A 126,566-nucleotide genomic window follows, 5' to 3' on the forward strand; every position below is an offset into this window, starting at 1 on the left:
TTTTTTTTTCACAGTACACATCACAGTGATCATCCCTCTCTGCTTCCAGCTTGTGTGGTGTAAAGAAGGTTCTAATACTACTGTGTGAGATTGGCGTGCGAATTTTCGCATATGCTAATTTTCGCATATGTTAATTTTCGCATACGCGGATTTTCGCGAATATTATGAATTCGCGAATTTAGCGAATATATGACGAATATTCGTCCATATATTCGCCAATATTCGCGAATTCGAATATGGCCTATGCCGCTCAACACTACTGCCTACAGTCAAGCTCCTGTTGACGGATCTTATTATTGCATGATAAATTAATGACTATTGGGGGGATGTTTTACCCTTTTTTTTTTTCGTGCTCTTTACACAATGACTTTTTGTGCCAAAGTTTTGCGACTTTTAATTTAGAAGGTTTTTCAAAAGGAACATACCAAGTGGTGATTTCAGTTGATATCATGCAGCGGTCAGGAATGTATGATGTGCAACTTTTTAGTTAGGTGCATCTTTTGGCGCAACTGCCCTAAAGGCCGGTTCACACTGGTTGGGAGGAGTGAAAACCGTCCGCTCCCGTTCCCCAGCTGGATCCGGCCAGAACCCCATTCATTTCAGTGAGCCAACCGGTGTTAAATGCTGACTCCGGTTGGCACATTTTTTCCCCCTATACCACGGTTTTAGGTCCGGTGGGAAAACCGTATACGAGGCAAAAATTAGCCGACCGGAGTCAGCATTTGGCTCCGGTCGGCTCATTGAAATGAATGGGGTTCCGGCCAGATCCAGCACCCGTACACTACAAACGTAGTGTGAACCCAGCCTAACTGGGGCAAAAAACAGCCCTGACTTGGCTTATGAACTGTCTGTGGACAACATTACTCAAAAGTTGCACATTTTGTGGCATAGTACAAAAAGTCACACAAAAAGTCACAGAGGGGCCAACATACAAAGTGGTGCACCGAAGTAACAAAAAGTGCTCGGCACTATATTTATCACATGTAATGCACCATGTAATAAATATGGTGCAGGTCCACATTTTTCATGAATACCCTCCTATGACTGGTGTGAACGCCTGCCATTGGTTAACAATGTGTTAAATCATGTGTTTTCTATCATGATGCGCTAAATAATATGAATACTGTTTCAAAACTCTCACCATGTTGGCATCCCCGCCGCTGGGGACCCTTGCAATCTGTCATTCCGCACCCACCTTTGTGAGCTCTCCGCCCCCTCAATGCAAGTCTATGGGAGGGGGCGTGACAGGAGTTGTCCATTTATGTAAAACATATCCCCTACCCACAGGATAGGGGTAAGTGTCTGATTGTGGGGGTCTGTCCGGTGGGATCCCCCCAGAAGGGGGCCCATCTCTTACCTTGGAGCACTTTAGCGGCCGAACTGGGCTTGGCTGTGAAGGCCCGCTCTTGAAATCATCGGCTGCAGCAATGTTCCGGTGGGGGGCTGGAGCAAGGTGAGACAGGCCCCATTCTCGAGATCTAGGAAGGGAGGGAGGGGGATGTCCTATGCTGTGGAAAGGGGCTAAGTTTCACAAAACCGGACAACCTCTTTAGGCCCAACCCCAATACTCGTTAGAAAAAGTCATCCAAATCTGATTTCAGCAGGACTATAATATAATGTATATTGGGGCCACCTAACTCACTCCATCAAATGATGTTGGGGACAGAAGGATCGGGCATTTGGATTTTGACTGCCCAATTCTTTTGTTCTTGGAGAGATAAGTGGCAACAAGAGGTTTCTGGTAGCGACTTACCCCTTCTCTCTGCATTGACAAAACAAACACTTTGCCAAGCTGATCTCCCACACATGAGACAAGGATTTTTGGCTTCTATGTTGCCGTTACCATGCTTAATAGTAACTAATCTCTTACTTTTCCATAAGTAATAAATAGGACACTCCATTCTCAGCTATTGTTACTACTGTTCTTATTTCAGATCCAGCGAACATGAACACGCCTACGACAACCCGATTGAAGTCCACGATAACGTACTCACCACCCCTATGTGATTATAACGTCTCCATGCTTTACTTACCATGACAGTATAAAAAAAATTGCAGCAAGATATAAAGGGAATACAAAGAACAAAACTGAAAGATTGCACAACCTTTAACCCGGTCACTCAGGCTTTCAGCAGTCAATAAGAAGATATAGTAATTAGAAAGCCGTTATTATCCTTTAAACTTGTTAATTATAAAAGTATTTTAATAAAAATGTTTTACACTGTGGTAACGGGGTGTGATGAGGGCAGATGTTGTTACCCTAGGGGCAGATGGAACTAACCCCTTGTATTCATGACGCGAGGGCGTGGTTTATCCTCGATACCACCCGAAGGTATACTGCTAGATCCTGGGCTAGGCACGGGGGCAATAATGATTCCAATGCCAAGTCATGGATAACGGTAGCTTTACTGTGGGTAGACAGATGGAACAGTCTAAACAGTTCAGCCAGGGTCCAAGGAGGTGACCAGTGACTCAGAGACCTTGAGGGATTGCTGGGACTTGTAGTAGGACTGGACAATTTAATGCAGGCCACACTGACTTGACAGTTACTGACAGGGACTGACTTGACTAACGACAGACAAAGCTATGACTGTAGCTTGCTTGCAATTGACTGTGGCTGCAGACTTGACTTGAGGCCTCCAATGACTCTGGACACACACCTAGACTTGACTTGACTACACTGGACCTCAGCAACAAGAGAGAGAGCTAGCTCCACCCAGGACTTATATGGGGGAGACTAGTAGGGAACCCATAAATCACCCTTGGGATCACCTGGTCACTGGTACCTCCTGGGTAAAAATCACATGACATATCACATGGTACATTTCTTAAAGCAACAACACATTATATATTATAATACATAGCAAAACAAATATACAGGGGATAAACAAGTACAAGGGGCCCAAGGGACACTGAATGGAGGCTGCCTGACAGGACAGCAAGGGCACTGGACCACTACATCACCCACGAATGTAAGTGTGAAACAAAGCTTTCCAACCTGTCTGGACTCATTTAATATTTTCTACATTAGAAATTTTTTTTTTACATTTTTTTTATTACTCCAATACATCTGAAATAAAAATGACGCAATTTTGCAAATGGTATTAATTAAAATCTCCGATCGTTTTGTGTATACAGCTGGATCCAAACTGTGGCCCTCCAGCTGTTGCAAAACTACAACTCCCAGCATGCCCGGACAGCCAACGGCTGTCCGGGCATGCTGGGAGCTGTAGTTTTGCTACAGTTGAAGGCTCGCAGTTCAGGTAGGTGATGGGTCAATGTTTTGCTGGGACCGTACAGTCTGTTAATAATAAGGCTGTTTTAGTTGCATTAGACTCAGCACATTCTCACCGCTCGGTTATCGATTAGTGCTTGAGAAGCTTTTTTTCTTGCAGCTTTTCATTACATGTTTCCAGGGATTTTCTGTACCACAACCTCCCCCCCCCCCCCCCCGCCCTCAGAGCAGCAGCTTCCCGCAGAGCATTGCCTCTCGGAGATCCCCAAACTTCTCAATGTATTAACATAGTTTGTAAAAACAGCCGCTCCACCCAAATTCAAGACTTGGCATAGACAGGGTATTGTTGGAATAACAAAAATTTCCCTATTCCAAGTCTGTGATATCAGTGTTTTCCATCCGGGGTGCCTCCAGCTGTTGCAAAACTACAACTCCCAACATGACCGGACAGCCAAAGGCCAAGGGCATGCTGGTAGATGTAGTTTTGCAACAGCTGGAGGCACCCTGGTTGAAAAACACTCCTTTAAATCATTCAGTGGAAAAAAAAAAAAACAGCTCCCCACCAGTCTTCAGGTTGTGTGTGGTATTACAACTTGGCTCTATTCACTTCAATGGAAGTGCATCTGTAAATTGCGCCCCCTGAAATCGCACAGCAAGAAAAATGACATCTTCTGTAAAAATACTGCAAAGTTACAGGATAACTTTGGCGCAAGTCAATGCGCAAAATAAAAACACACATCTGGCCCGCAATTTTGCAGCCGATAAATCCCCCCCCCTCAAATGAGTTATGTTGCGTGTGCAATTTCCTAAATTAGACACAGAAACCCCACCAGAAAAACGACGCAAAAAATTATAATAATAATTTTCACGCAAATGATAAATCTCTCCCAGTGTTTTCCAACAGGATGGCCACCGGATTGGTAATTTAACTGAAATAGCGGTTGAATCCATAACGCTGCCCTTGTGGGGGCCGTCGGTAATAAATTACCCTCTGATTTTATTAGACAATATAGAGACCAGGGCGGTTAGAACGGCGTTATTATCTGTACGTTGCTTTCTGTTGCCATCTTCTAGCATGTGATGTGTTACACGGGGACGGCGTCTTTGGGATGTCAGTGTTCATGGCAGATAAGACCAACTGTCCAGATCTGCTGAGCTGATCGTGTTCTCCCTCCCCAATATGCAACATTCATGAGACCTCGTAAACATCTGGGCCAAAAATGACGCCATAGCGCGGGTTGTATTTCATGGCTGCGAGGTGAATTACGAGCGGCGTCCTCCATGGAGGCTACGAAGATGTCCTGCTGATCACAAGCACCGGAGCAGACAGTGAAGAATACCTGGTGGCTAATTCTTGTGCAGGCCAATTTGTTGCACGCTCTGCATGCTGTCAACTTAGTAGTGACAATCAGCCTCTTGTATCTCCGGTATCGCGGAGACATGGCGTGTGCATTGTAATGATAGGGGGTTTGGAGGCTTCTGACAGGAAGACGGGAATTGTGAAAGTATCTGCTTGCTGAGCCAGACACTGATAGCATGTAAAACCCGGCACTTGTGGGACCGCAGGGCCCTCCTGATAACATCGACGGCTGATAATGCAACGTCTTGTAAGACAAACTGATATAAAGGTGAGGAGATTAAGAAACAAAACAAGAAGAAAAGACATTGGGGGAGATTTATCAAAACCTGTCCAGAGGAAAAGTTGCCCAGTTGCCCATAGCAACCAATCAGATCGCTTCTTTCATTTTGCAGAGGCCTTGTTAAAAATGAAAGCAATCTGATTGGTTGCTATGGGCAACTTTTCCTCTTGACAAGTTTCGATAAATCTCCCCCATTATGAATGTAACATTAACAGGAGGAGTTGCGCTTTAAAGGGAGTGTCTTATAAACCAGAGGTCCCCAATCCACCAAATGTCCAGGATTTGAATTGTTCCCTGTTCTATTCCAATAAAGTAACTGAAAGAACCTAGAATGGGAATGTTGGAGGGTTTGCAACCCCCTATGATCATCTAATCGCTTTAGGTCCAGCTTCTGAGACCACCAGAGAGAGTTGCAGCTGACTGAGCATTTTAGCTGTAGCGGCCACTGCTGGGCAAATGTAGTATTACAGGAAGGTCAGCCAGGGGTTGTCTACCTCTCTGGCTTATAGAAGGGGTCCCAAGTGGGAACACCTACCTATAAAGTCTGTGGGGGAGATTTATCAAAACCCGTGCAGAGGAAAAGTTGTCCAGTTGCTCATAGAAACCAATCAGATTGCTTCTTTCATTTTTAAAGAAACCTGAGAAAAATGAAAGAAGCGATCTGATTGGTTGCTATGAGCAACTGGACAACTGTTCCTCTACACACGTTTTGTTAAATCTCCCCCTATGACTGTGGAATCTCTGGACGGCATTTCCTGCAGGTGGCGCTAGGACCGCGTGGACTGCATAGAGTGCTGAAAGATCCGCTCAGAAATGCGTTGCCGTCTATGTGGACGGCAATGCAGTCCGTATGGTCCTAGTGCCGCCTGCGAGATCTCTGCAGAAATTCCACAGTGTGAACCCCTCTTATGGGGGAGATTTATCAAAACCTGTGCAAAGGTAAAGTCGACCAGTTGTCCATAGCAACCAATCAGATTGCTTCTTTCAGTTTTCAGAGGCCTTTTTAATAATGAAAGAAGCGATCTGATTGGTTTCTATGGGCAACTGTACCCCTTTTCCTCTGTACATGCTTTGATATATCTCCTCCTATGAATTTATCGGTGTTAGGGTATGTTCTCATTGAGTAATGTGAACAGAATTTCTGCTCGCAGAATTCCGCGGGCAGAGATTCCACGGTAGGACCGTGCGGCACTGCGCCATCAACACTGACGGCTATGCAGGGCTGGCGGACTTCTGGCCAAAGAATGAACATGTTCTTTCTGTGCAAGGATCAATTTTAGCGACGAAATTGTCCGCCACTGAAATTCCGCAGTGTGAATGAGTAAACCATAAAAAATAAAAATAAAATATGGTGTACTGAAGTGAAAATTTAGGAAGTGTGTACCTGCAAAAAAGGATCAAATGCCCTGCTAACTTGCATACGTTTTTGGGAATTTTCCAGGCACTGCCTTTCTTGTATGGTTAGGTTTTCTTTAACTTCTCTGAAACGCAAAAATAGGAATAAGATTTTTCAAGCTATTTTTTTTTAACTCTTTTGGGAAGGAAATTCCTGCATCATCCAACCAGTGTACATCCAGCTGTTGCAAAACTACAACTCACAGCATGCCTTTGGCTAGGAGTTGTAAATTTGCAACAGCTGGAGGCACACTGGTTGGTAAACACTGACTAGATGCTTGACTAGTAGTAGCTTCCAAAGAAGCCAGATCTACTGATCATCACAAGATCTTACCTGGACTGAGCTCTGCTATTTCATCATCCTTCAGGTTGTCTTATCTCATAGCTGTAAAGTGGCTGCTACTGTAGGTAGACGCACAGCACAGCTGGAATGAGACGGCAGACAAACAGCTCCCAAGTCTGACATGTTAGTAAGCACTTTTTACGGATAAGTGACAAGAGATAATCCATTGGAGATAAAAAAAAAACTCCAGATGCAGCTTAAGAAATCCTGCTGACCACATATATTGCAATACTATATTGCCCTTATATATAGTTGTAGACCCTATACTGCCCCAATATATAATTGTAGGCCCTATACTGCCCCCATATATAGTTGTAGGCCCCTGTACTGCCCCTGTATGTAGTTGTAGGCCCCTATATATAGTTGTAGGCCCTCGTACTGCCCCCATTTATAGTTGTAGGCTACATGCTGCACCCAAATATAGTTGTTGGCCCTCATACTGCCCACATATATAGTTATTGGCCCTTTTAACCGAGAACCACCCAAACGGTAGACCCGCTAGTCCTAGTTAGGCAGGGCAAATAAGAGTCCAAGGCCAGGTCAGGGTTAACGGTAGCTTTACTGAGGTAGACAGATGGTACAGTCTTTACAGCTCGGCCAGGATCCCAGGACCAGTAACACAGGGGACCTTGCAGCTTGCTGGGACTTGCAGTGACATGACAGACTTTAGGACAGCCACGCTGACTATAATAGACTTGACTTGACTGAAGATAGTGACAGCAGACAGAGATGACTTGACTTACTGACATGTGGCTGTAATTTAGGCTTGAGGCCTCCAGATGTGCTGGACACTGGCTCTGAGACGTCTGGACTGAACTTAAAGATTGTAGTACCTTCCGCTCTTATAAAGGGGGGCTGAGCAAGGAGCCCATAGGTCAAGCTGCAGGTCACCTGGTTAGCTGGTGCTCTCTGGGTAGCAAAAATGTGAATTGAACATGTGACCACATTATCATGTGACTAACTCAAAGGCCCTCAAAGGTCCTTTATACATAATACATATAACACTATGGGGGAGACGCTGCAGGAGATCCCCTAGGACACAGAGGGACTCAACCTGACAGGGCCTAAGTACTGTATGGACCATATCCCATACTAGGACATCACAAACCCCCCTACTTAATAGAAGTCACCCTCGACGAAAGTCCTGTCAGGCTTAAGGATCGAAGTGGCCTTGGGGACGAATGCAGTCCTGGGGCATTGCAACCCAACGTCCATTTCCAGGCTGTTGTTTAACGAAAATTGATAATGCAATAGAGTCTCTGTATAAAATGTAGATTTTTGTATTTAACTGAGAATAACCACATACCTATGACTATGATAAAACTTGACAATTAGACAATGTCTATGCATACTATGACATTTGACTATGCATAATAACAGTTTATAGATTACTAAGACATGACACTAGCGGATTGGGTTGACGGAGGCTTTCTGCCCAATGCCTTGGCTACTGGGGTCCCTTGGCATTACACACTTCTCCCCAGAACACTAGTTATATTTATGCTAGACATTTTCTTATGCTAGACATTTAAAAAAAATAATAACATTTGACATTTTGTTACCTTTGAATTTTGTTACGTGATTTTATGGGTAACAGGAATACCTTCTGGCCAGCAAAGAATCCTGAGCATGAGGACACAAGAAATATCCCAATTGACATTTTAGACATATGACATTTGTATGGACTGTGTTGTTGTGAGTGTTACAGTCCTACTGTACAATGGATATGTGTACATGACTTTATGTGTACTTGCGCTGAAGGACCAGGCAAGTCTCAGGACAACAATACGTTTATTCCCAGTATGCAGCGCGTTTCGCGCATATGCGCTTCATCAGATGCCTGATGAAGCGCATATGTGGGTAACGCGTTGCATACTGGGAATAAACGTATTGTTGTCCTGAGACTTGCCTGGTCCTTCAGCGCCTGAGCTCCACCCTTCCTTGGAGGTGATTGTTTTTTTTCTTGTGCCTAATTTGTGGAGCGGCAGCAGTGGATCCCCATACACACCCTTATCCATGTTGTGCTGGCTTATGCACAACTTGCTTTGGTAAGCGCTACTTTACATTGAGCGTTTTGTATGATCTGGTGTTATTACACTATGGAGCTTTGTCTTTTTTTTTTTGTGTTTTTCTAGTTCATGTGTACTTATGACTATGTGTAGTACACGACTTTACTGTTTACTGTGCATGATGTTGGTGATGGGGTAAAATGTTGCTTCTCCTGATTAGTTCAGGACAACCCCTACAAGAAAACTACCAAACATCAGAGAATACGGTACACTATGACTTTTTGGTGTACAACAAATTATATACATTTTATTACACTACAACAATTATAGTGCAGGACTGCAAATATTTCCCTTGTGCACAATAGCAAAAAAAATATATTAATATGGCATATTTACACATATTTCCATGTATCGTTCAGTAGTCCAGATACACTATAGAGTTCAGGTTCCTGAGAATCATGGCTGTAGCCGGGCACAACACTTACGAGATTGGTTACTGCAAAAACTTTCTTGACTAGTACGTCAGGCACTGTGCTTAACCCCTTAAGGACTGAGCCCTTTTTCACCTTAAAGGGGTACTCCGGTGAAAACCTTTTTTCTTTTAAATCAACTGGTGCAAGAAAGTTAAATATATTTGTAAATTACTTCTATTAAAAAATCTTAATCCTTAATTCCTTTCTTTTTGGAACACTGATGACATCACGAGCACAGTACTCTCTGCTGACATCTCTGTCCATTTTAGCAACCGTGCATAGCAGATGTATGCTAAGGGCAGCATGGTGGCTTAGTGGTTAGCACTGCTGCCTTGCAGTGCTGCGGCCTTGGGTTTGAATCCCACTAAGGACAACAATAAATAAATAAAGACTTATTATTATAATAACGTCAGCAGAGACCACTGTGCTTGTGATGTCATCAGAGAGCATTCCAAAAAGAAAAGTATTTCCTCTGTAGTATTCAGCAGCTAATAAGTACAGGAAGGATTAAGATTTTTTAATAGAAGTAATTAGAGATGAGCGAACTTACAGTAAATTCGATTCGTCACAAACTTCTCGGCTCGGCAGTTGATGACTTTTCCTGCATAAATTAGTTCAGCTTTCCGGTGCTCCGGTGGGCTGGAAAAGGTGGATACAGTCCTAGGAGACTCTTTCCTAGGACTGTATCCACCTTTTCCAGCCCACCAGAGCACCCGAAGGCAGAACTAATTTACGCAGGAAAAGTCATCAACTGCCGAGCCGAGAAGTTTGTGACGAATCAAATTTACTGTAAGTTCGCTCATCTCTAGAAGTAATGTCAGTTGATTTAAAAGAAAAAAGGTTTTCACCGGAGTACCCCTTTAATAACTCTGGGATGCTTATACCGATTATTCTGATTCCGAGATTGTTTTTTCGTGACATATTCTACCTTATGATAATGGTAAATTTTCATCGTTATTTGCATCCTTTCTTGGTGAAAAATCCCTAAATTTCTTGAAAATTTTGAAAAATTAGCATTTTTCTAAATTTGAAACTCTCTGCTTGTAAGGAAAATGGATATTGCAAATAAATTATATATTGATTCACATATACAATATGTCTACTTTATATTTGCATCATAAAATTGACGTGTTTTTACTTTTGGAAGACATCAGAGGGCTTCAAAGTTCAGCAGCAATTTTCCAATTTTCCACAAAATTTTCAAAATCGGAATTTTTCAGGGACCAGTTCAGTTTTGAAGTGGATTTGAGGGGTCGTCTTATTAGAAATAAGCCATAAATGACCCCAGTATAAAAACTGCACCCCCAAAGTATTCAAAATGACATTAAGGGTACATTCCCACACGGCGTATTTGCTGCGTATTTGCTGCTGCGTATTTTATTTTCTCTGTTGAAGTCAATGGGTAGGAAAATACGCAGCACCAAATACGCAGCAAATACGCAGCAAATACGCAGCAAAATACGCCGTGTGGGAACATACCCTTAGAAAGTGTTTTAACCATTTAGGTGTTTCACAGGAATAGCAGCAAGGTAAAGGAGAAAATTCAAAATTTTCATTTTGTCACACTTGCATGCTCTTGTAGACCCAGTTTTTGAAATTTTATAAGGGGTAAAAGGAGAAAAAGCCCCCCCAAATTTGTAACCCAATTCCTCTCGAGTAAGAAAATACCTCATATGTGTATTTAAAAAGTTCGGCGGGCGCAGTAGAGGGATCAGAAGGGAAGGAGCGACAATGGGATTTTGGAGAGTGAGTTTTTCTGAAATGGTTTGTGGGGGGCATGTCGCATTTAGGAAGCCCCTATGGTGCCAGAACAGCAGAAAACCCCCAACATGGCATACTATTTTGGAAACTACACCCCCCAAGGAACGTAACAAGGGGTCCGCTGAGCCTTAACACCCCACAGGTGTTTGACAACTTTTCGTTAAAGTTGGATGTGTAAATTAATTTTTATTTTTTTTATTTTCACATCCAAATTTAACGAAAATCTGTCAGACACCTGTGGGGTGTTAAGACTCACTATACCCCTTGTTACATTCTATGAGGGGTGTAGTTTCCAAAATGGGGTCACATGTGGGTATTTATTCTTTTGCGTTTATGTCAGAACCGCCGTAAAATCAGCCACGCCTATGCAAATCACCAATTTAGACCTCAAATGTACATTGTGCACTCTCACTTCTGAGCCTTGTTGTGCGCCCGCAGAGCATTTTACGCCCCCATATGGGGCATTTCCGTACTCAGGAGAAATTGCGTTACAAATTTTGTTTTGTTTTTTCCCTTTTACCGCTTGTGAAAATTAAAAGTATGGGTCAACACCAGCATGTTAGTGTAAAATTTTTAAAATACAACCATGCCTCCAGCTGTTACAAAACTAGAACTCCCAGCATGTACAGTCTCTCAGTACAGTCTCTCTGTTAGGTAACAAACTCTGTTTCACAACCAATGTGTCTCCAGCTGTTGCAGAACTGCAACAATCAGCAACCATTGATAGCCGAAGGGCATGCTGAGAGTTGTAGTTTTGCAACAGCTGGAGGCACACTGCTACAACTCCCAGCATACCCTTTGGTAGTCTGTGCATGCTGGGAGTTGTAGTTATGCAACAGCTGGCTGCACACTTTTTCATAGAAAAAAAAAGTGCCTCCAGCTGCATAACTACAACCCCCAGCATGCACAGACTAGCAAAGGGCATGCTGGGAGTTGTAGTTGGAACTCCAGCAGTTGCAAAACTACAACTCCCAGCATGCCCTTTGGCTTTTGCATGCCGAGACTTGTTGCTAAGCAACAGCAGGAAGTGAAGAGGCCTTACCTCCTGCTGTGTATCCTGCCCCGGGACGCCACCGCTGCTGCAGCCGATCTTGCTGCTCCTGTCGCCGCCACGGCACCAGAGGGGACATCCGCCGGACCAGGGCAAGATAGGAGACCCCCCTCCGGCGCCGATCTCCGCTCCGATCGCCGTCCCCAGCAGGTCCGTGACTAATCGGTCGTTCAGACCGATCAATCTCGTGATCGTGAGGCGGCACCCGTGGGTGGGACCTCAGGACCTCCCTGGGCAATATGCGGGGAGGCCTGCTGAACGATATCAGCAGGCATCCCGGTCCGGTCCCTGCTCGGTGAGCGGCAGGGGCCGGAAGAACGCAGGGCATATCCATACGCCCTGAGTCCTTAAGGACTAGGAAACGGGGGCGTATGCATATGCCCTGCGTCCTTAAGGGGTTAAACGTGGCTGTAGAGACCTGTAACAACAAAAATTGTGCTTGCACAAAGAAATCAGTTAGTCATACGACCAAGTCTGGTGAAGTTACTGTACACAAGTTACATTGGCACCTTTCCATCCCAGCCTTGAAGGAAGTCATCAGCAGGGCCTGGGACCGGAAGTGACGAAGTGGTGCATCCTCTTCGTCCGCCCCCCGGCAACAAGGGGCGGACCTTTCGAGTTCCACCTCGGACTGGACACAGCAACATGATCCCCATCCCCAGGGGCGGGACGATGGCTTTGGTGGAACCCTTTCGCACGCTTCTCGACCAACTGGTTAACCCTTGCAGGTTCAACGGCAGACATTTTGGAGCGTAACATGGCTTCAGTTCTGATCTTCCACATTATCGCTTTCATTAATTAATTATGCCACTATGCCCCCAGAATTAAGGATGCCATTGTGCCCCCAGAAATAATGATACCACTGTGCTGCACAAAATTAATGATGCCGCTGTGCCCCCAGAAATAGTGATGCCACTGTGCCCCCTAATGATGCCACTGTGCCGCACAGAATTAATGATGCCGCTGTGCCCCAGAATTAGTGATGCCACTGTGCCCCAAGAATTAGTTATGCTGCTGTGACCCCAGAATTAATGATGCTGTTGTGACCCCAGAATTAATTATAAATAGTTCAAACCAAGAAAGGCTATGGCACAGCAGGTGTAATGAATTACTCGGGAGATAGCCTCAGGGTCGGCGTCTGTGGGTGGCGGGGTGCTGACTCTGTATGAAAACCATGTAGTACGAGAATATATCAATCACAAGAAGAAAAGAACAGAGTCGCAACTCACCGCACTGTACTGTAAAACTTCAGGCTTTAATGCAACATGCCACAGGGTCCATAAACAAAGACGTCCGACATCGGGAGAAGACGGGGAGGGTGCAGGGGAAAAACAGAGTAGACAACAGACTGTTTCACATCCAGTGATGCTTCATCCGGTCTCTAAAACTCAGGTGATCCTGTGTGCTTAAATCACCTGAAGTCACGTGATACAGGTAAAACAAATATACAGCATATGTATATATATTAAACACAAACCTCCAAAAACACCCAAATAGTGAAAATAAGGTAAAAAATAGGATCTAACCTAGCGTACATGCAATTATGTGAACGGTGAAAGGTCATTCCTTTCATTAAGTCGCGTTCAGTCTACTTATCCAGTAGATTTCTCGCTGTGCGAGCCGTAGCTCCTTATTCACATCGCTCATATTGTCATACATGCGTTCTATGCCCGCAAAGTTAAGTGCTCTCGGGTCATTATTGTGTACAGTACGCATGTGTGCAATAAAACGGGATGCTCCTACTCCTGTTTTTAGAGAGTACAGGTGTTCTCTAATACGTTTAAACAAATTAATTAATTATGCCGCTATGCCCCCAGAATAAATGGTGCCACTGTGTCCCAGAGTTATTTATGCCACTGTGTCCGCTGCTCTGGCATCTTCTAGTCAGGCCTGGCCAGAGCAGATGATGCAGGCATTGCTAATCGCGCTGCTTGCATCATAGGAGAAGCGCCGGGCAGGCATTGTACCGTTGGAGGCATTGATAGATACAGGGTCACAAGTGTCTACTATACCTAAAAATGTATTCTATCAGCATTGGGATGCTAGTTTATTTTGTGAGCCTGATGATGTTAACTTTCGAGTAGTTGCAGTTAATGGGCGACCAGTCCCCAGACATGGATACTGGGAGCCAACTATTCAGTTGGGAAAGCATGTACTTGCAGGGCAGGGAGTGATTGTAACTAATGTAACAGATAAGGGGTCTGCCGAGTTCATATTGGGGATGACCATTATGAAAACATTTTTGCTGAAAAATTAGATGCCTTGCATGCCTCTCTTCCCCATATGTCCCCTTCAGGCCAGTGGGCTGCGAAGCACCACTTGAAAGTTGTACTAGGGGAGCAGAAGTTTGCCAACAAGCAAGGTGAAATCTGCGGAGTACGAGTTCAAGACATCAGGTCGGTGACCTTACAACCCAAAATGGAGACCATCATCTGGTGTCGTGCACGTCCCGGAGTCAAGAATAGGGACTATCAAGCCCTGCTGGAACCTATGCAATTGGAAGATCATCCTCTTGTTACTTTAGCTGCGAGAAGCCTTTTCACGGTCACCAAAGGAAGAGTCCCGATGAGGTTAGTAAACCTGTCTGATTCTGTTACTGTCTTGCCCAAATACACTCCTGTAGCCCAGCTGTCCCTCCTAGAGTCAAAAGACATTGTGACAGAGCGTCTGGTGGCCCAACAACATGCAGCTCAAGTGGCTTAAGGATCCGGTGTGAGCCCTCCAGAGCTCTGGTGGGCGCAACTCTAGGTTGGAGATGACACAACCCCAAGGGACCAAGTCAATGGAATCATCAATGTCGCCAAGAGGTACCTTTCAGCAAGCACCCCACAGACTTTGGGCATACTTCAATGATCCAGCACCGACAGCCCACCTATCAAGGAAAGACACCGTCCGGTTGTGCCAGGCATGTATCAGACTGTCAAGAAGATGCTGGCTGACATGAAAGAGGCAGACATGATTCAAGAAAGTCAGAGCCCCTGGGTGGCGCCACTTGTCCTGGTCAAGAAAAAAGATGGAACCATCCGCTTCTGTGTTGATTACAGGAAACTGAACAGTGTCACACATAAAGACGCTTATCCTTTGCCAAGGATCAAGGAGTCACACACCACCCTCGGGTCGGCTGCTTACTTCTCCACCCTAGACTTAACCAATGGATATTGGCAAGTGCCCATGGCCGGGGAGGATTTGGAGAAGACCGCCTTTGTGACACCCATGGGACTGTTCAAATTTAAAAGTATGCCGTTTGGGCTGTGCAATGCCCCTGCTACGTTCCAGCGTTTGATGGCAAGGTGCCTGGGCCATCTGAATTTTCAAAGTGTCCAATTGTACCTGGATGATGTCATTGTGTTTTCCAAGTCCTACCAGGAACACCTCAGTCATCTTGTCAGACGTCTTCCAGGTCTTAATCAAGCATGTATTAAAGATCAAACTGTCCAAGTGTCACCTGCTGAAGCATCAGGTCCATTACTTGGGTCAAGTTGTCAGTGTAGAGGGAGTCCAGCCCAATCCTGAAAAGGTGGAAGATGTCAAGAACTGGCCTACCCAAGCATGGTGAAAGATGTCAGGAGCTTCCTGGGATTTGCCGGCTACTATCGCCGCTTCATACCCCACTTCGTCTAGATTGTAGAACCCCTCACAGCTCTTTTACGGGGTACGACGAAGGAGAACTACAATGGGAGACTACCTATTGAGTGGGCCGAAGAGCAAGAGACAGCGTTCAGAGCTCTTAAACATCTGTACGGAGCCCCCCATCTTGGCATATCCAGACTACAGTCAGCCATTCTGGCTGTATACTGATGCCAGTTTCGAGGGTCTGGGAGCAGTCCTGTTCCAAGTCCAGGTAGGACAAGAGCGAGTAATTGCCTATGCCAGTCGCAACCTGTGAGGAGCAGAGAAGAACGATGTCAATTACAGCTCATTCAAGTTGGAACTTCTTGCCCTGGTGTGGGCCATGACCAAAAAGTTCAAAGACTATTTGGCTGCCACGCCATTTACTGTCTCCATGGACAATAACCCGTTGACCCCCCTGAACACTGCCAAGTTGGGTGCCATTGAACAGCGATGGGCTTCAAGACTAGTGTTGAGCGGCATAGGCCATATTCGAATTCTCGATATTTCGCGAATATATGGACGAATATTCATCACATATTCGCAAAATTCGCATATTCGTAATATTGGCATTTTATTTTCACACATGCGTAAATTCGCAAACGAGAAAATAAACCGTAAACAAATTCGCATATGCGAAAATTTTGAAAAAAAAAAAAAAAATGCGTAAATTACCATAAACCATAATTAGCATAAGCAAAATTCGCATGTGCGAAAACTAGGAATGCGAAAAGTATCATAAAAAAATACGCATATGCGAAAATAATCATAATCGATAATTAGCATAACAAAAAATTTGCATACACGGAAAATTGACAGGTGCGAAAATTAGCAGAAACAAAATTCGCATATGCGAAAATAAAACGAGAATATTACGAATATGCGAATATTTGCGAATTTGACGAATATTCGTCCATATATTCGCGAATATTCACGAATTCGAATATGGCCTATGCCGCTCAACACTAATGTACTGTCTCGGATGACCCCCGGTTAAGAACCACCTGTCGAAGACGTGTGGGAAGACATGGACATGCCCCCATTTTATCAAATGGACGGTGAACCCAGGTCCGAAAAGGTTAAAAAAGACCTATACACCTGGAAGACTCTTCAAAATAAAAGTCGAGTGATGGGGGATCTGTTGGACTACCTTCTGGCGAAAAAGGTACCAACCCTTCAATGCCGGGCCCAGTGTGATTATGAGCTGGAACATCTGTGGCTACAGAGGAAGCGACTGTTTGTGCACAAAGGACTGTTATGCCGAAATTATTTGGATCCGGTCTCTGGTGATCGACTTCATCAAACTCTGGTTCCCCGAAGAGTTGCGGCGATGGTTCTCAACGGATACCATGATCAGTTTGGACACTTTGGAGTTAACAAGACCGAAGCTACTGTCAGGCGGACGTTCTATTGGATCCAAATGCGGAGCGACATTGAGAAATGGTGCAGTGAATGTGCTGTCTGTAACGTCACCAAGAACGTGCGCAAGGACGCAAGACCTCCCCTCCATTCCATCCAGAGTGAAAGGCCCAACCAGTTGGTCACGCTAGACCTTGTCAAGTTGTCTCCTACCCGGTCCGGGTACTCTTATGCTCTCACCATGGTGGATCACTACTCTAAATGGGTTGTCGTTGTACCTGTAAAAATCCTCACAGCCAAGACAGCAGCCCAGATGTTTTACTCCAATTGGGTGCAAACCCTTGGGTGTCCAGAATCTGTCCTAACGGACCGGGAGACAGCCTTAGAGGCCCAACTCTTTCAAGAGCTGTGTCAATTCCATGCCTTCCAAAAAACTACGGACTACTGCTTACCACCCCCAGGGGAACGGGCTCTGTGAGCGCATCAATCAAGTCTTTATCCCCATGTTGCGAGCAGCCTCTGTGTCGAGACAAGAAGAGTGGCCCTGACTGCTGCCCCAACTATTGGAGATCTATTATTACACAGTCCACTGTTCTACGGGGTACACCCATTTCTACCTGATAATAGGGCGACATGGGCAGCTGCCTAAAGACTAAACATAGTTGTTGGCCCCCATACTGCCCCCATATATAGTTGTAGGCCACATACTGCCCCATAAACAGTTGTAGGCCCTTATACGGCCCCCATATATAGTTGTAGGCCCCTATACTGCCCTGTATATAGTTGTAGGTCCCTTTATGGCCCTTATATATAGTTGTAGGCCCCCGATACTGCCCCGTATATAGTTGTAGACCCTATACTGCCCCGTATATAGTTGTAGGTCCATATACTGCCCCGTATATAGTTGTAGGTCCCTATATGGCCCTTATATATAGTTGTAGGCCCTCGTACTGCCTCCCTCCTTTTTTTTTGCCCCTATATAGTAGTAGTGTTGCTCGCGAATATTCGCAATTCGAATATTATTCGCGAATATCACATATTCGCAAATTTGCGAATATCGTATATTCGCGAATTCCGCAAATATAGCGCTATATATTCGTAATTACGAATATTCGTTTTTTTTTTTTTTTTTTTTTCACAGTTCACATCACAGTGATCACCCCTCTCTGCTTCCAGCTTGTGTGGTGTAAAGAAGGTTCTAATACTATTGTGTGAGACTGGCGTGCGAAGTTTCGCATATGCGAACATTTACATATGCTACTTTTTGCATATGCGAATATTCACTTATGTTAATTTTTGTATATGCTAATTTTCGTATACGTGAATTTTTCGCATTTGCGAAAATAAAACGAGAATATTACGAATATGCCAATAATCGCGAATATATGACGAATATTCGTCCATATATTCGCGAATATTCGCGAATTCGAATATGGCCTATGCCGCTCAACACTATATAGTAGTAGGTAGAAGGAACCCACAGACATATTGCCCCACTGTTTTAGTGCTTCATTGCTTCTCTGATCTAGACAACTACTGCTAAAGGCTGTCCGGGAATGCTGGGAGTTGTAGTTTTGCAAGAACTTAAGGCACCCTGGTTGGAAAATACTGTTTTAAACACATGCTATTTGTTTGTACATAATATTATTTACACCAACCAAGTGTCTAACATGTCTGGCAAAAAAATATTTTACACCAAAAGATGGCTGCTTTAATTCTAACTAGAGACCTGGTGGTGAAAACCTTTATCAAGCTCATGTGCATTCTGTGTCCATTTATTTTTAGAAGGAAAAAATGTGTATTTCTGATGAATTCTACACCCGGTTACCATTCTTGGCAGACGTTATAATCCCCGCTCCTAGCAGCGCTGGTCCCCGGCCCAGGAAAAATGGCGATGCCAACTGGACTGTGTGATTGAGGGCTGGGCTTAGATCCATGAGTAATGGATTTCAATTAAAGGGATACTCCACTGGCCAGCGTTCGTAAGCAAATGTTCCGACCGCTGTTTTCACGCTGCGGGGCTTGACCACGCCCCTGTGACACATGGACACGCCCCCTCAATGCAAGTCTATGGGAGGGGGCGTGACGGCCGTCACGCCCCCTCCCATAGACTTGCATTGAGGGGGCGTGTCCGTGATGTCAAAGGGGGCATGGCCATCCCCCGCAGCGCGAAAACAGCGGTCGGAACATTTGCTTACGAACGCTGGCCAGTGGAGTACCCCTTTAAGGGGGGGGGGGGGGGGGGAATGTAATGAATTTCTGAATTGACAGGAATTTATAAGAATTTAAATAATCAACACATTTATTTTCCATTGCGTACTTGCCTAAAGGGGTTTTCCGACATCTAAAGAAAAATGGACTAAATGGAGAACATGGCATGGAAAAAAACAAAAGAAGCCACAAATTACTGATAAATCCATCGTTACCGCAGAGCTGGTGCTTCAGGGCTCTGTGCCAGTATTTATTTACTTTGCTGTAGCGATGCCCATAAACCCATGTGACCGGCACAGCCAATCCCTGGCCTCAATGGTCTCTTTCTGCATTAACTCATATATTTCGGGATAGGTAAATGTGATGACTAGAGGATCCACTCCAACGGCGTTCAGCGTCCTCTGTGACATAGACGCTCGGGCTGTGTTCACACGTTCAGGGTCTTAAAGGGGTACTCCCGTGGAAAACTTTTTTTTTTTTTTTTAAATCAACTGGTGCCAGAAAGTTAAACAGATTTGTAAATCATTTCTATTAAAAAATCTTAATCCTACCAGTACTTTTTAGTGGCTGTATACTAAAGAGAAATCCAAAAAAGAAATGCATTTCCTCTGATGTCCTGACCAAAGTGCTCTCTGCTGACCTTTGCTGTCCGTTTTAGGAACTGTCCAGAGCAGCATATGTTTGCTATGGGGATTTTCCTCTGCTCTGGACAGTTCCTAAAATGGACAGCAGAGGTCAGCAGAGAGCACTGTGGTCATGACATCAGAGGAAATGCATTTCTTTTTTGGATTTCACTTTAGTATACAGCCCCTAAAAAGTACTGGAAGGATTAAGATTTTTTTTTTTTTTTTTTTTTATAAAAGTGATTTACAAATCTGTTTAACTTTCTGGCACCAGTTGATTTAAAAAAAAAAAAAAAATAAGTTTTCCACGGGAGTAACCCTTTAAAAGAGGAAAGGTCCCAGTATTACCTTTGTAAGGGCTTATTCCCACAACGAAATCTCCGCCCAGAGATATTCTGTCTGGAGCCAAAGGTTGTTTGGGCATGCTAAGAGTTGTAGTTTTGCAACAGCTGGAGGCACCCTGGTTGGGAATCACTGTATAAACAGTAGACATCTAGAATTTATCATCAGCGCAGATTCTTGTGCAAGTCTGTGGTTTTTCACAGTTGCTGCGCAAAAATTCATCATGGGGTGCAGGTCGCTACAAAAATTTGCGTAAATGCCCCTGGATATGGCAAAAAACGGTTAAAAGCTCACATGCAATCACAGGACAGCCGTTCAGTGGAGGACATTTATGCAAAAATTTGCATACAAATGATTTCTTTGCAAATGATAACTTTGGCGCACCAACCATGCCCCCTGCAGGCGCACAGTAAGAAGAATGATGAAGACAACATGAAAATAGCGCAAAAGTAGATTACGTTGGTGCAAGTCAATTAGCGCAAATGTTTGCACAATGCAAAACCTGCTGAGCACGTGTGTGGTGATAGAACAGGAAAAACGATACAACGCAGACACGCGACTTTGGCGCAAAATAAAAAAAACAGCGCACACAATTTTGATAAATCCCTCCCTATAGTATGCGATTAGGGTTGTCACCTTTCTTGCAAAAAAATACCGGCCATGCTGATTTGCATAATAAATTATATATGTGTGACATCACAGGATACACATATGCGGGGGACATTTTTTCCTGTTCTGACCCCTATAACTTTTTTATTCCTCCTTATACAGGCCTATATGAGGGATCATTTTTTTTGCACTCCGGTCTGTAGTTTTTAACAGGACCATTTTTGTTTTGATGTGACTTTTTGATCACTTTTTTTTTTTTTAATTAAATTTGGAAGTTGCACTAACTATAACTCCCAGCATGCCCTGATACAGCCTGTGGCTCAGCAGCTGCCCAAAACGAAACCTACAACTCCCAGCATGTTAGACTATATAGTAGTATATAGTATAGGTTAGTGTTTCCCAACCAGGGGTGCCTCCAGCTATTGCAAAACTACAACTCCCAGCATGTTGGACTATATAGTAGTATACAGTATTGGTCAGTGCTTCCCAACCAGGGGTGCCTCCAGCTGTTGCAAAACTACAACTCCCAGCATGTTGGACTATATAGTAGTATACAGTATTGGTCAGTGCTTCCCAACCAGGGGTGCCTCCAGCTGTTGCAAAACTACAACTCCCAGCATGTTGGACTATATAGTAGTATACAGTATTGGTCAGTTCTTCCCAACCAGGGGTGCCTTCAGCTGTTGCAAAACTACAACTCCCAGCATGTTGGACTCTATAGTAGTATATAGTGTAGGTCAGTGTTTCCCAACCAGGTGTGTCTCCAGCTGTTGCAAAACTACAACTCCCGGCATGTTGGACTATATAGTAGTATATAGTATAGGTCGTATAGGTCAGTGTTTCCCAACCAGGGGTGCCTCCAGCTGTTGCAAAACTACAACTCCCGGCATGTTGGACTATATAGTAGTATATAGTATAGGTCGTATAGGTCAGTGTTTCCCAACCAGGGGTGCCTCCAACTGTTGCAAAACTACAACTCCCGGCATGTTGGACTATATAGTAGTATATAGTATAGGTCGTATAGGTCAGTGTTTCCCAACCAGGGGTGCCTCCAGCTGTTGCAAAACTACAACTCCCAGCATGTTGGATTATATAGTAGTATATAGCATAGGTCAGTGTTTCCCAACCAGGAGTGCCTCCAGCTGTTGCAAAATACAACTCCCAGCATGGTGGACTTTATAGTTATAGTAGTATATAGTATAGGTCAGTGTTTCCCAACCAGGGGTGTCTCCAGCTGTTGCAAAACTACAACTCCCGGCATATTGGACTATATAGTAGTATATAGTATAGGTCAGTGTTTCCCAACCAGGTGTGTCTCCAGCTGTTGCAAAACTACAACTCCCGGCATGTTGGACTATATAGTAGTATATAGTATAGGTCAGTGTTTCCAAACCAGGGGTGCCTCCAGCTGTTGCAAAACTACAACTCCCAGCATGTTGGACTATATAGTATAGGTCAGTGTTTCCCAACCAGGGGTGCCTCCAGCTGTTGCAAAACTACAACTCCCAGCATGTTGGACTATGTAGTATAGGTCAGTGTTTCCCAACCAGGGGTGTCTCCAGCTGTTGCAAAACTACAACTCCCAGCATGTTGGACTATATAGTATAGATCAGTGTTTCCCAACCAGGTGTGTCTCCAGCTGTTGCAAAACTACAACTCCCAGCATGTTGGACTATATAGTATAGGTCAGTGTTTCCCAACCAGGGGTGCCTTCAGCTGTTGCAAAACTACAACTCCCAGCATGTTGGACTGTATAGTAGTATATAGTATAGGTCAGTGTTTCCCAACCAGGGGTGCCTTCAGCTGTTGCCAAACTACAACTCCCAGCATGTTGGACTATATAGTATAGGTCAGTGTTTCCCAACCAGGGGTGCCTCCAGCTGTTGCAAAACTACAACTCCCAGCATGTTGGACTATACAGTGGTATATAGTATAGATCAGTGTTTCCCAACCAGGGGTGCCTCCAGCTGTTGCAAAACTACAACTCCCAGCATGTTGGACTATATAGTATAGGTCAGTGTTTCCCAACCAGGGGTGCCTTCAGCTGTTGCAAAACTACAACTCCCAGCATGTTGGACTGTATAGTAGTATATACTATAGGTCAGTGTTTCCCAACCAGGGGTGCCTCCAGCTGTTGCAAAACTACAACTCCCAGCATGTTGGACTATGTAGTATAGGTCAGTGTTTCCCAACCAGGGGTGTCTCCAGCTGTTGCAAAACTACAACTCCCAGCATGTTGGACTATATAGTATAGATCAGTGTTTCCCAACCAGGTGTGTCTCCAGCTGTTGCAAAACTACAACTCCCAGCATGTTGGACTATATAGTATAGGTCAGTGTTTCCCAACCAGGGGTGCCTTCAGCTGTTGCAAAACTACAACTCCCAGCATGTTGGACTGTATAGTAGTATATAGTATAGGTCAGTGTTTCCCAACCAGGGGTGCCTTCAGCTGTTGCCAAACTACAACTCCCAGCATGTTGGACTATATAGTATAGGTCAGTGTTTCCCAACCAGGGGTGCCTCCAGCTGTTGCAAAACTACAACTCCCAGCATGTTGGACTATACAGTGGTATATAGTATAGATCAGTGTTTCCCAACCAGGGGTGCCTCCAGCTGTTGCAAAACTACAACTCCCAGCATGTTGGACTATATAGTATAGGTCAGTGTTTCCCAACCAGGGGTGCCTTCAGCTGTTGCAAAACTACAACTCCCAGCATGCCCGAACAGCCAACGGCTGTTCGGGCATGCCGGGAGTTGTAGTTGTGCAACAGCTGGAGACGCTCAGGTTGGGAAACACTGGTATAGCATATGGTGCAGCATTCTGGGAATAGGAGGATTGGTTGGATAAATACCGGCCATTGCATTGCCGGTGTTTTTAATATAAAAATACCGTCATGGTGGCCAAAATACCGTTAAAATACCGTCCAAGTTACAACTGTATATGCGATCCACCTCTAGTTGAGAGGACAGTGATTCCTCCTGGTTAGATCAGCCGTGCTGGTGATGTCGTAGGGCGAGCGGCGCGGTTCTGTCAGTGGGAGGGGCCAGTAATGTCATAAATACATTCATCATAACTTCCATTGTCCGCCATGTTAGCAAGAACCATCCCTGGAGCTCCTGTTATCTCCCTATTACACCTGCTACAGTTAAGAGATCCGGCAGAATTTTTTCTCGGTAGATTCGGGGGTTTTGGGACTGTTAATTATTCTCGGAGGGTTAGTGGGGCCCTAATCTCTGGCTGGCACGCAGCATCTCTAACTGTCTGAATCCTCCTCCTGTAGCTGCTGATAATACACCATCTGCATGAATGAACTCAATTATCAGGCCCTGTGCAGCGGCGCTGACACGACTGCACAACCCGATAATAAATGTGTAGTAATGACACGCCACTCCCGATTATCTCCCTGATATATATCCCTTTACTTCAATTGTTTGGCTATCTAGAAATGACTCGTGATAAACGGCGGTTTCTGTGCTAAAATAGCTGAGCTTTATGGCGCCCCCCTCAGCCCAGCTGAGCCCGTTTAACCCGCAAAGGTGGGGGGGGGGGGTATTTATGAAGCACTTTGGGGGGGGGGGGGTATGTATCAATAATGGTGTTGCAATGTGTGATTTTATGCATGTTTTTTTTTTTTGCGTCAAATGGAGTTACATTGCGCCAAACTTATCAATTGCCGCACGCAAGTTTGTCATTTTGGCACAAATGCAGCCCTACAAAAAGGCACAGACTGCTGCCCCAGAATTCCAGGCAAAAATTTCTGAAAAAGTGTTAAATCTGACCTTTGAATTTTGCCAGGTTCACAAAGGTAAATCTTACACAATTAAAGGGGTACTCAGGTGGAAATTTTTTTTTTTTAATTGACTGGTGCCAGAAAGTTAAACAGATTTCTAAATTACTTCTATAAAAAAAATCTTAATCCTTCCAGTACTTTTTAGATTTCTCTGATGTCATGACCACAGTGCTCTCTGCTGACCTCTGCTGTCCATTTTAGGAACTGTTCAGCGCAGTATATGTTTGCTATGGGGATTTTCTCCTGCTCTGGACAGTTCCCAAAATTGACAGCAGAGGTCAGCAGAGAGCACTGTGGTCATGACTTTGGTCAAAGTAAAGCATTTCCTCTGTAGTATACAGCCCCTAAAAAGTACTGGAAGGATTAAGATTTTTAATAGAAGTGATTTACAAATCTGTTTAACTTTCTGGCACCAGTTGATTTAAAAAAAAAAAAAAAATTCCACGGGAGTACCCCTTTAACCCCTTAAAGACGCAGCCCATTTTGAAAGGCAGATGATCCAGCACTATTTCTATGCAGCTTTATTAGAAACACAGCACACAGGTAAAATCAGCCTGAACTCAGACGCGTTTCGAGCGCATGCGCTCTTTGATCACCGACAAAGAGCGCATGCGCTCGAAACGCGTCTGAGTTCAGGCTGATTTTACCTGTGTGCTGTGTTTCTAATAAAGCTGCATAGAAATAGTGCTGGATCATCTGCCTTTCATTTTCGTTGCTGGTGTTGGCTGGACACCGATCCGAGCACATTACAGGGGATTGGAGAGCTGGTGTTTCTACGTGGACGCAGCCCATTTTGGCCTTAAGGACGCAGAAAATTTTATTTTTAAGTTTTCATTTTTTCCTCCTCGCCTTCAAAAAATCATAACTCTTTTATATTTTCATCCACAGACTAGTATGAGGGCTTGTTGTTTGCGCGACCAGTTGTCCTTTGTAATTACATCACTCACTTTACCATAAAATGTATGGCGCAACCAAAAAAATACTATTTGTGTGGGGAAATTAAAAAGAAAACCGCAATTTTGCTAATTTTGGAAGGCTTCGTTTTCACGCCGTACAATTCACGGTAAAAGTGACATGTGTTCTTTATTCTTTGGGTCAATACGATTAAAATGATACCTGTGATAACATACTTTTCTATTACTGTTGCGCTTAAAAAAAATCACAAATCTTTTGTGACCTATAACTTTTTCATTTTTCCGTATAAGCGGTGGTATGAGGGCTCATTTTTTTGTGCCGTGATCTGTACTTTTTATTGGTACCATATTTGCTTAAATTAAACTTTTAATACATTTTTTATAAAAAATTTTTTGGGAATAAAATGTTATAAAAAGCAGCTATTTTGGACTTTCTTTTTTTTTACGTTCACACCGTTCACCGTACGGTATCATTAACATTTTATTTTAATAGTTTAGATATTTACGCACGCGCGGTACAAAATATGTATATAAAATATTTTTTTAACACTTTTTGTGGGTGAAATAGGGAAAATGGGGCAATTTACGTTTTTATTGGGGGAGGGGGTTTTTCACATTTTTTTTACTTTATTTTTATTTTTTCCTTTTTTTCCTTTTATTTTCACACTTTAATAGTCCCCATAGGGGACTATTTATAGCAATCATTCGATTGCTAATCCTGTTCAGTGCTATGTATAGGACACAGCACTGATCAGGGTTATCGGTCATCTTCTGCTCTGGTCTGCGGGAAGGCAGATCAGAGCAGAAGACTCCCGGACGGCAGCGGAGCCAGGTGAGGGGACCTCCGGCTGCCGTGCAGGATGATCGGATCGTCTATTTTAAGAACTGTCCAGAGTAGGAGAAAATCCCCATAGCAAACATATGCTGCTCTGGACAGTTCCTAAAATGGACAGAGATGTCAACAGAGAGCACTGGGGTCATGATGTCAGCAAAGAGCTCTGTGTTCCAAAAAGAAAATAATTTCCTCTGTAGTATTCAGCAGCTATTAAGTCCTGGAAGGATTAAGATTTTTTTAATAGAAGTAATTAACAAATATGTTTAACTTTCCGGCACCAGTTGATTTAAAAAAAAAGTTTTCCCTTTAAGTCCTTTTTGTATGTTTAAAAATGTATATAAAAAAATCACAGTTATGTGACGTTCCTAAAGCATATAAAAAAAAAAAAAATTATTGTGTAAAACATTTTATTTAAGCTAAAAAAATAATAATGTCTTGGTGTAACTGCTACATTATTATTTGTTGGAGGAAACAAAATCTTTTAATGTAAACAAACATTTGTAACAGACTTTGGTTGGTCAGTGTTTGAATGTTGTATCTTCTATTGTTGTAGCTACTTTCTCTGTCTTTTTTTTTTCTTGGTGTAAGTTTGCGAGCATGATTGCGCCCAAAATTGCGCCAAGACAAAAAGTCGCATTTGACAAATTTTACACCAAGGCATGATTACAACTGAAATCACGACTTACACCGTCAAATCAGTGATAATGTTCTAAACCATTTGGCGCAACTGATTGTCGCAAAAAGTAACATATAAAGAAAATTGCGACAAATCGGCCATAGGGCATAGGCCATATTCGAATTAGCGATATTTCGCGAATATATGGACGAATATTCGTCATATATTCGCTAAATCCGCATAGTCGTAATAATCAAATATGCAAATATTCGCATATGCGAAGATTAGAGTAACAATTATTAGTGTTGAGCGGCATAGGCCATATTCGAATTCGCGAATATTCGCGAATATATGGATGAATATTCGCCATATATTCTCGAGTATTCGAGTTTTATTTTCGCATATGCAAATATTCACACATGCGAAAATTAACATATACGAAAATTGTCATATAAGAAAACCTGCACAAGCATAAATTCGCATATACGTAAATTAACATATGCAAACCTTCGCATATGCGAACATTCGCACACCGGTCTCATACAGTAGTATTAGAGCATTCATTACACCACACAAGCTGGAAGCAGAGAGGGATGATCACTGTTATGTGTACTGTGAAAAAAAAAAATACAAAAAAATAAAAATATAGCAAATATTCGTAATTACGAATATATAGTGCTATATCCGCGAATATTCGCGAATGTGCGAATATTCGATATTCACGAATAAAATCCGTATTGCGAAGTTTCGCGAGCAGCAACATTAATAATTATAAGAAAATATTCGCATATACAAAATTCGTTAATATGGAAAAGTGACATACAAAATATTCGTATATGCGTAAATTAGCAGATGTGAAAACTTTAAACCAGCATTCGCATATACGAAAATTTGCAAATGCGAAAGCCAACCCAAACAAATATTCGCAAATGCGAATATTACATGGACCAAAATTCGTATATGCGAAAAGTAGCGTACGTCATAATCTGCATAGCATAAATGCGCATATTCGAAAATTGGCAAATGTGAGAATTAAAAGAAACAAAAAAATCGCACATGCGAAAATACACACGCCAGTAACACAGTAGTGTTGCTCGCGAATATTCGCAATGCGAATTTTATTTAGTGGATATCGCACATTTTCGAATGTGCGAATATTAGACGTATGCTCATTTTCGCATATGTTACTTTTCGCATACGCGAATATGCGCATATACGAAAATAAACACGAATATGGTGAATATAGCGAATATATGACGAATATATTAGCAAAATATTGCGAATTCGAATATGGCCTATGCCGCTCAACACTATCACACAGTACTATTAGAACCTTCTTTACACCACACAAGCTGGAAGCAGGGAGGAATGATCACTGTGATGTGTACTGTGAAAAAAAAAAAGAATATTCGTAATTACGAATAAATAGTGCTATATTCGCGAATATGCGATATTCGCGAATAAAATTCGCGTTGCGAATATTCACGAGCAACACTACTAAAGAATGGACAAGACCATTCTTTTGGTGGTGGAATTTCACTGGCGGAATATCTGCTGCTGAAATTCTGTAGTGTGCACTGCCCAGCGGAATCCCTTTGTCAGCAATGGGCCTAATTGACCCTCGTTGGTCCCATTCAAATGGCAGAATTTCCAGTAGGAGATACTGTCCAAGTCAGACACAGGCAGAACAAGCCGGCGCTAGGACCGCTCGGAAACGCACCGCCTGCATAGATGGCAATGTATTTCTGTGTGCAGATTCCGCAGAAAGCATTGACATGTTATTTCTTTCTGTGGAGTCCAGAATCTGAATTTCAGCAGCAGGTGCCATGTGCACTGTGCATAAGAATCCTATTAAAAACAATGGGACTCTGCTGCAATGGAATTTCCAAGCAGAATTTTTCCACCAGATTCCACTCCACGTGAAGGGGCAAAAACGCTGTGGACACATGTTTGGTGGGAGCCAACAGGGAAATATAAAATACCAAACTCCCTAGGCCTTTTTACTCTGGAATTTTTCCGCTCTTCATTGGAATTTTTTTTGGCTCAGTGGCAGTTTGCAAAAATCGCAACAAGCTGAGACTGTGGCATTTGTTTCTCCTCCTATGAGAGGAAAAACACCAAGAAAAACCCAAACTCTTCAATAGAAATCTTTGAGTTACATGATAAAAGAATCACGTGACTTGTATTGAAAAAAATGCAGGGTACAAATGCTAAAGAACAAAAAACAAACAAACAAACAAAAAACAACAAGACTAAAACCCACTATTTTTGAAAGAAAGCCACAATAACTGCATCTTGGGAGTGTAACATAACAGGGCATGTTTTTTTTGTTTTTTTTACATGTTAATTAGAAATTAAGTTGTGGGGAAACTCAGCCTGAAGGGTGAAACAAAAGGCAAAAAAAAAAAAAAAAAAAAAAAAATATATATATATATATATATATATGAATTATGGGTGTCCGGGCATGCTGGGAGTTGTAGTTTCGCAAAAGCTGGAGCCAGCCTGGCTGGGTAAAACCCAATTGCCCTCATATAGTTACAGTCCACCATACTGTTATATCCATATATAGTTGTAGGCCACATACTGCCCCATATATAGATGTAGGCCACATACATAGTTTTAGGCCCCCATACATAGTTGTAGGTCACATACTGCCCCCATATATAGTTGTAGAAGCTATACTGCCCCCATATATTAGTTGTAGGCTACATACTGCTTTAATATATAGTTGTCAGCCCCCATATATAGTTGTAGACCCTATACTGCCCCCATACATGGTTGTAGACCCTATACTGCCCCTATATATAGTTGTAGGCTACCTACTGCTTCCATATATAGTTGTAGTCCCCCATATATAGTTGTAGGCCCTATACTGCCTCCATATATAGTTGTAGACCCACATACTGCCCCATTTATAGTTGTAGGCCCTATACTGCCCCCATATTTAGTTGTAGACCCACATACTGCCCCCATATATAGTTGTAGACCCACATACTGCCCCATTTATAGTTGTAGGCCCTATACTGCCCTCATATAGTTGTAGGCACTAAACTGATCCAATATATAGTTGTAAGCCCCTATACTGCCTCCATATATAGTTGTAGGCCCCTATACTGCCCCCATACATAGTTATAGGCCACATGCTGCTTCCATATATAGTTGTAGGTCTCCATACGGTCCCCATATATAGTTGTAGACCTTATACTGCCCCCATACATAGTTATAGGCCACATGCTGCTTCCATATATAGTTGTAGGCCCCTATACTGCCCCATATATAGTTGTAGGCCCCTATACTGCCCCATATATAGTTGTAGGCCCCTATACTGCCCCATATATAGTTGTAGGCCCCTATACTGCCCCATATATAGTTGTAGGCCCCTATACTGCCCCCATATATAGTTGTAGGCCCCTATACTGCCCCATATATAGTTGTAGGCCCCTATACTGCCCCATATATAGTTGTAGGCCCCATATACTGCCCCCATATATAGTTGTAGGCCCCTATACTGCCCCATATATAGTTGTAGGCCCCATATACTGCCCCATATATAGTTGTAGGCCCCTATACTGCCCCATATATAGTTGTAGGCCCCTATACTGCCCCCATATATAGTTGTAGGCCCCTATACTGCCCCATATATAGTTGTAGGCCCCTATACTGCCCCATATATAGTTGTAGGCCCCATATACTGCCCCATATATAGTTGTAGGCCCCTATACTGCCCCATATATAGTTGTAGGCCCCTATATAAAATGTAAATTTTGTGCTGTTTTGCTATTAAAAACACAAGACAAAATCAACATTTTTAATAAAAAGACGAGGCAGTCTCGAAAAACAAAACAAAGACGGGACATATGGTCAGCCTATACAGACCAAAGGGACACGTGGACATGACAGCAACGCCCCCATAACCAAGGGTGAGGGCAGCTTGTAGTATAGGAAGCAGAGCTACCATAGCAATGATAAAAGGCTGCTTGTAGTTTACACTTGTCACGTCTGTGATACCACAGGGCAATGAAGTCGAGGTACAATGGTGGGAACGTATGTGATGTTGCCATAGCAACCCGCTTGGCTATTTCACCACCTCCTTGGAGAAGAGTGGAGATACCCTTTCTTCTCCTTACAAATTCCTTGTAGTGAACAGGGAACATGGGGATCATCCCAACGCCCCCCCCCCCAACCTTTGACCATATGTGCCCCAGGAAAATGTGAAGGATACATAAATTAGTAGTTTCGCAACAGCTGGAGGCACCCTGGTTGGGAAACCTTAGTTTATACACTAGAATGGCAAAGGACGTTCATACTGTAAAATGTTTGCTGCCACCTGCTGGTAGATATTGGCCAATGCAACGGTAGAGATTTACAATTTGACACATCTAGAGTTAAAACATCAACAAGAATTTTATTATACAAAGAATTTATTTATTATCTATAGAGGTAGCATTAAAAAGTTACTGTTTTAGTGTTTTAGTCACAAGTTGAACTCAGTTTTACTGTTTTGTAGCTACAAAGAACGAAATATAGCAGCCGCCAAAGTGTGACCATTAGAGATGAGCGAACTTACAGTAAATTCGATTCGTCGCAAACTTCTCGGCTCGGCAGTTGATGACTTATCCTGCATAAATGTGTTCAGCTTTCAGGTGCTCCCGTGGGCTGGAAAAGGTGGATACAGTCCTAGGAAAGAGTCTCCTAGGACTGTATCCACCTTTTCCAGCCCACCGGAGCACCGGAAAGCTGAACTCATTTATGCAGGAAAAGACATCAACTGCCGAGCCGAGAAGTTCGTGACGAATCGAATTTACTGTAAGTTCGCTCATCTCTAGTGACCATCCTGCTGTTGCAAAACTACAACTCCCAGCATGCCCTGACTCCCGCTGGGACTTGTAGTTCTGCAGCAGCCAGAGAGCTGCCTCAGAGAATGGATTGCATTTTGAAGCCTGATCCATCGTGTTACGTGCGTTCGGCGCCAAGTGTCTTTTTCTCGTAATCCTTCCCAATCTTCTCCAGCTTCAGATGAATTCCGTTCACGGATCTGAGGACTATCTGAGGAATTTTCTGAGGTTCGTTTTCAGGGTCCGGAATAAGCTTAAATCTGCGCAATACATGAGCCACCGCCACCTTCATCTCATTCATGGCGAAGTTCTGCCCGATGCAATTTCTGTCGCAAAAAAAGATACACACAACGCCATTCAGTTTTTTTTTTTTACACTTTTAACATAGACCAGCGTTTTCCAACCAGTGTGCCTCCGGCTGTTGCAAAACTGCAACTCCCAGCAAGCCCGGACAGCCAAAGGCTGTCCGGGCTTGCTGGGAGTTGTAGTTTTGCAACAGCTGGAGGCACACTGGTTAAAAAAAAAACTCATATAGAACAGGGGCCATGTTCGAATTCACGATATTTTGCTAATATATGGACGAATAATTGTCCTATGTTTGCGAAATTCGCATATTCGCTATGTTCGTTCTTTTTTTTTTCCATGCGAAAAGTCGTAATCAAATTCGCATAGGGCGCATGCGCAATTATATCGTTCCCCTAAAGGAAGGGAGGGATCAGTGTCCAGACTGGAAGTGACGATATTCACATAAATATTCGCATAAATATCCGCATAATAAAAATGAATATTCGTCATTATGAATATATATATCACTATGGGGGAGATTTATCAAAACCTGTCTAGAGGAAAAGTTGCCCAGTTGCCCATAGCAACCAATCAGATCGCTTCTTTCATTTTGCAGAGGCCTTGTTAAAATGAAAGTAACGATCTGATTGGTTGCTATGGGCAACTCAGCAACTTTTCCTCTGTACAGGTTTTGATAAAGTTGTTGAGTTGCCCATAGCAACCAATCAGATTGCTTCTTTAATTTTTAACAAGGCCTCTGCAAAATGAAAGCAGCAATCTGATTGGTTGCTATGGGCTACTGGGCAACTTTTCCTCTGGACAGGTTTTGATAAATTTCCCCCCACTGTGTACCTGCACCAAATGTATTACGTGGCGCAGGGCATGTGATCAATCTGGTGCTAATGACATTTCTAACTTCAATACTCCACTATGTAGGGTGATTTTGCTGAGGACTGGTGTAGATTTGCGCCTCAGTAGGTGCAGTTGTGTGAAACCATGCGACAAACTGAAAAGTTGCAAATCGTAAATTCCTGACCGCTGCTCGATATCAACTGAAATCATGACTCCCAATGTCCCTTTGTAATTCACTTTGTATTTTTCCATTCACAGACCCATATGAAGGTTTGTTTTACATAGTTAGTGTGGTGTCCCAGTACCACATTTCATATGGTACATATTTATCTATGGGTCCCCGTAGCCAGAGTCCCTAGGACTCAGTAGTATCTGTTGGTCAGTCCGCCCCTAGTCGCCTCTATTATAGTGTATATATTCCTAATTTATCCATAGAATAACGTAAATAGTATTATTTCTGTATATAAATGGTTAATTACTGGTTTCCATGGTGTCGCAGGGCCTTCGGGTCATGTGATGCGTTCCAAGCCTCGTTCTGGATGCGTTCCAGGCCTCACTTTGGTATCTCTAGCCTCATATTGGGTTTTGTAACATATATAGATCCTGTGATGTAAGCAATCCCATGATACCATGTAAAGTGAGTGGCAAACGTTCGGACCAATCAAAATCACCACGCCCCCTGCCCATATAAGGGAGCGGCGGCCATCTTATTGCTCTGTAATCGCAGTGAGTTAGGCCTGAGCCTTGCGGCAACGGCTGAATGATCTAAATTATAGTGTGTCATCCCCTAAGCACTCTGCAGTATCACCGGACTCAATATTTCCACTAAATCCGGACAGATCTGCACATCATTCCCTAAATTTAGAGACTATAAGTTTCGTGCAAGGTCCGCAACTTCTGCCAGTCGCTAAGCAACCTAAGAACTGTTATAGGAGACTGTTACTACGTATTGGATATTGCAAGCACTGCAGTAAAGTTATTCAAGTTCAAGTTAAATCTGCTTGTGGACCTTCAGTCATTTCATTGCACCTATCGCTTCTGGGAAGGGCGGCGATAGGCCGGAACATAGATTCAGCATACCAGCCCTCAGCCTGGTGTCACGAGTGACTGGGTTAATATTAACCCCTCATATACCAACATCATACCATCCCTACCATACACCCCCCAAGGGCTACCACATTAGTACATAGTATGGTTGAAAAAAGACATACGTCCATCAAGTTTGACCAAGGAATAATGTTTTATGCTGGACCAATTGTACCTAGTAATGGACAGAGACTCCAGAGAGGCAGAGTCCTGTAGAATTCTGCTGTGCTGCGTGCACGGCGGAGTTTCCGTGGCAGATGTTTCCGCCACCGAAATTCCGAATTCCATGTCTGCAGAAAGGATGAACCTGTTCATTCTTTCTGTGGACTCCACACGTGATGCATAGCAGTCTATGAGACGGCACATTCCCATGCAGTCCTGGCACCAGCATATTATGCCGGTGCCCGCAGTTTCTGGAATGTCTGCACACAGATTTTCTGATTTTGCGAACATAGCCTTAGAGTCTATAGTAAAATTAAAGATCTTATTACAAAGTACAGTTGCTTTTGCAAAAAAAAAAAAAAAAAAAGGCCCTCATGTGGGTCTGTAGATGTAAAAATTGATAAAATAACAACTTTTAGGGTACGTTGAGACGAGCGGATTTACATCGCGTATTTCGCTGTGGATCTGCCACTGAAGGACCTCTGTATGATGTCTTTACATGTGCCTGCTCGGAGCGGCAATACGCCGCTATGAGCAGACACACTGTGCACCAGCAGTATACTCGCGCACCAGCGGTATACTCGCACATCGCGGCAGCTCTCGGCCTAGCTCATAGAGCAGGGGGAGGGGCCGCGATGTGTGCGAGTATACCGCGCATCGCACATTGCTTCAGTGTGTCTGCACGTAGCAGCGTATTGTTGCTCCAAACAGGCACACGCAAAGGCAGCATACAGAGGTCCTTAAGCGGCGGATCCGTGGTGTAAAATCCGCTGTAAATCCGCTCGTCTGAATGTACCCTTAAAAGGTGCGGAGGTAAAACGTGACAATAAAGTGTCTGCAACCTCAATTGGTCAATAGACAACTCTGCATGCAGTGATACCAAGTATGTATTGCTTTCATGGGAGGAGTGATTCTAATTTTTATTAGGGGATGGGCTTTTATTATATATATATATATATATATATATATATATATATATACACACACACACACACACACACACAAATACACACACACACACACACATAAATACACACACACATAAATACACACACACACATAAATACACATACACACACATAAATACACACACACACACACACATAAATACACACACACACACACACATAAATACACACACACACATAAATACACACACACATAAATACACACACACATAAATACACACACACACATAAATACACACACACATAAATACACACACACACACACATAAATACAGATACACACACATAAATACACACACATAAATACACACACACACATAAATACACACACACACACACATAAATACACACACACATAAATACACACACACATAAATACACACACACACACATAAATACACACACACACACATAAACACACACACACACATAAATACACACACACACATAAATACACACACACACAAATACACACACACAAATATATATATATATATATATATATATACACACACACACACACACATAAATACACACACACAAATACACACACACACACATAAATACACACACACACACATAAATACACACACACACACACACACATAAATACACACACACACATAAATACACACACACACACACACATAAATACACACACACACACACACATAAATACACACACACACACACACATAAATACACACACACACACACATAAATACACACACACATAAATACACACACACACATAAATACACACATACACATAAATACACACATACACATAAATACACACACACATAAATACACACACACACATAAATACACACACACACACACATAAATACACACACACACACACACACACATAAATACACACACACACACACACATAAATACACACACACACACACAAATACACACACACACACACAAATACACACACAAATATATATATATATATATATATATATATATATAAATATATAGACAAAGAATAAGTCAGCCAGCACTTTAGTTGATACCAAACTATTATATGGACCTGGCCTACAGGTGCACGCTACTAGGCTAAATACACAGCAACAGAAGAATGCAGCAGCACACTGCCAGCACAAGGATATAGGTGAAACATGAAAATGCAGTTAAAACATGGAGAGCTATACAGCTATGGTGTAATAGATGCAAATGTGAAACTATGAAATAATGAGGCACTTAGCTCGCAAATTTGTCTCCGCCGGCGGTCAAATAGCTTGGACCGTCCCACCGCGATAAGGTGGCCTCATTGGGACGGACCCTACACTGTGTATATGCCTCTGTGTGAACAATTCAGTGAGCATGGTAGGGTCTGGAACATCCAAGACACCTTATATACACACCGGCGGAGACAAATTTGCGAGCTAAGTGCCTCACTATTTCATAGTTTCACATTTGCATCTATTACACCATAGCTGTATAGCTCTCCATGTTTTAACTGCATTTTCATGTTTCACCTATATCCTTGTGCTGGCAGTGTGCTGCTATATAAATATATATATATATAATTTTTTTTTTTTTTTTTTACAATTGTAAACGGAGGTGACACAGGCTTAAAACTTTATTTCTGAAGCCATTCTGGACCATAAGGTGTCAGCTAAAATGATGGTTGCTGTATTTCCCAGAATCCTGCTTGACATTCTGGATTAGCCGCAGTAAATGATTGTCCTACCTGGATCCAGCTGCGAAGGGTAGAAAGGCATGGGGGTGTCTATCTGACGAATTCTCCGCAGAAAACCTCAGAGGGTCAAATACCTAAAACATAAAGAATGGAAATCAGCCAACGTGCTGCCCAGGACCTAAATTAAAGCTTTCTGTGCTGATATTAGAAAGTATTAAATAACTTTTCTATTGCATTACAGCAGCGTTCACCTAACCAAGTAACTACTTTTTTGCATGCATGAAAATTTAGATTTATCAGGCACAATATGGTAGTTTTTTCCAACATGTGCAGGACTGTTCTTATAATCCCTCTCCTGCCCGTACCTGATACATTTCTGACCATTGCCATCCACTCCTGTTACGTTTGTGTTCAATCCCACCTGCTCCTACAAAAATTTGGGGCTAGTAATGGTTGCCATGTGGTTTTTCTACTAAGCAGATATGTCATTCAGGAGCTGGGAAAGCTAGGTGAGACATTCTCGTTTCTCATGCTTCTTGGATAGCTTATGTGCACTCCGGTCTATTCACAAGGGAGAATTTCCGCTTGCGAAATTTCACCTCAAATTAAAGCCCATAGACTTCTATGGGATTCTGCATTCCCATTCACACTTCTGAATTTCCGCAAGCGGAATGGGAATGCGGAATTCAATAGAAGTCTATGGGGGATATTTATCAAAGGATTTAGACTGGTTTTTCCTGTCTACATTTGTTGCACAGAAAGTCGGTCTAAATATGTGCGACTTTTGTGCGACTTTTGCTCTAGAGGATTTTTAGAAGATGATTCATTCTAGTCTATTTTAGACGGAAATGCATTGGAAAATGCATTGGTGCTGAATTTATCAAAAGCGACTTTTCAGCGACAAGTCGCATAGGCTGAAAGTACGCCGAAATGTCAGACCATGTTGGAGCAGGTTTAAATACAGTCTAAAGCATAGATCCCGAAGTCTGTACACAGAATTTATCAAGAGCCGTGCGCCTTTTGATAAATTAGGCGCACAATAGACCGGCCTTACCCTCTGTAGTTTGGTCTATATTGATGCGGACATAAACAGCTTTGATAAATATCCCGCACTGGGTTTTAATTTGAGGCAGAATTCCGCAAGCGGAAATTCTGCCATGTGAATAGACCCTAAGGTACTACAGATAAGTACAGTAGTACAATACATGCCATTATGTGTGCACAGGGCACTGTTGTGCACTATGGACTTGAGTCAGACAGGATATGGTGGCAATTTCAAGTATTATACAGTACACAGGGCATGTGATTATCTTTGCACAGGGCACTGCTGGGCATTATATGGAGTACAGCCATGCAGTGTATGGTTTCCCCACTAAGGCGGCTGTGTAGTGTACTTGGTCCTTGAGTTGACTGAAGTTGGAAGTCGTCCTAACCTTTAGGGTGGACCTAAACTGTGCACAGGCAGCACTGTCACTGACTGGTCACCGTACCACTGCACCCAGCGTACCGTCAAGATGACTTATACTTAAAGTGTACCTGTCGTCAACAATTTTTTTTAATCTAATGTAGATAATACCATTATATGTATATTTGTAATATACATTGGTTAAATTTTTTTTTATATTTTTGTCCCTGCAGCTATTGTCTGTGTGTCTCTATGAGGAGACCAAATACAGGAAGTGAGGGTGGACAAGCAGGGCTCTGTGCACTAGGAAAAAGCAGGACAGTGTCCACTGAGGCTCTATGACATGCTCCTGGCTCACACACAAAGATGATTGACAGGCCAGGAGCCTGCACAGATCCTTGCTTGTCCTGTCCTCACTTCCTGTTTTTGGACTCCTCACAGAGACACACAGACAATAGCTGCAGGGACAGCATTTTCTCACCCAAAAATATACACAATTTTTAACCAATGTATATTACAAATATACATATAATGGTATTATCTACATTATATAAAAAGTTTTTGTTGAAGACAGGTACCCTTTAAGGTGGGCAAAGGAGTAGCGGGAGCAAAGCAAAGCCAGGTGCTGGACACTAGAGGCTGCACACAGCATGACTCTAGTGTCCGAGACCTCCCAATGAGGTTCGTCCAGCACCGGACGCTGTGTGAGATGAATTTTAGAGAAAGTGACTTCAGGTTCAGGGCCGTTTTTGCTGGGTCATATAAAGAGAGCAGAGGCTGGGGTATGCTGAGTGCTCTGCGGTGCGGGAGTGAGACGGATTTGCAGGAATAAAATTATTACAGTATAGTTCCCCCCCTTTATAAGGAATCATTCAGTTTTACTTCCCCTTACCTCTGGGTCTTTCCAGTAACTTGGGGATCTGTTTATACAGTAAATGCTCAGGATAACCCTCGCTCCTGCCCAAAATAAGGCAAAAATAGAGATTGGTTTTAAAATTGACAAATAAGGTAATACAAAAGAAATAACACATATGGCCAGACATTCAATAGTTGTTGATTAAGCGCTTATCCTATAGCTACTCCTCCTATTTTCACCTTACATACATTGGTGACTCAGTCCTCATTTAGAGAAAGGGGTGACAGGTTTGGTGTTTGTGTTTGGGGTCATGGGCTTGATGCCAAGTCCAGCCCTCACACAGTCAATACTGCACAGCAGTGTTTTCTAACCAGTGTGCCTCCAGCTGTTTCAAACTGCAACTCTCAGCATGCCCTGGCAGCCAATAGCATGATGAGAACTGAAGTTTTGCAACAGCTGGAGGCACATTGGTTAGGAAACACTGCTATAGGAGATACCAAAAACTAAATATAAGGAAACTATGACACCCAGTGGTCATATGTTGTACTGCAGCTTCAAACTGCCTACCTCCGTGTTTCCCGACCAAGGTTCCCTCAAGCTGTTGCAAAACTACAATAACCAATTCAAGGCAACTATTAGAGGGGTGTTCTTTATAAGAAATCTATGACACCTAGTGGTCATATGTGGTACTGCAATTTTTATGTTCCCTAGCTCTGTGTTTCCCGACCAGGGTGCCTCCAGCTGTTGCAAAACTACAATACCCAGCATGCCTTTTGGCTGTCCAGGCATGCTGGGAGTTGAGGTTTGGCAACATATGGAGGCAACACTGAATTTAGAACCAAAAAATGGTGCACTAGCAAATCACATAAAGGCAAATATATCTTTATTGAGACAAATGTATATAAAAAAGGAGCACAATGTTAACAAACACAAGAACACAAACAGAAGATAGGTATGAAGGATCGGACATGGATATAAAGTATACAACAACTACAAAAACAGAACACGATGTTGGCAAACTCCTCAGACGAGCTTCCTCAGGGGGCGCCCCCTGAGGAGGCTCGTCTGTAGTGAAATGATCATTAGGATTGGGTAGGTATGGTCTGGCACCATATATGAATTATTTCTCAGGCTTTTCCTGAGGAAACTCGTCTGTAGTGAAACGATCATTAGGGTTGGGTAGGTATGGTCTGGCACCATATATTAATTATTTCTCAGGCTCCCCTTGAGGAAGCTCGTCTGTAGTGAAACGATCATTAGGGTTGGGTAGGAATGGTCTGGCACCATATATGAATTATTTCTCAGGCTCGGTGACTAACATATCGAGGCATCCTGGTTGGGAAACACTGGTCTAGTTAGGGTGGGTTCACACCACGATTTTGCATACGGTTTCATTAAAAAAATGTATGCAACCGTACAGAAAACCGTGCCCATAGACGTCCCATTCAAAACCGTATGCACCATAATGTATACGGTTGTCTCCGTTTTTCAAACCATACGGTTTTTGACTTTTTTTTTCTGGACAGAAAACCGTGGCCTACTACGGTTTTTGGTCTGAGTGAAAAACTGCATTAAACCGTATATGTTTTTTTAAAACATGGGAGTCAATGGGAACCGTACAGAACTCTATATGTACGCAAACGGACAACTATGACCTGGGAAAGAAAAATTGTATCTATTCAGTACATAAGTGACCAAGCACTATCGGTTGACCCAGGTACTAGTATTGGCTACAAGTGTGTGAACTCCAAACATAAATAGCAAATAACAAGAAAGAGAAAACGGAGTCACTTATAAAACATACATGATTTTATTAATTCCGTAGAATGTAAATACATAAAAAATATTAATTAAAAGTGCTATTTTTCAAAGAGGAATGAGGCTAAAAGGTGCTGTCCCGATCTCTGCTAATTGCTGCTGTACTCTGGTATATCTTTATACTGATCTGTATCCCTGCAATGTTATGTTTGTTTACATGCACACTGCACTTTATTTGGCATGCAATATTTTTTTTCTCACTGTGAGATTTATATATATATATATATATATATATATATATATATATATATATATATTCTTTACATGCTGCTAAACACTTTGTCTGTGCAAATTTGTGTGCAAGATTATTGTACCATTTCTATTTCATTGTGGTGGACCCAGTAATGTATACACTATATATACCCCAGCTTTTATCGCAGAGCCGGTGACACCACCTTTTAGCCTCATTCCTCTTTGAAAAATAGCACTTTTAATTAATATTTTTTATGTACTTACATTCTACGGAATTAATAAAATCATGTATGTTTAATAAGTGACTCTGTTTTCTCTTTCTTGTTATATGTGTGTACGGTTCCATTTGGTTTTCACCGTACGGTTTTTGACTTTGCACAGTTTTTTTTCTTGGAATTTCAATCAAACAAGTAAAACTTTATTCATAATGGAGTGAAAAGTTAAAAACGCATACATTTTTTCTTAAAAAACGGATGCAACCGGACATTTTTAAAAGCATATACAGATAAAAATTTGTACACACGTTTTGATACAGTTTAGTCAGGTTTTGAGGAACTGTATTGCAAAAAGGTGGTGTGAACCCAGCCTCATTCTAGGTACCTATTAGATTGGTGTTCTTTATAAGGATTCTAGTGGTCACATGTAGTACTGCAATTTCATATTGTTTATCTATTCTAGGTACCTAGAAGGGTCATGTTCTTTGAAAGGAACATATGACTCCTAGTGGTCATATGTGGAAATGCAACTTCATATTGTCTGACTATTCTAGGAATTTATTAGAGTGGTCTTCTTTATATGGGATCTATGACACTTAATGGTCATATGCAGTACTGCAGTTTTATATCATCTAGCTATTTTAAGGACTTATTAGGGTAGTGTTTATTTAAGGAATCTAAGACAACCAGTGGTCATATGTGATACTGCAATTTTTTTTATTGTCTGGCTATATTAGGCAGGTATTAGAGGAACGTATTATAAGGAATCTATGACAACTAGTGGTCATATGTGTTACTGCAACTTAAAATTGCCTGACTATTCTAGTCACCTGTGTGTGTTCTTATGAGGAATATATGACACCTAGTGGTCATATCTAGTACTGCATTTTATATTGTCTGGCTATCCTAGGTACTTTTTTAGGGTGGTGTTCTATAAGGCATCTATGACACCTAGTGGTTATATATAGTACTGCAATTTTCATATTGTCTAGCAATTCTAGGTACTTATTAGAGTTGTGTTCTAATAAGTACTTATGACACCTAGTGGTCCTATGAAGTACTGCAGTACTCATATTGTTTAGCTTAGATTTCAAAGCAGTGTTTCCCAACAAGGTGCCTCATGCTGTTGCAAAACTACAACTCCAAGCTTGTCCTTAAAGGGGTACTCCACTGGAAAAAAAAAAGTTAAAACAACTGTTGCCAGAAAGTTAAACAGATTTGTAAATTACTTCTATTTAAAAATCTTAATCCTTCCAGTACTTATTAGCTGCTGTATGATCCACAGGAAGTTCTTTTATTTTTGTATATCCTTTTTTTCTGACCACAGTGCTCTCTGCTGACACCTCTGTCCATGTCAGGAACTGTCCAGAACAGGAGCAAATCCCCAAAGCAAACCTCTCCTGCTCTAAACAGTTCCTGATACGGACAGAGGTGTCAGCAGAGAGCACTGTGGTCAGAAAGAAAGGAAATTGAAAAAGAACTCCCTGTGGATCATACAGAAGCTGATAAGTACTGGAAGGGGTAAGATTTTTAAATAGAAGTAATATACAAATCTGTAAACTTTCTGGCCCCGGTTGATTTAAAAAAATAATAATGTTTTCCAGGGGAGTATCCCTTTAAAGACTTTGGCTGTCCAGGCATACCAGAAGTTGTAGTTTTGCAACAGCTTGAGGCACCCTGGTTGGGAAACACTGGTTTAGCTATTCTAGGCACCTATTTTAGAGGGGTGTTTCTTATACGAAATCTATGACATCTAGTGGCCATATGTGGTACTGTAACTTCATATTATTTGGGCTATTCTAGGCACCTATTTTAGAGTGGTATTCTTTATAAGGAATCTATGCACACCTAGTGGTCATATGGGGTACTGCAAATTTATTGTCTTGCCATTCTAAGCACCTAGTGCAAAGACTGTTTTTAACCCATTAAGGACTAAGCCCATTTGGACCTTAAGGACTAAGACAATTTTATTTTTACGTTGTCGTTTTTTCCTCCTCCCCTTCAAAAAATCATAACTCTTTTATATTTTCATCCACAGACCAGTATGAGGGCTTGTTTTTTGCGAGACCAGTTGTCCGTTGTAGTGCCATCACTCACTTTACCATAAAATGTATGGCGCAACCCAAAAAATACTATTTGTGCGGGGAAATTAAAAAGAAAAACGCAATTTAGCAAATTTTGGAAGGTTTTGTTTTCACGCCGTACAATTTATGGTAAAAATGACATGTGTTCTTTATTCTCTGGGTCAATACGATTAAAATAAAATCCATGATTATACACTTTTCTATTACTGTTGCGCTTAACCAAATTAGTACGTTTAAAATCCCCCTATTTTGAAGACCTATAACTTTTTCATTTTACCATATTTGCTTATACAAAACTTTTTTATACATTTTTTTGGAATAAAATGTTATTAAAAAAAAGCAGCTATTTTGGATTTTTTTTTTTTACGTTCACGCCGTTCACCGTACGGGATCATTTACATTTTATTTTAATAGTTTGGATATTTACGCACACGGCGATACCAACTATGTATATAAAATATTAATTTTTACACTTTTTGGGGGTATAATAGGGAAAATGGGACAATTTATGTTTTTATTGGGGGAGGGTTTTTTTCACATTTCTTTTACTTAATTTTTTTAACTTTTTTTACTTTTATTTTTACACTCTTATAGTCCCCATAGGGGACTATTTATAGCAACCATTTGATTGCTAATCCTGTTCAGTGCTATGTATAGGACATAGCACTGATCAGCATTATCGGTCATCTTCTGCTCTGGTCTGCGGGAAGGCAGATCAGAACAGAAGACTCCCGGAAGGCAGCGGAGCCAGGTAAAGGGAACCTCTGTCTGCCGTGCAGGATGATCGGATCGCCGCGGCAGCGCTGTGGGCGATCCGATCATCCTGTTAAGTGACTGCGATGCTGCAGATGCTGTGATCTGTATTGAACATGGCATCTGAGGGGTTAATGGCAGACATCCGCGGGATCGCGGGTGTCCACCATTACCGGCGGGTCCCTGGCTGCGATCCACAGCCAGGACCTGCTGCGCATGATGCCGGCATCGCTCCGATGCCCGCGGTTATGCTCAGGATGTAAATGTACGTCCTGGTGCGTTAAGTACCACATCACCAGGACGTACATTTACGTCCTGCGTCGTTAAGGGGTTAAAGGGGTACTCCGGTGGAAAACTTTTTTTTCTTTAATCAACTGGTGCCAGAAAGTTAAACAGATTTGTAAATGAATTGTATTAAAAAATCTTAATCCTTCCAGTACTTATTAGCTGCTGAATACTACAGAGGAAATTCTTTTCTTTTTGGAACACAGAGCTCTCTGCTGACACCTCTGTCCATTTTAAGAACTGTCCAGAGTAGGAGAAAATCCCCATAGAAAATAATTTCCTCTGTAGTATTCAGCAGCTATAAGTACTGGAAGGATTACAATTTTTTAATAGAAGTAATTTAAAAATCTGTTTAACTTTCTGGCACCAGTTGATTAAAAAAAAAAAAGTTTTCCACCGGAGTACCCCTTTAAGGCCAGTTTCATACTACTGTAAAAACAGAAGCATTTATTGTGACCATATAACGATCCCACCCTGACCGGCTCTGGTGACCCGAGGTCAGGCGGCCATAATACAGACCCAAAAATGCCTCCGTATTACACTCATATGAAACAGGCTTTAGTCTATTACTTGTCAGGGTAATTAATAGTGTTGAGCGGCATAGGCCATATTTGAATTCGCGAATATTTGTCATATATTCGCTAAATTCGCATATTCATAATATTCGCGTTTTATTTTCGCATATGCGCACATTCGCATATGCGAAAGTTTGCATATATAAATTAGCATATGCGAAGATTCGCATATATAAATTAGCATATGCGAAAATGCGCACGCCAGTCTCACACAGTAGTATTAGAACCTTCTCTACACCACACAAGCTGGAAGCAGAGAGGGGTGATCACTGTGATGTTTACTGAAAAAAAAAATATATATATTCGTAATTACGAATATATAGTGCTATATTCGCGAATATTCGCGCATTCGCGAATATTCGCGCATTCGCGAATATGCGATATTCGCGAATAAAATTCGTATTGCGAATATTCGCGAGCAACACTAGTAATTAATTCAAAATCCTATAGAGAAGACAAACCATGAAACAACAAAAAAAGCAAAAATAAATAAATAAATAAAAAATGAAGCTTAAGTTTTATATATATATATATATATATATATATATATATATATATATTTATTATTATTATTATTATATATATATATATATATATATTTATTATTATTATTATTATTATTATTATATATATATTATTATTTTTTTTTAACAAATCAGCTTACCTTCAGGAAGACTGCGCCCATCAAAGAATGTGATTGGTTTGCTGAGTTTACGAGCGACTCCAGGGACTGGGGGGTAAAGCCGCAAGCTCTCCTTAATACACATTGTGGTGTAAGGGATCTTTCCCAGGTCGTCCCTGTTAAAACAAATTGCTTGTCTTTGTTTTTGCAGATTTCCTTCTGATTATTTAAAGAAAGGTCCAACTAAACCTTATACTGTACCTCTACAGCAGTTTTTTTCCTAACAATGTGTCTCCAGCTGTTGCAAAACTACAACTCCCAGCATGCCCGGACAGCCTTCGGCTGTCCGGGCATGCTGGAAGTTGTAGTTTTGCAACAGCTGGAGGCACCCTGGTTGTGAACCCTCTAAGAAAAAAATGACAATCTATAATCTAGTTACACTTTGTTCCCACCATTCCACTGTGTCGCGATCTCCTAGGACTGACTTGATCTCCTCTCGACACCTCTCCTGGTGCTCCGGGTGTTTTGCCAAGGCATATAATATCCATGAGATCCCGCTGGCCGTTGTATCGTGTCCCTCGAACATGAACGTGTCCACTTCTGCCCGCAGATCCTTGTCCGAGAGACCATGGCCATTCTCGTCCTGAGAAGACATATTGCATAGTTTTGTGATGTATTAGAATACATTTAAGAGAAGAAGCAGCATCTAGAACAGAGAGATTCAAATAAAAGTCAAAGACGTCCGGTTAAAGAAAATGTTCTCAAGCAAAGGTCATAATGACTCACTTAATTTATCATTCAGTGCCATGGTCTGTAGATAGTACCTCACTATGTAGATAATAGCAGCCAAAGACCCCTGTAGGTAGTAGCAGCCCTTTTGAAGGTAGTAGCCACCCCCTGTAGGTGGTAGTAACCTCCCTGTAGGTGGTAGCAGCCCTTCTGTATGTAGTTGCAGCCCCCTTGTAGGTAGTAGTAGCCTCCCTGTAGGTGACAGCAGCCCCTCTGTGGGTAGTAGTAGCCTCCCTGTAGGTGGCAGTAACATCCCTGTAGGTGGTAGCAGCCTCCCTGTAGATAGTAGCAGCCTCCCTGTAGGTAGTAGCAGCCCCCCTGTAGGTAGTAGCAACCCCCCCCTGTAGGTAGTAACAACCCCCCTGTAGGTAATAGCAGCCCCCTTGTATGTAGTAGCAGCCTCCCTGTAGGTGGCAGCAGCCCCTCTGTGGGTAGTAGTAGCCTCCCTGTAGGTGGCAGTAACATCCCTGTAGGTGGTAGCAGCCTCCCTGTAGATAGTAGCAGCCCCCCTGTAGGTAGTAGCAGCCCCCCTGTAGGTAGTAGCAGCCCCCCTGTAGGTAGTAGCAGCCCCTCTGTAGGTAGTAGTAACCCTCCTGTAGGTAGTAGCAGCCCCCTTGTAGGTAGTAGTAGCCTCCCTGTAGGTGGCAGCAGCCCCTCTGTAGGTAGTAGCAGCCTCCCTGTAGATAGCAGCAGCCCCCTGTAGATAGCAGCAGCCCCCCTGTAGGTAGTAGCAGCCCCCCTGTAGGTAGTAGCAGCCCCCCTGTAGGTAGTAGGAGCCTCCCTGTAGGTAGTAGCAGCCTCCCTGTAGGTAGTAGCAGCCCCCTTGTAGGTAGTAGCAGCCTCCCTGTAGGTAGTAGCAGCAGCCCCCCCTGTAGGTAGTAGCAACCCCCCCTGTAGGTAGTAGGAGTCACCCTGTAGGTAGTAGCAGCCCCCCTGTAGATGGGGCAGTCCCTTCCCCTCTAGTTAGTAGCACCCCCCTGTAGGTGGTAGTAACCTCCCTTTAGGTGGTAGCAGCCCCTCGGTAGATAGTAGCAGCCCCCTTGTAGGTAGTAGTAGCCCCCCTGTAGGTGGTAGCAGCCCCTCTGTAGGTAGTAGCAGCCCCCCTGTAGGTAGTAGCAACCCCCCTGTATGTAGTAGCAGCCCCCTTGCATGTAGTAGCAGCTTCCCTGTAGGTGGCAGCAGCCCCTCTGCGGGTAGTAGCAGCCTCCCTGTAGGTAGTTGCAGCCTCCCTGTAGATAGTAGCAGCCCCTCTGTAGGTAGTAGCAACCCCCCTGTAGGGGGCAGCAGCCCCTCTGTAGGTAGTAGCAGCCTCCCTGTAGGTAGTAGCAGCCTCCCTGTAGGTAGTTGCAGCCTCCCTGTAGATAGTAGCAGCCCCTCTGTAGGTAGTAGCAACCTCCCTGTAGGGGGCAGCAGCCCCTCTGTAGGTAGTAGCAGCCTCCCTGTAGATAGTAGCAGCCCCCTTGTAGGTAGTAGTAGCTTCCCTATAGGTGGCAAGAGCCCCTCTGTAGGTAGTAGCAGCCCCCCTGTAGATAGTAGCAGCCCCCCTGTAGGTAGTAGCAACCCCCTGTAGGTAGAAGCAGCCCCCTTCCATGTAGTAGCAGCCTCCCTGTAGGTGGCCGCAGCCCCTCTGTGGGTAGTGGCAGCCTCCCTGTAGGTGGCAGTAACATCCCTGTAGGTGGTAGCAGCCCCTCTGTAGGTAGTTGCAGCCTCCCTGTAGATAGTAGCAGCCCCCTGTAGGTAGTAGCAACCCCCCTGTAGGGGGCAGCAGCCCCTCTGTAGGTAGTAGCAGCCTCCCTGTAGATAGTAGCAGCCCCCCTGTAGGTGGCAGCAGCCCCCCTGTAGGTAGTAGCAGACCCCCTGTAGGTAGTAGCAGCCCCCTGTAGGTAGTAGCAACCCCTTGTAGGTAGTAGCAACCCCCTGTAGGTAGAAGCAGCCCCCTTCCATGTAGTAGCAGCCTCCCTGTAGGTGGCAGCAGCCCCTCTGTGGGTAGTAGCAGCCTCCCTGTAGGTGGCAGTAACATCCCTGTAGGTCGTAGCAGCCCCTCTGTAGGTAGTTGCAGCCTCCCTGTAGATAGTAGCAGCCCCCCTGTAGGTAGTAGCAACCCCCCTGTAGGGGGCAACAGACCCCCTGTAGGTAGTAGCAGCCCCCTGTAGGTAGTAGCAGCCCCCTGTAGGTAGTAGCAACCCCCTGTAGGTAGTAGCAACCCCCTGTAGGTAGTAGCAGCCTCCCTGTAGGTGGCAGCAGCACCTCTGTAGGTAGTAGCAGCCTCCCTATAGATAGTAGCAGCCCCCCTGTAGGTAGTAGAAACCCCCCTGTAGGTAGTAGGAGTCGCCCTGTAGGTAGTAGTAGCCCCCCTGTAGATAGGAGCAGTCCCTTCCCCTCTAGGTAGTAGCACCCCCCCTGTAGTTAGTAACAACCCCTCTGTAGGTAGTAGTGTGGTGTCCCAGTACAGGACCTGGTCCTGTCCCTATCTAAAGTCCCCTCAGCTAGAGTCCGTCCATTCCACAGGGCTCGCCCCTTGGTTGCCTCATATAAATGTATTTTATATAGTGTATAAATGTAGAGGACCTACCCAGGTCACATGGTATATCATAATGGTTGTATAGATGTTTAGGACCTTCCGGAGTCATGTGTTAATGTCATGTGATATACCCAGAGTTCACTGGGTTCAGGACTTACAGGTTTGCTGGCCAATGAGCTTAGTCCCGCCCCCTAGTATATAAAGGGCTGTAGTCTGTAAATTCACTCTCTTAGTTCCTGCTCTTATCTCCCGGATCCAAAGCAAGCACAATCAGCACTATCATCATTCATCTCAACTAGGCCAAAGCCTAAAGAACCAGCAGCCACGAAAACCATGAGCTATAAAGCTCAATCCTACAAATCCTGTATGACTACTATTTCACTCAAATCTTATAATTAGAAGCACTGTCGCCTGCTTAAAGGTAAAGACTATTAGTCCCCGCAAAGCCTGTGAGGATCCTGCATCCTGGTTACCTCGAGAGACACTGTATACTTGTAAAGACTGTTGCATAAAAGTTCAAGTAAAAGTTTCCAGTTATCTCATAAAATCTGCTGTGGACATTCCATTTATTATCCCTGCCGTTTGTGGGCCAGTTGGCGGCAGGACCTCCAATACTAAGGAAACCGCACCCTGGCGTCACGACAAGGAAGGGTTAATACCACCAGACCCTTCATTCACCATTGCAACACCCCAGTCACCACAGTAGTAACCCTTCTCTAGATAGTAACAGACAGCCCCTCTGCAGGTAGTAGTAGCCCCTCGTAGATAGTAGCAGCCCTTTCACCGTAGGTGATAATAGCCCCCCCCCCCCCCCTCTGTAGGTAGAATTAGCTCCTCTCCTTGTAGGTAGTACCCCCAGAACCCACTCATATACTGCACTATGGCCCCATTCTCTGTATATTGCTAATTCTCCGCTCCCCCATCCATTACATTCACGTCAGTCTGCCTCTAGTGTTGCTCGCGAATATCGCATATTCGCGAATTCGCGAATATAGCACTATATATTCGTAATTACGAATATTCTTTTTTTTTTTTTTTTTTTCCACAGTACACATCACAGTGATCACCCCTCTCTGCTTCCAGCTTGTGTGGTGTAAAGAAGGCTGTAATACTACTGTGTGAGCCTGGTGTGCGAATATTCGCATATGCGACAATTTGCATATGCTAATTTTCGCATATGCGAATTTTCGCTTATGTTAATTTTTGTATACAAATTTTCGTATATGTTAATTTTCGTATTCATGACTTTTCGCATACGCGAAAATAAAACGAATATGCGAATATTCGCGAATATATAACACGTATATACGTCCATATATTCGCGAATATTCGCGAATTCGAATATGGCCTATGCCGCTCAACACTATCTGCCTCCAATGCTCCTCCATTGTACACCATGTTACTGAGAGGGGAGCGGAGCTATATGTTACAGAGAATGGGGCAGTAGTGCAGTATTTGAGTAAGTGCTTCCTTTTGGAGCTGGGAGAACCTGACCCGGGACCTGGAACACAGTTGGCCCAATAGTGACCGCAGATCTAGAGCACTAGAACTTGGCATTTACCTTGGCACAGAGAAGGATATCAAGAAAATCCAAATGTCTCCTTTGTCTGATTCTGTCCAATTCCTTCTCGTTCTTCAGTAACTCTTTCCTCTGTTTAATAACTTTATCTACAAAAGAATACACACTAATTCAGATAGGCACAGTATTCAGCCAATGACAATGGACGGAGGAGCTTCATATCAACGACAACAACTTCTAAATTAAAAGAATTCAATGTCGTGACTGCATAATACGGTGGTCACCAGTAATACATGAAATCATAGTCTTGAGATTAGAAGATGGTGGATGGTATCAGAACATAAAATGACGGCTCACTTAATGGGTTTTGGTAAGAGTGATGTTATGTATTTTGGATACATTTGGACCAGGGGTCAAGTCCTGGGAAAAAAGTGTGGGAAATCATCCAAGATTTTCACTCAAGGGCTGGTCCTGCAGGACTCCTGCTAATGGGAACAGTGTTCCTGCTGTAGAAAAAGTGCAGGAACTCCATGCCCATGTGTTCCTGCAGGACTTGAGACCTGAGTAAGACCCGTGATATCAGGTATACATATAAACCTACCTGTATGCTCATGGGCTACTTTCAGTGCTCTCCGGAAGCGAAATCCTGATGGGCTCAGGTTGTAGATGAAGTCGCTATGATACATGAAGTTACGGAACCTGTGATCTACCAGGTAGGAGAGCTCGTACACCGCTTTGATGTAGGAATTTTCACTGCCAGGACAAAAAACATGGTACAGTTACAATTATAGGAGATTAAAGCCATGTTAGTCTCTGTAGTTTTGATCCAATCACAAGGAAAGGGGTTAACTGTAGTACCTGGCACAGCCCACGAATAAGAGTCGTGCTGTTATTGCAAAGGCAGAATCCATGTCTCTCCAATCCAGTGTATTATCCCTGTACTGTGACATCTCTGTGTATTATCCATGTACTGTAACATCACTGTGTATTATCATTGTACTGTGTCATCACTGTGTATTATCCTTGTACTGTAACATCACTGTGTATTATCCCTGTACTGTGACATCATTGGGTGTATTATCCCTGTACTGTGACATCACTGTGTATATTATCCCAGTACTGTGACATCACTGTGTGTATTATCCCTTTACTGTGACATCACTGTGTGTATTATTCCTGTACTGTGACATCACTGTGTGTATTATTCCTGTACTGTGACCTCACTGTGTATATTATCCCTGTACTGTGACATCACTGTATATTATCCCTGTACTGTGACATCACTGTGTGTATTATCCTTGTACTGTGACATCTCTGTGTATTATCCTTGTACTGTGACATCTCTGTGTATTATCCTTGTACTGTAACATCACTGTGTGTATTATACCTGCACTGTGACATCACTGTGTATTATCATTGTACTGTGTCATCACTGTGTATTATCCCTGTACTGTGACATCACTGTGTATTATCCCTGTACTGTGACATCACTGTGTGCACTATCCTTGTACTGTGACATCACTGTGTATTATTCCGGTACTGTGACATCACTGTGTATATTATTCTTGTACTGTGACATCACTGTGTATATTATTCTTGTACTGTGACATCACTGTGTATTATCCATGTACTGTGACATCTCCTTTAGGTACAGCCCTGGATATAAGAGGGTCCTTTTGGCCTTCATCAGACTGGTGATATGTTTGCATTCCTCGCTATGTGTATTATCATTGTACTGTGTCATCACTGTGTATTATCCCTGTACTGTGACATCACTGTGTGCATTATCCTTGTACTGTGACATCACTGTGTATTATTCCTGTACTGTGACATCACTGTGTATTATCCCTGTACTGTGACATAACTGCGTGTATTATCCCTGTACTGTGACATCACTGTGTATATTATTCTTGTACTGTGACATCACTGGGTGTATTATCCCTGTACTGTGACATCATTATGTGTATTATCCCTGTACTGTGACATCACTGTGTATATTATCCCTGTACTGTGACATCATTGTGTATTATCCCTATACTGTGATATCGCTGTGTATTATCCTTGTACTGTGACATCACTGTGTATATTATCCATGTACTGTGACATCATTGTGTGTATTATCCTTGTACAGTGACATCACTGTGTGTATTATCCCTGTACTGTGACATCACTGTGTGTATTATCCCTATACTGTGACATCACTGTGTGTATTATCCCTGTACCGTGACATCACTGTGTGTATTATCCCTGTACCGTGACATCACTGTGTGTATTATCCCTGTACTGTGACATCACTGTGTGTATTATCCCTGTACCGTGACATCACTGTGTGTATTATCCCTGTACCGTGACATCACTGTGTGTATTATCCCTGTACCGTGACATTACTGTGTGTATTATCCCTGTACCGTGACATCACTGTGTGTATTATCCCTGTACCGTGACATCACTGTGTGAATTATCCCTGTACCGTGACATCACTGTGTGTATTATCCCTGTACCGTGACATCACTGTGTGTATTATCCCTGTACTGTGACATCGCTGTGTGTATTATCCCTGTACCGTGACATCGCTGTGTGTATTATCCCTGTACCGTGACATCGCTGTGTGTATTATCCCTGTACCGTGACATCGCTGTGTGTATTATCCCTGTACCGTGACATCGCTGTGTGTATTATCCCTGTACCGTGACATCACTGTGTGTATTATTCCTGTACCGTGACATCACTGTGTGTATTATCCCTGTACCGTGACATCACTGTGTGTATTATCCCTGTACCGTGACATCACTGTGTGTATCATCCCTGTACCGTGACATCACTGTGTGTAATATCCCTGTACTGTGACATCACTGTGTGTAATATCCCTGTACTGTGACATCACTGTGTGTATTATCCCTGTACTGTGACATCACTGTGTGTAATATCCCTGTACTGTGACATAGAAGTGAGGAATGCAAACATATCACCAGTCTGATGAAGGCCAAAAGGACCCTCTTATATCCAGGGCTGTACCTATAGGAGATGCAATTGCACCAGCGCCTCAAAGCACCTCTGCCCTATAAGAAGATACCAGCATTATAAGTGTTACATGGCAGGCATGGAGCCCTATTACAACTTTTGCTTTGGGCCCAGAAGCTACAAGTTACACCTCTATTCATACCCTCTACCGGGTGAAGGGGCCTATGGATACATTTGACATCTATATGTACCAGGTTTCACATATCTCTGCAGTTACCTGTCCGTCTGGCAATTGCTCTCATAGCTGAAGGCGCATTTCATGATGGAGTCCAGGGTCATGAGGCTGACATGATGGAAAAGTTCCACTGGGTTTTCATCTGGGATCAGTCGCTCCCATTTGTCCTGGAAGAGAAAGGTGGAAGCCATGATATTTTATCAGGTTGTTTGCTGTGATCATTCTTCTTTACCCTTTACATCCGGGAGCTTAAACGGGTACTCCGGTGGATTTTTCCCCCCCGAATCAACTGGCTCCAAAAAGTTATACAGATTTATAAATTTACTTCTATAAAAAAAATCTTAATCCTTCCAGTACTTATCAGCTGCTGTATGCTCTACAGGATGTTGTGTAGTTCTTTTCAGTCTGACCACAGTGCTCTCTGCTGACACCTCAAATCCCCATAGCAAACCTCTCCTGCTCTGAACAGTTCCTGACACGCACAAAAGTGTCAGCAGAGAGCACTCGGGTCAGACTGAAAGAACATCTCAACTTCCTCTGGAACATACAGAAGCTGATAAGTACTGGAAGGATTAATATATTTTTTAATATAAGTAATTTACGAATCTGTTTAACTTTCTGGAGCCAGTTGATAAAAAAAAAAATAAAAAAATAGTTTTCCACCAGAGTACCCCTTTAACATTACAAAATCGTAGCAAGGATCTGGTCAGCCATAACCTCCAGTGTTCCCAATGAACACAGGACAATAAGTCCTCAATCCCAAGTGTGGAAGTGCAGTTATTTAAAGAGTAGCTCCCACCATCCTTTTTTCTTCTTCTCTGTCCCTGCCTATTGCCCATCGCCCATCTATCCCTAACCCCCTCCCTGCCTTAACATTTTTTTTAAACTATTTTAGAAATGCCTTTGTCTTCCTGGTAGGGTGCTCAGACCAGGCAGACTTCCCCAGCAGGCGTGACATCACTGATGCCTTCTGGGGGGGCGACTTCCGCCCTTAGTCCACCTATACAGGGTGCCTCCAGCTGTTTCACCACTACAACTCCCAGCTTGCCCTGACATCTATTGGCTGTCAGGGCATGCTGGGAGTTGTAGTGGTTAAACAACTGGAGGCACCCTGCGCAACCCCCCCCCCCGCCCCCCGAGAACAATAAATTTGTTATGGCTAATCATATCCCACGCCCCCCCCCCCCCCCCCCGCGGCCGCCCCAGCCCCCGCCAACCACCCCCCCTTCCCCTCTCCCCTCTCCAGACATACGCAGTGCCGCGTATATGCCAGTGTGAGGCCAGGGAGCCAATGCGCTCTCAGCACTCGCTTCCGCCTGTCTGATTGACAGGCAGGGAGCGAGCGCAGGCTGAATGAATTAGGACCGATGCCTGTCCGGCATCGGTCCGAATACATGCGTGACGTCACCCCAGGGTGCAGCCGGCCGCTAGGAGGGAGACCCCTAGTTGCCAGTTTTCAAATGTAAAATAAACTAGTATAATGGAAAAAAAATAATAGATCTATATTAGAGATATGTTGTAGTACATGAGTACTACAACATATAAAAAAAATAATGTTTGGTGACAGTGCCCATTTAAGGTTGTAGATAGGGCTGGGACCCCGCACTACCACTGTCTTCAACTCAGAATTAGGTCTGGAACACACGGTCAAAAATGTGCAGAATGTCCGCCCGTAATCCATGGGCTGACATTCTGCACATTTCATTATTACAGCGGGCACCAAGACCGCTTGGAAATGCGTCATCTCATAGACGGCAATGCATTTAAGAGCGAAATTCGCAGAAAGAATAGACAAGTACTTTCTTTCTGCGGATGACCGAATTGGGATTTCCCGCAAAAGAAACATCTGCTACTGAAATTCCGCTGTGTGCACAGTGCAACAGAATCCCATTGAAATCAATTAGACTCTGCAGCAGCGGAATGTCCATGCAGAATATTCCGGCAGATTTCCGCACGAACATGTGAACATGCCCATTACCCGGATGATGGAATTGATTTAGTAGAAGTTGAAATTACCAACATGATCTTGGTGCAGTCGGCCATTAAGGTCACATACGGCTTCAGGACATCATAATGGAAGCCTGAAGTGAGCAGACGGCGATGCTGGAACCACTTCTGCCCAGAGGAGACCAACAATCCCTCTCCTAAGGGAAATGATAGAAACATAACACATTGTATGGAGGCAAAGGCTTCGGTCATATATACGACTTGATTTCTAAGAAGGTCCATGCTATTGGGGCAGATTTTCCCAACCAGTGTGCCTCCAGCTGTGGCAAAACTACAACTCCCAGCATGCCCGGACAGCCTTCGGCTGTCCGGGCATGCTGGGAGTTGTAGTTTTGCAAAAGCTGGAGGCACACAAGTTGGAGAACACTGACTTAGGGGAGATTTTTATTCGGATCAAGGGGCTTAACAGCATGTCCTCTAAAGATCTAACTTATATCTGACACATTATAAAACTAGTTTTTGGAAAAAGTCCCTCTCAATCATCTTGTTTAATGATTCCCCCCCCCCCCCCCCTATAAAACATAGACACTTGATACCACAATTAGAGATGAGCAAACTTACAGTAAATTCGATTCGTCACGGACTTCTCGGCTCGGCAGTTGATGACTTATCCTGCGTAAATTAGTTCAGCCTTCAGGTGCTCCGGTGGGCTGGAAAAGGTGGATACATTCCTAGGAAAGAGTCTCCTAGGACTGTATCCACCTTTTCCAGCCCACCGGAGCACCTGAAAGCTGAACTAATTTATGCGGGAAAAGTCATCAACTGCCGAGCCGAGAAGTTCGTGACGAATCGAATTTACTGTACGTTCGCTCATCTCTAACCACAATCTTTCAGGAACACCATTTATACACAATGGGGGAGATTTATCAAAACCTGTCCAGAGGAAAAGTTGCCCAGTTGCCCATAGCAACCAATCAGATCGCTTCTTTCATTTTGCAGAGGCCTTGTTAAAAATGAAAGAAGCGACCTGATTGGTTGCTATGGGCAACTCAGCAACTTTTCCTCTGAGCAGCAATGAGGGGAGTTTTATGTAAACATGTTCAGAAGAAAAGTTGCTCATAGCAACCAATCTGATGACATCACAGATGAAAGCCCTTTTAAAAATGAAAGAAGCGATCTGATTGGTTGCTATGGACAACTGTTCCACTTTTCCTCTATACAGATTTTGATAAACATGTGCAGAGGAAAGTGTTGCTGTTGCCCATAGCTCCTTTCATTTTTCACAGGCCTTTTTAAAAATGAAAGAAGCCATCTGATTGGTTGCTATGGGTAACAGCACCACTTTTTCCTCTGCACAAGCTTTGGTCAATCTCCCCGCATTTTTATATGTTTTGGATGTTTTTAACCGAAAAAGTTAATTCTCTATATAGCTATAACACTCACCAATCCAGGGGATTATAAATCTATACGCCGTATCATCCTTGGGGTCTAAAACACAACAGAAAAAAGAATATATGTATATATATATATATATATATATATATATATATATATATATATATATACAGAAATGGATTATCAGTTCAAATGGCGCAGCACTCCCCAAAAAAAGGTGATTTATTTTCTCAATTGAAGCAATTTCTTCACATGAGCAAATAAATCACCATTTTTTGGGAGTGCTGCATTATTTTTTCATATATGTGAGAAGCCTACGGCTGAATTTGTGGGAGGGGCCGGGTGTATTTAACGTTCGGCCTCTCTGCAAGCCGGCACGTTCATCGCACAGCGTTGCTCGCACATCGTTGGAGACGTTACAGGAAGGGACGTCAGCAAGCGGGGATTTCCGGTTCCGGTCAGGTGAACGGCGGGCGTTCAGCCAGGGGACACGCATCAATCTCCAGGACTGAATCCAGAGAACGGGTAAGCGCTGGAGACAGGGGCCTGTAGTGGCCACGCTCGTGAAACGTACAGCCCCGCATACGGTTCCTCGCAGGGGGGACGGCAGATTAGCAGCCAACTGATTCTGCCAGGGACGCTTAGGTGGCAGTGCAGAGTCTGTGAGGGGGGGGGTTGATTGGCAGCATGTCGGTACTGAGGATGGTGATAACTTGTTATGTCGTCATTTCTGAGTGATCACCGGCGGTGGTTGTGACAGGGTACGTGCCATGCATATCGCTGACAACAAGGAGGGTACAAGGTCTTCTATCTTGACGATGGGGTAACGTACTATATGGCTGGGTATTGTTACATTATGCATTTGTACTTTATATAGGCTTAAAAGTGCGTAGGACAAGTCCTGGCAAAACAGTCAAAACTCGTAGGTATGTTCCAAGATATATGTATTAGCACTGGGAACCGGTAGTTGTCACAGTTGATGCACATTACTGAGATACATTGACAGCATGATTGATCTGACAAAGCACAGGCTGTGACTACTCTGGAGATGTGATCACGGGGATACCACGTGCGGTGGGGCGGAGGTCATGTCTCCAGGGGGTCAACAGCCGCAGCTCATCCGGATAGATCTCAGTATATGACAACAGTACAGGGGCCAACACAGGGGGGGACATAACAGTAAACCTCTGAAAACGACATTGGCGTCTGACGCATTAGGGCATGCATGCGCAGATGTACGCACTTGCAGAGGGTGGGTGCAGATGCGTATGCATGTACATGTGGGGGGGTATGGTCATAAAAAAAAAAAAAAAAAAAAAAGGGGGGACGGGTGTCATTCCTTGGACAGGCCCATGGCTAGCATCACAGGACATACGGAACGCCACACAGAAGCAAACATTGACACGCACGCATAACAAGGACTACTGACATGTGGCCAGAGCACACCATATAGCTCACGTTACGGACTCATAAGAGTAACCAACAATTGCAGTCCGACACGATTTAGGGGCAGCATTCTCAGCTGGTCATCTTCAACTCGTTTCCAGGTGTGCTACTGACACGTTTTTCAGAGCATACCACACGTTACGCACTTGTAGGAGTTTAACCTGTTATCCTGACACGCTTTCAGGGGGTAACCTACAGCCAGGTTTGCTACTGACACGTCTTTCAGAGCATACCACACGTTACGCACTTTTGTAGGAGTTAACCCGTTGTACTGACACGATTTCAGGGGGGTAACCTACATCTGGTTTGCTACTGACACGTTTTTCAGAGCATGCCATCACGTTACACACTTGAATAGAAGTGAACCGTCACCCTGACACGCATACGGGGGGGGGGGGGGGGACATAACAGTTATTGGCTGCTGACACGTTTTCAGAGCATACCATACGTCATTCATTGGTAGGAATTTAACCCGTTGTCCTGACACGCCTTCAGGGGGGTAACCTACATCTGGTTTGCTGCTGACTCGTTTTTCAGAGCATACCACACGGCACACGTACGATTAAGCGCAGATCCACTTATCCTGACACGTTCTTCAGGAGGGTAGCTACGACTCATTGCTACTGACACGTCTTCAGAGCAATACACTTATAATCAGACTATCTCCCGAAACATCTTGCAGGACGGAACCACGACAAGACAGTTGCGGACATATTTCAGAGCAATTCGCACGAGGCGACACGTTGCGTTCACACGGTCCACGACAGGGGCTTGTGCTCCGCAGGTCTTAGAACCTTAGGTCACGATGGTGTAAATGTTGGCGGTTTCACTGTTCCACGATCATGTTTTCACGACAATTGGGATAGTCTAGTATGGTCACGGTCAACGAGCCAGGAGAGTTGGTCTAGGTAGTACACGGTGAGGTGGTAGGCACCTGAGTCGATAGTAGGAATGTTATAGCATGTGTTAATATATCGTGTTATCCTAGGTCCTTGCCTGACGGTTGACGGTGGTAGTTGGCAGGTTAGTAGCAGAAGGGGTTATCAACTAGAGTCGGAAGGCATACATGGTTTTCATGTTTTATCAATCTCTCCCCGGCACCCGTCATGGCCCGGACAGGTGGAGGCATTATGTCGAACGCATCAGACATCGAAGACACGTTGTCTGTCCCAGAAACCCCTGCCAGGAGTTCCGAGCAGGGAATAGGCACGGCGTACAGATCCTGGACAATTCCCAGATTGATGGAGGAGCTTCGCAAGAAGGGAATTCCATTTCCGGCGTCAGCTAGGAAAGCAGAATTATACAAACTGCTAACATCAGGACAGGAAGCGAGCGGCAGTCAGCAGGACATGTCAGGGCAGACAGTAGCCACGTCCCTGGCACAACTGCATTCTATGATGAACAGCATGTTGTCCTCCATGTCCAGCCTGGAATCCAGAATGGACACATTCGAGAGGGGTAGTGCGTCCCAAGCATCAGTTCCCCTCGCGGCGGTTGCACCCGCAACCCCAGCTACGCCTATGGTGGCAACTCCTGTAGGTAGGGGAACTACTCCTCCAAAAATCACGCCATCACACTTCATTCCCGCTTCCATCCGCAAAGACATTCTGGACGGCAAGGACGTTAACCTGGCATCCTTGCTTATAAGCACCCAAGACGTCACTGAGACGAAGACGGTAGCATGTGGGGAGGTCTCGGTGGTCTTCAAGAGCAAGGATGCCAGGTTAAACCGCAAGCTCACTATAGTAGAGTTTGTGATTGCTTTCAGCCTATACAGGGATGTGATCTGTACCGAGAAACCAGAGAGGAGGGAAGAGTTGGACCTGTATTTGTACAAATTATCAGAATTTGCGTACAAATACGGCGGGTCGTACTTCTACGAGTACCACAAGTCCTTTGCGGCAAAGGCTGCGGCAGGGGTCAGTCAGTTCGCTTATGAAACAGACTGGGGAGTGGTAGACACCGAACTGTTTTGTAAGCATTTTGCGGGGTTAAAGGCTCCGACCTGCACCATCTGCCAGTCCATTTCACACACAGCCCCGTGGTGTTCCAGCGCCAGCCACGAGCCTGAGCCAAGTACCAGTAGGGGGGTTACGGCTTCTCCTGCTCCCGGGCACAAGTTTTCGACTGCTGTAGACAAACTGGGGCGCCCTGTGAGGTACCTGGGCAGGAGCCAGGTATGCAACAACTACAACTTGGCAAGTTGCAATTTCAGCAACTGCAGGTTGTTGCACGTGTGCTTGCTCTGCTTCCGGGCCCATCCCAGCTCATTGTGCTCTCAGAGGTCACAGCAGTCGTGACTAGGCGGGGTCCAGGTGGATGCGCTGGCTAGTGTGTTGGCAGATCACCCGGATCAAGACTGGGTACAATGGTTACTCACAGGCTTCAGGTCGGGTTTCCACACAGGCTTAGTGGCTTTACCTCAAGCTACGTTTGAGTGCAAAAATTTACGGTCAGCCACGCAGCAACCCCAGGTCGTTACGGATTTAATCCAACAGGAGTTAACCAAAGGCTTCATCATCTGGCCATTCCAGACGTCACCATTCGAAGTCTGGAGGGTCAGCCCGGTCGGGGTGGTGACAGGGAAATTCTCCAATAAAAAACGTTTAATTTACGACTTATCTGCCCCATATTCTTCTGTAGTACCCAGCCTGAATGCCCTGATCCCATCTGAAGAATTTGCTATGAAATATGCTTCAGTCGACCTCGCTATACAAATCATTCTTCAGTTGGGACCAGGTACATGGTTAGCAAAGGCAGATATTGCCGATGCCTTCAAGTTGCTTCCAATAGCAGAAGAGTTGTGGAAGTGGTATGGCATTAAGTGGCAGGGCATGTACTATTTCGCCTCCAGACTCACGTTCGGCTCCAAGAGCAGCCCGTGGTTGTTCGAACAGCTAGCAAGAGCATTGCACTGGGTACTGGTAAATTTGTCAGGTTGTAGACACGTAATACATTACTTGGACGACTTTCTCCTGTTAGATCCCCCAGGCGGTAATCCCAACAGTCTGCCAGCACTGAGGTCTTTATTCGACTCCCTGGGTATACCAGTATCTCATGGGAAAACGGAGGGACCATCACCTAAGATTACATTCCTAGGTGTGGTACTGGACACAGAGAGAATGCAGGCCAGCCTGCCCGCAGACAAACTCAGTAGAATTAAAGAAACCATCCAGAAATTCATGAGAACACGAGTGACATCAAGGGTTGAACTACAGAGCTTGCTAGGCATGCTAGCTTTCGCGATGCGGATAATTCCGCAGGGTAGATCTTTTGTGTCAAGGCTGTTGGCACTACTGTCACCAGCAACAAAGTCAGGTAGTCCGGTCAAGTTAGGTCCTGAAGCGTTGGCAGACTTACACATGTGGCATGCTCACATCAGTCAGTGGAATGGGGTGTCAATTTTCTTGCCAGCGGTCACCCTCGACTCCCCTAAGGTGTACACGGATGCCACAGGCACACTGGGTTTCGCAGCAATCCATGGAGAGCAGTGGATGGCCAGCCGATGGCCACCAGAGGTTATGGATGTCCCTGGGTTCAGCCGCACTTCCGCCTTGTTTGAAGTGTATCCCATAGTGGCAGCAGCACACGTCTGGGGATCCTCATGGTCCAAGTCTACGGTCACGTTTTTCTGTGACAATTTGGCCACAGTACAGACAGTCAACAAGGGTAGATCCAAATCATTACAGGTCATGAGTTATTTGCGCAGGCTAGTCTGGATAGCACTACAACACAATTTCAACTTCATTGCAGTACACATAGCCGGAACTTGCAACACAGCGGCTGATGCCTTGTCTAGGGGTAACTATGATCTTTTTTTCCAGGTCTCACCAGGTGCGGAGCCAGTAGCCACCACAGTGCCTTCACATCGGGTGCTAACTCTGGATTGAGGCGTTACTCCCTGATAGCAGAAACTTTAGTGAGGAGTTCATTAGCCCCAAGGACAAGGAAGGCTTATGCAGCAGCCATCAGCTTATACAGCTCGTTTCTGGACAGACACGCCTTGCCTTGGGGCTTTAGCATTTCCACTATACTACAGTTCATTGCCTTTTGCCACTCTGACCTGAGCTTGTCTTACAACTCCATCAAGTTACATATATCCGGAATTCAACATTACCATGCTTTACAATTCCCTGAAGAGCCTTCCATATGCTCAATACATCTTATCAAAGCAGCATTAAAAGGGGTTAATTCTACCTCCATCCCGCGGGTGGGTACACGGCAACCCATTACAGGGGAAATCTTCAGAAACATGTCGAATCTTCTCGACTCCGCCCCGTTCGGGTGGTTCCACAGCAAGGTTATCAAGGTCGGCATATATTTGGCGCTTTATGGGTTTTTGAGGCCTGGGGAGATCACTTGCACGTCACGTACAGCACCTTTCGTAGACATAGGCCAACTCAGCATCAAGCAAAGTCATGCAGAGCTCACTCTACGGGTCACGAAAACCTGCAGGGAGTCCACCATGGTGCGGTATTATCCCTCCGGTAACCCCTGGTGCCCTCTAGCGGTACTCACGGAGTGGGTAAACATCATGAATGGCAAACCAGAGTTAAGGCCTCTTCTGCCTTTTTATTCAGCTCCGCTCACTACCGCTCAGTTTGTCAGTCATGTACGCACGTTGATTAGGCTGTTAGGTCTTGACCCACGCTGCTACTCAGGACACTCGTTCCGCATTGGAGCAGCCTCCGCAGCCTCCAAACACGGGGTACCGGTCCATATATTAAAAAAAATTAGGAAGATGGAAATCAGATGCCTATGCGGTATACATTCCCAACCCCCAGTTAGAAATGGCGGATGTATTCAAAATTTTAGTGCTGTAATAAATAAAAGCAATTTGCTTTCACCAGTTACCTAACCGTGTTATCTTTTTTGCCCACTATAGGCGTGCCCTCGTTCGCGGTTTGGGCACAATTCAACCGCTGTTAAGATTCAGTAATAAGGGTCAGTTAGTATCAGTCCAGGTTAAGGCATGTGTGTTCAGTGGCAGGATGTGTGTTACGCCGAGCGCTCCGGGTTCCCGCTCCTCCCCGGAGCGCTCGCTTCACCTCCTCCGCTGCAGCGCCCCGGTCACGTCCTCTGACCCGGGGCGCTGCGATCCTGCTGCTAGCCGGGATGCGATTCGCGATGCGGGTAGCGCCCGCTCGCGATGCGCACCCCGGCTCTCCTACCTGACTCGCTCCCCGTCTGTTCTGTCCCGGCGCGCGCGGCCCCGCTCCCTAGGGCGCGCGCGCGCCGGGTCTCTGCGATTTAAAGGGCCACTGCGCCGCTGATTGGCGCAGTGGTTCCAATTAGAGTTATCACCTGTGCACTCCCTATATTACCTCACTTCCCTTGCACTCCCTTGCCGGATCTTGTTGCCTTAGTGCCAGTGAAAGCGTTCCTTGTGTGTCCCTTGCCAGTGTTTCCAGACCTTCTGCCGTTGCCCCTGACTACGATCCTTGCTGCCTGCCCCGACCTTCTGCTACGTCCGACCTTGCTTCTGCCTACTCCCTTGTACCGCGCCTATCTTCAGCAGCCAGAGAGGTGAGCCGTTGCTAGTGGATACGACCTGGTCACTACCGCCGCAGCAAGACCATCCCGCTTTGCGGCGGGCTCTGGTGAAAACCAGTAGTGGCTTAGAACCGGTCCACTAGCACGGTCCACGCCAATCCCTCTCTGGCACAGAGGGTCCACTACCTGCCAGCCGGCATCGTGACAGTAGATCCGGCCATGGATCCCGCTGAAGTTCCTCTGCCAGTTGTCGCTGACCTCACCACGGTGGTCGCCCAGCAGTCACAACAGATTGCGCAACAAGGCCAACAGCTGTCTCAACTGACCGTTATGCTACAACAGTTGCTACCACAGCTTCAGCAGTCATCTCCTCCGCCAGCTCCTGCACCTCCTCCGCAGCGAGTGGCCGCTCCTGGGATACGCTTATCCTTGCCGGATAAGTTTGATGGGGACTCTAAGTTTTGCCGTGGCTTCCTTTCCCAATGTTCCCTGCATCTGGAGATGATGTCGGACCTGTTTCCCACTGAAAGGTCTAAGGTGGCGTTCGTAGTCAGTCTTCTGTCCGGAAAAGCCCTGTCATGGGCCACACCGCTCTGGGACCGCAATGACCCCGTCACTGCCTCAGTACACTCCTTCTTCTCGGAAATCCGAAGTGTCTTTGAGGAACCTGCCCGAGCCTCTTCTGCTGAGACTGCCCTGTTGAACCTGGTCCAGGGTAATTCTTCCGTTGGCGAGTATGCCGTACAATTCCGTACACTTGCTTCAGAATTGTCCTGGAATAATGAGGCCCTCTGCGCGACCTTCAAAAAAGGCCTATCCAGCAACATTAAAGATGTTCTGGCCGCACGAGAAATTCCTGCTAATCTACATGAACTTATTCACCTAGCCACTCGCATTGACATGCGTTTTTCTGAAAGGCGTCAGGAACTCCGCCAAGATATGGACTCTGTTCGCACGAGGCGTTTCGTCTCCTCGGCTCCTCTCTCCTCTGGTCCCCTGCAATCTGTTCCTGTGCCTCCCGCCGTGGAGGCTATGCAGGTCGACCGGTCTCGCCTGACACCTCAAGAGAGGACACGACGCCGTATGGAGAACCTCTGCCTGTACTGTGCTAGTACCGAACACTTCCTGAGGGATTGTCCTATCCGTCCTCCCCGCCTGGAAAGACGTACGCTGACTCCGCACAAAGGTGAGACAGTCCTTGATGTCTACTCTGCTTCTCCACGTCTTACTGTGCCTGTGCGGATGTCTGCTTCTGCCTTCTCCTTCTCTACAGTGGCCTTCTTGGACTCTGGTTCTGCAGGAAATTTTATTTTGGCCTCTCTCGTCAACAGGTTCAACATCCCAGTGACCAGTCTCGCCAGACCCCTCTACATCAATTGTGTAAATAATGAAAGATTGGACTGTACCATACGTTTCCGCACGGAGCCCCTTCTTATGAGCATCGGATCTCATCATGAGAGGATTGAACTTTTGGTCCTCCCCAATTGCACCTCGGAGATTCTCCTTGGACTTCCCTGGCTTCAACTTCATTCCCCAACCCTGGATTGGTCCACTGGGGAGATCAAGAGTTGGGGGTCCTCTTGTTCCAAGAACTGTCTAAAACCGGTTCCCAGTAACCCTTGCCGTAACTCTGTGGTTCCTCCAGTAACCGGTCTCCCCAAGGCCTATATGGACTTCGCGGATGTTTTCTGCAAAAAACAAGCTGAGACTCTACCTCCTCACAGGCCTTATGATTGCCCTATCGACCTCCTCCCGGGTACTACTCCACCCCGGGGCAGAATTTATCCTCTCTCTGCCCCAGAGACTCTTGCCATGTCCGAATACGTCCAGGAGAATCTAAAAAGGGGCTTTATCCGTAAATCCTCCTCTCCTGCCGGAGCCGGATTTTTCTTTGTCTCCAAAAAAGATGGCTCCCTACGTCCTTGCATTGACTACCGCGGTCTTAATAAAATCACGGTTAAGAACCGCTACCCCTTACCCCTCATCTCTGAACTCTTTGATCGCCTCCAAGGTGCCCACATCTTCACTAAATTGGACTTAAGAGGCGCCTATAACCTCATCCGCATCAGAGAGGGGGACGAGTGGAAAACGGCATTTAACACCAGAGATGGACACTTTGAGTATCTGGTCATGCCCTTTGGACTGTGCAATGCCCCTGCCGTCTTCCAAGACTTTGTCAATGAAATTTTTCGTGATCTATTATACTCCTGTGTTGTGGTATATCTGGACGATATCCTAATTTTTTCTGCCAATCTAGAGGAACACCGCCGGCATGTCCGTATGGTTCTTCAGAGACTTCGTGACAACCAACTCTATGCCAAAATTGAGAAATGTCTGTTTGAATGCCAATCTCTTCCTTTTCTAGGATATTTGGTCTCTGGCCAGGGACTACAGATGGATCCAGACAAACTCTCTGCCGTCTTAAATTGGCCACGCCCCTCCGGACTCCGTGCTATCCAACGCTTTTTGGGGTTCGCCAATTATTACAGGCAATTTATTCCACATTTTTCTACCATTGTGGCTCCTATCGTGGCTTTAACCAAGAAAAATGCTGATCCCAAGTCCTGGCCTCCTCAAGCAGAAGACTCTCTGTAAACAACTCAAGATTAAATTAAATTTTTCCTCTGCATATCATCCCCAGTCCAATGGACAAGTAGAAAGAATTAACCAGATCCTGGGTGATTATTTGCGACATTTTGTTTCCTCCCGCCAGGATGACTGGGCAGATCTCCTTCCATGGGCCGAATTCTCGTATAACTTCAGGGTCTCTGAATCTTCCTCCAAATCCCCATTTTTCGTGGTGTACGGCCGTCACCCTCTTCCCCCCCTCCCTACCCCCTTGCCCTCTGGTCTGCCCGCTGTGGATGAAATTTCTCGTGACCTTTCCATTATATGGAGAGAGACCCAAAATTCTCTCTTACAGGCTTCTTCACGCATGAAGAGGTTCGCGGATAAGAAAAGAAGAGCTCCCCCCGTTTTTTCCCCTGGAGACAAGGTATGGCTCTCCGCTAAATATGTCCGCTTCCGTGTCCCTAGCTACAAGTTGGGACCACGCTATCTTGGTCCTTTCAAAATTCTGTGTCAAATTAATCCTGTCTCTTATAAACTTCTTCTTCCTCCTTCTCTTCGTATCCCTAATGCCTTTCACGTCTCTCTTCTCAAACCACTCATCCTCAACCGTTTTTCTCCCAAATCTGTTCCTCCCACTCCTGTTTCCGGCTCCTCGGACGTCTTCTCGGTCAAGGAGATTTTGGCTGCCAAAAAGGTCAGAGGAAAAAATTTTTTTTTAGTAGACTGGGAGGGTTGTGGTCCTGAAGAGAGATCCTGGGAACCTGAGGACAACATCCTTGACAAAAGTCTGCTCCTCAGGTTCTCAGGCTCCAAGAAGAGGGGGAGACCCAAGGGGGGGGGTACTGTTACGCCGAGCGCTCCGGGTTCCCGCTCCTCCCCGGAGCGCTCGCTTCACCTCCTCCGCTGCAGCGCCCCGGTCACGTCCTCTGACCCGGGGCGCTGCGATCCTGCTGCTAGCCGGGATGCGATTCGCGATGCGGGTAGCGCCCGCTCGCGATGCGCACCCCGGCTCTCCTACCTGACTCGCTCCCCGTCTGTTCTGTCCCGGCGCGCGCGGCCCCGCTCCCTAGGGCGCGCGCGCGCCGGGTCTCTGCGATTTAAAGGGCCACTGCGCCGCTGATTGGCGCAGTGGTTCCAATTAGAGTTATCACCTGTGCACTCCCTATATTACCTCACTTCCCTTGCACTCCCTTGCCGGATCTTGTTGCCTTAGTGCCAGTGAAAGCGTTCCTTGTGTGTCCCTTGCCAGTGTTTCCAGACCTTCTGCCGTTGCCCCTGACTACGATCCTTGCTGCCTGCCCCGACCTTCTGCTACGTCCGACCTTGCTTCTGCCTACTCCCTTGTACCGCGCCTATCTTCAGCAGCCAGAGAGGTGAGCCGTTGCTAGTGGATACGACCTGGTCACTACCGCCGCAGCAAGACCATCCCGCTTTGCGGCGGGCTCTGGTGAAAACCAGTAGTGGCTTAGAACCGGTCCACTAGCACGGTCCACGCCAATCCCTCTCTGGCACAGAGGGTCCACTACCTGCCAGCCGGCATCGTGACAATGTGTTTTACAGGTGGACGAGTTGTGAAACAAACAGATCAAGACAAGCAGTGGTAAGTACGTCCAATTCCACTATCATGGGCCACGACCACAAGTGAGAAGCCTACGGCTGAATTTGTGGGAGGGGCCGGGTGTATTTAACGTTCGGCCTCTCTGCAAGCCGGCACGTTCATCGCACAGCGTTGCCCACCCTCCCAAACCCATTTTTTCATTTATCACCAATAGGGCATGCCCACTATAGGCGTGCCCTCGTTCGCGGTTTGGGCACAATTCAACCGCTGTTAAGATTCAGTAATAAGGGTCAGTTAGTATCAGTCCAGGTTAAGGCATGTGTGTTCAGTGGCAGGATGTGTTTTACAGGTGGACGAGTTGTGAAACAAACAGATCAAGACAAGCAGTGGTAAGTACGTCCAATTCCACTATCATGGGCCACGACCACAAATATATTTGCACAAATAATCTAATATTATAATTTACAAAAGCAGTATATTCCAGATCACATTACTCTGTATTTGCAAACATCGTGTTCCATAATAAAACCGTATCTGTCAATAAAATGGATCAAGGACAGTTCATAGTCCTATACCAGTCTACACCAGTGTACAGAGTCCTATACCAGTCTGCACCAATAATTACCATCCATTGTGCCTCCAGCTGTTACCAAAATATTACTCCCAGCAGTTAAGGAATACATTAAAATGAGTTAAAACTTTACGTAATTATTGATATTTTAAAAAAATTGTCTTTAAATGGTACACTGTAGGTCCCCTGTACATGTGATCGCAGTGGTCCCAGCAGTCGGATCCCCTCCATGATAAAAAAAAAAATGTATCACGTATCCCGTGGTCCTGTGGATAGGGGATAACTTTTATTTCCCCAGAGAACCTCTTTAACCCCTTTCCTGCCTCTCCAGTGCAGCCCTATCCTTAGAACAAGAGTTTGTCAATCTGGATAATAGAAATGCATGGGACGATAACAAATCATTGTGAATATATAGTATAAAAAGCGAGAACTTTACAACCAAAAGAGGTGATATATTGGATTTTTCCGTACCTTGTCTGGCGAAAACCGCTTTTGCGTAATCTGGATGAGTAATGATTAGAGATGCGAAGAAATTCCCGAGCCACAAGGGGAAGCCGTACACATGGCTCCGAGACCACTGGTAAATAAGATCCAGATCCTTTCCAATCTGCAGAAACTACAATGGAAACTAAAGTCAGAAATCCTCATGCAGGTAGTAGTCCCTAGTGTTGTGTTTTCCAACCGGTGTGCCTCCAGCTGTTGCAAAATTACAACTCCCAGCATGCCCGGACAGCCAACGGCTGTCCGGGCATGCGGGGAGTTGTAGTTTTGCAACAGCTGGAGGCACACTGGTTGGAAAAAAATAAAAAAAAACAACACTTCCCCAGTCAGATGTGTCCATTAATATATATTGGGGCATATGTCGACTGGGTACATTTTGCCGAAAAATGTTGCATATTCCTGCACTAGTCATGTTCCTCAGTGTTTCCCAGCCAGTGTGCCTCCAGCTGTTGCAACACTACAGCTCCCAGCATGCCCGGACATCCTTCAGCATTTGCATTTTTACTCTTTACTCACAAATTAATTGCCCCATAAATCCGGCCTTTGAAAGACCCAATTGTCCCTTACCTCCCGGGCGTTCCCATACAGCCAGTGACGCAGGGGACCTGGAAAAGGTCTGTATGCTGTATCCAGATCCCTCCACATCAGATACAATGTAGTGACTTTAAACAGCAAATAAAGGAGGACAAGCCAGGCAGCCCAATGCCAGAGATCTCTGCCCTGCAGGAAGAGCATGGCATCAGGCAGTGTAAACAGAGCCATGCCAACCTTGGTTACCAGTGATTACACAACAGCACCATGTATGTGGGTAAGGCTGGAGCTAGTGCAGGCCCCCTGGCATCTCCCCCAGACGGGAGGAAGCTGTGAATAGCCAATGTGTTATGTGACAACCAGAGGAGGAGTCATGTACAATGCAACAAAGGAGGGAGAGAAGAGGGGAAAGCACAGCCGGAAGGTGCAGCCATAGACTGCTTCTTGTCCTGTTCATCACGATGGAATTCTTTTTCTTCCCTTCAGGCTGTATGCAAATAAGGAACGTTCAGCTTCTTATGAAACAAAATCGTTGCAAAACTTTTACGTAATGTCCAGTTACCATTATTTTATATAATATATATATATATATATATATATATATATATATATATATATATATATGTATATATATGGTGGCCCAGTACAGGACTCCTTTACCCTTACTGTCCTGTCAGGCAGACTCTATTGTGGTGTCCCCTGAGTCCCTCTTCAACCCCTCAAGGACTCAGGGTTTTTCCATTTTTGCATTTGTCCAGTTACCATTATTATATATATATATATATATATATATATATATATATATATATGGTGGCCCAGTACAGGACTCCTTTACCCTTACTGTCCTGTCAGGCAGACTCTATTGCAGTGTCCCCCGAGTCCCTCTTCAACCCCTCAAGGACTCAGGGTTTTTCCGTTTTTGCATTTTCATTTTTTCCTCATCACCTTCTAAAAAAATCCTAACGCTTTCAATTTTGCACCTAAAATTCCATATTATGGTTTATTTGTTGCGCCACCAATTCTACTTTGCAGTGACATTGGTCATTTTACCAAAAAATCCAAGGCAAAACGAAAAAAAAATCATTGTGCGACAAAATTGAAGAAAAAATGCCATTTTGTAAAATTTGGGGGCTTCCATTTCTACACTAGTGCATTTTTCGGTAAAAATGACACCTTATCATTATTCTGTAGGTCCATACAGTTAAAATGACACCCTACTTATATAGGTTTGTTTTTGTACTAGAAAAAAATCCTAACTACATGCAGGAAGATTTATACATTTAAAATTGTCATCTTCTGACCCCTGTAACTTTTACATTTTTTTGCGCCGTGATCTGAAGTTTTTGTTGTTACCATTTCTGTATTGATCAGACTTTTTGATCGCTTTTTATTTCTTTTTTCATGATATAAAAAGTGACCAAAAATACGCTATTTTGGATTCTTTTTTTGCATATGCCATTGACCGTACAGTTTAATTAATTATATATTTTTATAGGTCGGACATTGCCGCACGCAGCGATACCACATATGTTTATTTTTATTTTTATTTACACTGTTTTTTTTTTTTTTAAATGGGAAAAGGGGGGTGATTCTTACTTTTATTAGGGAAGGGGTTAAATGATCTTTATTAACTTTTTTTCACACTTTTTTTTTTTTTGCAGTGTTATTGTCCCCTCTAGTGGCTATAGCACTGCACATACTGATCTTATACACAGATCCCCCCCTTGCATTAACATGGAGATGATCAGTGTTATCGGCGGTCGATTGCTCAAGCCTGGATTTCTGACGTTCTAGCTGAATGGGACATCGCGATTTCACCGCGATGGTCCCGATCAGCCTGACTGAGCTGCCGGGAGTGTATTTCTGTTACTTTAGACGTGGCGATCAACTTTGAATGCTGCGTCTAAAGGGTTACATGCCTACATCGGTGCCACATGCTATTAGCCCAGGGTCCCGGCTTTCATGAGCCGCCAGGACCAACCCGCTATGATGCGGGGTCACGGTGTGACCCTGTGTTATATACGGGGACCGGGCACAGGGTGTACAAGTACGCCCTGCGTCCTTAAGAAGTTAATATATGTAAATGCTTAATTCTACCTGGTATTATCTATTATAATGTCTTTCTACTTTTATGTGCATTTAAATACTGTAGCTATGTGTTGTAACCAAGGAAGGTACCAGTGTATTGTGTGTCAGGCATAATATACGCTGAATGGCTACTTTATTAGAGACACCCCTTTTTTTTTATTATCAGAGCTTTCCTTTAGTGACTGGTGACCCCGGAGTACAACATAAAACCCAATGAACAGTTTTCGGTTTCGATGTGAACTCACCTTAGGCCATGTTCACACGGAGGAAATTCCATTGCAATTTGCTCCTCATAGACTTTAATGGTATTCCGCTGTCCCATTCTAACAGCAAATTTTCCGTGGTGACAGTTTTGCAGTGGAAATTCCGCATTCCGTTAAGTTTAAAGACCAGTCTTTAATTTAGCTGAATTCCGTTGCTGAATCCCATTAAAGTCAATAGGGCTTTGAATTTTAGCGGAATTCTGTGTTTTGAGGGCACAGAATTCCTCTGAAATTCTGTTGCAACTCTGGCATAATTGCGGAAGGGAAATTGTGCGTAATTGCGGACATTCCAACGACTGAATAGGGCCTTAGAATGAAAAATCAAGTAATCTGAGAAATCTTGATGCTAGGCTAGCCGAGACTAGAAATTTCACTGCCAGCTTTAGGCTCATTTCACACGGCCATAAATATGCGGAATGTCCACGGGCGGACATTCCACACATTAACATGGTCCGGCGGGCGCTAGGACCGCTCGGAAATGCGCTGTCTCATAGATGGCAATGCATTTCAGAGGGAAATGCACAGAAAGAATAGACATGTCTATTCTTTCTGCAGACAACGGGATCGGGATTTCCATCTGCCGCTGAAATTAAGCCGTGTGCAGAGTGCAGCAGAATCCCATATGTGATGTTCCAAATGGCAGCTTGTTAAAGGGGTACTCCGCCCCAGGAAATCTTATCCCCTATCCAAATGATAGGGGATAAGATGTCAGACCACGGGGGTCCCGCCGCTGGGGACCCCCGGGATCTCGGCTGCAGCACCCCGCATTCATTTCTGCACAGAGCAAGCTCGCACTGTGCGTAATGATGGCTGATACAGGGGCACACCCCTTCCCATAGACTTGCATTAAGGGGGTGGGCCGTGATGTCATGATGCTCCGGCCCCTGTATCACCCGTCATTACGCAGTGAGCTTGCTCTGTGCAGTAATGAATGCAGGGTGCTGCAGCCAGGATCCTGGGGGTCCCCAGCATCTGACATCTTATCCCCTATCCTTTGGATAGGGGATAAGATGTCCTGGGGCTGAGTACCCCTTTAAGACTAATGGTGTTTTTTCTTTCTTTCTATGAACTCTTGGCATATCTTTCCCATAGAAGTGTATGGGAATGCAAAAAATGCCATTAAAAACATGGATTTTGCATTGGTGTTTTTAAAAAAAAAAAAGCTACTGGAGAAACAGAACTAGTGTGCTTCCAGCTGTTGCAAAACTACAACTCCCAGGGCATGCTGGGAGTTGTAATTTTTCAATAACAGGAGGCACACTGGTTGGGAAACACTGATATTGAGAATAGTGCAATTGAGGAAAAATATTCAGTGAAAGTGGGCATAGGAATCAGGATGAACACATGCCTGAAACTGCAGCAGGATACAATGCTGGTGTGTGTCCATAACATCTCTGAACGTACAAGTTGTCATGGCTGAGCAGGGATAGTCTATAACTGAGGATAGCTGTCTCCAATGCCATTGCTGTCTAAGGGAAACAGAAAGGCAAGAACACAATGGGCAAAAGAGAAAAAATTGTATCATTGAGCAGCGGAGAAACATGGCTGATCCAGATGCAGTTGACATATACAGTATGAATAGATTAACTATTTATGTCAGGTGTGAACAGTTCAGGTTAGAAATGTTTTCTTGGTGCACCCTGGGTCTTCTGATACCTGTGGATGGAGGTTTGGACATTGGGGTTGACCAAGCTCGCCCCTTCATGGCAGCTGTTTCCCCTATGGCAGAAGAAGACAGCAGGACAATGCCCCATCCTAAGGGGTTGTATAGTCATTGATTGTCTCTAGGAACATGGCAGTAAATTTTCCTTGCCTTTCTGACCTTCGCAGTGCCAGATCTTTATCCTACAGAGCAGTGGTCCTTAAACCAGTTGTCAGGGTCCACCAACATTCCGTTTTTTTCAGTTACTTTATTGGAATAGAACAGGGGAAAAATCATGTCCTGGACTGTTGGCGGTGGGCCTTCAAGACTGGGTTGGGGACCTCTGCTATAGAGCATCCCTGGTTTCATTGGAAATCTGTGTGTGAAATCTTATAGAATTAAAAAAGTAAAATGTCATTCTTTGGTTCTGCACTAGGTAAACCTTGACTGATTTTGCAGCATACAAGTCCATAGCAGAAATATGAGAGTGTTGGACGGGGTAATGTGTTATTAACCTTATTGTGACGCAGGGGCATGGTTGACCTATACACCACCCGAGGTAGACCAGCTTCACCTGTGCCAGGCACGGGGCAAATAATCACTCTGACACAAGGTTACGGTTAACTGGCTTGCTTTACAAACAGAAGAACACGTGATTCTGTACTGGGTCACCACAAGAGTTTGTCTCCACAACAGATCTTTATTTAAAATAGAAAAAAAAAAACATACTGTAAGACTTGTTTGACCACTTATGCTTTTTATTTATATTTTTATTTACTGCAAGATATGCTTTTTGTTGAGATGCCTCTGTACTGAATAGCGCAGTCAACTATGCTACTCAACACAATAAATAAAAAGGTATACAGAAATATACCTCCTCAATTTTTTCCTTTAGAGAAGACATTGAATTCAGTATAGAATATGTTACATAAGAAGCAGCTTTGTAGTATGAACCTTCTCAGATGTTGCTTTCATAACTTTTAGTCATTGTAAAATCATTAATGGGGGACATTTATCAAAACCTGTGCAAAGTAAAAGTTGCCCAGTTGCCCATAGCAACCAATCAGATTGCTTGATTTTTAACAAGGCCTCTGCAAAATCAAAGAAGAGATCTGATTGGTTGCTATGGGCAACTGGGCAAATTTTCCTCTGCACAGGTTTTGATAAATCTCCCCCATTGTGAACTCTTTATGGTTTGTACGCTTTCATGTTAAGTCATTCCGATGAGGAATAATATTTAAAAAATATATATATATTTTTTAATTACTGGATGATAAATACATTTCTTTTTTTAATTTATTCTACACTGGATTTTAATGACGCACAATACAGCACCTGATTCTTCTGAGATTCTCTGTGACCTCTTCTCTGCAGTATAAGACACATAAAAGCCACTAGTGTTGCTCGCGAATATCGCATATCCGCGAATTCGCGAATATTCGCGAATATAGCACTATATATTTGTAATTAAGAATATTGTTTTATTTATTTTTTCTTTTTTTTCACAGTACACATCACAGTGATCATCCCTCTCTTCTTCCAGCTTGTGTGGTGTAAAGAAGGCTCTAATACTACTGTGTGAGACTGGTGTGCGAATTTTCGCATATGCGAATTTTCGCTTATGTTAATTTTTTGCATATGCTAATTTTCGTATATATTAATTTTCGTATACACAAATTTACGCATATGCAAAAATATAATGAGACTATTTCGAATATGCGAATATTCGCGAATATATGACGATTATTCGTCCATATATTCGCGAATTCGAATATGGCCTATGCCGCTCAACACTAAAAGCCACTTGGAGTTTGCAGAGAAACAAGATTCTCTGGTCTGATGAAACCAAGATGGAACTTTTTTGCCTAAATTCTAAGCGTCATATCTGAAGGGAACCAGGCACTGCCCATCACCTGCCCAATACCATCCCTACAGTGATCATGGTGGGGGCAGCATCATGTCTGGAGGAAACCAGGCACTGCCATCACCTGCCCAATGCCATCCCTACAGTGATCATGGTGGGGGCAGCATCATGTCTGGAGGAAACCAGGTACTGCCTATCACCTGCCCAATACCATCCCTACAGTGAAGTATGGTGTGGGCAGCATCATGTCTGGAGGAAACCAGGTACTGCCTATCACCTGCCCAATACCATCCCTACAGTGATCATGGTGGGGGCAGCATCATGTCTGGTGGAAACCAGGCACTGCCCATCACCTGCCCAATACCATCCCTACAGTGATCATGGTGGGGGCATCATCATGTCTGGAGGAAACCAGGCACTGCCCATCACCTGCCCAATACCATCCCTACAGTGATCATGGTGGGGGCAGCATCATGTCTGGAGGAAACCAGGCACTGCCCATCACCTGCCCAATACCATCCCTACAGTGATCATGGTGGGGGGCAGCATCATGTCTGGAGGAAACCAGGCACTGCCCATCACCTGCCCAATACCATCCCTACAGTGATCATGGTGGGGGAAGCATCATGTCTGGAGGAAACCAGGCACTGCCCATCACCTGCCCAATACCATCCCTACAGTGATCATGGTGGGGGCAGCATCATGTCTGGAGGAAACCAGGCACTGCCCATCACCTGCCCAATACCATCCCTTCAATGATCATGGTGGGGCAGCATCCAGCTGTGGGGACAAGGAGACCAGACAGGGTTGAGAAAAACTGAATGGGGCAAAGTATATATTCTTAATGAAAACCTGATCCAGAGCGCTCTGGACCTCAGACTGGGCAGAAGGTTCACCTTCCAACAAGACAGTGACCTAAACACACAGCTAAGACAACACAGGAGCTGCTTAGGGACAAATTATTGAAAGTCCTTGACAGGACCAGTAAGGGCCCTGAGTAAAACCTAATGGAACATCTGTGGAGAGACCTGAAAATGGCTTTCACTGACAGTCTTCATCCAACCTGACAGAGCTTGAGAGGATCTGCAGAGAAGAATGGAAGAAAATCCCAAAATACAGATGTGTAAACCTTGTGGCCTCATCCCCAAGAAGACCGGAGGCTGGAATCACTGCCAAAAGTGGCTTCAACTAAGTACTGAGTAAAGGGTCTGAATACTTATGTAACTGCCATATTTTAGTTTTTCTCTTTTCATTAAATTAGCAAAGATTTCTAACACTCTGTTATCACTTTGTCATTATGGGGGATTTAGTGCAGAAGGATGAGGATTTTTTTCCCATTTTAGCACAAGGCCGCAACATAAAATGTGAAAAGGTCTGATAACATTGTATGACCCAGTGTGGAACACTTTAGCACCATGTACTTACTATCTTAAACTTTCATTTGCAAAAGTATTGGTCTATCACACATTCATATTGACAGTGCACTAAAGATATTCACAATGTTTTACGTATCACACAACAAGCAATTGCTTTTCTTTCTGGATATACTGTATTTTGTAAACAGCAAAAGAGTACAATTTTTTTTTTAAATAAATAAAAAATCCCAAGAATATTTTACGATTCCTCTTGTACTTTCTCTATATTCACATCAATTCCATTCAGAGAGTGGAGGACTATCTGAGGAAATTTTAAGGGTTCTTTATCTGGGACTGAAGAAAATAAAAATCTGTAATGTCAGAGCGATGGCGACTTTCATCTCATTCATGGCAAAGTTCTGTCCAATGCAGTTCCTGGGAAGCAGAAGATAAAAGTTAGGCTAAGTTCACACTATGGAATTTCTGCTTGCAATTCTGCTTTGAAATTGCAGGAAGAAATTCTGCTTACTAAAATGTATGGAATAGTGAATGGGTTTCCGTTCACAAATTCACACTTCGGACTTTGTGAAGCGGAATTTGTGAACGGAAAATTTGCTTGAAAATTGCCGCCTGAAGAATGGCGTTGCACTAGTTAAATAACTAAATGGAGTAATCTCCAATATTGATCCTTACTGGCAGGAGTCAGCTGTAGATTGCAGCCAACACCCGCCCAACCCTTACGTCATTCAGGCGGCAGGTGGCGCTGCCTGAGGATACTGATGCAAGTTTCCTCATAGCAGAGGCATCCCTGTTTACATAATGCATGGGCATTGAAACTACTCTGACTAATAGGGGGATCTGAGTCTATGGCCCAGATTTATCAAACTGTGTGAGAGAAAAAATACAGAGTTTGCCACATGAACCAATCACAGTCCAGCTTTCACTTTACCTCAACTAGTTACCTTAGCTATGATTGGTTGCTGCGGGAAAATCACTATTTTTTCTCTCGCACAGTTTGATACATCTGGGCCTATGTCTTCTATGTGCCCAAAAGAGCATAATGACAAGGGTTGCACCAATGGGTGTCTCTCTCTTTAAGATAAGTCTCCTAGAATGTACTTTACCTTGATCCAGCTGAGAATGGCAGGAAGGCATGGGAATTTCTTTTAGATGGGTTGTCTAGTGAAAATCTCAGTGGGTCAAAAACCTAAAAAATAATAAACGACTTACACTGTTAATAATAAGTTAAATAGAGATGAATGTAGATCAAATAAAATGGATCTGTCGATAACAATTGAAAAGGAGGTCAGAGATGCAAAACTTCTTTGCCAACTTATCCAACTAGGGGTCTATTCACACAGCAGAATTTCCGCTTGCGGAATTCCGCCTCAAATTAAAGCCCATAGACTTCTATGGGATTCCGCACTCCCATTCACACTCATGAAATTCTGCTGTGTGAATAGACCCTTGGGCTAGGTTCACACTGCGGAATCTCCAGGCTGAAAATTTTCTCCCAGAGATTCCAAGTGTGGCCAGCGCCGACTTAATCAGTCGGCGCTAGGACCACGCGGACATTGCAGTCCCCAATAGACTTCAATGTGTTCCGCAAGGATATCCGCTTGAAAAATGAGCAACGCCATTCTTCAGGCGGATATTTTAAAGTGGATTTTCCGTTCACAAATTCCGCTTCCAAAATTCCGAAGTGTGAATTGGTGAACGGAAAACCCCTTCACTAGGCTTGAAAAGGCCGGAGGAGCAGTAAGTGAGTGTGTGTTAGTGTGTCATGTGACTTGCATCACTGACTGTGGTTGATATCATTTGTTTGTATATATATAATTTTTTTTTATTTTTTATTTATTTAATTTTTTTTTTTTTTTTAAATAGAGTTAAAAAGTTAGAAACGTATTGAACATTTCTTGTAGCTTTTTCTGAACAGCTATAAGGGGTGCAGAGTTTGCATGCATATTCAGGCTCCGGTATCATAATAGAAGATACCGATACAATAAGTAGCACATGAGGGTTAAATGAGTACTACGGTGAAAAACTATTTTTTTTTTTTAAACTTGTACCAGAACGTTAAACAGATTTGTAAATTACTTCTATTAAAAAATCTTAATCCTTCCAGTACTTATCAGCTGCTGTATACTACAGAGGAAGTTCTTTTCTTTTTACATTTATTTTCTGTCTGACCACAGTGCTCCCTGCTGACACCTCTGTCTGTCTCAGGAACTGTCAAGAGCAGGAGCAAATCCCCATAGCAAACCTATCCTGCTCTGGACAGTTCCTGAGACAGACAGAGGTGTCAGCAGGGAGCACTGTGGTTGACAGAAAATAAATTTAAAAAGAAAAGAACTTCCTTTGGAGCATATAGCAGCTGATAAGTACTGGAAGGATTAAGATATTAAGTAATTTACAAATCTGTATGAATTTTTTCACCGGAGTACACCTAAGGGGTCTTGGTGCAGGTTATTCATCATGGTCCTCTTGCACCTTTGTTCAACCAGTACCAGAATTTGAACCTAATCCTGCAGAAATTTGCCAGTGAAAAACTTTACAATACCTATATACAGTGTGCCCCGGGGACTACAGAGCATGTCACTGCCACTTAGTCAAGGGGGTAATCCCCATGGTGCCTTACAAAAGAAGTGCACAAAAGTCCCACCGTTAAAACGTTTGCACAAAAAATATATATTTTTTCACATTGGATGATAGAGGATATAGAGAACTTACCTCAGGGACATCCCACATACTAGGACATCTATTGATGCAGTATATGTTTATCATGGTTACAGCACCTGCCAAGTCAAAAAAATAAGACCGATTGTAGAGCAAAGTCACCCTCCTACAGATACAGCACATAAACATTTCAATAGACACTGTCATTTGAACAAACGTTGTATAGATCAATAGTACAAGCGAATATAAGAAACTTAGTATTATATCTTATTAAGCAAAAATGCTTAGCTCTCCTGTTATTAGCCTTTTTTTCCTCTCCCCCCATCTCCTGCGAGATTCTATTCCACTCTAAAAATCAGCTCAGCTTTGTCCTGTTTCTGCAAGACAAGCCAATATAAGGCTTTAGAGAGGGAAGTAGGGAGCTTCGCTCACCAGCTCTGGGAGAACTGCAAATTATAGATTAAGACTGCTGAAAATCTGCTGAAAAATACCATATACAAGTAATATAATGGTCAGAAATAATGCTGCTCCTCGTGTACACGCACAGGGCCGCTTATCCTGAAAAGTCACCTGAAATGATAGGTACGCTTTCAGCGTTGTCCAACCAAAGGGCGTGGCTTATCGAGAAAGGGTGTGGATTTGTTACATAGGGCATGGCATAAATGCACAATACAAATTGCAAACTAATAGTGGGTCTAAGCTTAGACTAGACAGTGCAAACTTAGACTAGTCTACACTGTGATAAATTTGGTGCATTTGAATCTGGTGCATTCTAAGACATTGTTCTCCCAACCTGTGTACTTCCGGCTGTTGCAAAACTACAACTCCCAGCCAGGGGCGGATCCAGAGTGGAGTCTCGGGAGGGGCACTATTATAGTAATTTGTGTTGGCGGACAGAAAACAAGATGTTGCTCACGGAACTTACAATATTATTAAATGTATCATACAGTCCTAACCTTGTTTAAGACTCTTAGGCCGTGTTCACATGTCAGAATAATAATCAAATATACCAATTGCCACAGAATGGGAAAGTGCTAAAGAGGTTTTTACCATTTTAAAACTACAGCTCCCAGTATGACCTAAGTAGTGGTAAGGTTATGCTGGGAGTTGTTGTTTCACCCATCATTACTGCAGAACTCACAAGTGACTACAGCTCTGATGGGACACACACAGGAGGATACAGAATGATATCAGTGACTACAGGTGACGTCTTCTCTATAGTCTTTCCTTATTTAATTCAGATGTACATACAACCGGGACATGTTTCAGCTAAATGTTCTCTCTGCAGAACTTGACGCCCAGATGGCTCCTCACTACGATTCTGATCCTCTCTATGAAAACAATAATTATTATAATACTGCTAAACACTGTATTGTTCTAATACAATACCGCCACACACCCTCTGAATATAATTCTGACACATTGTACCTCCTGAATATACAACACACTGTACCCTCTGAATATAATACCGCCACACACCATACCCTCTGAATATAATACTACCACACACTGTGCCCTCTAAATATAATGCTATAACACACTGCGCTCTCTGCTACCACACACTGCACTCTCTGAATATAATACTATCACACACTGCACTCTCTGAATATAATACTACCACACACCGTACCCTCTGTATATAATACTACCACACACTGCACTTTCTGAATATAATACTACCACACACCGTACCATCTGTATATAATACTATCACACACTGCACTCTCTGAATATAATACTACCACACACCGTACCCTCTGTATATAATACTATCACACACTGCACTCTCTGAATATAATACGACCACACACTGTACCCTCTGTATATAATATTACCACACACTGCACTCTCTGAATATAATACTATCACACACTGCACTCTCTGAATATAATACTACCACACACTGCACTCTCTGAATATAATACTACCACACACCGTACCCTCTGTATATAATACTACCACACACTGCACTCTCTGAATATAATACTACCACGCACCGTACCCTCTGTATATAATACTACCACACACTGCACTCTCTGAATATAATACTACCACACACCGTACCCTCTGTATATAATACTACCACACACTGCACTCTCTGAATATAATACTATCACACACTGCACTCTCTGAATATAATACTACCACACACTGCACTCTCTGAATATAATACTACCACACACCGTACCCTCTGTATATAATACTATCACACACTGCACTCTCTGAATAGAATACTACCACACACTGTGCTCTCTAAATTTAATACTACCACACACTGCATTCTCTGAATTTAACTTGCTGTGCAGGGCACCCTCTGAATAAAATACCCAAATGTTTTGTGGCCCATAAAAAACGTACCACCCCAGAAATTCCTCATAATCTACAACATACTTCTGAAATACAAAACACTCTGTGCCTTCACATATAGTAATAATGCCCCATCGTGTGCCCCTACATATAATGATTATGACCCGTCCTGTTCCCCCACATAATAATGCCATGTGCCCCTAACATATTGCCCCCTGTGCTGTGCCCTTCACATATAATTCCCCGTTCTTTGCCCCTCACATATAATGCCCCCATCATGCGCCCCTCATATATAATGCCCCCATCATGTGCTCCTCATATATAATGCCCCCATCATGTGCCCCTCATATATAATGCCCCGTACTGTGCCCTTCACAGATAATGCCCCCATTTTTGGCCCCTCACATATAATGCCCCCATCATGCGCCCCTCACATATAATACCCCGTACTGTGCCCTTCACATATAATGCCCCCGTTTTTTGCCCTTCACATATAATGCCCCCTGTGCTGTGCCCCTCACATATAATGCCCCCTGTGCTGTGCCCCTCACATATAATGCCCCCTGTGCTGTGCCCCTCACATATAATGCCCCCATCCTGTCCCCTCAGGAGCATTATTTGTGAGGGGCACCGCACAGGGGGCATTTTATGTTTGGGGCACATGACAGGAGCGTTATTTGTGAGGGGCACAGCACAGGGGGCATTATATATGTGGGGCGCATGACGGGGGCATTATATGTGAAGGGCGCATGATGGGGGCATTATATATGAGGGGCGCATGATGGGGGCATTATATATGAGGGGTGCATGATGGGGGCATTATATGTGATGGGCACAGCACAGGTGGCATTATATGTGAGGGGCACAGCACAGGGGGCATTATATGTGTGGGGCAAAGCACGGGGCATTATATGTGTGGGGCACAGCACAGGTGGCATTATATATGGGGGCACAGCACAGGGGGCATTATATGTGTGGGGCAAAGCACAGGACATTATATGTGAGGGGCACAGCACAGGGGGCATTATATGTGTGGGGCAAAGCATGGGGCATTATATGTGTGGGGCACAGCCCAGGGGGCATTATATGTGAGGGGCACAGCACAGGTGGCATTATATGTGTGGGGTACAGCACAGGTGGCATTATATATGGGGGCACAGCACAGGGGGCATTATATGTGTGGGGCAAAGCACGGGGCATTATATGTGTGGGGCACAGCCCAGGGGGCATTATATGTGAGGGGCACAGCACAGGGGGCATTATATGTGTGGGGCAAATCACGGGACATTATATGTGTGGGGCAAAGCACGGGACATTATATGTGTGGGGCACAGCACAGGTGGCATTATATGTGAGGGGCAGAGCACAGGGGGCATTATATGTGTGGGGCAAAGCACAGGGCATTATATGTGATGGGCACAGCACAAGGGGCATTATATGTGAGGGGCACAGCACAGGGGACATTATATGTGTGGGGCAAAGCATGGGACATTATATGTGTGGGGCAAAGCACGGGACATTATATGTGTGGGGCACAGCACAGGGGGCATTATATGTGAGGGGCACAGCACAGGGGGCATTATATGTGTGGGGCAAAGCACAGGGCATTATATGTGATGGGCACAGCACAGGGGGCATTATATGTGAGGGGCACAGCACAGGGGACATTATATGTGTGGGGCACAGCACAGGGGGCATTATATGAAATAATGCCTTCTGTGCTGTGCCCCTCACATATAATGCCCCCAGTCCAGCCCCATAGGGGGGCATTATACGTAAGGGGCACAATATATGTGAGGGGCACAGCACAGGGGGCATTATATGTGAGAGACACATGACAGGGGTCAGTGCTCTTAACATATAATGCCCCCTGTCATAGGCCGCTCACATTAATTTCTCCTTTCCTGTGCCACATAATTGCCACCTACCCCAGTGTCATGTAGTTGACTCTTTTAAACAAACACAGAAAAATGTGCACTTAGATTTTGTTCCCCCGCCGAAAATCTTCTTACTTGCAGCGTCACACAGGCAGCTCAGTGTGCACTGCAGACGAGACGAGCGACGAGCCGCGGGGACGGGATCTTCCGGCGCCAGCGCGATAATGCTATTTTAGCAGTATTATACGGGGAGGGGGCAGAAATCTCGTTGCCCCCCCCCCCACCCTGGATCCGCCACTGCTCCCAGCATACCCGGACAGTGGTTGGCCCTCCGGGCATGCTTGAAGTTGAAGTTTAGCAACAGCTTGAAGCACCCTGGATGAGAAACAAGCATCTAAGAATTAAAGGGGTACTCCCGTGGAAAACTTTTTTTTTTTTAAATCAACTGGTGCCAGAAAGTTAAACAGATTTGTAAATTACTTCTATTAAAAAATCTTAATCCTTCCAGTACTTTTTAGGGGCTATATACCACAGAAGAAATGCTTTAATTTTTAGATTTCTCTGATGTCTTGACCACAGTGCTCTCTGCTGACCTCTGCTGTCCATTTTAGGAACTGTCCAGAGCAGGAGAAAAGCCCCATAGCAAACATATGCTGCTCTGGACAGTTCCTAAAATGGACAGAGGTGTCAGCAGAGAGCATTGTGGTCAGACAGAAAGGAAATTAAATGGGTACTCCAGTAGAAAACAAATTTTTTTCAATCAACAAGTGCCAGAAAGTTAAACAGATTAGCAAATTACTATTTCAAAATCTTAATTCTTCCAGTACTTATCAGCTGCTGTTAACTCCACAGGAAATTGTATTTCTTTCCAGAGTTCTTTTCAGTCTGATCACAGTGCTCTCTGCTGACACCTCTGTCCATATCAGGAACTGTCCAGAACGGGATAGGTTTTCTATGGGGATGTGCTTGTACTCTGGACAGTTCCTGACATGGACAGAGGTGTCAGCAGAGAGCACAGGTGTCACGATGCCGGCTGGCAGGAGGTGGATCCTCTGTGCCAGAGAGGGATAGGCGTGGACCGTGCTAGTGGACCGGTTCTAAGTCACTACTGGTTTTCACCAGAGCCCGCCGCAAAGCGGGATGGTCTTGCTGCGGCGGTAGTGACCAGGTCGTATCCACTAGCAACGGCTCAACCTCTCTGACTGCTGAAGATAGGCGCGGTACAAGGGAGTAGACAGAAGCAAGGTCGGACGTAGCAGAAGGTCGGGGCAGGCAGCAAGGATCGTAGTCAGGGGCAACGGCAGGAGGTCTGGAACACAGGCTAGGAACACACAAGGAAACGCTTTCACTGGCACAATGGCAACAAGATCCGGCGAGGGAGTGCAGGGGAAGTGAGGTATAAATAGGGAGTGCACAGGTGAACACACTAATTAGAACCACTGCGCCAATCAGCGGCGCAGTGGCCCTTTAAATCGCAGAGACCCGGCGCGCGCGCGCCCTAGGGAGCGGGGCCGCGCGCGCCGGGACAGGACCGACGGAGAGCGAGTCAGGTACGGGAGCCGGGGTGCGCATCGCGAGCGGGCGCCACCCGCATCGCGAATCGCATCCCGGCTGGAGGCGGTATCGCAGCGCACCGGGTCAGTGGATCTGACCGGAGCGCTGCAGTAGCGAGAGTGTAGCGAGCGCTCCGGGGAGGAGTGGGGACCGGGAGCGCTCGGCGTAACAGTACCCCCCCCCCTTGGGTCTCCCCCTCTTCTTAGAGCCTGAGAACCTGAGGAGCAGACTTTTGTCTAGGATATTGTCCTCAGGTTCCCAGGATCTCTCTTCAGGCCCACAACCCTCCCAATCGACTAAAAAAAAAGTTTTCCCTCTGACCTTCTTGGAGGCCAGTATCTCCTTTACGGAGAAGATGTCCGAGGAGCCGGAAACAGGAGTGGGAGAAACAAGTTTGGGAGAGAAACGGTTGATGATGAGTGGTTTAAGAAGAGAAACGTGAAAGGCATTAGGAATACGAAGAGAAGGAGGAAGAAGAAGTTTGTAAGAGACAGGATTAATCTGGCACAAAATTTTGAAAGGACCAAGATAGCGTGGTCCCAATTTGTAGCTAGGGACACGGAAGCGGACATATTTAGCGGAGAGCCATACCTTGTCTCCAGGAGAAAAAATGGGGGGAGCTCTTCTTTTCTTATCAGCAAACTTCTTCATGCGTGATGAAGCCTGTAAGAGAGAATTTTGGGTCTCTTTCCATATGGTGGAAAGATCACGAGATATTTCATCCACAGCGGGCAAACCAGAGGGCAAGGGAGTAGGGAGGGGGGGAAGAGGGTGACGGCCGTACACCACGAAAAATGGGGATTTGGAGGAAGATTCAGAGACTCTGAAGTTATACGAGAATTCGGCCCATGGTAGAAGATCTGCCCAGTCATCCTGGCGGGAGGAAACAAAATGCCGTAAATAATCACCCAGGACCTGGTTAATTCTTTCTACTTGCCCATTGGATTGAGGATGATATGCAGAAGAAAAGTTTAATTTAATCTTGAGTTGTTTACAGAGAGCCCTCCAGAATTTTGACACGAATTGGACGCCTCTATCCGAGACGATCTGCGTGGGCAACCCGTGAAGACGAAAAATGTGTACAAAAAATTGTTTTGCCAACTGAGGCGCTGAAGGAAGACCAGGAAGAGGGATGAAATGTGCCATCTTGGAGAATCGATCAACGACCACCCAAACAACAGTGTTGCCACGGGATGGGGGTAAGTCTGTAATAAAGTCCATACCAATCAGAGACCAAGGCTGTTCGGGGACAGGCAGAGGATGAAGAAGACCAGCGGGCTTCTGGCGAGGAGTCTTATCCCGGGCACAGACAGTGCAGGCTCGCACAAAATCCACAACATCCGTCTCCAGAGTCGGCCACCAATAGAAACGAGAGATGAGTTGCACGGATTTCTTGATGCCCGCATGACCTGCGAGATGGGAGGAGTGACCCCATTTGAGGATTCCGAGGCGTTGGCGTGGAGAGACGAAGGTCTTCCCTGGAGGAGTTTGCCTGATGGAGGCTGGAGAAGTGGAGATCAGGCAGTCAGGAGGAATGATGTGTTGCGGAGAGAGCTCTACTTCCGAGGCATCCGAGGAACGAGAGAGAGCATCGGCCCTAATGTTCTTATCGGCAGGCCGAAAGTGAATTTCAAAATTAAATCAGGTAAAGAACAGAGACCACCTGGCCTGGCGAGGATTCAGCCGTTGGGCAGACTGGAGATAGGAGAGGTTCTTGTGATCGGTGTAAATAATAACTGGAAATCTTGATCCCTCCAGCAGATGCCTCCATTCCTCAAGTGCTAATTTAATGGCTAGAAGCTCTCGATCCCCGATGGAGTAGTTCCTCTCCGCCGGAGAGAAGGTCCTAGAAAAAAAACCACAAGTAACAGCATGCCCGGAAGAATTTTTTTGTAGAAGGACCGCTCCAGCTCCTACTTAGGAGGCATCAACCTCCAATAGGAAGGGTTTAGATGGGTCAGGTCTGGAGAGCACGGGAGCCGAAGAAAAGGCAGACTTGAGCTGTTTAAAGGCGTCTTCCGCTTGAGGAGGCCATGACTTAGGATTGGCATTCTTTTTGGTTAAAGCCACGATAGGAGCCACAATGGTGGAAAAATGTGGAATAAATTGTCTGTAATAATTAGCGAACCCCAAAAAACGTTGGATAGCACGGAGTACGGAGGGGCGTGGCCAATCTAAGACGGCAGAGAGTTTGTCTGGATCCATTTGTAGTCCCTGGCCAGAGACCAAGTATCCTAGGAAAGGAAGAGATTGACATTCAAACAGACATTTCTCCATTTTGGCATAAAGTTGATTGTCACGAAGTCTCTGAAGAACCATGCGGACATGCTGGCGGTGTTCTTCTAGATTGGCAGAAAAAATCAGGATATCGTCCAGATATACAACAACACAGGAATATAAGAGATCACGAAAAATTTCGTTAACAAAGTCTTGGAAGACGGCAGGGGCGTTGCACAGGCCAAAGGGCATGACCAGATACTCAAAGTGTCCATCTCTAGTGTTAAATGCCGTTTTCCATTCATCCCCCTCTCTGATGCGGATGAGATTATAAGCACCTCTTAAGTCCAGTTTGGTAAAGATGTGGGCACCTTGGAGGCGATCAAAGAGTTCAGAGATGAGAGGTAGGGGGTAGCGGTTCTTTACCGTGATTTTATTAAGACCGCGGTAGTCAATGCAAGGACGTAGGGAGCCATCTTTTTTGGACACAAAGAAAAATCCGGCTCCGGCAGGAGAGGAGGATTTGCGGATAAAGCCCTTTTTTAAATTTTCCTGGATGTACTCAGACATAGCAAGAGTCTCTGGGGCAGAGAGAGGATAAATTCTGCCCCGGGGTGGAGTAGTGCCCGGGAGGAGGTCAATAGGACAGTCATAAGGTCTGTGAGGAGGTAGAGTCTCAGCTTGTTTTTTGCAAAAAACATCCGCAAAGTCCATATGGGGCTTAGGGAGACCGGTTACAGGGGGAACCACAGAGTCACGGCAAGGAGTACTGGGAACCGGTTTAAGGCAGTCCTTGAAACAAGAGGGGCCCCAACTCTTGATCTCCCCAGTGGACCAATCCAGGGTTGGGGAATGGTGTTGAAGCCAGGGTAGTCCAAGGAGAATTTCGGAAGTGCAATTGGGGAGGACCAAAAACTCAATTTTCTCGTGATGAGGTCCGATGCACATTAGGAGGGGCTCCGTGCGGAGACGTATGGTACAGTCCAATCTTTCATTGTTAACACAATTGATGTAGAGGGGTCTGGCGAGACTGGTCACCGGGATGTTGAACCTGTTGACGAGAGAGGCCAAAATAAAATTTCCTGCAGATCCGGAATCCAAGAAGGCCATAGTAGAGAAGGAGAAGGTAGAGGCAGATATCCGCACAGGCACAGTAAGACGTGGAGAAGCAGAGTTGACATCAAGGACTGTCTCACCTTTGTGCGGAGTCAGCGTACGTCTTTCCAGGCGGGGAGGACGGATAGGACAATCCTTCAGGAAGTGTTCGGTACCGGCACAGTACAGGCAGAGATTCTCCATGCGGCGTCGTGTCCTCTCTTGAGGTGTCAGGCGAGACCGGTCGACCTGCATAGCCTCCACGGCGGGAGGCACAGAAACGGATTGCAGGGGACCAGAGGAGAGAGGAGCCGGGGAGAAAAAACGCCTCGTGCGAACAAAGTCCATATCCTGGCGGAGCTCCTGACGCCTTTCGGAAAAACGCATGTCAATGCGAGTGGCTAGATGAATGAGTTCATGTAGGTTAGCAGGAATTTCTCGTGCGGCCAGAACATCTTTAATGTTGCTGGATAGGCCTTTTTTAAAGGTCGCGCAGAGGGCCTCATTATTCCAGGATAGTTCTGAAGCAAGAGTACGGAATTGTACGGCGTACTCGCCAACGGAAGAATTACCCTGGACCAGGTTCAACAGGGCAGTCTCAGCAGAAGAGGCTCGGGCAGGTTCCTCAAAGACACTTCGAATTTCCGAGAAGAAGGAGTGTACAGAGGCAGTGACGGGGTCATTGCGGTCCCAGAGCGGTGTGGCCCATGACAGAGCTTTTCCAGACAGAAGGCTGACTACGAAAGCCACCTTAGACCTTTCAGTAGGAAACTGGTCCGACATCATCTCCAAGTGCAGGGAACATTGAGAAAGAAAGCCACGGCAGAATTTAGAGTCCCCATCAAATTTATCCGGCAAGGATAGTCGTAGGCCTGAAGCGGCCACTCGCTGCGGAGGAGGTGCAGGAGCTGGCGGAGGAGATGATTGCTGAAGCTGTGGTAGTAGCTGCTGTAGCATCACGGTCAGTTGAGACAGCTGGTGGCCTTGTTGCGCTATCTGTTGTGACTGCTGGGCGACCACCGTGGTGAGGTCGGCGACAACTGGCAGAGGAACTTCAGCGGGATCCATGGCCGGATCTACTGTCACGATGCCGGCTGGCAGGAGGTGGATCCTCTGTGCCAGAGAGGGATAGGCGTGGACCGTGCTAGTGGACCGGTTCTAAGTCACTACTGGTTTTCACCAGAGCCCGCCGCAAAGCGGGATGGTCTTGCTGCGGCGGTAGTGACCAGGTCGTATCCACTAGCAACGGCTCAACCTCTCTGACTGCTGAAGATAGGCGCGGTACAAGGGAGTAGACAGAAGCAAGGTCGGACGTAGCAGAAGGTCGGGGCAGGCAGCAAGGATCGTAGTCAGGGGCAACGGCAGGAGGTCTGGAACACAGGCTAGGAACACACAAGGAAACGCTTTCACTGGCACAATGGCAACAAGATCCGGCGAGGGAGTGCAGGGGAAGTGAGGTATAAATAGGGAGTGCACAGGTGAACACACTAATTAGAACCACTGCGCCAATCAGCGGCGCAGTGGCCCTTTAAATCGCAGAGACCCGGCGCGCGCGCGCCCTAGGGAGCGGGGCCGCGCGCGCCGGGACAGGACCGATGGAGAGCGAGTCAGGTACGGGAGCCGGGGTGCGCATCGCGAGCGGGCGCCACCCGCATCGCGAATCGCATCCCGGCTGGAGGCGGTATCGCAGCGCACCGGGTCAGTGGATTTGACCGGAGCGCTGCAGTAGCGAGAGTGTAGCGAGCGCTCCGGGGAGGAGCGGGGACCCGGAGCGCTCGGCGTAACAACAGGTAAGGTGTGGCCAGGTGAAAGGAAGGAAGATTTTACTGAATCAGTCACCACCCTGTCTGCTAGTGACATTACACATAGGCAAAATGTTTTGTGTTGTATCATGGCTGGCTTGGCTGACCTCACTTAACATGCCATAAGCTGGCAACCCCACTAGCAGGTTCCCAGATAAGGTTTTTGTACAGGTAGCCATTATGGTCTGCGAGGGCTGGCAGCTGTTCAAGGGATCGATTGATGCCAGGTGGGAAACTACCAGTCTAGGGATTCTATAGAGTAGGGGATTATGATTGGTCAAGCTCCATTCTCGTCCCAAGGCTACCAGCTATATGTTTTGCAAAGAAATGATGTAGTCAGAGGAACAGCAATACACACTAGTAGTTTGTCCATTTGGCACCGCCCCACAGGCCTCAGTTTTTCCCCCCTATGATTGTATTGTAGTGGCCCAGTAGAGGACTTGCACCCCGTTACCCTTGCTGCCCTGTCAGGTGGACTCTGTTTCAGTGACCCCTGGGCCCCCCTTTCATCTATGTTCCCTAAATAGTTAATAAGCACCTATGTCATCTAATGGAATGTGTATATAGTTATATGCCTTTAAATACTGTTGCCATGTGTTGTAACCAAGGAAGGTACCAGTAATCACGTGACTTATAGGGTGACCTATGGGACCCCTCCAGAGTCTCCCCCATATAAACCCTGGGAGGAGCTAGTTCAGTCTCTTCTCTTTGAGTTACCTACTGAGTGCAGTAAACTCAAGTCTTGAGAGAGTGTCTGGTGTCCTGAGGAGGCCTAAAGTCTACCCCACAGGTGAACATCAAAACCTGGTAAACTACATACGGGGTGAAGTCTGGGAAGTCAAGTCAGTCAAGTCAGTCAAGATCAGTCTGTATCAAGTCAGCGTGGCCTGCAGCAAATTGTCCAAATCCAAGTCCCAGCGAGCCCTAAGGTCTCTGAAGTCACTGGTCAACTCCTGGGGCCTAACTGAGCTGTCAAGACTATTACACCTGTCTACCTCAGTAAAGCTGTCATTGTTCCATAACTTAGCATCGGAGTCATTATTTGCCCCCGTACCTAGCCCATCGGCATACCTTCGGGTGGTGCAGAGGTTAAAGCACACCCTGGCATCACGAATACAAGGGGTTATGCCCCTAGGGTAGTAACATCTGCCCTCATCACACCCTCACCACAGTATCTTTCATAGATGCAGAGCACAAAACTGCTATGGAGCCTGCTACACAACACACTGTCACAACAATTACTTTGAGTCCCCAGTAGGGGGCACTGACTAAACACAGATATAGCTGTACAAATACATATCAGTATGAAAATAAAGCCTTGCGTATACATTATAAAGTATATAAAGCAAAAAGTTCTCACCACTCCATCGTCCTCCGATCTCACAGGACCTCTTTGACCTCCTGCTGGCATTTCACCAGGTGCTCGGGGGACTTCGCTAGACAGTAAAATATCCAGGAGATGCCACAAGCCGTTGTGTCGTGTCCTGCAAACATGAACGTGTCCACCTCTGCCTGCAAATCTCTACTGGAAAGTCCTTGACCATTTTCATCCTGAAGTTACATATACATTAGGCCATACTGGAGGTGTACGGTGCTTTGTTGGTCACGCACAACCAGATCTATTACCTTGGCACATAAGAGGATGTCAAGAAAGTCCAAACGTCTCTTCTGCTTCACCTTCTCAAGTTCACCTTCTTGCTTAAGGGATTCTTTTTTCTTTTTAATCACTATATCTAGACGGAAAAAATCTAATTATTATTATTGTCCTGTGGGAAGACACTTTTCATTAGAATTTAAAATGTGAATACATTTTTTTTTTTTTTAAACATATAAGCCACTAAATGTTATCTTATAAGGGTTCCACTCCTGGTTTTGGCCAAAAAAGTTGTATGTGTGTGTGTTGGGGGGGGGGGGGGGGGGGGGGGGCTGATGGTGATGACTGGCTCATCTCTACTTGATACCTAATCCACCAATACCAACATCTGGTGATCTAAGGTGACAAAGGATTTATATACATTATACGCAAAGGTTATGAGTTAATATCTAATGCATCTGGAGGTCTATGTTTGTTAATAGTGTTGAGCGGCATAGGCCATATTCGAATTCGCGATATTTCGCGAATATATGGATGAATATTCGTCACATATTCGCTAAATTCACATATTCGTAATATTTGCGTTGTATTTTCGCATAGGCGAAAATTAGCAAACGCAAAAATTAGCAAACGCGAAAAAGCCAAAAAAAAAAAAAAAATTCGTATATGTGAAAATTTGCAAATGCGTAAATTACCATAAACCGTAATTAGCATAAGCAAAATTCGCATGTGCGAAAATTAGCAATGCGAGAAGTAACATAAAACAAAATTTGCATATTATCATAATCGATAATTAGCATAACAAAAAATTCGTATATACAAACATTTGCAGATGCGAAAATTAACATAATTACATAAAGCTAAATTCGCATATGCGAAAATCACCAAATACGAAAAATTAACATAAATAAAAATTTGCTTATGCGAAAAATAACATAAATCAAAATTCGCATATGCGCAAATTCACAAATACGAAAATTAACATAAACCAGAATTAGCATATGCGAAAATTCGCACGCCAGTCTCACACAGTAGTATTAGAGCCTTCTTTACACCACACAAGCTGGAAGCAGAGAGGGATGATCACTGTGATGTGTACTGTGAAAAAAAAAAAAAAAAAAAAAAAAAAGGATATTCGTAATTACGAATAAATAGTGCTATATTCGCGAATATTCGCGAATTTGCGAATATGCTATATTTGCGAATAAAATTCGCATTGCGAATATTCGCAAGCAACACTATTTGTTAACACTTCAAAATTTATAGATATTATTATATAAAGTATTATTATTATTATTATTATCATCATTATTATCCTGCTTAAGGGATAGTGGTTGTTTTGGGCAGGAAAGTGCATTTATAATTTCAATTTACTGTATTTCTCCTCGCGATCAGGATTCATATTGATGTGAAGGATATACATAGTAGCTCTATGGTGCCCATATTGGAGGTAGCTTCCCTTCAAGTTCTTTAAAGAGTGTTATACAATTATGGGTTGTTATGAATGGGTGCCTCCAGTTGTTTCCCCACTACAACTCAAAGCATGCCCTGTAAGCCAATAGATGTCAGGACATGCTGGGAGTTGTAGTTGTGAAACAGCTGGAGGCACCCTGTTAGAACTAAGGGCGGAAGTCCCCCCCCAGCAGGCATCAGTGACGTGGTGCCTGCTGGGGAAGTCTGCCTGGTAGTGAGCACACTACCAGGCAGACAAAATGCCATTTATTAGTCAATAAATATAAAAATAAAGGCAGGGAGGGGGTTAGGGATAGAAGGGCAATAGGCAGGGACAGAAAAAAAAAAGAGGGTTGGTGGGAGCTACCCTTTAAGCTTTATTGAAGATACATCACACCATAAAAACGACAGTCAGTCAGACATGTTTCGAGCGTTTGCGCTCGAAACATATCTGACTGACTGTCGTTTTTATGATGTGATGTATCTTCAATAAAGCTGCTTGCAACGAAGTGCTGGACCCTCCGTACTTTCTTTCCACAGTTGGAATTTACATTCATTATATGTCCTGTCTCGTTAACCCCGTTATGTCCCCTTTTACTGTCAGGAAGTGTTGAGAATCCCTCTTTTTCATGTTCTTTCTGTCTCCAGTAAAGTCTTTCTTTCTCTGTAGCCCCCACTTTCCAACGACAGAGACCACGTTACTTTGGTACTGTCCAGGGGGCCTGGGTTTATTTGTCTCCTGGAAAGCTAGGCCCCCTAGCGCACATATGTCGGGGCTTGGATTCTGTGGCCAATAGGAGTTAGCCAGCAGTCAGAAGGAAGCTGCACTGACTGCCTGAAATTAAAGTCTGCATGGACATATTGGACCACCAGGCCATAAGATCCATGAAGATGGACCGGGATAGACGCAAAGGGGCATGATAACGGTAAAATGAAGACTGGAATTATTTTTTTTTCCGTTTAGTTTAGTAACTCTCCTGAGAAGTCTTAGAATGTGAATGGGGATTTCATAAGCCAAAGCAGAAACTACCCCAAAAAACTGAAGTTTCCTAGCTTTAGAAAGCTGTTTCACATTTTTTTTTTTTAATCCCTTAAATCCCTTACATTCAGTCAACAAATCCGCACACACACTAAGTAGCACAGATTCAGTAGACTCAGGGTTGTTGCTCCTACTCACATGCAGAACAGAATACTTGGCTACAGAGAGGTCTATGTTGTGGGGCCAAAAGAGTAATGTTTCTCCTTGAGGAGAACACCATAAAGTTGTGTGGAGACTTATAGGCCATTCATATTCCACTGGGAATTCTGGGAAGAATGATATGCAAGGTAGCTCTCTGGCACCATCTTTTGTTTAACATGATAAAATGTTGTATTCTTCCAGCAAGTAGGGAAGCTCACTGCATAGAGATAGAGTCATATGCAATGAGTTCCTGGTGGCATTAGACTTGCAGCCTTTATGTAGATTTTCTTTTCACCAGACCTGCTCAGAGGGTAATCCCCAGACACTAGAAAACCAACCAAAGTGTGCTGCTAAATAATTATGTAAATTTTCTAATATACAATTCATACTCAAGTTTCTATGCTTCATACAATGCAATGACTACCCTCCCCTTCCTTCCCACTGAAAATGCAAAAATAAAAAAATTGGGCTTGGTACTGACCTGTGTGCTGTCGTGCAATCTCAAGTGCTTTGCGGAAACGGAATCCATGGGGACTCAAATGGAAAATTAGGTCATAATGATAAGGAACGTGGTGGATCCTATAATTCACTATGTAGGAAATGTCATATACAGCTTTAATGTAGTCATTCTTACTGCAGAAAAGAGAATAGTAGTTATAATGAATGCAAAAATTACTACATGATAGATTTAGAATTTTAGTGATCAGTATGGCAAGCAGTATATTCCCATTGGCCAAATGGAGCTTCCCTTATGATAACTGGTGATGACTGTGAGAAAATATTTTTTGTATGATAAAGAGCTCAGGGTAACGGGACAAAACACACGTACTCCGCTGCCCCTGATTGTCTGTTGGTGCTGTTCCAGCAGGCATCTCCCATATGCCGGGACCGGAAGTAAGAAGCACCAAGCAGTAGGGATGGCAATGTCAGAATGGCACCCATGAATTGTAGCAGGTGAGTACCTTTTTTAATTTACTCCTCTATCCTGAGCACTTAAAAAAAAATATTCCAACAAGACCTTTAAAAAGTCCCGATCTCTAGTACTAACCCATCATTCTGGCAATTGCTCTTGTAACTGAAGGCACATTTCATGATGGTGTCCAGGGTCATGAGGCTGACGTCATGGAAAAGCTCCACTGGTTTCTTCTCTGGTAGCATCTTCTCCCATTTATCCTACCAAAGAATAGACGTTGGATCAAACATTGTATACTACATTTATGACAGTAGCTTTCTTCATCTGTGCCCCTTGGGATGTGCGTTACCACCATGCCGACAAGTCTAGCCAACAAATCGGTACTGCGGTGTGGCTGGGGTTAGTAATGGGATAAGCTTAGTTCCATTTGGTTTTTAAGGGTAAGAGAGATTGAATGATACTTTAAGTTTCAGGTATTACCCTCCTTACCAACATGACATTAACACTTTCGGACATCACTCCAATGTAAGGCTTTAAGACATCATAGTGGAATCTGGGGGTCAGAAGCTTGCGATGCTGGAGCCACTTGTGTCCTGATAAGGTCAGCAGCCCCTTTCCTACATGACGAGAATCAGCTCGTCAATCAGAAGTATGATGGCACTCAAGTCCTGCAAGAACGCGCAGGAACTGAGTTCCTGCACTTTTTTCACAGCAGGAACACTGTTCCCATTAGCAGGAGTTCTGCAGGACCAGCTTTTGAGTGGAAATCTTGGGTGCAGAGAAGGAAATCCTTACCTTGCCTGGACAGAATGGCCTTTGCATATTCCGGGTGAGTGACAAAGAGAATGGGGGAAAATTTGCCCAGCCACATGGAGAAGGCGTAGTGGTACTCCTTCGCGAAAACAATCAATTTATCCAAAGGTTTTCCATCTTGCTTGAACTATTAAGAAAGAGATGTAGGATTATATTTATATTGACCAAAAAAAAAAAAGAACAAAAGTGGAGGCTGACCATATATGTGAAGTTGACACGGGGCCAAGAAAATCCTCTTCTAACTGCCTAAATCTGTGTATGGGGGACTGTGAGTTGACCTGCGGAACTGTTTTGTGTATTGTGCTTCAATATCAGCATACACTAAAGCATCACAACTGTGTAAGGATAAAATATTTGCATATTGTGTAACATGAGTGATTTATTGGTCACATATAGTGTTGCTCGCGAATATTCGCAATTCGAATATTATTCGCGAATATAGCATATTAGCGAATTCGCGAATTTCGCGAATATAGCGCTATATATTCGTAATTACGATTTTTTTTTTCTTTTTTTCTTCACAGTACACATCACAGTGATCACCCCTCTCTGCTTCCAGCTTGTGTGGTGTAAAGAAGGCTGTAATACTACTGTGCGAGACTGGCGTGCAAAAATTCGCATATACGAAAATTAACATATGCGAATTTTCGCGTATGTTTATTTTGTATATGCTAATTTTCACATACGTTAATTTTCGCATACTTGAATATTCGCATATGCGAAAATAAAACGAGAATATAACGGATATGCGAATATTCGCGAATATATGACGAATATTCGTCCATTTATTCGCGAATATTCGCGAATTCGAATATGGCCTATGCCGCTCAACACTAGTCACATACAAAACAAAAGGAGAAAAAAAGCGGATATACTAAAATGCAGTGCACTCCTATCAGTAACAACAATATTCTGTATAACATTTTTATCTTTTATTAGCAAAAAATATACAAAAATACATGGATACAAAAAGATAATGCAATTAAAAACAATTAAAATTGCTCTAACCAGAGCAACCTCCTACAAAAACATGAGGGAAGGATATAACCAACCTCAAGAGGGCACATGTAAATGGTAGCAGGTAATACTGCTCAGTCTGTCTAGAGCCCCTACCACATGAGTAAACCATATATGTGGCAGAAAAAACAATACCTAGTGTATAGGGCTCTGTGGGGGGGCACATGTTGTGACCTGTTCATACCTGCATCAGTCTAATCCCCTGTCTGGTATCCTGCACTGTTTTACTTTTGCATTCATTGTTATACTTTTTTGCTCTGTAGGATAGCCAATTCATTCTGCGTTTAAAGTATAGGGCAGCATTACTTTGCTTTGATGTTATACTGTGTAATTTTATTCTATACACTAGATATTGTTTTTTCTGCCACATATATGGTTTACACATGAGGTTCGGGCTCTAGACAGCCTGAGCAGTACTGCCTACCATTTACATGTGCCCTCTTAAGGGTGGTTATACCCTTCTCTCATGTTTTTGTAGGAGATTGCTCTGGTTAGAAAAATTTTTATGGTTTTTTAACTGTTTTGTCTTTTTGTATCCATGTATTTTTGTATATTTTGTGCTAATAAAGATTGATATTTTATATAGAATATTGTTGTTACTAGAGATGAGCGAATGTTTGAAAAATTCACTTCGGCCGGTTCACCTAATTTTCCCAAAGAATTTGTTTAGTTCCGAATTTATTTGCGGCAAATTGCTATTAAAAATGACTATTTCTGGCCCACAGAGAGCCTCAATAGGTGTGCACTTTGCCTTGTTCTAACACGCAAAGGGAGTGTGCTGTGTTAGTGAAATAATACTGTTATTCAGTATGACATGCAGATTACAGGCATCGCTGTTAGAATCACTGCCGCAGAGCGTCTGGATGTGGCAGCAGAGAGACCATATGGCGTCAAAATTAAAGAGAATAAATATATTTTTTATGTAATTTTAATTTAATTAAATTCAAATTTATTTACATTTGTTGAGAACCCATTCTGGTGAGCATCGAGCCAGCGGCTTGCCACGAGGCGAGCTACCACCTGTTCCAGCCTGTGCCCCTCAGCAACCCTGCCCAAGCCCCCCCTCCCACTGTCTTACTGTTTGTGGAACTGCAAATGTTTCATTTAATCAGGTATGGTTCATTGTTATCGCTCCAACCTGTTTCATTGGATTCTTGTGGTAATTCCACAGCTAATATAGGATGTTGACGACCATAGGGCCTCAATCTTGAAAATATTACATCGATTTTTTTAAAATTTTTAAATTTGAAATTTAAATGTAATATTACACTCCCAAGTTTAATGTCCAGGGCCCCGGCGTTGACTTCGAATAAATAGTGTGGTTACAAAAGACCAAATCAAACAAGGAGTCACATGTCACATGGTGGCAGAATGACAGAGCCTTGAGGTGGCATCAGTGTAAGGTGACATATAGTGGCTGAATGACACAGCGTGGAGGTGGCGGCAGCATGAGGAGAACATATAGTGGCTGAATGACACAGCCGGAGTTGGCGGCAGCAAGAGTAGACTATATAGTGTCTGAATGACACAGTCTGGAGGTGGTGTCAGCAAGAGGATACAATTTAAAGGCTGAATGAGGAGAACATATACTGGCTGAATGACACAGCATGGGGGTGGCTGCAGCATGAGGAGAACATATAGTGGCTGACACAGCCTAGAGGTGGCGTCAGCAAGAGGAGACAATTTAAAGGCTGAATGACACAGCGTGGAGGTAGCGGCAGCATGAGGAGAACATATAGTGGCTGAATGACACAGCGTGGAGGTGGGGGCAGCATGAGGAGAACATATAGTGGCTGAATGAAACAGCGTGGAGGTGGCAGCAGCAAGAGGAGAACATATAGTGGCTGAATTACAGTCTGGAGTTGGCAGCAGTATGAGTAGAACATATAGTGGCTTAATGACACAGTGTGGAGGTGTTTGGCAGCATGAGGAGACCATATAGTACTGAATGACACAGCGTGGAGGTGGCGGCAGCAAGAGGAGACTACATAGTGGGTGAATGGCACAGCCTGGAGTTTGCGGCAGCAAGAGGAGAACATATAGTGGCTGAATGACACAGTGTGGAGGTGGCAGCAGCATGAGGAGAACATATAGTAGCTGAATGAGACAGCCTGGAGGTGGCATCAGCAAGAGGAGACCATTTAAAGGCTGAATGACACAGCGTGGCGGTGGCGGCAGCATGAGGAGACCACATAGTGGCTGAATGGCAGAACCTGGAGTTTGTGGCAGCATGAGAACATATAGTGGCTGAATGACACAGCCTGGAGGTGGCAGCAACATGAGGAGACCATATAGTGGCTGAATGACACAGCGTGGATGTGGCGGTAGCATGAGAACATATAGTGGCTGAATGACACAGCGTGAAGGTGGCGGCAGAATGAGGAGAACATATAGTGGCTGAATGAGACAGCCTGGAGGTGGCATCAGCAAGAGGAGACCATTTAAAGGCTGAATGACACAGCGTGGAGGTGGCGGCAGCATGAGGAGACCATATAGTGGCAGAATGACACAGCCTGGAGGTGGCAGCAACATGAGGAGAACATATCGTGGCAGTATGAGACAGCTTGGAGCTGGCATCAGCTTGAAGAGAACATATGGGGCAGAATGAGACAGCCTGGAGGTGGCAGCAGCATCAGGAATCCTGAAAGTGACCCGTTGACAGAGTGGTGCAGTGGGTGGCAATACCAGTATTCGGCGATGAAGGTGGGTGGTAAAGGAGATGGCATCAGATGTGTGGCATCAGGCGGGTGGCAGGATCAGAATAGTAGCTGAGGCAGGTAGGCAGAAGAAAATTGTCTCTTTTGTAAAAGTGTCAGTGTGCACAAGTAAGTATTGAAGATATGCATTACTTCACAAGCATGTAACACAGGCTACAAGGATGTATACAGTGATCCTTCAACTTACAATAGTTTCAACATACAATGGTCTTTTCTGGATCATTGTAACTTGAAGCCAGACTCAACATACAAAGCTACAGACAGTTCAGTTCTGTGAAACATGTCAATGGCTGGAAGAACTGACCAATCAGAATGGACAATCACTGGTAAAGCACCAAGTGCATGTGTGGTGATGGGGTGTTGCAACGGTGTTGCAGGGTCTGGTGGTATTAACCCTTGATTTGTCGTGACGCCAGGGTGAAGTTGTTTTGTATAGAAGGCCCTGCTGACAACCGGCCCAAAAACGGCAGGAAATAATGGAATGTCCACAGCAGTATTTATGGGATAACTGGAACGTTTACTTAAACTTGTTATGGAACAGTCTTTACAGCTATGCAGTTTCTCTAGAGGCAACCGGGATGCAGGATACCTCACAGGCTTGCTGGGACTTTTAGTATTGAGATATGCAGGCCACTGTGCTACTAATTAAATGCTTGAGTTGAATAGTAGTCACTAGGAATTGTAGATAGAGCTTGATAACTCACGTTTTTTAGTGGCTGCAGGTTCCTTAGGCTTTGGCCTAGATGAGATGAATTTAGTAGTTGCAGAGATTGTGCTTGCTTTAGATCCAGGAATCAAGAGAGAGAATTTTGAGACTACAGCCCCTTATATACTAGGGGGCTGGACTAATCCCATTGGTTGTCAAGCCTGGAGGTCCTGTACCCAGGGAACTCTGGGTACATCACATGACAGTATCACATGACCCAGGAAGGTCCTATACATTTATACTACCTTTATATACATACTGAACAATTTATACTATACATTTATAATGCATTATATGAGGTGAGCAAAGGGGTAAGCCCTGCAGGAGAGCCCTATGGACTGCAGAGACTCTTCCTGAGAGGACTCAAGACAGGAACAGGACAAGTTCCTGTACTGGAACACCACAAACCCCCTTACTTAAGAAAAGTTGTATGTCCCCTTGGGGAGAGAAACGGAATGGCCAGAGGGCTGGATGCAGTCCTGAAGCATTAATCCAAATGTCCAAGTTCAGGCTGAAGATAACAGAATGATGAGAACAATATAAAGAGTGTCTGTGCATTTAAATAATGTCCATACATGCTCTAGATCAGTGGTTCTTAACCTTGTTGGAGGTACTGAACCCCACCAGTTTCATATGCGCATTCACCGAACCCCTCTTAATTGGAAAAATAAAATATTATTTTTTCAAATTCAAAACATAGGAGGTATATATCTAAGTATATATTTATACATAGGTGCACAAAATGAACAAAACCATTAAGAACAAAGAACAAAACCATAAAAACATGATTTTCACACAAAAACATAATGAATATTTACTGCAAATCAGTGTGACTTCTGCTGTTGTCTTTCAGAGACCAGTTCAGAAATGCGTGGCTTTACCTTGGCAAGTGCCGCTCTCATGTCATTAGGCAGACAGTGTTCCCCCTCATTAGGTTGGCAGTGTTCCCCCACATTAGGTTGGCAGTGTTCCCCCACATTAGGTTGGCAGTGTTCCCCCACATTAGGCAGGCAGTGTTCCCCCACATTAGGCAGGCAGTGTTCCCCCACATTAGGTAGGCAGTGTTCCCCCACAGTATGTAGGTCAGTGGTCTTCAACCTGTGGACCTCCAGATGTTGCAAAACTACAACTCCCAGCATGCCCGGGAGTTGTAGTTTTGCAACATCTGGAGGTCCACAGGTTGATGACCACTGATGTAGGCAGTGTTCCCCCACAGACATACAGCCTCCAGCCATATACAGTGTATGGCTGGAGGCTGTATGCCTGTGTACTACCCACTTCAGTGCTCCGACCACTGCTCCCGCTATAGCAGTAGGTCTCGGGACCGGTGGTCAGAGCACCGAAGATGACGTGCCGCTGGTCACTTACCAAGCTGGCCAGCGCGTGCCTTCATTTTCATGGGCGCACGCAGTGACGTCCCGGCGTGTGCTATGTCCCGGTGGCCCTGCGTTTTTAAACTTAACGCAGGGCTGCAGGGAGTTAATAGTGATGGGGGGAATTGACCCATCGCTACAGGATGGGAAAACACTGGCTCTGCTCGGGGCCCCGGGCCAGCTTGGGGCCCCAAGCAATTGCTTGGTTTGCCTGTCCTGTTGCGGTTGCCTGAGACTTTCTGCCCAATGCCTTAGCCACTAGGGTCTATCGGTACTACACACTTACCCCTAGAACTCTGGATCTAGATAACAATCAAGCAAACTGTTACCTTACTGGATACGTATATTTGTGAGTTAGCTACAGGAATACCTTCTGGCCAGTAAAATCATCCTGAACATGTAAAGACAAAAGAACATATTAGTGCATGACATTTGTGCATAACAGTGGTATGGAATGGTAATAGAACATGTTACAATCCCTAAGACTCATTTTCTTGTTTGACTGTGAGATATATCCATATATCTATTTTTTCTTATGAGTATATGTGATTAGTTATGTGTACTGGACTTTGTATGTACACTACTGAAGTTTATGTACTGGATTATGTGTACACTGGATTTTATGAATGTAAAGTCAGTCTTGGTATCTGATTGGTATTTTTTGGATTAGGCGCTAGTGAAGGGTGGCGTTTTATTGTTACTCCCAGAGGAGCTGGGAGAGCACCTTTAAGAAAACACTATAACACATGTAAGAAATATATTTTCTTTCTTTACTTACGTACAGGAATTATGTACTTCTGTACAGCAATTTTATACTTATGTACAGTAAAACCATTTACATTATTGACATTTTATGTAACCATACATTTTATTTGCTTGGAATGCAAAGGTTACATACCAGCAGCACAACACTTGAGATATCCAGGTGACATTTACCTTCTGGCTGAGTGCAAAATTTTTGTGCACAAAAATATAGTACCATTAGAACATATACATTGACGGTCATGAAGGGCTCTACAGTCCACCTACATTATGGAGTCCTGAATGAAAACACGGCTTTGCCGGGCACAAACTTACTAGGATCTCCTCAGGCAAGGAGTCTCTCGGCCAGGGGCCGGGCACAAATTTATGAAGGTGGTACGTTGCAAACAGGAGAAGGTCTTGGCATAGTCCTGCCAGGCACTTTATCTGGAACTTATTGGAGAACTGATGAAAACCTTTAAACAGCAAGAGGGCACCAGAGTACCACACAGTTAGTGATGAGCATGACACTTCAGAAATAGGATTTTCCTGCTTCCCAACCTCGCCTATCAGCGTGCTTCCTACTTTGCGACATATAGCGAGGAGCACGAGGTTGGGCTTCCCTCATGGGGTTTACAATAGTATCCCAAGAAACATTGGTGAGCCGGGACTGTGCCACTGATCGGTTCACGCTCACAACAACATTAATGGCAGCGGCTGAGGCCACTAGGACTACAGTTGGTGCCAGTTGGTCCGGTCTCACCTCCTTGGGTGGAGTAGGCCGTGGCACATAAGTTGGTGCCCATTGATCAAACTTCACCTCCTCAGAGGGAGTAGGCCTGGGTACATTCTCTGTTACAGATGATGAACTGGACCTTAACATGTGCTTGGGATCCATGATGGGCATCTTGTACACTTCCTCTTCACAGGCTATCTCTGGCAACCTCATTGGCCGAATCCCGTGGGGATCTGCGTAACAGTCATCTGATGGGAAGTATGTGAAGGGTATCTGTGTTGGACTTTTGGGCCTAGTTATGGCTGCAGCCCATTCACCCCGCAGACTCTTGACTGGGGTGTACTCTGCAAACTCCCCTCGCTCTAGGGAGTGGAATCTTCTAGGCAGGTAGTCCCGCTGAACGGCCCTTCTATTGACTAATATGGTCCCTCCATGCCGGCAGTCCTGTAGGGTACCAAAACCTCTTGCTTTGTCAAATTTTACAACTGTGGCATGTAGGTGCTCTAAGGGTGGCTCACCCTCTTGAGGATAGTCCAGCATGCGAATGTATAGAGTTTCCATCTTTTTAGTGTCCCTCTGTTGCTTTGCCTGGACTTCATAAGGGAGGCGTTTCGGCCAATATCTCTCTCTATGCTGGGCCCTTAACTTTTCAATGATGCCAGCAATTTCAGCCTCCCTGCGGGCCCTTTCTGCCTCAGCTGTGGTGACCACGGGCGTGCGCTGCAGGTGCATACTTCTGCGCTAGGTGTTCCCTGTCAGGGCTGGAGGAGGATGAAGGAGTAGAAAAAGCGGCTTCGGCCGGCGTACTTACATCCGACTCCTCGGTTGCGATCTCCGCCCAGGATCCCCAGGACCTGTGGTGAGGGGACAGCGATGCAGGCCCCGACGTCTGCGGTGATTCCCCTCTTGGGGTGGCTGGCCACTCCTCTGGAAGCGGGGGCAGGTTGCAGGTTGGCACCAATGATCATGCAGGTGTACTTGACATAGCAGCCAGGTCTAGGTTGGCAGGAGATAGTAAGAAGAGAACATTTCTGCATCCCGATGAATCAGCCGCCCTGTAGCCATATTTGTTCTTTAATGTGTGTTACAAATACATATGTAGCTCAATTACTCCTTGACTGTAAAACATCGTAATCTGAACTGAGTTCACAGATAGTCAGGAAGCTACATCCCAGGGATGACAGGGATACAATTGCTGGGCAATGGAATTTGCTATCATTATTTGTATTTGTGAACTTTATCCTATATAGAGGAACTCCGCACCTAGACAGGATTACTCTTGCAATTATTCCCCACCCCTGTGTATTTAGTCCTGACAAGAAAGAATGCCATGCATTTACATTACATTGAAAGTACAAACATGTCACACAAAAATGTGCTCAAGGATGCCGTCTATTGCAATCCTTTCTCCAAGAGAAGAGACACCTCCACAAGCCCTCCCTTCTGAGCCAAAAGGCACATGCAGCAATCTCTGCCTAGAATTTCCCCGGGATGGATATCCCTTGTGTACATAAGCATATTAAAGGGGTACTCCACCCCTAGACATCATATAAGAATAGGGGATAAGGTGTCTAATCATGGGACGACCCCCTCAGGCTCGGCTGCGGCACCCCAGACACCTGGTGCACGGAGCGAACTTCGCTCCATGCTGGATGACTGGTGATGCTCGGCGGACGCTCATGACATCACGGTCATGCCCCCTCAATGCAAGTCTATGGGAGGGAGCGTGACGCCCGTCACGCCCCCTTCCATAGACTTGCATTGAGGGGGCGTGGCCGTGACGTCACGAGCCTTCGGAGCTACACCTGATGCTATGAATGAACGCCTAGTGCAACAGGGAGATTGCCGGGGACCCCTGCGATCAGACATCTCATCTCCTATCCTTTGGATAGGGGATAAGATGTCTAGGGGCAGAGTACCCCTTTAAGCTGTTATTTCTAGCTTACAAATTTTTGCTTCCACAAGCGCTAAGATTTTGGAGGATAATATTTGCTCTTGGTATAATTTTGGCGTCAGTGCTTCTAAATAACAAGTATTCAGTATTTTTTGGGATATTGCAGGTTTTATTCCTTGTATATATTTTTGCCTCCCTTGTTCCATTTCAGGTAACGCTAACCAGTTTATAGAACACTTTGCACTCACTTGACTCCGGCCCCTAGCATGAGCGATAATTATTGCTGTAGTGATGCCAAGCTTCATGCCAACTGTGAACACAGGTCTGATCACGCTCATGATGTGGGTCAGTATGGTTAATGCCAAGATCACTTTGTTCTAATAAGGACACCTGTAAATTTTAAGGTAATTTTCATCCCACTTACAGGGCCAGGTGAGGAGGTGTAGTAAGTGAGTGTGTGGAGCATTTGCCAATTGGGACTAAACCTACACAACTATGTGATACAACCACTATAGGGGGTGCACAGATAGTAGCTGCACCCGAGTTCATGGCACATGGTTGGGGTGGTCCTGCTGCACATATTGCATTGCGTCCCAGGAGCTTTATGTGGTGCGCCAGGGGGCAGATGGTGTTAACCCCTAAATGTTCGTGACGCCAGGGCGTAGTTTGCCTATGTAACCACTCGAAGGTAGGTCCACTAATACTAGTTAGGCAGAGCAAATAAGAGTACAAGGCCAGGTTTCGGATAACAGTAGATTTACTGAGGTAGACAGATGGTACAGTCCTTACAGCTAGGCCAGGATCCCATAGAGGTGACCAGTAACACAGACAAAGTGGTGTTCTGACGTTAAATTTCACAAAAATGTGTACTAGCCTTTGTCACAGGCACTGCACCCTTTAATACATTTGGTGCTTTTACACTCCGATTACACCATCAAAACCTGTGTATTAAATCAGTGCTTTGTAAATCTTAGCTTTGTGCCGAGTACAACCAAGTGTCAAACCTTGTGTTTGATTCCTGCGGGTTACCTGCAGTTACCGCACCTTGTGATGACATTAATGAGAATGTCCGAAGATTTTCATCATTCCATTTATTAGATCATTTTCATCATTCCATCCATCAGATCACTTCCTTCATTTTCCAAGGCCTCTGCAAAATGAAAGCAGCGATCTGATTGGTTGCTATGGGCAGCTGGGCAAATTTTCTTCTGCACAGGTTTTGGTAAATCTCTCCCAATATTTCCCAAGCTTTCTCAGTCACCCGAAAAGATTTTTTGTCTGGCAAATAAGCCCTATTAGAGCTCTTCAGGAGATGTGGAAAGCTGGGTGCCACGCAAACTGTGTGCCACCCAGCTTTCCCGGTCTCCTGAAGCCCCATCAGTGGTAGGCTGCTCGTCCTCCCTGCACTCCTCACTGATGTCTTTTCTCCCCTAATTCTTCTCTCTCCTGCCTACCGTGTCCCCTCTCCCTGCCTCGCATTAACTGTTCTCTGCACCTGCCTGCAGGACAGTTAAATCATACTTTAACATAGGCCCTCATTTACTATTCTAAACCCGACTTCTTTTGTCAGGTTTTTTTGTCGCATCTTTGTCTGCGCCATGTCGCAGACATCGTGCGCCAGTCTGCGACACCATGCGACATTTTTTACCGACGGACCTGATGTGGATTCTCCCAAACCCGAAAAAGGGGCGTAACCCGACATTTCTGAGCTTTCCCACGTATTTATTAAGGTTTCCAACCCGAATTTGTTGTATTGTTGTGGATTTTTTCCCGACAGCTCAGAGGAGTTGGAAACCAAAACCAACAAAACCCACGTGCGACAAACAGGATGCAACATAATAATAAATTCCAGGGGAAAAAAGCAGTCGGGTAAGAAAGCAACATAGACTTACAACCCGATTTTCTAAGTAAATGAGGGCCATAGTGTTGCTGTGACAGCAGGATGTTTGAAACTCTTGGGCAATCTACGTATCTCCTGCCGCTGCAGCTACATGTTGGTAAGGTATGATTTGATTGTCCGGGCTGCAGAGATTTTTGGTATGGGCACCCCCTACATGGAACCTCTCCTGATCATGTTACTCTTGGGCTATAGCGATTGCCTGGGAGTTTTCTTTCCGGCTGTCTAAACCACATAATCAGGCCGGCCTCAGCCGCACTACCGATTCTTCACTTGGGGTACATAGAGAGGCAGCTTCTACCAGGGAGTTTGCAGATATTTGGGGGAATTACTGGTTGGCAGAAGGTTGGTACTCAGAGATACTTAAGTTATCAGGGTTTACTAGTTCCTTCCCGCTGTTTAAGATCATGTCTTTCATGTGCAGGCTCAAAGGGCTTTCCTTGCAAAATTATATCGTAAATTGTGCCCCCTGCAGTCAGACCTTCCAAAACATATAGCCAGCCCACCCCTTTCATTTACTTAATTTATACGACACTTTAGCAGTGTAGCTATAGGTGGTGCATCGGTAGTTATCGTACTTGAGTCTCAAATGACCCCAAAGGCTCCTCTACTTCATAAGGATATGGTCACACGTAACGGATCTACAGCATAATTTACACTTCGGATCCACCGGTGACCCGACCCAGTGTGCCTTCAGCTGTTACCAAAACCCCCTCCACCCCTGCCCCCTGGCCTGCTCGCAATGGCAATCCACCGCTCCTAGCAGCCACACAGGGGCCTATGAGACGCCACCTAAGACAGTATTTTCCTACAAGGGTTCCTCCAGCCAGAGGCATAACTTTTAGCGTCTGGGCGCCAATGGAAAATCTGCAACAGGGCACCATGTGCAATTTATAATACTGGTCTCTTATGGGGCAAATGTGCCTTGGGCCCCCTAAGATACCAGGGACCTGGTGCGACTGCTACCTCTGCACCCCCTATAGGAACTCTTCTGCCTCCATGCTCTGTCACTTTCTTCTTGATACTCACCATAAAAAGCAGTGTTTTCCAACCAGTGTGCATCCAGCTTTTGCAAAACTACAACTCCCAGCATGCTGGAAGTTGTAGTTTTGCAACAGCTTGATGTACACTGGTTGGAAAATACTGTATTAGGGTACATTCACACGTACGCAGATTTGATGCGCAGGATTTGATGCACAGGATCTTCTGCTGCAGATTTCAATGTAAACTAAATGATTGAGCACAACTTCTAATCTGCAGTTACAAATCCTGCGTATCAAATCTGCACAGGATCCTGTAAGTGTGAATGTACCTTTAAAGGGGTAGTCCAGTGCTGAAAAAACTTATCCCCTATCCTAAAGATAGGGGATAAGTTTAAGATCGCAGGGGGTCCGACCGCCGGGGCCCTGGCTCGCTGGCCTGATAGCAGCTGTCGACCACCGCACGACACGCCCCCCTCAATACATCGCTATAGCAGAGCCGGAGATTACCGAAGGCAGCGCTCCGGCTTTGCCATAGAGTTGTATTGAGGGGGTGTGTCAACACCCGCTATCTGGCCAGCAAGCCGGGGCCCCAGCAGTCGGACCCCCCACGATGTGAAACTTATCCCCTATCCTTAGGATAGGGGATAGGTTTTTCAGCACTGTATATCTCCTTGAGGGTCTATTCACACGTACAGTATTCTGCACAGATTTGATGCGCAGGATTTCAATCTGTGTTCTATTTACATTGAAATTTGCAGCAGAAAATCCTGCGCATCAAATATGCGCAGAATACTGTACGTGTGAATAGACCATTAAGAAGACAACAATATAACAGCACATAGGGGCCCTGCTGCTCATTCTACATCTGGGGCACATGGTTATTATTAGTGTTGAGCGGCATAGGCCATATTCGAATTTGCGAATATTCGCAAATATATGGACGAATATTCACCATATATTCGCTAAATTCGCATAGTCGTAATATTCTCGTTTTATTTTCGCATATGCGAAAATTCGCGTATGCGAAAATTTATATATGCTGAAATTAGCATATACAAAAATTAGCATAGGCGAAAATTCGCATATGCAAAAATTAGCATATGCAAATGTTCGCATATGCAAAAATTTGCACGCCAGTCTCACACAGTAGTATTAGAACCTTCTTTACACCACACAAGCTGGAAGCAGAGAGGGGTGATCACTGTGATGTGTACTGTGAAAAAAAAAAAAAAGAGTATTCGTAATTACGAATATATAGCGCTATATTCGCGAATTCGCATTGTGAATATTCGCGAGCAACACTAGTTATTATGAACGATCTCAGATCATTTATACATAATAGTAATACTACGGATGTCATGGTGCACTTTCCGATTATTGGATTACATGTTTGTTACTAGTGTTGCTCGCGAATATTCGCAATACGAATTTTATTCGCGAATATCGCATATTCGCGAATATTCGTATTTTTTTTCCACAGTACACATCACAGTGATCACCCCTTTCTGCTTCCAGCTTGTGTGGTGTAAGAAGGCTGTAATACTACTGTGTGAGACTGGTGTGCAAATTTACGCATACGCGGAAATTAGCTTATGCTAATTTTCGCATATGCAAATTTTTGCTTATGCTAATTTTGTATATGTTAATTTTTGCATATGTTATTTTCGCATACGTGAATTTGTGCATAAACGAAAATAAAACGCGAATATTCGCGAATATATGACGAATATTCGTCCATATATTCGCGAATATTCCCGAATTCGAATATGGCCTATGCCGCTCAACACTATTTGTTACATCATGACAGAAATCCTCCGTTATTATCTGGAGGCGGAGGAGGTGAATGTCATCCTGAGGTGTGTCCGCTACATGTGCAGGATCAGCCGAGTTCACAGCATTAAAAACTCAGTTCACCTTCTGGACTCGGCCAATAAGGAAATCTCATGACCTATGCTCTGATTTACCATAGAATTTATTCCTGATGATTATATTAATAGTTTTATTTCGTTTCTTGATTCTCACCATCAACCTTATCACATACATTTATAATAAAAATGATCAATATAAAATATTAGATACTGTGGGGAAGATTTGTCAAAAACTGTCCAGAGGAAAAGTTGCTGAGTTGCCCATAGCAACCAATCAGAGCGCTTCTTTCATTTCTCAGAGGCCTTTTCAAAAATGAAAGAAGCGATCTGATTGGTTGCTATGGGCAACTCAGCAACTTTTCCTCTGGACAGGTTTCGACAAATCTCCCCCACAGTGTGTATTTTGAACAGTTTATTGGGGTTTAGGAAATATAGGTTTATTGGGTTTATTCCTGCAGTTTTTTGTGGTATGCTAGATTTTTAAATCAGTTGTTTATTTTATTTGTGGTGGCCATAACTTTGGCCTACTTTCCTGATCCTGTGCTGGACACAGAAAATGTGCTGGACACAGAAGATGATGAACTTGACTCTTTGCTGTACACAGAAGATGATCTTTGCTGTTGAGGCTCCCCCTCCTTGGGTACGTTGATGGAGGCTTTAGGAGCGGACCATGTCGGCCTCAAGTTAAAGGGGTCGGACTCCCAATCAGTCGACGGGAAATACTTGAAAGGAAGCTGTGTTGGGGCAGTTGGTCTTGTGACCGCAGCAGCCCATTCCCATCGAAGGCTCTGGACGGGGGTGTACTCCACAATTTCACCCACCTCCAGGGTGTAGAACTTCTTGTGTAGATATGGCCTTTGTACTGCTCGCCGGTTTACGAGGATGGTCTGCCCAGTGTGGCAGTCCAGAAGTGTCCCATAACCTCTGACCTTGTCAAACTTGGCCACAGTTGCTCTTCTTCTTTCCAATGGCTCCTCCCCTTCTCGGGGGTGATCCCATTTACGTATGTACAATGCCTCAATTTTTTTGGTATTTTCTTGATACCGCACTTTTTCTTCATGAGGCAAATGCAACTGCTTAGGGGCATACAGTTCTTTGTGTCAGGCCCTTAACTTTTCCATCAATTCGGCCAGCTCGGCTTCTTGATGGGCCCTTTCTCTCTGTGCAGTTGGGATTTGTGGGAGTGGCTGAAGTACCTTGTGCATATATTCGATCAGCTCCGGCTCATCTCCAAACACCCGTTGTGGCAATTTCGGTGAGCACGGTCGTGCACTTGGCAAGCTTGGTTGGGGGTATGACTTCAGGGCTGGAGGAGGAAGAATAGGCCGCCCCTGGCGGAGTACTCAGTGCAGACTCCTGCAATGGGATCTCGGCCCACGAGCCCCAAGTTCTGTTGTGAGGGGACAGTCTCACCAGCGATGCACTTCAAGGTGTCCCTGCGCTCTCCGCTGGAGGTGTCTCTGGCCAATCGTCGTCGTCGTCATCATCAGGCAGTGGGGGAAGAATGCAGGCCCCCTCTTCGTCTAATGACAACTGCTGCAGACGGTCAACAAGTTCTTGAAAAAGTCAGTCTGCGACTGCCAAAACTTTTCGTTGTTCCGGCGCCATTTTGCCATCTTCACCACGGGGAACGCTGCTCTCCGCCAAGTCTGTACTCTCCGGCTCCCTGTGTCTTTTATAGTGGGCTTCCCCATGGCGGCCGGCAGGAAGGACGTCATTGGTGTAGCCCCGACTTCCAGTGACAACTCCTGTATCTCCAAGTTCCCTTTCGGCTGTGATACAGCAACTTGGCAGCCACACCCAGGGGCGTGGCGTGGCGTAGCACGGGCTTTCTTCGCGTGCTTTTCCGGCAGCAGTTCTGCTCCGCCTGTGCTGACCGGACTAGAGGATCGCAGCATGAACTCATTGCACAGTTTACACATCTTAATTGCAGATGAATTTTCACCTCCCTCCTTACTTTTCTCGTGGCCCCCTTGCATGTTGCACCACAGACATCGCTCCCGTACACAACAACACGGTTTACAGCACATGAAAAAAGTTCGCTGCTTGGGGGGGGGGGGGGGGAGTACATGTTCACTAGTGGCAACTGTAATAGGCACACACCCGAAGCCTGTTCTTGCGACGCAAAAAAGGCTTTGTGGTAGCCCTTGGGGGGATATATAATACAGTGGGAGTGTTGCTTAGGTATATGAGGGGTTAATTTAACCCCTGTCACTCGTGACGCCAGGGTGAGGGTAAATATGCTGAGGTAAATCTTCGGCCTATCGCCACCCTTCCCAGAAACTATAGGTGCGTGATTAAATGAATGAAGGTCCACAATAGGGATGAACTTGAATTTGCATAAACTTTACTGAAGTACTTGCGGTACATCCAATTAACAGCGACAGTCTCAGTAATACAGTCTCTATACAGCTCAGCAATGATTGACAGATGCTGCGGACCGTTGACTTATCCAAGGGTTAATAGAATTAGGAGTTGTGAAGAGATCCGTCCAGATTTAGGGGTCTATTTAGGTCCGGTGATCCCGTGAAGTTAACAGGGATTAAGATAACTCACAGTTCTGTATGGATGGCCGTTGCTGCAAGGCTTGGGCCTGGTCCCTGCTGAAGATGGCTGCGTAGACGTCACTCACCGTTACAATGCATGGTGGGTGCATACGTCACTGGGACCTCCTAAGGTCCTAAAGCAAAACCATGGAGTTTCACCCGATCACATGACCCTCAGGTCCTGTTACGCTGCAAACAGGTAGATAATTCACTATATACACTTTTTATACTTATAACTGTATAATTATTAGATAGAACTATTATATATCTAGTTACTAAGTGAGAGGTGACAAGGGGAAGACTAGAAAAGAGAGACCCCGACGTCCTAGGGACCCCCGACTCTGACTATGGGGACCTCTATACAGGTAACATATAGGATACGGTACCGGGACACCACATATTTAAACATTCTTTTAAATTTAACTTTACAGTTGAACTCCTATTTACCTCCAAAAGGGATATTCCATGATTTATTTTATTTGACTATGCTAAAGGGGCTGTAAAATTAGTGTAGTTCATAATATTGTGTCTGTAGCTGTGTGTGGTGGTGGTCTCTTGTCCGCTTAAGGGTAGGTAATAGTGTTGCTCGCGAATATTCGCAATACGAATTTTATTCGCGGATATCGCATATTCGCGAATTCGCGAATATTTGCGAATATAGCACTATTTATTCGCAATTACGAATATTTTTTCATTTTATTTATTTTTTCACAGTAAACATCACAGTGATCATCCCTCTCTGCTTCCAGCTTGTGTGGTGTAAAGAAGTTTGTGTGAGAGAATATTGGTTTATGTGATATTTCGCATGTGATAATTTTCACATATGCGCATTTTTGTACATATAATACTAGCATTTGTTAATTTGCGCATATGCGAATATGTTGGTTTCCCGAATATTCGTATATACGAATTTTTTGCTTATGTTAACCCCTTAAGGACTCAGGGTTTTTCCGTTTTTGCACTTTCGTTTTTTCCTCCTTACCTTTTAAAAGTCATAAGTCATAACCCTTTCAATTTTCCACCCAAAAATCCATATTATGGCTTATTTTTTGCGTCGCCAATTCTACTTTGCAGTGACATTAGTCATTTTACCCAAAAATGCACGGCGAAACGGAAAAATAAATCATTGTGCGACAAAATCGAAAAAAAAAAAACGGCATTTTGTAACTTTTGGGGGCTTCCGCTTCTAGTGTTGAGCGGCATAGGCCATATTCGAATTCGCGAATATTCGCGAATATATGGACGAATATTCGTCATATATTCGCGAATATTCGCATATTCGTTATATTACCGTTTTATTTTCGCATATGCGAACGTTCGCGTATGCGAAAATTAACATATGTGAAAATTAGCATATACTAAATTTACATACGTGAAAATTCGCATTTACGAAAACTAGCATATGCTAATTTTCGCATATGCGAATATGTTCACGCCAGTCTCACACAGTAGTATTACAGCCTTCTTTACACCACACAAGCTGGAAGCAGAGAGGGATGATCACTGTGATGTGTACTGTGAACAAAAAAAAAAAAAAAAAAAAAAAAAAAAAGAATGTTCGTAATTACGAATATATAGCGCTATATTCGCGAAATTCGCGAATTCGCGAATATGCGATATTCGCGAATAATATTCGAATTGCGAATATTCGCGAGCAACACTATCCGTTTCTACGCAGTGCATATTTCGGTAAAAATTACACCTTATCATTATTCTGTAGGTCCATACAGTTAATATGATGCCCTACTTATATAGGTTTGATTTTGTCGCACTTCTGGAAAAAATCAGAACTACATGCCTGAAAATTTATACGTTTAAAAATGTCATCTTCTGACCCCTATAACTTTTTTATTTTTCCATGTACGGGGCGGTATGAGGACTCATTTTTTTGCGCCGTGATCTGAAGTTTTTATCGGTAGGATTTTTGTTTTGATCAGACTTTTTGATCACTTTTTATTCATTTTTTTAATGGTATAAAAAGTGACCAAAATACGCTTTTTTGGACTTTGGAATTTTTTTGCGCGTACGCCATTGACCGTGCGGTTTAATTAATGATATATTTTTATAGTTCGGACATTTACGCACGCGGCGATACCACATATGTTTATTTATTTATTTTTTTACACTGTTTTATTTTTTTTTATGGGAAAAGGGGGGTGATTCAAACTTTTATTAGGGAAGGGCTTAAATGACCTTTATTAACACTTTTTTTTACATTTTTTTTGCAGTGTTATAGGTCCCATAGGGACCTATAACACTGCACACACTGATCTCCTATGCTGATCACTGGCGTGCATTAACACACCTGTGATCAGCATTATCGGCGCTTGACTGCTCCTGCCTGGATCTCAGGCACGGAGCAGTCATTTGTCGATCGGACACCGAGGAGGCAGGTAAGGGCCCTCCCGCTGTCCGATCAGCTGTTCGGGACGCCGCGATTTCACCGCGGCGGTCCCGAACAGCCCGACTTTGCAGCCGGGTCACTTTCAGTTTCACTTTAGAAGCGGCGGTCAGCTTTGACCGCCGCTTCTAAAGGGTTAATACCGCACATTGCCGCGATCGGCGATGTGTGGTATTAGCCGCGGGTCCCGGCCGTTGATGAGCGCCGGGACCTACGCGATATGATGCAGGATTCATATCGCGGGAGCCGGCGCAGGACGTAAATATACGTCCTGCGTCGTTAGGGGGTTAATTATGGTGTATGCAAATTTTCGCATATGTGAAATTTTTCGTATGTGCGAAAATAAAACGCGAATATTACGAATATGCGAAGTTAGTGAATATATGACGAATATTCGTCCATATATTCGCGAAATATCGCAAATTCGAATATGGCCTATGCCGCTCAACACTAGTAGGTAACCCTGACTGTGAGGAACGGCAGGGGTTAAGAGAGAGCCCAGTACAGTTTTCCCCCCTCCCCCTGCTTTCCCGATGGTAGGAGGGGAATAGAGGTCACGCCCAGGGTATATTTAGGTCCTTCCCTCGCCCTGGTGATTCCTCATGGACTCACCAGCGCTCCTAGGAAGGTAGCTTCCCTCCCTTTTGTTTTATTATTTGTATTCTATTTTAAGCCTTGCACCTCGTTGTGAGGTTCGTAATCTTTTGTTACCCCTTTTACAAAAAAAAGAAAAGAAAAAAAGAGGAACATTTCTATATTACTGGCACTTATACTTTGTTTTGCAATTTTTGCCCTTTGGCAGTTGATGCTGCTTTGTCTACTGGTGTTTGTTCTTGATTTGTCTTTGTTTTTCTTATGTGTGTAATTCACAGCTGGCCTGATGAGTGGAGAGTTGTAGTGTGATGGCCGTAGGCACAGTTGCCCGGCGGGAGTCCGGCGGCTGGCAAAGCGCTTCAGCTGAAGTCGGTACAGTAAAAGGTTGCTGCAATGCAGCGGTTATAAAGTTATTTATTATGTTTATCTAATAAATTGAGCCGTGACCAGCACCCAGCCCAGTAAAAGAATACAAGTTGTCTGTCTTCATTGGGAAAAGTGGGGGGAGGGCTTATGATGTGGGTAGGTGGATAGTGTTCCGGGCAGTCAGAGCTAGCCTGTCTGCTTCAATGGGTGGAGCGACCACTGGGTGGGAGGGAGATCATTCTGCAGGGAATTGCAGTCTTGCAACAGCTGGAGGCACCCTGGCTAGAAAACAATCGCAACAGCTGGTGGCACCCTGGCTAGAAAACTATCGCATGGAAGGGAGCACAGGTGTGTTTCAATTGTTGGGATGGCTCATGTGTGGGAGGGAGAAAAGTGACAACACACTTACAAATGAGGAATCATGGGACTGGTAGTTCGAGGGAGGGAACTCCAACAGGAAATATACATTTCCCAAAGAGATAGCCATAGCATTATTGTAATCTCATAACATAACAATTTAGCTCCAAGACAAGCACAGATCCTTCCTAAGCCTGTCCATTACTGCCTGAGAGGTATGTACTAAAATCACCTTTTGGTGGATAACCCCTTTAAGGACATTTTTTTTCTTTTTGAATTTTCATTTCTTCCTGCTCACCTTTTAAAAGCCATCTGTATATTGCTGTGGTCTCTATGGGATCAGGATATAGAGTAGTTGTACACATCCCCTCCAGCTCTAATTGTATACTGCTGCTGCTATTTCTATGGAATCAGGAGATATAGTAGTTATACTCCTCCCCTCCAGATCTATCTGTATACTGCTGCTATCTCTATGGGATCAATATGTATACAGTAGTAGTTATACACCTTCTCCTCTAGCTTTATTTGTAAACTGCTGCTGATATCTCTATGGGGTCAGGATATATAAAAGTAGTTTTGCTCCTCCCCTCCAGCTCTATCTGTATACTGCTGCTGCTATCTGCATGGGATCAGGATATATCGTATATATGCACCTCCTCTCCAACTCTAGTGCTTGCTAATTCCCTTATTCCCCTTTCAGCTCAGTGACTAGGGGCCATAAAGTGAGCCTGACAAGTATTCCTGCGCGTATGAATGTATTTAGGAATCTGGAAATAATAGGGGTCCAGAATGTGACACTTATTTGGGCTTCATTGAGCATCTCTCTTTCCACTGGCCATTCCTCGGTACATTGTTAAGACTGCTATTTGGTTGTACTACCACTAGATACCGCTCCATCTTAATGATAGGGAGATGACTCTTGTACATGTCTCTGTCTCGCTCAGGTTGATTTCCCAAATTGCCCTCTTTTTACATGATGAGCTTCACATTACATTCTTATGAAGCTCATATTGTGCTGGAAGCTAAGTACAGCGTTCATGCGCCATTAGGTCACAACACTTGTAAGTAGTGTTGCTCACGAATATTCGCAATTCAAATATTATTCGCGAATATCGCATATTCGCGAATTCGCGAATTTCGCGAATATAGCGCTATATATTCGTAATTGCGAATATTCGTATTTTTTTTTTTTTTTTTTTTCTCTTCACAGTACACATCACAGTGATCATCCCTCTCTGCTTCCAGCTTGTGTGGTGTAAAGAAGGCTCTAATACTACTGTGAGTGACTGGTGTGCGAAAATTCACATATGCGAAAATTAGCATATGCTAATATTCGCATATGCGAATTTTCGCGAGTGCTAATTTCGGGTGGGCTAATATTCACATATGTTAATTTTCGTATACGCGAATGTTCGCATATGCGAAAATAAAACGAGAATATACGAATGTGCGAATATTCGCGAATATATGACGAATATTCATCCATATATTCGCGAATATTCGCGAATTCGAATATGGTCTATGCCGCTCAACACTACTTGTAAGTAACATGGAGTCATCTACCGTATTTTTTGCCCTATAGGACGCACCGGCGTATAAGACGCACCCAATTTATAGGTGCAAAATCTAAAAAAAATAAAGATTTTGAACCCAATAGTGGTCTTCAACCTGCGGAGCTCCAGATGTTGCAAAACTACAACTCCCAGCATGCCCGGACAGCCAACGGCTGTCCGGGCATGCTGGGAGTTGTAGTTTTGCAACATCTGGAGGTCCGCAGGTTGAAGACCACTGCATAGGAGGTAATACTCACATGTCCCCGCCGCTCCAGACCCGTCACCGCTGCCCTGGATGTCGCTCCATCGCTGTCGCCGTGTCCCCGTCACTCCGGAAAGTCTCTGCTGCCGGCCGGGTATCCTCGCTGTCCGTCGCCGCCATCACGTCGTTACGCACGCCGACACACGTACGCGACGACGTGATGACAAAGAAGGAGAGCGCCGGCCATACAGGGGATCCCTGAACGGAGAAGACACCGAGGAGGCAGGTAAGGTCCCTCCCGGTGTCCTGTAAGCACTAACCCAGCTATTCAGTCGGGCTGTTCGGGACCGCAGCGGTGAAATCGCGGCAGTGGTCCCGAACAGCCCGACTGAACAGCCGGGTTAGTGTCACTTTCCCTTCAGACGCGGCGGTCAGCTTTGATCGCCGCGTCTGAAGGGTTAATACAGGGCATCACCGCGATCGGTGATGTCCTGTATTAGCCGCGGGTCCCGGCCGTTGATGGCCGCAGGGACCGCCGCGATAGGGGTGTATTCGCCGTATAAGACGCACCAACTTTCCCCCCCCAGTTTTGGGGAAGAAAAAGCGCGTCTTATACGGCGAAAAATATCCGGTATATTATTGCTACTTTTTGATTGGCGTAGGCCTCATTTATACAGACAGGAAATCTGGGATCTGACCACTCCCAGAAAAACTTATTATTATTAATATTTTCTTTAAATGTTTTTCTATATTTCTGCAGTTTACAGTAACTTGGACACCATTTTGGACACATTGAAGTGGTCCTCACTATTAATGTTTACACATGGGCATACCTTGTATCCTCTCCTGCTTTATCCTGAAATCATGTTTATATTTACATTACGATCCACAATGCCTTGTCCGCGGTGAGTTGCTATGTATACGGCCAGGAATCGGAGACTCCTTGTAAAGTGTCAAATCCTAGATATGCCGCAACTGAGTTTTTGAGGACTATTGCACCTGGGTGGCTATTTACTTGTATTTATTTGTATGGAAAAAGAGAAAATTCCAGATGAATTGTTGCCGAAATAAGCAATTGAGCATTACATGTCATGTCAAATCTCCATGCGGACACTCCGGAGTGGTTGCTGGTAAGATGTTTGTATTAGACTCCTCACTTTCTTTTCTAGAGGTTTCATCTGAGAGGCTACTATCTGATTTGTCCGTCAAATAATCTGACGTTTTTGGTTTTGTCTTTGGATCTTCAGATTTCGCAGTCTTTTTCCCAGTTTTTATCTCTTATAAACAGGTCTCTTTTCATTTCTTCAATAGATGTTTGTAAATGGGTCAATTTCTTTTCTCCAGATTCTGTGTAAACACATTAGGTTGCTGTTCAGACAGGCGTGGTAATTAATTCCAATTTGGCTTTACACAGATCTGTGCTAATTAGTTCGTATTCAGACCTGTTTTTATCAAGTACTAATCGCTGTATATTCAGGGAGTGTTGTATATGGAATTCATTCCACATTGTCGTCTGTAAACTGTGATGGTATCTAGATGAATTTTTAACCTGTTCCGGATGTAGGACGCCCTGTATCCCGAGTCCTTAACGACGTAGGGCGTATGGATACGCCCGTGGCAATTCAGACAATTCAGACATGCGATTTTCTCCTATTCCGGGCTGATCGGGTCTCTGGTGACCTGATCACCCGGAAAATAGGGATGATTGGACAGCCCCGATCATCCTGAGGGATAGGAACGAGGTTGCAGCACTGCGATCTCCTCCTATCCCCTGCCATTAGTCAGAAATGAGTTCTGACCAATGACAGTGCATGACAGGAGGTTGCCATGGAACCTGCAGAACGGGGGGAAAAGATGGCGGCCTGTACCTGTGCAGAAGATGCCATGGGGACCACCGATCATCGGCGGAGACAGTGGAGATCAGCGGCGCAGGTAGGGAAGCGATGGGGGGGGGTCGGGGGAAGAGAAAGGTGGCAGTAAAGCGATATTTACTGCTGCCCTTCTATTGGTTGCCAAACTGCAACTCCCAGCATGCTCAGACAGCCTTTGGCATGCTGTGAGTTGTAGTTTAGCAACATCTGGAGGGTCACAGTTTGGAGACCACTATTACAGTGGTGCCAAAACGGTAGCCCTCCAGATGTTGCCAAACTACAACTCTCAGCATGCCTAGACTGCCCAGGCAGTTGTAGTTCTGTAACATTTGTCCTTTCAGATTTAGCAATTTTCATGAACATTTTGAAAATTGCTGCTCTCCTTTGAAGCCCTCAAATTTTTTCATAAAGTACAAATATGTCCATTTTATGATGCCAACATAAAGTAGACATATTGTATTTGGGAATCAATATAAAATGTATTTGGAATATCAATTTTCCTTACAAGCAGAGAGCTTCAAAGTTAGAAAAATGCTAAATTTTTCCCCAAGAAGGGATGCAAGTAACGATGAAAATTTACCACTAATATAAAGTAGAATATGTCACGAAAAAACCATCTCAGAATCAGAATAATCGGTAAAAGCATCTCAGAGTTATTAATGCATAAAGTGACAGTGGTCAGATTTGCGAAACAGGGCTGCGTCCTTAAGGGGTTAAAGCATACCCGTCATACTGCCAAAAAATAAAAAATGATATGTTACTCAGTACCTGATCATGTACATGTACAATTTTTATGTGTCTTGGACCTATGTAGCCCTAACAAATAGCATTTATATGTTACTCACTTGCTTTGTCTCCTTGCCTTGTGGAGACTCATCTGCTCTGAGTCTGGGAGCAGCCTGGCAGTATGCAAATCACTGCACTCTGTAACCCTTTCTTCTCTGTGCAGTCTGCAAATCACTGCACTCTGTAACCCTTTCCTCTCTGTGCAGTTTGCAAATCACTGCACTCTGTAACCCTTTCCTCTGGTTTTATGCTGTAGATGTTACACAGAGGAAGATTTTTGGAGTTTGCCTGCAGTATTCCTAAGACATTATGATTTATAGCAATATATAATGTGTAAATATAAAAATAGATATTTCTAAATTTGTGCAAGGATTTTAGTGATAAAAGCACAGTAGTTTTTATGCATACATTTTCTATCTGTTACTAATAAAGTTGGATGCTAATCAACATAGCTGTCACTATGTGTGTCATTCAGCTTTCACAGACTTCTTTGTCATTCAGGAGTCAGAGAAAGCTTGGCAGTTCAAGCATGCTGGGAGTTGCAGTTTTGCAACAGCTGGAGCTGCAATGTTTGTAAAGCACCGTGTTAGAGCAGTGTTGCCTTTAGCTGTTGCAAAACTACAACTCCCAGCATGCCCACACATCCTTTGCAAGAGCTGGAGGCACACAGATGGAGAATACACAGCTCAAACACAGAGTTTTACAAAGAATGTACCTCCAGCTGTTGCAAAACTACAACTCCCATCATTCGAGTTTAGGAACAGCTGAAGGCTGTAGTGGTGCAATGGTGATCTCCTATACTGGATACCAACACACTTTACGGCCGGTATCCAGTATGCTGCAAAATACAGAGTAGTCTGTCTGCATGAAGATAGATGACTAGTGGTGGCTATTTTCTCTTTTTTTAAATAAATGTATCAGAGGTACTGCAAAATATAAAAAGTTTTTCATAATGACAGTGCCTCCTTAAACTTCGAGGAGTGTGATTGATGGCTACATATGCCTGGAGGAAGTAATTTGTCCAGAACAGACAGGTTTCTAATAGCCAGGGGGAGAGAAGTGGCAGGAGCAGGGCTCTAGACCCCAGGAAAGGCAGGGGGAGAGAAGCGGGCAGCGACGGCCTCTCTCCCCCTGACTTTCCTGGGGGCTTCTGAGGGGTCAGAAAAAACAGGGGGGGGGGGGGGAGGCAATGGGGCAGCGGCACCGATAGCCAGGGGGAGAGAAGTGGCGGCAGCAGGGCTCTAGACCCCAGGAAAGGCAGGGGGAGAGAAGCGGGCAGCGTCGGCCTCTCTCCCCCTGACTTTCCTGGGGGCTTCTGAGGGGTCAGAAAAAACAGGGGGGGGGTTTGGGGGGGCAATGGGGCAGCGGCGACGGCAGTCTCTGGATCTGCAAAAGCCACTGTAGTTCATTGATTTAAAGCACCTGCTTTAAATCATTGAACTGCAGCGGCTTATCGGCGTATAACACCCAGATAGACTTTAGGCTAAAAATTTTAGCCTAAAAAATGCGTGTTATACGCCGATAAATCCGATATATTGTGCTCTTTACGATTTCAATGTTTGGTTAATAATGGGCTGATATTTTGGTCAGGGTAAAGTGACTGCTCATTACTAGTTCTCTTTTTTTTCTCCCGAGACCATGAATATATTTTGTATGTCCACTCCCTCTATAGCCATTGTGAACCTTTGGGTTCAGGCCCGTTCTCTTAGAACACAAATGTTTAATTTTTGTTTATTGGTTCCGGTTTGTTTTGCAGCGACTGTGTATGATATTTGGATAAGTGAGGTTCGCCAAGTTTAGCTCAACAATTTATTGTTATGTGGGTCTCCCGGCAGCAAAATCTTACAATTTTGAGTTATGGTACTTAAAATCTTTACCTTAAATGTAAAAGGTTTAAACAGTCCTTTTAAGCACAGCTTATTGTGGAGAGAATGCTGCAAATTGAATTGTGACATCATCTGTGCACAGGAGACCCATTTGCTGGAGTCCGATACACATAGGGTTAAGCACAGAAAGTTCCCTCATTTTTTCTTCACCCGTAAAAAAAAAAAGGTGTGCTCATAGCTATTAGAGACACAGTTGCATTTAAGCTGATTTATATGACACCTTTTGTAGATATTTACTACTGAACTGCGTACTCAATTCAGTGAAATACACTTCCCTAATAGGAAGCAAGGCAAATTCCTCTCACATATCTTACAGGTAGTTTCTAAAAACCATGATGGTGCCTTGGTACTCGCTGGGGACTTTAACCCCTTAAGGACTCAGGGTTTTTCAGTTTTTCAGTTTTTGCACTTTCGTTTTTTCCTCCTTACCTTTTAAAAATCATAACCCTTTCAATTTTCCACCTAAAAATCCATATTTTGGCTTATTTTTTGCGTCACCATTTCTACTTTTCAGCGACATTATTCATTTTACCCAAAAATTCACGGCAAAACGAAAAAATAAATCATTGTGCGACAAAATGTAAGAAAAAACACCATTTTGTAACTTTTGGGGGCTTCCGTTTCTACGCAGTGCATATTTCGGTAAAAATGACACATTATCATTATTCTGTAGGTCCATACGGTTAAAATGATACCCTAGTTATAAAGGTTTGATTTTGCCGTACTTCTGGAAAAAATCATAACTACATGCAGGAAAATGTATACGTTTAAAAATGTCATCTTCTGACCCCTATAACTTTTTTATTTTTCCACGTACAGGGCGGTATGAGGGCTCATTTTTTGTGCCGTGATCTGAAGTTTTTGATCACTTTTTATTCATTTTTTAATGGTATAAAAAGTGACCAAAAATACTCTTTTTTGGACTTTTGAATTTTTTTTGCGCGTACGCCATTGACCGTGCGGTTTAATTAATGATATATTTTTATAGTTCGGACATTTACGCACGCGGCGATACTACATATGTTTATTTATTTTTTTATTTACACTGTTTTATTTTTTTATGGGAAAAGGGAGGTGATTCAAACTTTTATTAGGGAAGGGGTTAAATTACCTTTATGCCTGGATCGTCGATCGGACACCGAGGAGGAAGGTAAGGGCCCTCCCAGTGTCCTTTAAGCTACTCGGGATGCCGCGATTTCACCACTGCGGTCCCGAACAGCCGACTGAGCAGCCGGGATACTTTCACTTTCACTTCAGACACGGCAGTCAGCTTTGATCGCCGCGTCTGAAGGGTTAATACAGGGCATCAGCGCGATCGGTGATGTCCTGTATTAGCCGCCGGGACTGACCCAATATGACCCCACGGCATATCACGGGAGCCTGCGCAGGAGGTAAATATACGTCTTGTGTCGTTAAGGGGTTAATAAGGTGTTATCTCCCCAAATGGATAAAAATCCACACAAACTATCTGACAACACACAGCCGTTTATAATCTATTATTCAAGGAAGACCTATATAACTCTTGGAGAGCCCTAAACGGGAATGATAAAGACCATACATTTTTCTCCCATTCTCACAACATGCACTCACGTATTGACATGATAGTGGTGGATAAATGGCTGCTCCAGAAAGTTACGTCTTCCTTCATAGGGGTAATAAGTTGGTCCTTTCACGCACCAGTAACAACCACAATCATGGAAGACTTTAACGCCCCCTCAACTTTCATTTGGAGGATTAATAACTCCCTTCTTTCTGACCTTGCCACACAAGTTACCATTGAAAAGGAACTGGCTGAATTCTTTCAACTAAATGTTCCCAGCGACACCAACATCTTTACTAATTGGTGTGCCCATAAGGCAGTTATGAGAGGTACATGTATTAAATTAGCCTCAACTCAAAAAAAAAAATAATTTGACTTTCCAAAACCACTGACCTTCTGGATAAAATCAAAAATCTCGAAAACACACATAAACTTAATAGGGACCGAAAAGCGTTAAGAGATTTAGCTACCCTCCGATTTCAATTGTATCAACTCCTTCACTACAAATTAGATTTTTTACCTTAAACAGACAAATACAAAATTTCACTGGCAGGGAAATAAGGCTGGCAAACTTCAAATCCCAAATTGTTAAAACCAAAATTCCCTTTATATACAACAAACAGGGAGAGAAGATCATTATTTGCTAATTATGAATATTACAATGATCTATATAATTTGAAATCAGACCCCTTAATGCCCAAACCCCAGCATCCTTCTATTCAATCCTTCCTGGCCGACCTGAATCTCCCTACAATTGACAGTGAAATGCCACATTCATTAAATGAGCCCATAACGATTGAGGAGCTTTCCACTGCAATCTCCTCACTGAAGCCCAATAAATCCCCGGGCCCTCATGGGTTCCCCAGGGAATATTATAAAAAATTTCTGACTATTCTTGCCCCTCACCTCCGGGCCACCTTTAATGAAATATTTCACGCAGGCTATATCCCCCCCGAAATGCTCAAGGCCATTATCATTACACTACCCAAACCGGGAAAGCCCCCATACAGGCCAGAAAATTTCAGACCAATTTCCCTACTAAATGTAGACTTAACCACTTAAGGATGTAGGGCGTACCTGTACGACCTACGCCCAGCCCCCGGAATCTCACCGGGTCGGTCCCGGCTGCTAGTCATTGCCTGGACCCTGGGCTAATAGCGTGCTATTAACCATTCAGACGTGGCGATCAAAGTTCACCGCCGCATCTGAAAGTGAAAGTAAACGCATCAGTTCAATCGGGCTGATTGGGACATCGCAATAATATCGCGATGTCCCGATCAGCTAGGACGCAAGCGGAGGCCCCCATACCTGTCTCCGCAGCGTCCAATCGGGGTTTGATTGCTCCAAGCCTGAGCTACAGGCTTGAGCAATCGACCCCCTATCTCGCTGATCCATGCAAAGCTATGGCTTTGCAGGGATCAGCATAAGAGATCAGTATGTGCATGCTATAGCTCCCTGTGGGACCTATAGCTCCCTATGGGAACTATAGCACTGCAAAAAAAAGTGAAAAAAAAAGTTAACAAAGGTCATTTAACCCCTTCCCTAATAAAAGTTTGAATCACCCCCCTTTTCCCATAAAAAAAAACTGTGTAAATAAAAATAAACATATGTGGTATCGCCGTGTGCGTAAATGTCCGAACTGTAAAAATATATTGTTAATTAAATCGCATGGTCAATGGCGTACGTGCAAAAAAATTCCAAAGTCCAAAATAGCGTATTTTTGGTCACTTTTTATATCATGAAAAAATGAATAAAAAGTGAAATGAATCAAAAAGTCTGATCAATACAAAAATTTTATAGGGGCTAGAAGATGAGAATTTTTAACAAATACATTTTCCTGCATGTAGTTATGATTTGTTTCCGAAGTATGTCAATATCCAACCTATATAAATAGGGTATCATTTTAACCGTATGGACCTGCAGAATAAAGATAAGGTATTATTTTTACCAAAAAATGCACTGCGTAGAAACGGAAGCCCCCAAAATTTACAAAATGACATTTTTTCTTCAATTTTGTCGTACAATTAATTTTTTTCCTGTTTTGCCGTGGATTTTTGGGTAAAATGACTAATGATACTGCAGAGTGGAATTAGTGGCACAAAAAATAAGCCATCATATGGAATTTTATGTGCAAAATTGAAAGCGTTATGATTTTTAGAAGGTGATGAGGAAAAAATGAAAATGGAAAAACCCTGCGTCCTTAATGGGTTAAGATTATACGCTAAAATATTAGCCAATCACATAAATAACGTTTAATAGCTTCATAAACATAGAAAAGAAAAGCACGGAGCACTGACCAGTGTGTGGCATCAGGATTCTTTATTCATTTCATCCGG

General features: G+C 44.4%; 2 protein-coding genes and 1 pseudogene across 2 annotated transcripts in view; 1 reads left to right on the forward strand and 2 right to left on the reverse strand.

Moving 5' to 3' along the window:
* Nucleotides 1–3,093, forward strand: part of PDZK1IP1 (PDZK1 interacting protein 1) — a 22,549-nt gene extending 19,456 nt beyond the window's left edge. The window contains exon 4 of the mRNA XM_056532487.1: nt 1,935–3,093. Coding sequence (XP_056388462.1) covers nt 1,935–2,007 — 73 coding nt within the window. The 3' untranslated portion in view covers nt 2,008–3,093. The remainder of the gene's footprint in view (nt 1–1,934) is intronic.
* Nucleotides 3,094–31,574: 28,481 nt separating this feature from the next.
* On the reverse strand, nt 31,575–69,855 carry LOC130283264 (cytochrome P450 4B1-like). The gene is made up of 12 exons (XM_056532488.1): nt 69,541–69,855; nt 68,944–69,088; nt 56,882–56,926; nt 55,508–55,635; nt 53,534–53,658; nt 50,897–51,048; nt 50,338–50,444; nt 45,919–46,109; nt 45,509–45,642; nt 38,959–39,023; nt 36,713–36,795; nt 31,575–31,977 (listed from the first exon to the last, which is right to left on the reverse strand). Exons 1-12 carry the CDS (start codon nt 69,733–69,735, stop codon nt 31,770–31,772), a joined length of 1,578 nt encoding a protein of 525 aa, XP_056388463.1. The 5' UTR covers nt 69,736–69,855; the 3' UTR covers nt 31,575–31,769.
* Nucleotides 69,856–76,718: 6,863 nt separating this feature from the next.
* LOC130282176 (cytochrome P450 4B1-like) lies at nt 76,719–100,703 on the reverse strand (annotated as a pseudogene).
* Between the last annotated feature and the right edge of the window lie 25,863 nt (nt 100,704–126,566).

The sequence above is a fragment of the Hyla sarda genome, chromosome 7, assembly GCF_029499605.1.
Source record: "Hyla sarda isolate aHylSar1 chromosome 7, aHylSar1.hap1, whole genome shotgun sequence".
In the NCBI taxonomy this organism is placed as follows: Eukaryota; Metazoa; Chordata; class Amphibia; order Anura; family Hylidae; genus Hyla; species Hyla sarda.

Excerpts from the sequence above, each read along its gene's own strand:
- LOC130283264 (XM_056532488.1), bottom strand. The coding sequence starts at position 69,735 with ATGGCTCTGTTTACACTGCCTGATGCCATGCTCTTCCTGCAGGGCAGA. Across the intron at positions 51,049-53,533 it reads AGCAATTGCCAGACGGACAG|TGAAAATTCCTACATCAAAG; the intron begins GTAACTGCAGAG and ends TTGTCCTGGCAG. Across the intron at positions 45,643-45,918 it reads GATCGCGACACAGTGGAATG|GGACGACCTGGGAAAGATCC; the intron begins GTGGGAACAAAG and ends TTGTTTTAACAG.